Below are 131,228 nucleotides of genomic sequence, written 5' to 3' on the forward strand. Positions count from 1 at the left end.
CTTTTTACCAAGCCGTTAATCCCAAACATGGCTGAGCTTGAAAAGAGTTGATTGGACGTTCATAAGTTGCACAATTTTATTAGATGGATAAATCCTCTGTGGACCAGGGCTACCTGCTCCCCTCCGACTGTATCAGAAGTGATGTAGATTTGTTGGTATCATTCGTGTGTGTGTGTGTGTGTGTGTGTGTGTGTGTGTGTGTGTGTGTGTGTGTGTGTGTGTGTGTGTGTGTGTGTGTGTGTTCTTGTCCTGCTCCTAAAGACAAACAAATGGATGTGCACAAATGAACGCTGAACCAATAGCAAGACTCTACAATAAGATCCATGGCAACCTTTTTTTTCTCCCCAGTTGGACTGTTACTTTTAACCTTTTCCGAAGGGGAAATGATTTGTAATTAGAAGAACAAGTTTTGGAAAATGTTTAATTCTTCTCCTGGAGGCAAGATGGTATTCATGTTGTAGCCTGTCTTGCAGATCTGTCTCTCTGATTTCGAGACTAAATCTGGGAAGTTTTGGGGTCTCTGTATTTACACATAAACATGGCCCAGGTTGTGTGTGGCCTCGTGTGTGTATGAGTGTGTTTAATTTACTGATCTGTTTCTCTTTCAGTACCCTTACATTCCAGCCCACATCACCAAACCGAAGGAGCACAAGAAGCTGTTCCTGGTTCAACTTCAGGAAAAGGGTTCGTACTCCACGGCGCAGCTTTCTGAAAGCGATAATATTGAACTTTTTCATACAGCCAAATGGTCCGTTTCGTTATGATCTATAACCGACTGTGATAAAACAAAAAGGATGCAGCTCACTCTTATTTCATGAAAGCCTTGGCTTCTGCAAGCGTTTGAATTTTTAAAAGAAACGGTGTTGGTACAACACTTCCCGAGAAAAAACCCCAAGCTGCACATATGAACCGTGATAGGAAGTAGAGTTGTTCCGATACCGGTATCAGAAATGCCTCTGGTACTGCCTAAAATGCTGGCTCTAGTATCAGCAGATCCGATATCACATAATTTTTTCAGCCCTGAAACGGGACCTACTCCTTCCCAGCAGCGTCCCATACACCTGTATGCAGTTTAGCAGATTTTTTACTGCACAGGTAGCCAATATCCATAAACGGCAAGCGACTTGTGTAGCTTTAAACATGTCAGCAGCCTTACGTTTGTCCGTTAGGTTACAGGGGAAATACGCCTGGTTGAAAACGCCAAAAAAAAAATCAACTTGAAAGTAGCTTCACCCGAATAAAATGGCTGTCTTCTTGGAAATCATTTCTTCTTCTTCACCGCTCTAAAACAGTAGCCTACACGGCAAGTTGCCCTGTCCTCCCACCGGCAACTACTGGTTTAGAGCAGCGAAGAAGAGCTGGTGTCCGGTAATTCAGTGTAACGTTAGCCAGAGTTGGGAAAGTGTCAGCAATTTGGCAATATGTTACAATGGAAATCCCACCAGTAAAACGGCAACGTGAGGAATTATTAATGCCGAGATTATTTAGTTTTTAAGTTGCTGTTGCACTACTGTTTTATACGGTTACTGTACTGTTTGCACATTTAACACTAGAACGATCAAGGCCGCCATTTTGACGGTTTTTGATTTTCAAAGTTTAATAACTTTGTGGGGAAAAAAGCTACAGACCTGCCGCTCCCTGAATGCTCCTAAAATTGCATATATTTGCATAAAAGTGAGTTTTAGATCAATTGTTAAAAGAAAAGGTTATGATAAGATCCACCTAAAACGACCACGAGCGGTCAACATGACCGTCTCGTAATTGTCGCGTGATGATGCGCGTCATGTCGGTATTTATGACGTGTGTTGTCGCGTCATTTCCTTCGTGAAGTTCGTTGATCTGTCCTAGAAACACACTAGCGCCCTCCAGTACAGAGAAATAGTCTAAACTTGATTTTTGATTATGCCCAACATGTCTGGGTACAGACGCACCATGACTACCACCGAGGCGTTGCAGTTTTAACAGGCGTTGGACAGCGGCCATTTTAATTGGTTTGAAAGATAGTATTAAAGTTGTTAAAATGTTAAATTTGGGGTCGGTCGTTTCCTACCAGACATACTAACATATGCAATACATTAATATCTCAGCTGGGTATTTATCTTGACAGAATGTAGCGTTTAAAAACCGGCGGTCAAAATGACCGCCGTGGTGGTTTTAGGTAGGGGTGAAATCCCGGCTATACTTGGAGAATTTTTTTAAAAGTATTTGTTATTTATTTTATTTGTGTTCTTTTTCAGTTATGACTGACTGTCAGACTAGATAATAATAAAGCTCTGTGGCCTTCATCATGTGTATGTATGTGTTGGATGTTTTACAAAGGGTTTAATCAGAGCCAGGCCGTACAACAGTGATAGCAGTCATCACATACAGGGTTAGTAGTATACAGATGTTAAAGAACAATATACATATATTTTTAACGCACTTGTATCGGATGGGTACTCAGTATCAGCCGATATGCAAGCTCAGGTATCAGAATCATATCAGGAAGGAAAAAAATGGTACGGGAATAATATCTCTAATAGGAACCGACACGTTTTACTTCAGTCAGCAGTGGTTGGTCCAGCAGGGACGATAAGCCGGTGGACCAACCAAAGAGAAGCATCAACGATAGTCATTTTGCAAAAGATATGAATCTAACACAGTGGAAATGTTAATTTTAATAATTAATAACTTGTGTGACTAGAAGGTAAACGTTTGGTTGAAATTACTGAGTAATAAGTGAGGGGTTTTGGTGCTGAAATGCATGTCTCTGATCCAACAGCTCTGTTTGCAGTCCCCAAGAACTACAAGCTGGTGGCAGCACCACTCTTTGAATTGTATGACAACGCCCCTGGGTATGGACCCATTATCTCCAGTCTACCACAGCTCCTGAGCAGGTACTGTTTAGTTTTCCTGTGTTTGTGCACAGGGGAGAGGTTGAATGTGAACAGCATGAGATTAAACAGAAACTGGACCTCAGCACGATAATTCTGACATGTCCAATGAGAGCAAGTAAAATCTGTTTCTTTTTTGGTCTGGTAACTCCATTCAAGATGGATGGATGGATAGATCATCTATCTTTCTTTTCACCATTAGCACAGAGCCTGCTCAGTTCTCCTGCAGCTGGATTCATTTTTCTGCACAAAATATTACACTTTTTTTTTTATTGACATTTTACAGTCAAAATATTGTACATACATATATGAAGTCAGTGTTGATGTTTGCATAGAAAAAAAAACAGCAACCAAAATTCAACATAGAAAAAAAAAGGACAAACCCCCCCCCCCAACAAACAAACATATAGCCTGGCCAGCTAGCCAATTAGAGAAAACACAGCTTGTGTACGCAAGACAAATAAGCAATATTATAAAATGAAATTATAGATTATACAGAAAAAAGATGTTAACGGTAACAAAATAGTGAAGGGTTTAGCCATACCGCCACACATGTAACTAGATTGCCCCACGTTAACGACACGTTTAAAGAAAGGAGCCGCATGTTTTATGGAATCTGGTTGTTGAACCCCGTGTGACACGTCTTATTTCCTCCATCTTGATAAAACACAAAATGTCCCTCAGCCACATAGAGTGAGATGGAGGAGTGTGTTCCTCCGCTGCCCTTTAACCCTAGTTCTAGTAGGTTCTTCCCTTCATATGATGTGTTACTCACTGCTAAAGTCAGGAAACTGTCTTTTGAGTGTTACATCGGTTTAAACGATGGCGCGACCAGCTGAGGGTCAGTGTGCCGCTTCACCGAAATCCCAAATCGCCCGTCATGATTGCCGTGGTACGCGAACGTTAAAAAAAGAAATGTCCCGTGTTAGTTTGACTTGTAAATGGCCCGACAAAAAGGATGAAAAGCGTTACAGGGAAGGAGACGAGCCGCCCCCCCCCCGTCCTCAAGAGGGATCATTTTGCCGAAATAACCGTGATTTCTTTTCTTAGGTTCAACTTCATCTACAACTAAAGGACGCGGGATAGCAAACCGAACGCAGCCGTCTCTGTGAGTGCGGCTGCGTTTGGTTGGGGGTTCGGAGACGGGAGGGAAGAATTTTCTGAACGACATACGGAGGAAAAACGTCACCGCATCAGAATTATGGACAGAGCACTGGGTCGCCGTTTCGATAGAGGAAAATACTGTCTCGTGATGTTTTTTTTTTTTTTTTTATCTGAAAAGAAAGCAGCAGCTGTTCGCAGCTTCCATTTTCCTTTCTCCCAATGCGTCTCAAATCCGGTTTTATGCCTCTGAAGCAGATGGTAATGTTTGATTAAAAAAAAAAAAAAACTACAGCATTGACTTTCCTGTCATTTTTAACTGTGGTGTTTTTGTTTGTTGGTTTTTTTAATAAAGAAGTCCTTTCATGGAGATGTGCTCGTTTTTTCTGTTCTTTTTTTTTTTTTTTTTTTGGAGAAATCGATAAAGTTTCCGAGTTCATTCGCGTCTCTAGGCGGATGAGTCCATGATCCTTTCATACGGCCGCTCCTCTGGACAATGTCGAACGGGAGAAATGAGGTTTGTCCTTTAACACAAGATGTTTTTTTACACAATCCCCCACAGATAACATGTCTGTGGGTTTGTACTTTTAAATGAAAGTCTCATGCGAGGGTCAAAGGTCAGGATGTTGTGATGCTGTAAAGCCCCTTGAGGCAAATTTGTAATTTGTGATATTGGGCTATACAAATAAAACTGACTTGACTTAAAACTGCCAGCAGTTTAATTTTAAGAAATGTTGCCATTTCTGTGACAAATACACAGTCACACTGGCTACAAACAAGATACACAGTCACACTGGCTACAAACAAGACACACAGTCACACTGCCGACAAACAAGATACACAGTCACACTGGCTACAAACAAGATACACAGTCACACTGGCTACAAACAAGATACACAGTCACACTGGCTACAAACAAGACACACAGTCACACTGCCGACAAACAAGATACACAGTCACACTGGCTACAAACAAGATACACAGTCACACTGGCTACAAACAAGATACACAGTCACACTGCCTACAAACAAGATACACAGTCACACTGCCTACAAACAAGATACACAGTCACACTGCCTACAAACAAGATACACAGTCACACTGCCTACAAACAAGATACACAGTCACACTGGCTACAAACAAGATACACAGTCACACTGCCGACAAACAAGATACACAGTCACACTGGCTACAAACAAGATACACAGTCACACTGCCTACAAACAAGATACACAGTCACACTGCCTACAAACAAGATACACAGTCACACTGCCTACAAACAAGATACACAGTCACACTGCCTACAAACAAGATACACAGCCACACTGCCTACAGACAAGATACACAGTCACACTGCCTACAGACAAGATACACAGTCACACTGCCTACAAACAAGATACAAAGTCACACTGCTTACAAACAAGATACACAGTCACACTGCCTACAAACAAGATACACAGTCACACTTCCTACAAACAAGATACACAGTCACACTGGCTACAAACAAGATACACAGTCACACTGGCTACAAACAAGATACACAGACACACTACCTACAAACAAGATACACAGTCACACTGCCTACAAACAAGATACACAGTCACACTGGCTACAAACAAGATACACAGTCACACTGCCGACAAACAAGATACACAGTCACACTGCCGACAAACAAGATACACAGTCACACTGCCGACAAACAAGATACACAGTCACACTGCCGACAAACAAGATACACAGTCACACTGGCTACAAACAAGATACACAGACACACTACCTACAAACAAGATACACAGACACACTACCTACAAACAAGATACACAGACACACTACCTACAAACAAAACAGAGGAAAGCCGGTGTCATTTGTTGTCCCTGCTCTGTTCTGCACCCATGCAGGCTTGTCCTGAGATAAAGAGAAGATGGGGAAGCTTTTGACAACAGGAGGCGACTGACTCCTGTCTCCACACCAGGGAAGAACCTCCAAAACAACATCCTGCACATCTTCATACCTACCCAGCGTTGCTTGTTGTTCTTGTTTGTTGAACTTCCAGTAAGACTCAATGTTTATTTGTCCCATAAAATAAAATGAGCAGTGGATTGTTTATAACAGGTGGGAACATGCATCTTGTCATATCAGAATTACAATAAATGTGAGAAAAGGTATGATGCAGTATTTTAAGGAGACTTGGAAGACTACCGGGGAAGTTACCAACAAATAATGGACATTTCTGAAGACCTGTTGGGTGTCCCTGCTGCTTGGGGCCCACATGGTTGGGAAAGTACCGAGGAAATACTTTCACAACGAGCATCACAAGGCTTACAAAAAATGTTATACTTTCTATCTTATTAAGTAAACCAAGTACATGCACCATTATTACTACTTGTAAGTATACTGAAGACTAATTTTGTTTAGCATATCTCTGATAAGTCCTTGAAAAGTAAACTGAAAGCATACTCAGGGATGTTTAGTTTAAAATAAGTACGCTAACAGCACACTTGAATAAACTACTGCTTTGTAAGGGAAGGCTTGAGTGAACACACTGATGTATTATTATACAGTGGCTTGCAAAAGTATTCTCACCCCTTGAACTGTTCCACATTTTGTCACGTTTCGACCACAAACAGAAATATATTTTATTGGAATTTTATGTGAAAGACCAACATAAAGTAGCACACAATTGTGAAGTACTAAGAAAATTGTACATGATTTTAAAAAATTTTTTACAAATAAAAAACTGAAAAGTGCGATGTGCAACACTTTGTGGAACCACCTTTTGCTGCAACTACAGCTGCAAGTCTTTTGGGGTGTGTCTCTACCAGCTCTGCACATCTAGAGACTGACATTTTTGCCCATTCTTCTTTGCAAAACAGCTCAAGCTCAGTCAGATTAGATGGAGAGCGTTTGTGAACGGCAGTTTTCAGATCTTGCCACAGATTCTGAACTGGATTTAGGTCTGGACTTTAACTGGGCCATTCTAACACATGAATATGTTCTGGTTTAAACCAGTCCATTGTAGCCCTGGCTTTATGTTTAGGGTCGTTGTCCTGCTGGAAGGTGAACCTCCGCCCCAGTCTCAAGTCTTTTGCAGACTCCAACAGGTTTTCTTCCAAGATTGCCCTGTATTTGGCTCCATCCATCTTCCCATCAACTCTGACCATCTTCCCTGTCCCTGCTGAAGAGAAGCACCCCCAGAGCTTGATGCTGCCACCACCATGTTTGATAGTGGGGATGGTGTTGTGTTCAGAGTGATGTGCAGTGTTAGTTTTCCGCCACACATAGCGTTTTGCATTTAGGCCAAAAAGTTCAATTTTGGTCTCATCTGACCAGAGCACCTTCTTCCACATGTTTGCTGTGTCCCCCACATGGCTTCTGGCAAACTGCAAACGGGACTTCTTATGGTTTTCTTTTAACACTGGCTTTCTTCTTGCCACTCTTCCATAAAGGCCAGATTTGGGCAGTGCACGACCAATAGTTGTCCTGTGGACAGATTCCCCCACCTGAGCTGTGGATCTCTGCAGTTCGTCCAGAGTCACCATGGGCCTCTTGGCTGCATGTCTGATCAGTGCTCTCCTTGTTCAGCCTGTAAGTTTAGGTGGACGGCCGTGTCTTGGTAGGTTTGCAGTTGTGCCATACTCTCTCCATTTCCGGATGATGGATTGAACAGTGCTCCGTGAGATGTTCAGAGCTTGGGAAATCTTTTTATAGCCTAACCCTGCTTTAAACTTCCCCACAACTTTATCCCTGACCTGTCTGGTGTGTTCCTTGGACTTCATGATGCTGTTTGCTCCCCAATATTCTCTTAACAAACCTCTGAGGCCGTCACAGAACAGCTGTATGTGTACTGAGATTGGATTACACACAGCCAGGTTGACTCTATTTAGTCATTAGGTCATTCGATCATTCAGCAATCATCAGGCAACTTCTGAAGGCAACTGGCTGCACTCAGAGAAAAGGGGGCTGAATACTTTTGCACACCGCACTTTTCAGTTTTTTATTTGGAAAAAAAATTTTTAAATCACGTATAACTTTCTTTGTACGTCACAATTGTGTGCCACTTTGTGTCGGTCTTTCACATAAAATTCCAAATAAAATATATTTATGTTTGTGGTCGTAACGTGACAAAACGTGGAAAAGTTCAAGGGGTATGAATACTTTTGCGAGCCACTGTATGTGTACCTGCTGTTTACAAATACTATAACGAGGGACTCGTTCTCAGAATGGCATCAAATCATTTGAATTTTAGGCCATTTTAATACACATTCGCTTTAAGGATATGAAACACAAATGATGCGGAAATGAAGTGAAACGGGAGGCTTTTTAAAAAAAAACTCCATTTATATATTATGATAGTTTGCCAATATTACAGTAACACCAGTAAACAAATTGTTTTTAGGGAGCATGTGGGTTTTTCTAGCATTTTATTGAACATCATGTAGTAGAATATACAACATGTACATGTGGTAGAATATACAACATGAACATGTAGTAGAATATACAACATGTACATGTAGTAGAATATACAACTTGTACATGTGGTAGAATATACAACATGAACATGTGGTAGAATATAAAACGTGTACATGTGGTAGAATATACAACATGAACATGTAGTAGAATATACAACATGTACATGTAGTAGAATATACAACTTGTACATGTGGTAGAATATACAACATGAACATGTAGTAGAATATACCACATGAGCATGTAGTAGAATATACCACATGTACATGTAGTAGAATATACCACATGTACATGTAGTAGAATATACCACATGAGCATGTAGTAGAATATACCACATGTACATGTAGTAGAATATACCACATGTACATGTGGTAGAATATACTACATGTACATGTGGTAGAATATACCACATGAACATGTGGTAGAATATACAACATGAACATATGGTAGAATATACCACATGTACATGTAGTAGAATATACCACATGAACATGTAGTAGAATATACAACATGTATATGTAGTAGAATATACCACATGAACATGTAGTAGAATATACCACATGTATATGTAGTAGAATATAAAACATGTGCATGTAGTAGAATATACCACATGTACATGTAGTAGAATATACCACATGAGCATGTAGTAGAATATACCACATGAGCATGTAGTAGAATATACCACATGAGCATGTAGTAGAATATACCACATGTACATGTAGTAGAATATACAACATGTACATGTAGTAGAATATACCACATGAGCATGTAGTAGAATATACCACATGTACATGTAGTAGAATATACCACATGCACATGTAGTAGAATATACCACATGTACATGTAGTAGAATATACCACATGTACATGTAGTAGAATATACCACATGCACATGTAGTAGAATATACCACATGCACATGTAGTAGAATATACCACATGTACATGTAGTAGAATATACCACATGTACACCACACGGAAGTACTTCACAGTGCGGACCAGAACCGGCCGCCGCTTGTAGACCACCCCTCACGTCCGGGTCCCCACGCGCGCGCGCGGGGGCACACGCGCACTCTACTCAGCCCGCGAGCGCGCGAGCAGAACGGCCTCCGCGTCGACTCCGACGTCATGATGGACGCTCATCAGCGCCAGCCCGCTCAGCCGTTCGCCGGGCGCCGTGTCGCTCAGATACGCCCTCAGCCGAGGCAGGCAGCTGAAGCAGCGCTCGGCGCCGGCGCCGCACACCGGCATCGTCAGCAGGACCTTCACGACGGCGTGAATGTTCGGGTAGAAGTCCGCGGTCAACCCCAACACCTGGCAGACGTCACCAACGGCGGGCGCACGCCCGTTGCGCTGCCTCCACAGTTCCAGCTCCACGTCCGCGGCGTCCACGCCGGGCATCAGATCCCCGTACTCCTCCTTTATGTCCCGCCACAAACCGTCCGTCAGCAGCGGCAGCTTGTCGGGTAGGAGGTACTGGGCCTTCAGGCGCGGCAGTGCGAGGCAGACCCTGTCCCGCACCTCCGTGGCCACGTGGTCGACGAAGGGCAAGAACACGTTGCTCCTCCAGTACTCTTCCGGGCTGGCGGCAGGGGTGCTGGGCCCTCGGCTTTGGGCGACGCGGGGCACCGCCGGGGAGACCCCGACGCTCGCCGCCAGGCAGCACGCCGTCTCCCACATGCCCCTGTACGTAGAGTCGTCTCGTTTCCGCTCGCCGAGCACCGCCACTACATCCCGGGCCATCTGGGCGGCTACCGGCAGTTCGCAGTCCGGGTTGCGCAAGCCACCGCTCAGCGGCGTCAGGTAGCGAAGCAGCTCCCGGGCCACGACTAGACACACGATGAACTCGAACGACTCCATGGCTCCGGCGAGCGAGGACGCCGCGCAGCTGCACTCGGCGTCTCCGTCGGTCTTCAGCTCGACCAGGGTCGCCAGTACGTCAGCGTAGCTTTCGACGAGGGCAGACAGGCCCATGTCGTGCTGGGTATCGGAGAACTTTCGGAGGCGTTCCTTGTCGCTGCTGTTGCTCAACAAGCGCGCCGGGGAGGCTGCGATGAAGCTGGCCACTTCCCGAGCGGTGTTCAGGGCGTTGCGGACGACGGGGATCCTGGTCGAACGCGCCACTGCCAGGTTTAACGCGTGGTGTCTGCAGTGCACGTAAACTGCGGCGGGGTACCGAACCCGGATGCGCGCTTGAGCGCCTCGCACCTTTCCGCCGGCGTCCCCCGCCCCGTCGTACCCCTGGCCAACCAAATGGGCGGGATCCAAACCCAGTTCCGACAATCGGTTCAGCAAAAGGTGGGTCAAGGTGTCGCCCGTGGCGTCGGCTGTGGAAAGAAAGCCCAGGAAGTCCTCCCGCACCGAGTAGCTGCCGCCGGAAGAGTGCACGTACCGAACCACGAGGGCCACTTGCTCGGCGTTGCCCGTCTCGTCGGCCAGCAGGGAAAACCACTTGGCGTCCCTGCATCTGCGCAGAATTGCGCCTCGGATCTGTTTCCCGCACAGCTCGATCAGCTCGTCCTGCGTCCGACGACTGCGGTACTCCGCGTTGGCTGGCGCATTCTCCACATACCGCTTCAGCAGCTCGTCTCCCTCGGCGCGATACGTCAGAAGCGCTTGGAAATTACCGCCGCGCTCCTCCGTGCGGCCCCGCATGGGTATGCCCTGCCGTGCGCACACGGCGATTAGATCGACGACCGCTTTGAGTCCGTACGTGTCGCGCTCTGCCGCTTGTTGGTACGAGCGATCCGAGCGGGAATACGCCGACCGGCTCTTCCCCAGGGCCGCGTTAAGGAATTCCGCCGTGCGCAGCTGCGCGGTGCCGTGAGCTGGCGTTGCCAAGTGCCTCGACACGATCTTCCTGGCGTTACTCCAGTCGCTAAGCGCCTTGGTTCTCAGAACCGTGTCTCCCGAGGAGAAAACCATGCAAGCGACGCAAAAAACCCCGTCGACGCTTTGGCTGTAACGCAGAGTGGGGTAAAGGCTCTCGTCAAAAAAGTCCTCCGGGATTTTGCGTCGCTTCCCGCAGATTTCCTTGGACGGGGCTCTCCATCCTCTGGGAGGCTGGAATCTAGACTGCAGCGCTTTCAGCTTGACCGAGTCGGGCGCCCTTTTGAGTTCGTCGGCCTTAACGCCGCCGATGTCGTCGTCTTGAGAGGCCGAGGTGGCACCTACCGTGGGTATTTGCTGCTGCCACGACGCGTCCGAGTCTCCTGGGCTTGGAGGACAGTCGCCGATGGGGGCAGCCGCACCAGCGAGTTCCTCCCGGGGCTCGTCGCTCTGCACAGCGGGTGGATCGTGGGCATGTAGCCGGCTGCTAGCTTCTGTCTTGATGCTAGCACCGGCGGCGCTGAGGTGAGCAGACTCGGTGCTCTCGGCGGAGTCCTCGCTGCTCATGAGGGTTCGCTTTCTGTTTTCAAACGGCTGGAAAACGTGCGACTGTTTCCGTTTGCTCATTTCTGCGCCGGCCACGGGCTAACGCGGAAGCTAACGCTGCCGGTAAACGAAACCCAACATTGCCGACGTCACGATTAAGCGCCGGAAATGTCGCTCACGCAGTGACCCGCAGCCGGTGACGTCACCGCCAATCGTCGGCCTTCGGACGTATTCGCGTCAGATGGCGTGCGTGGCTCAGGGTAACGTCGGTGAGGGAAATGTATTGTTTGGATACACCGAATTTGATAGGAACCTCGATTCTCAGTATTATTTAATCAATTTGCTAATTATCGTAACAAAATGTTATATTCACAGATCTAAATTCTCTAGCAAGAAAACCTAATTTTCTCGAGCCGTCTGCGTATATCAAACTATATTTCATCAATAAATGATAGTGAAAATAAAAAGCTGTAAAAACATAAGCGCTTTATGATTTACAAAATATTTAGTTAAGTATGTCATTTATTTGTTTTACTTTATAAAATCCCCCCTGGCGTGTTTATGATAATATGTGTTAATGTATAAATTCAATAATGTGACTATTGTTGATTGACATTGTTATATACTATTTTTGTTCACTTTTGTTAATAAAGTTCTTTAAATAAAAAAAAAACGTCGGCGAGGGGACGCGGCCAAAAAATGCGTCTCACGCACGTTATTCAGTAAAAGAGAAGCCAGAGACGGGATCTGCTGGCGTCACGATTTTATTTTCGAGATAGAATATAAAAAAAAAATACGTTAAAAAAAGCTACCATCGGCGACCTTAAATGTCATATTTCTCCCTCCTCTTTACCGTCTGCCTCTTCGCTGTCTCATAAAAGGTATAAAAAAAAGCCAAAAAACATAAAGTTACAGAACATGTGAACATAGCGTAAAGGAAAATACATTTAAGCGGATTTGCGTCGCCGGCGCGATGACGTCAATCGTGTGCGACGAGATCCCACGTTCGCTACGTTCCCCCCGGACCCAGCGGTCCGACTAGTCCGTTCTGTGGTAAAAAAAAACGTTAAAAAAAGCTACCATCGGTGACCTTAAATGTCATATTTCTCCCTCCTCTTTACCGTCTGCCTCTTCGCTGTCTCATAAAAGGTAAAAAAAAAATGCCAAAAAAAAAAATAAAGTTACAGAACATGTGAACATAGCGTAAAGGAAAATACGTTTAAGCGGATTGGCGTCGCCGGCGCGTGACGTCAATCGTGTGCGACGAGATCCCACGTTCGCTACGTTCCCCCCGGACCCAGCGGTCCGACTAGTCCGTTCTGTGGTTAAAAAAAAAAAAAAAGACACCTTGACGATGAGTTCTAAACGACAGCAGCCCTCGTCCCCCCCGGGTGACAACACGGAGAAGAGGAAACGGAGGAAGAAACGAGAGGAAATAGCGGAGCTTTCCCCGGTTTTAGACGAGGAGGAGGTGAAGAGAGGAGTGAAGAAGGCATGGTCTCTCCGGGACCGCTACTGTCACGGTGAGGAAAAAGAAGTTCGGGGACAAGTTTCGCGACTGTAGCCTCCGTGTCGGGCAGAGCCGTACTCTCACTGCCAGGTCCGACTGTTATCGCTCGTCCGGGGGGGGATTTAAAACAGCAGTGTGGCGGAAGGTAAACACACCTAAACGCAGCTTGCTCTCGCCCTTTGCCTTGCAGACTGTGCCTCTTTTAGAGCTGACACGACTCTCCCCGAATAGCCTCAAGCAGATGTGCGTTAATCGTTGCTCATATTCGTAGTCGGCTGCTAGCAATGATCACTGACCGGACAGCGTAGTTTAGCCCCTGCCCACCTTTCTATTTACCACGAAGTCACCTGTTGAAGCCGATGTCGACAGAAAGGAAGGACGAAACTACTACTACTACTACTACTACTTTCGGCTGCTCCCGTTCGAGGTCGCCACAGCGGACCATCCGTTCCCCATTTCTCCCCTGTCCTCTGCATCTTCCTCTGTCTCACTGACGGATGAGGCAGACGAGGGCGAGGTTTTGATATGTTTCCAGGTTTGCCGAAAGTTGAGCCAGTTCATCTGGACCCAACGTTTAGTGGGAGAAACGTTTCATCGCTCATCCAAGTGACCCCTTCAGTCTCAACCGACTGCAGGTATCCCACCCTTATAAACAATGCTGGTGCATAATGACCAAAACTGCAGGTATCCCACCCTTATAAACAATGCTGTTGCGTAATGACCAAAACTGCAGGTATCCCACCCTTATAAACAATGCTGTTGCGTAATGACCAAAACTGCAGGTATCCCACCCTTATAAACAATGCTGTTGCGTAATGACCACAACTGCAGGTATCCCACCCTTATAAACAATGCTGTTGCATAATGACCAGAACTGCAGGTATCCCACCCTTATAAACAATGCTGTTGCATAATGACCACAACTGCAGGTATCCCACCCTTATAAACAATGCTGTTGCGTAATGACCAAAACTGCAGGTATCCCCCCCTTATAAACAATGCTGTTGCATAATGACCAAAACCAGCGATCGGTTTCATATTTATGCTAATTGCCATGACCATTAACTTGAGTTGCAATGGCCATGTGTACTATTCACAGAGGATTGGGGAATAGTTGCAATCTAATCTAAAAGCATAAAAGCATTGTAAAATGGTGACAGATGTACTCTTAGCCCCCCCCCCTTGGTTCAGGGGTGGTCGTTCCCTCTTCATATAGAGTCGTCTTTGACTCCCCATTTAAACCAGCGTTCCTCCCTATCAAGGATGTGCACATCCTCATCCTTGAAAGAGCGGCCACTGGCCTGTAGATGGGTGTAGACTGCAGAGTTCTGGCCTGACGCTTTAGCTCTCCTGTGTTGTTGTGCCATCCTCTAGGCCAGCATCTATTTAGTTTCCCCAATGAAACGTTTCTCCCACTGAACGCTGTGTCCAGATGAACTGATTCAACTTTGTGGGATTGCCTTACCTGGATTATTGAGCATGCATCAAGATATTCCCAGGTTTGTTGATATTTTTACAACCTGCGTTACCAGCATAGAACCGTCCTGTTGAAGAATATTTCTGTTAAACTGAAGAGTAAAGAGAGGTGGAAAATGAAAATTTTAATTTCATTTGCTACAAGTAGTTCCCAAAGGATATATATCTGTGGGAAGGGCAGCAACTAAGGATTATTTCCTATTTAATTTATCGATTTTTTTTAATTAAGTGATTAATCATTTGGTCTGTTAAAAGTCAAAAATACTGATGAATATCCATCTTAGATAGATAGATAGATAGATAGATAGATAGATAGATAGATAGATAGATAGATAGATAGATAGATAGATGCTTTATTATTGCCACGCAACAATATTTGGTGGTAATTGTTTTGGTACAGCATGGTAGCTCAGTTCCAGTGCAAAAAGAAAAAGAGAAAAACAAGCAGCACCATAAACCATTACAACAACACACACAAAAAGGAAACACATGAATGTGAGAGTATGTACAGTGAATATATATGATATGTACAGTTCAGGTCCCCATCATATCAAGTAGCCCAACAGGCAGAGAGTACAATGACTGCTGTACCAGTGCAAACAAGTCCAGTCCAGTGCATACAGTGTTTTCAGGTTAGAATACGGGGTCATGTTGAAAGGGGGGCTAGCAAGGGATGCAAAGTGTTCTGACTGCTGTAGGCAAGATGCTGTTTTTGACTCGAGTGGTTTTGGTTAATATAGACCTGTAGCGCCTTCCGGAGGGGAGAAGCTGGAAGATGTGGTGGGCTGGGTCGGAGGGGTCACTGGTTATTTTAGCTGCCAGGTTGAAGGTGGGCTTTATATACAGGGAGTTGACTATGGGAAGGTCACAACCAAGTGTGTTGGAAGTTTTAGTGACAATCCGCTCCAGTTTCCTCTTGGTGGGGCTGTCGGAGCTCCCATACCGGACAGTGAGAGATGATGTGAGGATGCTCTCTATGGTGGCTTATAGAAGTGGACCACAAGGTGTTTCTTGACATACTTCTTCTGTTGCCTGAGGAAGTACAGTCTTTGCTGAGCCTTTTTGATGACGTGGTTGGTGTCGATGTTCCATTTCAGAGTGTTACTGATGTCGGTGCCGAGGAATTTGGAGGAGTCTGTCAGGGTTATGGGCTGGTCAGAGACACGAACCAGGGGTGGAAAATGTTTCCAGAGTCCAAAGTTACATCTTAAAACTGTTTACTGAGTCTGAACAACAGCCAAAAAAACCATTTCATAATGATATAAATCAGGGGAAGGCAAGCAAATCAGAGCGTTTGTCAAAGCATTTTTATATGATGAAGGACTCAAGCGATTAATCAAACACCAAAATTGTAACTGATTTGTTTTTGGACTATCATTCATTTGTTCATTCATCATCAGCCGCTTCTCTGGGATTTGGTCGCAGTGGCAGCAAGCTAAGTAGGGCGCTCCAGACGTCCCTCTCCCCAGCAACGCCCTCCAGCTCCTCCTGTGGGATCCCAAGGCATTCCCAGGCCAGACTGGACATGGAGTCCCTCCAGCGAGTTCTGGATCTACCCCTGGGTCTCCCCCCAGTTGGCCGTGTCCGGTAAACCTCCAAAGGAAGGTGCCCAGGAGGCATCATGATCAGATGCGCGAACCACCTCAACTGGCTCCGTTCGATGCGAAGGAGCAGCGGCTCTACTCCGAGCTCCCTCCGGATGTCTGAGCTCCTCACCCTATCTCTAAGGCTGAGCCCAGACACACTACGAAGGAAACTCATTTCAGCTGCTTGTATCCACGATCTCACCCTTTTGGTCACTACCCAAAGCTCATGACCATAGGTGAGGGTTGGAACGAAGATTGACTGGTAAATTGAGAGCTTTGCCTTCCAGCTAAGCTTCCTCTTCACCACCACGGTCCAGTACAACGTCCGCATTACTGCGGATGCTGCACCAATCTGTCTGTCAATCTCCCGCTCCATCCTACCCTCACTCGTGAACAAGACCTCGAGATACTTGAACTCCTTCACTTGAGGCAACAACTCATCCCCAACACGGAGGGAGCAATCCAACATTTTTCAGTACAGAACCATGGCCTCAGACTTGGAGGCGCTGACTCTCATCCCGGCCATTTCACACTCAGCTGCAAACCACCCCGGTGTGCGCCGGGCTATCAACTAATCGATTAATGACTAATTGTTTCAACACTACCTAGGGTTTTGTGCTTTTAAATCATAATCTCACAAGATTTACACCTGTCAGTAGCTTAACTGAAAAAGCTGCAGTGTATCCACACCAAGAATACACTACTTCTGGTATCTACGAGAGATGAAAAAGGGGGAAGAACCGTGCTATTCCTGTCCTCGCTTTGCTGAAGTGGATGCTTGCATGGAGTTATTGACAAGTTCATAAATCCGTTGAGGGGAAAGGAGGCGAATGACTTGAGACATGTCCCAGATTTGCATCCTGATTGTGAAGATCACCTCCCAGTCATCAAAGATGGTCTATCTGGACATCAGATCACCTGGGAAATGGTCTTACATTCAGTGAAGCGTTCTCACGTTCACAGACTGAACCATCGACCAGTCAGGACCACAATTTAACAAGACGTCGGTGATTTCATCTGTTTTCAGCACTTCTCCGCTGCCCTGAGGTTGTAGCCCACACTACATTTTGCTGCGCTCTGAAGTGTTGATGAATAAATGTAGATGTGGGTATTTTCAACATTCTCTTGTTTTAAGTCCATCTTTCATTCGTTTGATGATTATGTTTATATATCTGTTGTGGTTTTCTGTGTTATATCTTTTTTTCTTATCTCATTTTCATGGCTGTGGTTTTTCATGGCGTTCTCTGATATAACTTCCCTTAATGAACAGGGCAAGTGGCAGGTTTTTCTTTCTTTTTTTGGATTTTTTTTTGTTGTTGCCCTTTTTCTCCCCAGTTGTGCTTGGCCAATCACCCCGCTCTCTGAGCCGTCCCGGTCTCTGCTCCGCCCCCTCTGCTGATCCGGGGAGGGCTGCAGACTACCACATGCCTCCTCCCATACAAGTGGAGTCACCAGCCGTTTCTTTTCACCTGTGAGAAGTTTCCCCAGGGGTCATAGTGGATAGGAGGATCACGCTATCCCCCCTCCCTCCCAAACAGGCACCCTGACCGACCATAGGAGGCGCTAGTGCAGTGACCACAACACATACCCACATCCAGCTTCTCACCCGCAGACACGGCCAATCCACTCTGTGGACCGTTCTGTGCATGTGGTTGATGTTTCTCCATGGTAAATCTTGCAGGCACCGCGAAAAATATGCCATTGTTAATAGCGCACGCCAACAAACAGGAAACTGGTATGACCACTGCAGTAGAAATCGGAAGTCAGTGGACTACAGTTCTGCACAGAGTGGATTGTGTCTGTAGGGACGCCCGACCAAGCTGGAGGTAACACAGGGATTCGAACCAGCGATCCCCATATTGGTGGGCAACGGAATAGACCGCTACATTACCCAGACGCCCGTGGCAGGTTTTTCTATGGTCGCCTCTCCTCCCCGCTCAGCTCACATCACATTACAGTTTATGTTGGTGTTGAGTTTCTTGTTTCTTAATAAACTGGATTAAGTTGTGTTGTGTTGATGTGGGCCTCCTGAAACAGTGCGCTGGGTAGGTCCCCTTTGTCTTTCGCACACGGAGACGTGAAATATTTGGCTTCGTTCGAGCTCGTATTTTAATTTGGGTTTTCGCTCTGCAGAAAATGTGGAGTTGGACTGCCAGCCGTTTCCCCACTGCGTCATCCAGAACTTCATCAGCAGCGAGACCTTTGTGGAGAACCTCCAAAGAGAACTTCTGGACCTTAACTTCCACGAGAAGTCAAACGACCTGTACAAGTTTAAACAGGTAGGTGAACGCAAATCATTTCACAGCCCTGTGCCGGGGACCGCACGTTGTCTGATACTTTCCCTCCCTTGTCATTTCCTTCACAGTCCGATGACTTGAAGAAGAGAACAGAACCACATATTTCAGGCCTGAGGTAAATAGAAGTGTGTGTGTGTTTGTGTACGAGTGTTTGTTGCCACGTGTGTGCTTCCGCAGTGGTTGACCTCCTGAGGAACAGAATGAATAAATGATGAAGCGCCGGATGACGGGGCTACAGTATGGATAATGGCTCGCCTAAGATGGAAGTGTATTGATTCTGATAGACTGATACAGGGGGAGAGCCATTACCTTGAATCTATCACAAGCCATGGCAGGTTTTAGAGCTCCGATGTCTCCGTTAATCTGCAGTTTGCTCTTCCCGTTGTGTCCAATCTTTTTCACCCCTTTGCCATACGTGCCAGTACACTCCAACCCAAGTCATTTGACATTTTGCCTTTTTGCACCCTGCAGAGCCAAGTGTTCACCACACAATATGTTAAGACGCTTTAATCGCAGTATCTTGTCATTTGGATCGCTGCACTTAGCTGTGCTGAGTGTCAGATTATGATGAGGTGATCTTCAAATGTCCCTTTTGTTGTTTTTATTTATTTATGTTTTGAGACGCTTTATTGATCCCTGTTGGGAAATTCTTCTCTGCATTCAGCCCAACCTAGCGGTGTAGCTAGGAGCAGTGGGCAGCCTGCCGTGCAGCACCCAGGGACCACCTGCGGTTCGTTTTGCCATGCCTCGGTCAGGGGTACTGACCCTAACATGCATGTCTTTCTGACGGTGGGAGGAAACCGGGGCACCCGGACAAAACCCGCCGCGGACACGGGGAGAACGTGCAAACTCCACACAGAAAGGACCTGGGGTGACCCCCCAAGGTTGGATGACCCCGGGGTTCGAACCCGGGACCTTCTTGCTGTGAGGCGACGGCGCTAACCACCGCGCCACTGTGCCGCCCCGTGTCTTGGATTTTGACAATTAAGGACGAGACGTTTCGTAAAAGACTGAATGCTGAGCAGCGGGTTTGTCTCTGTCGATAAAAGTCACGTTTTAGACCTTAACACTGACCAGATGTAAGTCTGGGATCCTAAATCTTAAGTTTTAAGCTTTAATACCAAACACACCGAAGTCGTCTGTGTTCCTCAAGCATGGCACCGATGCTGCCGGGGTCGTGGGTTTGATTTCCACAGGTCTTGTAAGGCGATGCTTATCATTTCCTGTGAAGCGCCCGGTGTCCTCTGCAGAAACGCAGCCGTGTCACTCCATTCGTTATCCTGTGTCTGGCACTGCGCGTGTGCACTCTGGCGGGCTAAACTACCCGCCACCGGCAGACGCTCGCAGGTCGAGCAACGGAAAGACAGAAGAAACCGAGATTACTTTTGTCGTTGAGAAAATTGAATTTTTTTGTTATCAACGCCACCGAGTGGCGCCAGAGATGCTATCACAGCGGAGCTGAATTGCAGCCCGTGCTGCAAGATGCAGGTCCATCCTCACGAGCCGGTGCTCCAGAGGGCGACGCTCGGGTAGCGTTGGGACGATGGGCGGGTAGCGCCAGACCATGGGCGGGTAGCGCCAGACGATGGGCGGGTAGCGCCAGACGATGGGCGGGTAGCGCCAGACGATGGGCGGGTAGCGCCAGACGATGGGCGGGTAGCGCCAGACGATGGGCAGGTAGCTGCCGTGCTGCGCCCCGGGTGAGAAATGAGAGTGCCCCTCACCTGCTAACACGCGTCACATATGCAGCACATTATCTTCAGATGTGCATGTTAGCGCTGCCCTGTGGCTGTTATGAGCAGTGAGCACAGTGCTCACATGTGCAGGAGCACCAACGGAGGGTGGCAGTGGTGGTATGGAGAACGTGATGTATGTATTTCTGTCCTCGTCTCCCCATTTAATGGTCCGATTTGTTAGTCTGTCTGCGAAGCCCATTCAGCGGGGGCTGAACTCGGTGAACCTGTCTGTTAGGGAGGCTCATCACCAGCCGCCGGTCAAATTAAGACGGACGGGCTGTTAGATTTTTTTTGAATTTCTTCCACGTGTCCCGTTAGCAGGCTGTTAATAAATCAGCGGTGGGGGAAAAACGAGGACACCGTCTTAATTTTTAACCTTTTTCTCGGGCCGTTTTGTCCTCAGGGCGGCGATGTTCGGGCAGCTCCGCTCCTGGCTCGGGGAGGTGCTGGGGGTTGACTTGGAGCCAACCGTGGACATGTCCTGTGCCAAATACCAATACACCGGTGAGCTGTGGGGGGAACCCCGGCCAGCGGGAGCGTTCTTGTTTGACGCTGGTCTGATAGCTTATCTCCCCCTTTGCACTGTTTACCTTCATACTGAACGTTTTTCCCTCCCCCCTGCAGACGTTCTCTTATGTCACGATGATGAATTGGAGGAGAGGCGCGTCGCTTTTATCTTATATCTTGTCCCTCCATGGCAGAGCGACGACGGGGGCACTCTGGATCTTTATAGCACAGACGGTGAGCATCTCTCCTCCTGTTTGTCTGCTGACTCGGTTGGCCAAACCGAAAAGAATCCTTTTCAGTTGTGGGCGTCCGGGTAGTGTAGCAGTCTAGTCCGTAGCCTGCCAACACGGGGATCGCCGGTTCGAATCCCCGCGTTACCTCCGGCTCGGTCGGGCGTCCCTGCAGACACAATTGGCCGTGTCTGCGGGTGGGAAGCCGGATGTGGGTATGTGTCCTGGTCGCTGCACTAGCGCCTCCTCTGGTCGGTCGGGGCTCCCGTTCGGGGGGGGAGGGGGAACTGGGGGGAATAGCGTGACCCTCCCATGCGCTACGTCCCCCTGGTGAAACTCCTCACTGTCAGGTGACAAGAAGCGGCTGGTGACTCCACATGTATGGGAGGAGGCGTGTGGTAGTCTGCAGCCCTCGCCGGATCAGCAGAGGGGGTGGAGCAGCGACCGGGGCGGCTCGGAAGAGTGGGGTAACTGGCCAAGTACAATTGGGGGGGAAAAAATAATCCTTTTCAATTGTGTCCTGCTGTCAGCAGGTCACTTCCTGCCACGGAGCATCGTGAAGTCTCTCGTGCCTTCCTGGAACACGCTGGTTATGTTCGAAGTTTCGCCAGTCTCCTTCCACCAGGTAACCCCCGTCTCGTCCACCCCCTCTCCCACAGCTGGAGGCAGCCCGTGGAAGTCAGGTCATTTATATTTATACGGCACATTTAAAAGCAACTCGTGTCGACCAAAGAGCTTCCCAGCATTGCTCATAAGAACACAAAACACATGGAAAGAGTTCACAAAGTTGACAAGATAGAAACCGATCAGTAAAAGAGGGCAACAAAATAAGACAAGACCAGACGCCGTGAAAACAAGACAACACAAAAAGACCACTCATGAGAAGAGAAAGTAAAAACTGGACCGTATAAGGGGAGCATCCGGTTGGCGTGGCGGTCTAATCCGTTGCCTACCCAACACGGGGATCACCAGTTCGAATCCTCATGTTACCTCCGGCTTGGTCGGGCGTCCCTACAGACACGATTGGCCACGTCTGTGGGTGGGAAGCCGGATGTGGGTGTGTGTCCTGGTCGCTGCACTACCGCCTCCTCTGGTCAGTCGGGGAAACTGGGGGGAATAGCGTGATCCTCCCCTGCGCTGCATCCCCCTGGTGAAACTCCTCACTGCCAGGTGAAAAGAAGCGGCTGGCGACTCCACATGTATGGGAGGAGGCATGTGGTGGTCTGCAGCCCCCCTGGATCGGCAGAGGGGGTGGAGCAGCGACCGGGACGGCTCGGGGGAGTGGGGTAATTGGCCAAATACAATTGGGGAGAGAAAAAAATTGACCATATGTGCCGGGTTACTTCTCCAGGTGTCGGAGGTTCTGTCGGAGGACAAGTGTCGCCTCTCCCTGAGTGGTTGGTTCCACGGGCCGTTGTTGGAGCGTCCTCCCCGCCACGTGGAGCCCCCCATCTCGAGGAGCCCCCATTTACCAAGAGATGTGAGCTTTGTCCAGACTGTCCTTCGTAAGAGTACATGCGTCCTCTGAGGAGCCGGTTGTCGTCATGTTCTCCCGTCTAAAGTCGCTGGTGTGCGTTTGTGCTTGCGGTGCAGGAGACACTGCTGCTGGAGTGGGTGAATCCGGTGTACCTGGACATCTCCTACCAGGAGCAGGTCCAGCAGGAATTTGAGGACAGTTCTGAAATCCAGCTCAAAAATTTCCTCAAGGTATTTTCAGGCTGTGTGTTTTTCTTCCTCCCCCCCCGTTGTCCCTCTTCCTCCCCTGTGTGTGTTGACGGCGGCTCTGTTTTCAGGAGGACAAGTTCATGGAGGTGAGCGAGGCGCTGCGTCGCACTGGAAACCAGTGGACAAGCAGGGGTCCACCCAATAAAAGGTGACGTGGGTTTCACTTGCGTTGTTGTCTTCGGCTTTACGGCGCGATTGCGTGCGCTGTGTTTTCGTGTGCGAGAGCAGAGCCGTTGTGCGTACTTGTGGTATCTGAATTCACGGGTTGGTGTCTGTGCGCGTGTGCCTAGGCGCTACGAGGCGGCTCAGGCGGACGCTTTGCCGCCGTGTGTCGGTGCATGCTGGGAGTTGCTGCGCTCCGAAGCGTTCTTCCTGCTTCTGTCTAACTTCACGGGCCTCCGGCTGCACTACCTTTGTCCCGCCGACGACGAGGAGGAGGAAGAAAACGAGATTGTGAGGAAGGCGAAGGAGGAGCAGGAGGACGGCAGACACGAGGAGGCCACCGGCTCGTCCACAGACTCCCCGGAGGAAGATAATGAAGGCAGAGTCAAAGGTGGGTAGATGTGTGTGTGTAGGTGTGTAGGTGTGTTGTGTGCACGCCGTGCTGGCCTGTGTCTATGCATTTGTTTGGATTGGATTTTCTAGAGGTTAAATAATCCCTGTGGAAAAATGGGATCGTCTCATCTGCTGATAACGAGATACGTCCAGTGGAAAATAGGACACGTGTTTGAAACGAGGGCAGAACAGACTGACAAACAGAAACATGCTGAGTTAACACACCGATGGGAGCACGAGTCCCCGGTGTCTGTCCGCCTGGCCGGCATAACCGACCGTCTTTTCCCGCAGAGCCGAGCACGCCGGTGTGCGCCGGGGAGCTGCGTCGGTGGTCTCATGGGGATTACACGCTGTTGCACGACAGCGAGGCGGCCAACGCGGAGTACGCCCTGGACCTCCTGCTGTATTTCGGTTGCCCCGGTCAGTCTCAGCGCACACAGACACACACTTCCCACATAAACCCCATGCATAGAATATGAACAAACCGCCATCGAATGTGTTCCTCCGGCTCGTCATTATTGTTGTGTAATTGTCTTTCTTTGCCCCCCCCCCACCACCACCCCCGGGTAGACTGGCAGTCAGAGTTTGGGGGGTTTACGTCTTACGTGGCGAACGGGGAGGATGAGGAGGTGAGTGCTGAAGACACCGTGAAGAAAGTTTCCTCCCGGTGTGGAGGGCAGACGTTGATGTGATTGTCATGTTGCCGTTGTTCGCCTGTCTTCACAGCTGCTGACGGTGTACCCGGAGGACAATTCCCTCGCTCTCGTTTACCGAGACAAGGAGACGCTCAGATTTGTCAAGCACATCAACAGCAGAAGCTCCTGGCGGCCGGCTGACGGCTCTCTGCGGCGAGCGTTTTACGATTTCTCTTTTGTCTACTATGAATAAATGTGTACACTGCACCACAGGTTGTGTTGATGTTGGTTTTGCATTTGTCGGGGGTGGAAATCAAGCACTTGGCGCCCGGGTAAGCATGGCGGTCTATTCCGTTGCCTACCAACACGGGGATCGGCGGATCAAATCCCCGCGTTACCTCCGGCTTGGTCGGGCGTCCCTACAGACACAATTGGCCGTGTCTGCAGGTGGGAAGCCGGATGTGGGTATGTCTCCTGGTCGCTGCACTAGCGCCTCCTCTGGTCGGTCGGGGCACCTGTTTGGGGTGGAGGGGGAACTGGGGCGAAAGTCCTCACTGTCGGGTGAAAAGAAGCGGCTGGCGACTCCACGTGTATCGGAGGAGGCATGTGGTAGTCTGTAGCCCTCCCTGGATCAGCAGAGGGGGTGGAGCAGAGACCAGGACGGCTCGGAAGAGTGGGGTAATTGGCCGGATACAACCAGGGAGAAAATTGAGGAAAAATCCACAAAAAAAAAAGAGGAAATCGAGCCCTTGTTACGTAGAAGAATAGGGAAAAAATCCTGTTTAGGTCAGATTCAGAAAACACGGGATGTGATATTAAACATTCCTTTGTCCACCTACAGGTGGTGAGGACTTACATGAGATTCACCTTGATGGTAGGAGTGGCTGATGATTGACAGGTAGGGGTTCTCAAGCGGGCACCCTCCATCCTCGACGTCTCGTTGTTTAACCCAGTACCTCTCCAGAGGGCTCAATGGTAGATTCTGGCATCCCAGAATCCCACCTGTACTGTCTTCATGGTCTCTTGATGTTATGTTAATGTTCTTGGGAGACCAGCAAGGGTCCTTCCGCTCGAGCCGTAGCCACTGGCTGCTTCTTTCGGCCGCCTCTGACATCGATCTGACGGTCGGAAAGACTGGCTAACCGGTCACGCTGTTTCGCATCAGCTGCCCGCTCTGCGTGGCATTGCTTCTTACGCTCATAGGCCTCCTCCGCAGAGTCTTCCCATGGGACTTTGCGTTCTGTGATGTACTAGACTGTGCAGCAAAGGAGACCAGAGTCTGGCCTAAGGTTGGTAGAGGCCGTCTCTGGCGGGAAGATTAGTTACTGGCGAACATCCACCAGCATCTTCCAGTCGCAGTGCATGCATAGGTGTTCTGGCTTAGTGGAAGGACTTTTAGGCCTTTTCTGTCCTTCTCGGACGAACGTTGTTTCCTTCAGCGGATTAGTTCCCGGGAGCAAGGAATTGGCTGCCACATGCTTGTTGTCAAGACCTGATGCCAGGCTTTTGATCACCCGTTTGTGTCGCCAGGTGTAGCGGCCTTGCGGTGAGGCGAGGCTGGTCTTGCAACCTGTCGTGATGCGTTTGAGAGTCGCTGGTGTTGGGGTAGAGGGGGCACAGATTGGATCCCTGCCGAACCAATGCTGGAGATTCTTTGGTGATGGAAGCACGTCATATGTGGCTGTGAGACGATAAAGCTGATCTCCCTTTCTTCCGTTTCCCGTAAATCCCTTCCAGCTAATCGCTCTCCTCTCCACCTTCCCACTACATCCGTTGCCCCCTTTTTAGCAAGAGAGACAGCCTCGGTGCTTCTCGCCACCTCCTCCTGTCGGCACACTTGGTCGACCACCAGCTTCCTCCGCTCTGATGTTGTGGCCTTGTGCCAAGTTGGTTCGCTTGCTGCCAGGGCCAAAGCCTCCTCTTCCCTGCTAGACTGTCCCCACTATGTCTTTGTGTTTCGGAATGATGTCGCGTGTTGCACAGCGTGGGATGGCGTCCATTTCCGCCCAGTTAATGGGGTCGGTGCGGCATTGCTGATGGTCTCCTCTCTGGAGTCCTTGAGTGTCAATGGGAGTCTTATTTTAGATCGGCTGAAATTGACTGATGTCCGCTGCATCCTTTTCCTTCAGTATTAGCACGCCACCAGCCATGCAATCCTCATGAGGCTCCAAAGAAAGCATAGGACATGTGGTGCATTCTTGTAGAGCTTGTAAGATACTCCATTAGGCCCAGGAGCTGATGCTGCTCTTGCATGTCGGACTGCGGTCTCTACTTCTTTCCGTGTTGAACAGCCGGTGTCCAGATGGGATTCAGGAGGCTGGATTGGCGGGACGTGTCACGGTGGACCCTTTCCAGGTGTTTTTCCAGTTCCTGCTTTGAGGTTTTCAGAGTGCCGCTTTTGAGGAATTGATGAGCCTGAAGGGGTCTTTGTAGAACCGTGTTCATGTATGTTCCTTCTTGGGAGGTTTCCTCAAGTTCTCTGGTCTTTGCAAAGTTGCCAACGGGCTCCTGACGTCTGTTTGGAGAAGGGTTAGATCTTCTCTCTCTATATCAGAGGCTTCCCTCCTTGCTTTCTCAGCTCCCTGCCTTCCTCCAATCTTCTGCTGCCTCCTGGACTTGATTGGCGCTGGTGATGCCGTGCCACTTTTCCGTTCTGCAGTTCCTGTTTGTTGCTCCCAAGATTTTAGCCTGGTCATTTTTGAATGTTTCCCATTCTTTCTTTTCAACAGCTTTGGTCTATTTCACATGAGGTCTGTGCCCCTTGATCTTTTTCTCCGTTGGAGGTCTTGGTGACTCTTGGACGGGTCCCTCTGCTGGTATTTCTTTTTTTTAATTTTTTTTTCAATTTCTCCCCAATTTGTATCTGGCCAATTACCCTGCTCTTTTTGAGCTGTCCCGTTCGCTGCTCCACCTCCTCTCTGCCGATCCGGGGGCACCCCGACCGACCAGAGGAGGCGCTAGTGCAGCGACCAGGACACATACCCACATCCGACTTCCCACCCGCAGACACGGCCAATCGGGTCTGTAGGGACGCCCGACCAAGCCGGAGGCAACACGGGGATTCGACCCGGCGATCCCGTGTTGGTAGGCAACAGAATAGGCTGCCACGCTACCCGGGCGCACCTCCGCTGGTATTTCTATCTCCTCAGTGACAGGGATGCTGATGCTCTGCAAGCTTTGGTTTGTGCCCCGTTGCTGTGTTTGACTCCGCTGAGTGGACTGGTTGCTTCGTAGGGAGTACTGGCTCCTGTCTCTGCTCTCTAGCACCATTTTCTCCCTTGAAGGACCTTCAAACCCATTTCGGATGTTACTTTCTACCAGCCACGTATGCACACTTAAAGCTTGTGTCCTGCTGCTGCTGCTGATATTGTGGATGTCTCACATGCAGTACTCTCCTTGTTTGTCGTCGGTTTCCATTCCTGGGTCTGCAGCTGTGTTGTCAGTCATTGAGCCATCTTGCGCTCCCGCTCTCACAGGCTCTGGAAGTAAATAAATATTTAAATATATTTCCCATCCATTATCCAAACCGCTTATCCTGCTCTCAGGGTGGCGGGGATGCTGGAGCCTATCCCAGCAGTCATTGGGCGGCAGGCGGGGAGACACCCGGGACAGGCCGCCAGGCCATCACACAGGGCCCACACACACACACACATGCACATTCATGCCTAGGGACAATTTAGTACGGCTGACTCACCTGACCTACATGTCTTTGAGTCACCTGACCTACATGTCTTTGGACTGTGGGAGGAAACCGGAGCACCCGGAGGAAACCCACGCAGACACGGGGAGAACACGCAAACTCCACACAGAGGACGACCCGGGACGACCCCTTTATTAATCCCCTTGGGGAAATTCATTTACTGCAAATTAACCCGTCCTAGCTGTGATCTGTGTAGCTAGGACCAACTCCAGATATTTTCCCATTGCCGTGGTCAGGGGCACAGACAGGAGTGTTAACCCTAACGTCCATGGTGGGGGAAACCAGAGCACCCGGAGAAAACCCACCGCAGACACGGGGAGAACACGCAAACTCCACGCAGAGGACGACCCCCAAGGATGGACTACCCCGGGGCTCAAACCCAGGACCTTCTTACTGCGAGGTGACCGTGCTAACCACTGTGCCACGCTTAAATATATTTTATTCTGTTTATTTTATTTGATTTGATTTTGATTTTGCAACACAGCAAAACAAGAAATAGGCATTGTGGGGTTAATACTCTGAAACCATCGCGTGGTATATGTGTGTATGTGTGTGTGTGGGTTTGTGTGTGTGTGTGTAGGGATCAGTATTGCTGGCTCACAACAGGGGTTTTTGGGTTCGATTTCAGCCAATTTGTTTGGAGCTACCATCTTCCAGCCCCTGATGTGGGTTTCCTCCTTCAGTCCAAGTACATGAATGTCAGCCTGAATTAGAATCTCTCTATATATTGTCCATAGGTGTGAATGGTGTGTGTGTGTGTGTGTGTCCTGTGATGGCCTGGTGACCTGTCCAGGGTGTCTCTCTGCCTTGCACTCAGTGCATGCTGGGATAGACTGCAGCCCCTTGTGACCTTGGATTAAACTGATCAGGTGTACATGATGGATGGATGGAAAAGCAACAGATAAGCATCCGGTGAGCGACAGTTCTGTGAGTGGAAACCCTCTTTACATGAGAGGACACTGGCCAGACTCATTCAAACTGACAGAAAGGCCACAAATACTCAAACAGCCGTTCTTCACAGCCGCATGCCGGGTTTCAGTCCCGCCAGCTAAAAACAGGAAGCTGACAAAGTGACAAATCTGGATCGTCGCTGCAACATGCAGATGGCAGAGTCAGATGAATCGATGCATCCATCCTGTCTCGTGTTAGCTGCTGATGGTGTGACGGTGCGGGGAATCGTTTCTTGGCACATGTTAGACCCCTTAATATGGACTGAGCATCATTTGAATGCCACGGGGTACCGGAGGGCTGATATGTGCTTCCCTTCATGGTCAACCTGTTTTCTCGTGTCCACTTCCGGCAGGACAATGGTCCTTGTCTCAAAGCCCACATTATCTGCAAGCCTTCAGTCTACTCCAATATAGTCTGCACATTGATGCTACTGAGTTAGCATGGACCAATATCCTTAAAGGACGGTTTCCAGCACCTTGTTAATTGAATGCATGCCGTGAAGAATTAAGATCGGCGTGGAGACAAAAGGTGGTCCTACCCGGTACTAGGTGTACCTGATAATGTGGAAGGCAGAACATTTTATTGAGCTATTCAAGACTTCAGCTAACTAGCTTTTAGCATTTGTGAGGTCAATCAGTATTCCACGAACAGGTCAGGCATGAGTTTTTAGTCGCTTTAGCTTGCTGCTATTCATTCTGTGCTCATCTCATGCATTATAAATGGCAATTTTATAATGGTCATATGGGTTCCATAACTAATACATGGCTTTTTCACTGCAGCCTTCAGGATCTTAACAGGAGAGCTAATCTAGAGAGGGAAGAGAGGGGAAGGAGGCGAGGAAGTGCTGGACTGAGAAGAAAATGTGTTTTTTTTTTAAAAAAGATTACTGTTTCTCCCCCCCCCCCCAAAGCATGCTTGTTTCTGATCACACATAACTCATCAAGCTAAATCCGTCACCATCGAGTGAAACATTCCTTGACACCCGAGGATTTTTTCCTCCCTCAACATCAAAGTCGGCCATGAAAAGCGATTAGCAGAAAATCACAATCGACGTCCTTTTGGGAGAAATGGGAGCACAAGGAGTTTGTTGAGCCTGAAAGGTCATTTTAATCCACAAAGTACAGAAAACTGATTCTCCTAAAACAAAACAACAACAACTCTGGATTTGGTCCATTAAAAGAAATCAATCAGTTTTTCCAATTTACACACGACATTCGTTCCGCAATGCAGGTTGACGTTCACCGCGCTGGCGTTGTCTTCTTCTGCTGGATTTAACCTCGTGTGTTAGGTGGAGGTGGGATGGAAGGGCTGAGGTGGTCGCCGTGAAACCTCTAAATGCAAGTAGGAAGGAACGTGCTCCTCATTTCAAGATGACATTACTCCTTCTCTTGGGGTGTCTGTCTGGGCCACTTTGGCTCTGATATCTGATGGAGAGAGCAGGGTCTCCTGAGTTTGAAACTGTGAGGGAAATTCGAGACGTTTCCTTGAATAGGCCACAAACGCCGTCCTCTCTTCTGTTTCTGTTTGTGAGGATGTGGCGACAACCCTTACACGGACACCTCATCAGAGGACTGCCACAGTTCAGATTAGGTCGTTGCAAGCACATTTTATGATTGAGTCATTAACACCCATGAAAAATCAATATCATCAATATCCATCTTGATACATTTTCTTCTTGTGTGTACAACCACTTTTTTTCAAATCTATGAAGGAATGTGAAACCTGTAGCTTCAACATTTCATCCTCAAGACGTGGATATAAACCTGCCATGTTAATCTCATAATTTCATAGTTTGTATGATCGAGGTCTAGGCCACCCATATCTGGTTTATGTATATATCGGGGGAGAGGAATGTGGTGTCCGGCAAATTAAGTTTTCCGTGTCTTATAACTTGGCCTTTGAGCCGGTCAGTTTGATGTTTTTGTTTTTGTTTTTATTGAAAAGGTTAGCATAGGCGTTTCTAGCCCATTTTTGGGGGTGCCCCCCCAGCACCCCTAAAATCGAAGAGATTTTTTATTTTTTACTGTATGTCCATGTTTAATAAGCTAAAGAAATGGCAAAACCATATCCAGTATATGGTTTAAACATAATATTTTAACAACAAAAATACAGCACCCCCCATGCTTCGAAAATGGTTTGATCCACCCACCCCCCAAATTTATCTTGCCTGGCCGGCCAGCACTCTGGGTGCTCAGCACCCCTAAAGCTCTGGTCCTAGAACCGCCCCTGGGTTACAGCATGGGCGCTCAGCACCCCTAAAGCTCTGGTCCTAGAATCGCCCCTCGGTTACAGCATGATAACACAAAACAGGCCTGCTCAAAAACAGTCATTACATTGGCAGCCTTTTTTTGAAAGAAATATCCATGAAAGAAATTGTTCTCACAGAGCAGAACCCCTTTATAAAAGTGAATGGAAGGGGTGACTCAAAATACATGAACATAAGTACGTACAGGCCACAAGTGAAGACGGTCACACATTTAAACTCAAATATTTAACGCAGAATTAACTTTGGACGGTCAGGCGCCATTTCCTTCCCATAGGCGGAACCCTGCCTCTTTCCCACCAATCACCGCGCTCCTTGAGTACCAGTCACCCAATCGGGCACCAGGAGGTTTTCACCGTGCGTGTGGGCGTGGCCCTTTGTGGGGGAAGCGTCCCGGAAGTAGCCGAGTTATAGAAGGTAAGACCCTCACAACAATAAACTTCCACGCAAAAAAAACAAACCCCCCCCAAAAGTGATCCGTCGCATTTTAGCCAGACGGCGCGAGGCGGGGCGTGCGGTTTACACGCTGCCGCGTGTCGTTTCCGTGTTAAACCGCCTCTCCGGAGACTTTAGTCGCTTTCTCCCAAGTTTGACTCAGTCCCCTCGACCCACCCCGGCGGCCGTCACGTGTCGATCATGTTACGGGGCGATGGTAAAACAGACCCCCCCCCCCAAACTGGTACGAGAAGGGGGTCTAACGGACGTCCCCGTCCCGGCCCGAGCGACGTCGAGCTATCGAAAGTAAAGCGGCGGGTCTCAATCAGGTCCTCAGGTGCCGCCGGTGCTGCTGGCTTTCTGTTTGACCGGGTGCGTTCACCTGCCGCGTCCGGTGTTGCACCAAAATCTGCTACCCCCTCAAAATTATGCCACCCCCTTCCAACTGAAGCGCCCCTCCAGCCAGGGAACGGCAGTTTGGATAAGGTTGAGTTTAGGGATAAAGTTGGAGATGGTAGAAGTTAGGTACTGGGTTGAGGACGGTTTATATTAGGTGTGGGTTTGGTGTGGTTAAGGTTAGTATTAGCATCTGGGGAGGGAGGGAGGGAGGGGGGGGCAGAAATTCGAGCGTTTTAAAGGCAGGGTCACATAATCTGAGGGGTCACAGGTTTCGGTGTTACACCGGCGCTCCTAGCTCCGTGTAACCGCTGAACGTTAGTGTCACGTTAGGACTGAAGACCAGCAGCACTGGAGGACCTGATTGAGGACCACTGGTCTGAGGAATTTCAGGGGTTGGCTTTTGGCAGTTAGAGCTGAATAATATTTTAAGCTCTTGATGACCGTGTAATCCCCACGCAGCCAGTGAACTAATCTCGCCGGAATACCTCTTGAAGACTGGTTGACAGGGCGGCATAGGATGACATGTTGGCGGAGATATGGAGCGTCCTATGTAGTCGCTTTATATACGTGTGGCGTGAGTAGATGGAGGTAATCCAGCTCAGATGGAGCGCTCTCCACGTCCAGCCCGGGCCACGCTCAACTGAGCCCAACCCAAGCCGAGGGTGAGCCAGAAGGCCATCAGTCCACAGAGTCCATCTAGAATAAAGAGAGGGGATAGGATGGTAGCTGGGAGGATGGTGGGGATGGGATGGGATGGGGGTGGGGGTGGGGGGGGGATTAAATGTATTTATGTAATGAGAGATTCGAGGGAAGCGAGAGCAGGGGGTAAGGTAGAGTAAGGATAGACGGGCCGGGAACAGAACGGCTGGGAGTGGACGGTTTCCTGCCGGACGGACGCGAGCTTGTGCGTTTGCTCTTGTCGTTTTCACCGGAACCAGAATCAGAAGTCTGTATTCGTTCCCCGGGGGGGGGGGGAGTTGGGTCTAATGATGTGCGGTTAAATGATGGTGGGGAAGAATATAAATATGGAATCCCTCGTTAGTCGTGATCGATGTGAAGAAAATGAATCTAGGATCCGTGGAATGACGCATCAGTGTGTGTGTGTGTGTGTGTGGATTTAAATGAGGTTTTTTTTTCTGATGACACCTTGAAAGCAAATCGTATCTGCCAGTGAATCCAGTCAACACACGTATTGTTCTATATCACTACAAACATGGCGGTGGTTGTAGCGTCTTTGGTTCATTCATTGTTGTTATTGTTATAAATAAGTGTTGGGGTGCAGAGGAATTGAATAGCTTCGCCAAGAGGACCGCTAAGGCCCAACCGCCCCAGCAGAACTAGCATAAGCATATATGTAAATGATGGTATTTCCAGTATAGGCCAGTCCTACAGACACACAGGAGGAGGAGCAAGTCCGCTCCGCCGTTCAGTGCACGCCGGGCCCACACCTGAGAGTCGAGCGGCGGCCTCGTCCTGGTCGCCCGGTACCCCCTGAGACAGGCTCATCACCGACCTGCAGGCCGGTTTGCTCCAAATGGCGCCGACGGCCAACCGCCGAGCTGCGCCCGTGTGTGGCGTGGGTCTGTACGAGCCAACGGCGCTCCGGGTGTGGTAGAAGTACGACGGTGCTCTTGCACGCCGGGATTTAAAAGCTCCACAATAGCGGCTGAGGCCGAGCCAGTTACTGCCGGAGAATTAATCAATAAAATGGGCGTTGGGTTATAATCCCTGAAAGCCGGCCTGCAGCATCCCGAGGCCCGCGGCGTCACGCGGGAGGCGCGAGCCTCAACGCCGTGGAAGGCCGACGAGAAAGGATGAATGAGCGAGGGACGAGCGGAAGCGAGGGACGAGCGGAAACGTACGAGACAAGGCTGCCCCGAGTCCCCTACTGAGGCCGGAGCCAGAAACCACTCCCGAACCCCGACCCTGTGCTCGATGGCGGTCAGCAGTTCGGGGCTTTTAACGATACGTCCCATCGGCCGGTTCACAAACTCAGATTCATCGCGCGTTGACGTCGCTGTTCGTGGAAATCGTCTTTTCGGTTTTCCATTGAGCCGCTTCGAGCTGGTCTACGAGGCTCGAGGGGAATTCTGTCCCGCGGGGAGGACTTGTTTAAACGTTAAACTGTTTTGTGTCCTGGTTGGTCCGCCATTTCCTTTCTTCGTCTCGCAAAGCACCTCGTCGCTTTGTGTTGAACAGTGCTACATGACTGAATAGTTATCGTTATTATTGTGATTATTATTGATTTAAAGGTCTTTTCCTCAGTAAATGGGACATGTTGTCCTCGGCAGATTCTTTTGAGAATAAACTAAATGACTATGGGGTGTGGGCCCTGTGATGGCCTGGCGGGCCTGTCCAGGGTGTCTCCCTGCCTGCCGCCAGGGGAAGGCTCCAGCACCCCGCCGCCGCCGCCGCCGCCGCCCTGTGCAGGATGAGCAGCTTGGCTGATGGGTGGATGGAAGACAGAAAGAACACAATGCAAAAACAGGCCAATAACTGTACATCCAACGTAAGAGTTAGTTTAGAGTCTTTTAGCTTTTACATCTTTTTGTGGATTTCTGTAAATATGTCCTGTATTCCTCCTTGGATACGTTGACGCACTTTTTTGCCTAATTAATTTCTAACCTGAGCAGCGGATGACGACAGAAACACTTAATGAAAGTGTCAACGGCAGTTTCCTTGCCGTTGCTACGACGAGGAGGAGTGGATATGAAAGTAGATATGAAAGTTGGACGAAGGCCATCGACATCCTTTTTAGATGAACGTGTTGCTGTGTGGGTAAAGGAGGCTGGACGGGAAGGGCAGCTCGGTTAAAATTAGCACACAAGAGGAGCGTCCGGGTAGCGTGGCGGTCTATTCCGTTGCCTACCAACACGGGGATCGCCGGTTCGAATCCCCGTGTCACCTCTGGCTTGGTCGGGCGTCCCTACAGACACAACTGGCCGTGTCTGCGGGTGGGAAGCCGGATGTGGGTACGTGTCCTGGTCGCTGCTCTAGCGCCTGTTCAGGAGGGGAGGGGGCACAGGGGGGAGTAGCGTGATCCTCCCACGCTCTACGTCCCCTGGGTGAAACTCCTCACTGTCAGGTGAAAAGAAGCAGCTGGTGACTCCACATGTATGGGAGGAGGCATGCGGTAGTCTGCAGCCCTCCCCGGATCGGCAGGGGGGGTGGAGCAGCGACCGGGACGGCTCAGAAGAGTGGGGTAATTGGCCAAGTACAGTTAGGGAGAAAAAGGGGGGGGGCAAGATGACGTGAGGGACTGGATAGTTCTGGAAATTTGGTGGACTCGGATAACTTCTAAGATGTAGATGAATTTATAAAGACAAGTTGCGGCACGGTGGCGCAGTGGTTAGCGCGGTCGCCTCACAGCGAGAAGGTCCTGGGTTCGAGCCCCGGGGTAGTCCAACCTGGGGGGTCGTCCCGGGTCGTTCTCTGTGTGAGGTTTGCATGTTCTCCCCCTCTCTGTGTGGGTTTCCTCCAGGGGGCTCCGGTTTCCTCCCACAGTCCAAAGACATGGAGGTCAGGTGACCCCGTGACCCTGAGAGCAGGATAAGCGGTTTGGATGGATGGATGGAAGGATGGATGGATGGATGGATGGATGGATGGAAGGATGGATGGATGGATGGATGTAAGGATGGATGGAAGGATGGATGGATGGATGGATGGATGGATGGATGGAAGGATGGATGGATGGATGGATGGATGGATGGATGGATGGAAGGATGGATGGATGGATGGATGGATGGATGGATGGATGGATGGATGGAAGGATGGATGGATGGATGGATGGATGGATGGATGGATGGATGGATGGATGGAAGGAAGGATGGATGGATGGATGGAAGGATGGATGGATGGATGGAAGGATGGATGGATGGAAGGATGGATGGAAGGATGGATGGATGGATGGATGGATGGATGGATGTGTGTAGGGTGAAAGTGGGATGATATCTGGACCTTTATCCCCAAAAGCAAGAAAAACACCCTGTTTTGAGGGGATGTAAAAAAAAAACGGATTTCAAAACCATGTTAGAAGCGGTTGTTCCTGTTTCAGCATGTTGTGGCCCCGAGTCTTTTTTTAGACTTAAAGCTGACTGCAGGGGTTTCCATGTCAACCAAGGCGGCTCGGTTTACATCTGTAATGTGGCCCGTACAGACGTGCACGGTGTTCTCTGACCCCACTGAAGGTCAACTTTCGTTTAGAAGTGTTCATAACATCTTGATCCTTTTAAGAAGAAATACATATTCGGAAAGCTGCAGAACCTGCATGCCAGGCTGCAGTGTTTGCATGTGAATCCGAGCGGAGGCGCCGTGGAGGAGCTGCGGGCCGAACCTTGGCTCCAGTAGTGGGCCGGTAGGCTGCAGGCATGGCCGACACACTGGAGCCGCCTGCCACTGTGTCTCTAACCACGCACTCCGCGTTTAAACGTAGCACGTTACACAACACAGGTGTGGTCGTTGACGTCCTGGCGCATGACTGTGACTGCACGACTATACAAAAAGGGGGATTTGATCAAGGGTCGCAACATGCTAGCAGCCCCGATAGCACCGTTAGCCTTGGTTAGCATTTTGTTAGCCAGTTAGCATCTCCCTCTTCACACCCCCCCCGCGCTTGTGGTGTGCGTGACTGTGCGTCCTCGTGCATGAATATCACGTCATGTCTGTGTTGCTGTTGTGACGTCATGTCTGTGTTGCTGTTTATGACGTCATGTCAGTGTTGCTGTTGTGACGTCATGTCTGTGTGACTGTTGTGACGTCATGTCTGTGTGACTGTTGTGACGTCATGTCTGTGTTGCTGTTGTGACGTCATGTCTGTGTTGCTGTTGTGACGTCATGTCTGTGTTGCTGTTGTGACGTCATGTCTGTGTTGCTGTTGTGACGTCATGTCTGTGTTGCTGTTGTGACGTCATGACGTCATGTCAGTGTTGCTGTTGTGACGTCATGTCAGTGTTGCTGTTTATGATGTCATGTCAGTGTTGCTGTTTATGATGTCATGTCAGTGTTGCTGTTTATGACGTCATGTCAGTGTTTCTGTTGCGACGTCATGTCAGTGTTGCTGTTGTGACGTCATGTCAGTGTTGCTGTTTATGACGTCATGTCAGTGTTGCTGTTGTGACGTCATGTCAGTGTTTCTGTTGTGACGTCATGTCAGCGTTGCTGTTTATGATGTCATGTCAGTGTTGCTGTTTATGACGTCATGTCAGTGTTTCTGTTGCGACGTCATGTCAGTGTTGCTGTTGTGACGTCATGTCAGTGTTGCTGTTTATGACGTCATGTCAGTGTTTCTGTTGTGACGTCATGTCAGTGTTGCTGTTGTGACGTCATGTCAGTGTTTCTGTTGCGACGTCATGTCAGTGTTGCTGTTTATGACGTCATGTCAGTGTTTCTGTTGTGACGTCATGTCAGTGTTGCTGTTGTGACGTCATGCCTGTGTTGCTGTTGTGACGTCATGTCAGTGTTTCTGTTGTGACGTCATGTCTGTGTTGCTGTTGTGACGTCATGTCTGTGTGGCTGTTGTGATGTCATGTCAGTGTTGCTGTTGTGACGTCATGTCTGTGTTGCTGTTGTGATGTCATGTCAGTGTTGCTGTTGTGACGTCATGTCTGTGTTGCTGTTGTGACGTCATGTCAGCGTTGCTGTTGTGACGTCATGTCTGTGTGGCTGTTGTGACGTCATGTCAGCGTTGCTGTTGTGACGTCATGTCTGTGTGGCTGTTGTGACGTCATGTCAGTTTTGCTGTTTATGACGTCATGTCAGTGTTGCTGTTGTGACGTCATGTCAGTGTTGCTGTTTATGACGTCATGTCAGTGTTTCTGTTGTGACGTCACGTCAGTGTTGCTGTTGTGCTAAGGGGACCCACGTTGCTCTTTAGCGCTAAAAGCTCGGCAGCTGCTATTGAAGTGATTGGCTGTATAACGCGAGACGTTCAGCGCCCCCCTCTGTTTACTCTGGCAGCCGTCTCCCAGTTTTGGCCCCGCGGAGACGGGTTTCTCATCTAAGACGAGGCAAACAGTCCTGTGCTTCTGTGAGTTTTCTGTTGGGATCGTGTAAAACATGTCTGAAATGGTGTAATTGCATCAGAGAATGGCAGAAAAGACACTGGAGCTCGGGCCGTGGACTGGATGTGTGGTTCTGTTTCTGCAGTCCTCCTGTCCTCACGTGAACCTGCTCTCCCTCTACAAAGACCAGCACAGAAAGTTCCTCCTGTTCAAAGTTGTCAAGCTGACGCTCACAGGTACGTCCAGTCTATTTCCCTGTCCCCCCACACGTACTGCCCCCCCACTGTCCCCCACACTTACTGCCCCCCACTGTCCCCCCACACTTACTGCCCCCCACTGTCCCCCCACACGTACTGCCCCCCACTGTCCCCCCACATGTACTGCCCCCCCACTGTCCCCCACACTTACTGCCCCTCACTGTCCCCCACACTTACTGCCCCCTACTGTCCCCCACACTTACTGCCCCCCACTGTCCCCCCACACTTACTGCCCCCCACTGTCCCCCCACACTTACTGCCCCCTACTGTCCCCCACACTTACTACCCCCCACTGTCCCCCCACACGTCCGTCCATCTATTTCCCTGTCCCCCCACACGTACTGCCCCCCACTGTCCCCCCACACTTACTGCCCCTCACTGTCCCCCACACTTACTGCCCCCCACTGTCCCCCCACATGTCCGTCCATCTATTTCCCTGTCCCCCCACACGTACTGCCCCCCACTGTCCCCCACACTTACTGCCCCCCACTGTCCCCCACACTTACTGCCCCCCACTGTCCCCCACACTTACTGCCCCCCACTGTCCCCCCACACGTCCGTCCATCTATTTCCCTGTCCCCCACACATACTGCCCCCTACTGTCCCCCACACGTACTGTCCCCCACACGTCCGTCCAGTCTATTTCCCTGTCCCCCACACGTACTGCCCCCTACTGTCCCCCACACATACTGTCCCCCACACGTCCGTCCATCTATTTCCCTGTCCCCCACACGTACTGTCCCTCACTGTCCCCCCACACGTCCGTCCAGTCTATTTCCCTGTCCCCCACACGTACTGCCCCCTACCGTCCCCCACACGTACTGTCCCCCACACGTCCGTCCAGTCTATTTCCCTGTCCCCCACACGTACTGCCCCCTACTGTCCCCCACACGTACTGTCCCCCACACGTCCGTCCAGTCTATTTCCCTGTCCCCCACACGTACTGTCCCCCACACGTCCGTCCATCTATTTCCCTGTCCCCCACACGTACTGCCCCCTACTGTCCCCCAAAAGTACTGTCCCCCACACGTCCGTCCAGTCTATTTCCCTGTCCCCCACACGTACTGCCCCCCACTGCCCCCCACTCCGCTGGGTGGTGCTCGGTCACGTGCCCCGCTTTGCTCGGAGCTGCTGTTGCTTTATTCCTGTTGCAACACGCTGTCACTGAAGACCTTTGCCTCTCAGTGTTAAATTGGAAGTAAAGTTCAGCTTGAAGTGCGCCCGCGCACATGATTCAGCATCAAGTCCGCTAAACATTAGGGGTGTAAGAAGACGACACTTGAGTGTCCCGATAACGATCTTTCACAATGTTGTGCCCCAAACGTTGCAGACACACTCCCACCGATTCTTTGAGATGACACGCAGAGAGCGTCTCTACTTGATTTTGTAGGTTCATCCCTGACCAGTAGGTGGCAGGTTCAGTGTTGTAACAGGGCCGAGCCACAACAGCAGCCGTGAATGCCGGCGTACTAGCTACGGCTGTGATTACTCTGATTCTATGAATGTCGAGGTGTCTTCCTCATGACATTCTTCCATAATCTGTACGAGATATTACAGTATATTGTGTTTCATAGTGTCACAAGATATCACCCCATGTTGAATCATTGCACTTGCACCGTGATGTGAATTTATAACTCATAATTCTTGCCAGCTCACAAGCCCTGCTAAACATGGTTCTCCTTGTCCAGATTCTGCCGGGGGTCTGGGCGGTTACGAGATCCTAAAGCTGCACGACGCCGACCCCATGCTGGGGGTCGAGGTGAAGTTCATGAACGCGGACGCCTGCCAGCGCTTCCTAAAGAGCTACGCCTCGGGCACGGTGTGCCAGTCCCTCTCCCAACACGCTGGCCGGCTCCTGACGGTCCCGCAGGAGTTGGCGGTGCAGAGCCAGCTGAAGGCCGGCGCACACACGCTGGACTTGTGTCTGGACAACATCGAGCTGTGCCTCCAACACATACACTGCTCCCAGGTACGCCGGCGTATGCATATTTATACTACCTCTGAGTTTTCTTAGGCGGCGCAGTGGTTAGCACGGTCGCCTCACAGCAAGAAGGTCCTGGGTTCGAGCCCCGGGGTAGTCCAACCTTGCACGGTCGCCTCGCAGCAAGAAGGTCCTGGGTTCGAGCCCCGGGGTAGTCCAACCTTGCACGGTCGCCTCGCTGCAAGAAGGTCCTGGGTTCGAGCCCCGGGGTAGTCCAACCTTGCACGGTCGCCTCGCTGCAAGAAGGTCCTGGGTTCGAGCCCCGGGGTAGTCCAACCTTGCACGGTCGCCTCGCAGCAAGAAGGTCCTGGGTTCGAGCCCCGGGGTAGTCCAACCTTGCACGGTCGCCTCGCTGCAAGAAGGTCCTGGGTTCGAGCCCCGGGGTAGTCCAACCTTGCACGGTCGCCTCGCTGCAAGAAGGTCCTGGGTTCGAGCCCCGGGGTAGTCCAACCTTGCACGGTCGCCTCACAGCAAGGTCCTGGGTTCGAGCCCCGGGGTAGTCCAACCTTGCACGGTCGCCTCGCAGCAAGAAGGTCCTGGGTTCGAGCCCCGGGGTAGTCCAACCTTGCACGGTCGCCTCACAGCAAGGTCCTGGGTTCGAGCCCCGGGGTAGTCCAACCTTGGGGGGAGTTTGCATGTTCTCCCCGTGTCTGGGTGGGTTTCCTCTCGGGGCTCCGGTTTCCTCCCACAGTCCAAAGACCTGTAGGTCAGGTGACTCGGCCGTACTACATCGCCCCTAGGTGTGACTGTGTGGGCCCTGTGATGGCCTGGCGGCCTGTCCAGGGCGTCTCCCCGCCTGGCGCCCAATGACTGCTGGGATAGGCTCCAGCATCCCCGCCACCCTGAGAGCAGGACAAGCGGTTTGGATGATGGACGGATGGTTTTTCTCAACATTTTCTGTTCTTTCATTCGGGAATTTAAAGGCCGCCGTTAGCAAGGCCGTTTGTCAAAATCCCGTCCCCGTGAAAACTCCCGCGGATCAAATTCTGATTCTGGTTTGGATTCCAAGGATGCTCTTCGAACCCTAACCCTAATCTGAGAAGTGGCCCTAAAATGTGCAATTAATCTGCTCTCTCCAGGTATTAATTAATCAGGTTAATGAGGTGTTGGATCCCAAAAGTACGGAAAAATCCGTTTCCCCGTCCTCACTGGTTCAGAGCAGGAATTTCATCGGCTGGTCCGGGCGCGGCCGACGCAGTTCATCGCCACCTAATTCCTGCTCATGATGCCGAATATCTCGTCGCCTTCCGTGAACAAGTCGCGGAGGAGAATAACGCCCCCTTATGAAGCTTCACAGTAGTTAGAGGCGATTCGTAAGACGAACATGCTGATTTTTCAGGGTGGGCTCCCAGGGGCCCCGGCGCCGCTCCACCCACCGCATGGTGTTTGAATGTGTAGTTCTCTTCCTCAGACGGCTGCTGTGGCGTTTCACTTAAGAACGGTGTGTCGTTGAGAAGCGGTTTTCTTTGAGGCCGGCCGGGCGGCCCCCCCGCCGCACCTCAGATTGAAACCCTTTCACCGTGAAGTGTGACCTGCTCGGCAGCTCTGCGTCAGCCGGCCGTAGATTTATTGACTTAGCGACTTATTGATTCTTCGGCGTGGGTGGTGCAGATGAGGAGACTCCAAGGAGGACGAGCGCTGGCGGAGGAAAGCGAACTGAAAACCACAAACCGGCCGTTAATTGGACGCGCGCTCGCGTTCACGCCAGAGCGCCGGAGTTTCCTGTGTCGCCCGGGTGAACGGCGAAACCTTGCCCCCCTCCGTTTCTGCCGAGTGATTTGGTCTGTTTTTGTTTTTGTTTTTGTGTGTCTGTCAGACGGGACGCCTGCGTGACGAGGAGATCGAGTGTCTGGAGCAGGAGCTTCAGAGCCAGGCGTTGAGTCACGCCGTGCAGCCCGCCAGCCTGGCCCACGGCGAGACGCCGCTGCCCAGCAACTGTTTCAAGTTCCAGAGGCGAGTGTTCGGTGAGTTGCCGCCGCACACCACTGGCTGAACAGTCACGATTAGCAGTTTTCCCCGTGTACTTCATGCCTCAGCGACCTCGACGCCGCTGCCCGTCCTACTCTGGCTGAGGGGGGGGGGGGGGGGAGCGCAGCGCTCGCACTGAAGATCACCGAATGGGTATTTCAGCTGCGTCAGTATTTAGACGCAGCACCGCAGCACCTCCCCCAGTCTCTGAGGTCACACGAGGAGCTTTTTCGGACGCACACGTGTGCATGGGAGCCGTGATGTAACGCAACACGTCAGTACTGGGAGGGGGGGGGGGGCGGAGCCGCCTCCTATCAGAGTATAAATGATATATTATCCCCCCCCCCCCCAATAAAAAGACATGCATGTTAGGGTTAACACTCCTGTCTGTGGGCGTCCGGGTGGCGTGGCGGCCTATTCCGTTGCCTACCAACACGGGGATCACAGGTTCGAATCCCCGTGTTACCTCCGGCTTGGTCCCTACAGACACAATTGGCTGTGTGAAGCCGGATGTGGGTACATGTCCTGGTCGCCGCACAAGCGCCTCCTCTGGTCGGTCGGGGCACCTATTTGGAGGGGGGCGGGGCTAGGGGGAATAGCGGGATCCTCCCACGCGCTACGTCCCCCTGGTGAAACTCCTCTGTCAGGTGAGAAGAAGCGGCTGGCGACTCCACACGTACCGGAGGAGGCGTGTGGTAGCCTGCAGCCCTCCCCGGATCGGCAGAGGGGGGTGGAGCAGCGAGCGGGGCGGCTGCAGAGAGCGGGGTGATTGGCCGGGTATGATTGGGGAGGAAAAGGGAGGGGGGGGGGATACTCCTGTGTGTGCCCCTGACAGAGGCGGTAGGAAGAAATAAGCCCGGGTGCTGCGGGGCGGCCGCCCGCTGCTGCTAGCTACACGGCTAGGACGGGGTCGTTTCCCCACGGGGATCCATAAAGTGTCTCAAAATGTAAAAAAAAAATAATAAATAAATCAGGAACTATGACCCGGGTCCAGCACGTCCAGCTGGTGCCGACTGCTCCTCCCTGCTGGCAGATTTCAGTTCGCTGTGATGCAGAACACGAGGAGGCCTCACGTTTGAGCGGCTTCTCTCCCTTTTGTCTGTCTCAGAGGACAGGATGCTGACGGCGGCCGACGTCCAGAACTTCTCCAACGGGGTGGGCCGCCAGTGGAAGCACGTGGGCAGAGTGCTGGGGAAGAGCTGCCGGGCCCTGAAGGGTCCGGCCATAGACAACCTGGCCTACGAGTACGAGAGGGAGGGCCTGTACGAGCAGGCCTACCAGCTGCTGAGCCGCTTCGTGCAGGCCGAGGGCCGGGCGGCCAAGCTGAGCCGGCTCATCAAGGCGCTGGAGGACTGCAAACTGACCGTGCTGGCCGAGAACCTCCTCAGCATCCAGCCGCAGGAGTGACTCCTGCAGGTTTTTACCCACGTGTGTGTGTGTGTGTGTGTGTGTGTGTGTGTGTGTGTGTGTGTGTGTGTGTGTGTGTGTGTGTGTGTGTGGTTCATCATATATGTCTGCACATTAATATGTGTGTGTGTGTTGTTTCATAAATGTCTGCATTAAAACTTATATATATATGTGTGTGTGTGTGTGTGTGTGTGTGTTCAGTATGATGATGATGCTGATGATGATTTCCTGTTTATCTCGTTTAAATGAGCGTACACCATGTAGGTTGTGTCCACGACAGTCTTCACTCCGCCTTTTTCTTTTCCCTGCCCGCCGAGCAAATTTACAGATAGAACAAAACAGCCACATTATGGGGGGTTGTGTTGTCGGTGATCAGTATGAAATGTGATTGTTATAGTTTTTTTTTTTTTTTTTACAGAATGGGTTCCTTGGTTTATCAAATTAAATGGTTGTAAAACAGAGCTCATGTTTGCGTTTGATGTTTGGTGCATTAGTGTAATTGAAAAGGAAAATATAATTTTGGGGGAAAATTCCCTCAGGTATAATTTAGCATCGCAGTAATCCCCCCTCTCTCTCTCTCTCTCTCTCTCTCTCTCTCTCTCTCTCTCTCTCTCTCTCTCTCTCTCTCTCTCTCTCTCTCTCTCGCTCTCTGTGTCTCTCACACACACACACATAAATTCCTGATTAAAGGGTGCTGACTGCTGATGTGGTAACTTGTGTCTTTATGTACATGTCACATTGCACTAGGCCCGCCCAGGGCAGGAGTGCGGGGTGAGGGGTGAGGGGTGAGGGGTGAGGTTTTATCTGATCATGTCCGTTTCTCCAGGGAAGCCAAATGCACTGATTAAGGTTGTTGGTTTTAGCTCTTGGAGTGACCGCGCACACGGGCCATTGTAAAAGCCCCGCCGTCCCTTCCTGCGCTGGGCTCCATCCAGATGTGATGCATGGATTAGAAGCTTTTAACACACACACACGCACACACACACACACACACACACACACACACACACGAGGGTTTTATGCTTCCGAACAGCATACACCAACACCATTGTGACACAACAGCTACACACAGACGCATCTCTTTACCCTCCCCCCCCCCCCCCATAGTGCCTCTGTGGGATACGGACTGAGTGTATCGTATGTGCGCCTGCAGTTATCACCACACAGCTACAGAGGCCATGGAAATAGTCCCCTGCCTTGGACTTCTGCCACGGTTTGTTCGTCTTCCTCCTCCACCTCGTGCTGCGTCTCCCTCCGCCGACGGTCTGTTCGGCTGATGCATGTAGCAGAACCTGGTTCTGATGATGCATGAAGCACATCCTGGTTCTGATAATGCATGAAGCACATCCTGGTTCTGATGATGCAGGAAGTACAGCCTGCTTCTGATGATGCACGAAGCACAGCCTGGTTCTGATAATGCATGAATCACAACCTGGTTCTGATGATGCACAAAGTACAGCCTGCTTCTGATGATGCAAGAAGTACAGCCTGGTTCTGATGATGCACGAATCACAACCTGGTTCCGATGATGCACGAAGCACAGCCTGGTTCTGATGATGCACGAAGCACAACCTGCTTCCGATGATGCACGAAGTACAGCCTGGTTCTGATGATGCACGAAGTACAGCCTGCTTCTGATGATGCACGAAGCACAACCTGGTTCTGATGATGCACGAAGCACAACCTGGTTCTGATGATGCACGAAGCACAGCCTGGTTCTGATGATGCACGAAGCACAACCTGGTTCTGATGATGCACGAAGCACAGCCTGCTTCTGATGATGCACGAAGCACAACCTGGTTCTGATGATGCACGAAGCACAGCCTGCTTCTGATGATGCACGAATCACAACCTGGTTCTGATGATCCACGAAGCACAGCCTGGTTCTGATGATCCACGAAGCACAGCCTGGTTCTGATGATGCACGAAGCACAACCTGGTTCTGATGATGCACGAAGCACAGCCTGCTTCTGATGATGCACGAATCCCGACCTGGTTCTGATGATCCACGAAGCACAGCCTGGTTCTGATGATGCACGAAGCACAGCCTGGTTCTGATGCGAAAGCGTTTTGTTGTGTGTGTATGATGTCTGCACAATTTGATTTGGACTTGTTTTTCTTTTTTGCCCACCTCAATGCAGATTTGAGCCAGTTCTGCCAAATAAGGCAGACGGCGAGCCTGTGTAGACGCGTAGGCGGACATCAGTTTTTAGCTCGAACCACAGACATTCAAATGGACTTCAGGTCTCGGCCTTTCCAGAACATCCATCTTCTCTGAGACTTCCCTGTGTAGCTTTTGCGGTGTAGTTTTGGGTGTTTCCGCTTCCGGTGTGGGAAGATGGCGGCACGAATTCACGTTTGCAGCGGTCTCACCCACTGCCGTCCATGCGGGGGTCTTTGTCCACGTCTAAGTTTGTTTTGTCTTCGTTTGAAGGCTGGGAGAGTGTGGTCTACTGGCTTGTGGGCCCAGGGACCGCGGCCCTGACCGGAGTTACGCCCGGGGAGGTAACACCAGGGGCGGTCTGACAGGGCGCAGAAGCGGGGCAGGCTAAGCTAACTGCTAGCCCATGCAGACCGGCAGTCTTGATAACACCGAGGGCGGTCTGGCTTTGGCCTCGCCTGGCGCTGACTGTGTGTTTGGTGTCGTGGTGTGGGGTGCGGGGAGGAGGTGTGTCGAAGGTGTCTGGCTGGGAGAGCCTGGTCTGCTGTGTCTGGTGGGCCCAGGGACCACGCTCCTGCCGGAGCCGCACCGAGGGCGGTCTGACAGGGCGCAGAAGTGGGGCAGGCTAAGCTAACTGCTAGCCCATGCAGACCGGCAGTTCTGACAGTCACCCTGGCTGGCGTGGGTCCTCTGGACCGTGGAATCTTTTGGACTGTGTTGCGCTGAGTGTTGTTAACTGTTTGTGTGTTTTGTTTTTGTTTATTTTTGCTTTGTTCCCTCCCAGACAGCATCCGGATGTGGGCCACTTCGGGCAGTGATGCGGCACTGATGGTCTTCTTCTGGCCCTGACAAAATGGATGTGAGCCTGAAGTGGCAAATATGGCCCAAATATACCAAATCACATGTGGGCCTTTTTTGGCTAAGCTGCAGTGCTCTGGGCAGCATGTGGTCCGGATGTGACCCTGATAGTGGCCCGTGTGGTAAACGGTGAATAGGGCCCAAATATCACAAAACAAATATGGCCACCTTTGGCAAATATGTGGCACATGCGGCATTGGTTCTGGCCCAGATCTGGCAAGCAGGAGCGGACCGCCCAAGTGCCATCATTCCACGCGGTATGTGGGCCGGATGAAAGTGTCGGGTGTGGGACGGGTCCGGGCTGCAGCAGAACTCTGGGCTCAGTTCTGTATGTTTTTCGGTGGTGTCGTTTTTTGGGGGAATTTTGGGTGTGTGTTTTCGTCTTCTGTGTTGCACCGCTGGGGGAGACGGGGGTTCTTTTCTTTTCCGTACGCAAGGACCCGAAAGGCCGGACCATAACTTGCTCCCGGTTGCTGGTTGTCAGTTTGGTTACCCGAGTCCCCGTCCATAGCGGATGTCTGGCGAGCGCAAAGTCTACTGTCATTTGTGTGAACGCAGCCATCTTGTTGGTGCTTGCAGAACCAGCAAGCAGGCCCGGTGGTTTGTCAAATTAACGTTGGGGGGGGGGGGGTAACAGAATGAGACCCCTGTGTGACGTCACGGGGAGCCGAGCACGGAGGGTTGGAGTGGCTCCCTCGGCCTCCTCTCTGACAGTTGTCCTTTTCATGTGGCTTTTCGGTTTGGTAGGAGGCTCTGATCCGGCTTGTGATGTGTTTCCTCCTCCCACCCCCCCCCCCTCTCATTTTGTTATAATGGGCTTTAGTGTTCCTCGGAAGACATGAGCTTCATCTTGAGGTTTCACGGCGGTTCTTCGTGACAGGACTGATCTGATCTTTCAGTGGTGAGACTTCATGAAGTCGGTGATGTTTATTATTCAGTCATATGACTGAGCACGGGGGGGGGCGGGGGGGTGGGTGGGGGTGGGTTGGTGTGATTGTTCCGAGGGAAATGGACACCTGCCACAAGACGAGTGGTTCATCCGAACTTTGAGGCCTTTAGGTCCAGCTTCGTTCAGGCGTCATCGCCTCTTTCTCGTTGACATTGTCCGGACGTGTTTCTATTGGAGTAGAACAGAAAAAGAAATCCCGGTTAAATAAGTCTCGCTTTGTAGTCCGCGGTGGCGTAGCGGTCTAAGCGTCGGCTTTGTGTCGACGCAGTTGCCCGCCGGGGACCGGGGGTTCGCGCCCCGGTCTCGTCAGATCCGACTATGGCCGAACTCGATGAAGCAGCGATCATTGGCAACGCTGTCCTCGGGAGGGGGGCGGAGTCGGCTTGTGTTCGTCACGTGACCGCGCCTCTGGGTGTGTGGGGGGGAAAGCAGCGGTTCGGCCTGGAGTCGCCTTGTCACGGAAGTGGGGGAGGCGTCTCCTTCCAGACTGCCGGCCGGAGAGACGCGGTTGGAGAACGCACGCAGTACGAGGGTGGGGGTTTGAACTTGAATAGGGCGCGATTGGCCACTAAAATTGGGAGAAATCAGTGTAAACTACTACATATAACGGGTCTGACCCTTTAGCCGAGCGGTTAGCGACGTCGCCCTTGGTGCAGGACACCCCGTATCGAATCCCGCACCGGGCAAGAAAAACAAGCGGTTACGTCAGAAGTGAATTTATAAAACAAAAACAGGTTTTGCTTTGCAGCAGACCAAGAAGCGCTCGGTGCGCCGTGATGCGAGTCTAGTTTCAGTTTCCGAGTCACTTCAGGGTTTCGGACTCGCGTCACTTCAGCCCCGGCACATTACAAACAACACATTTGACTCAATGTGACGCAGCGGGGGGGGGGGGGGGTTGGTTTCTTCCCGTTTCAGACGTTTTCCCGTCACGCCAGGACAGCGTTTCTATTTGTGAATAAAGCCCCCCTTCATTAGAATAATCTTTTCTTTTTTCTATTTTTTTGGGGGGGGGGGATTTTTCTCCCCGCTTGTACTTGGCCAATTACCCCGCTCTTACCCACATCCGGTTCCCCACCCGCTGTGTCGGTAGGGACGCCCGACCGAGCCGGAGGTAACGCGCGGGGGGGGGGGATTCGAACCGGCGAGCCCCCCGTGCGGGTAAGCGACGGAATCGACCGCCGGGACGCCGTCATTAGACTAAATCCTCCACGGGACGTGCGTGACGCCCGTGACGTCATCGCGCGCGTCGTGTGCGTCGCGCCGTCCCTCCTCCCGTCCGCCGCTGCTTTATTGTGAGGAGACTGAAGAGCCCTATAGAGACCCCCCCTCCCTCCCTCCTGCAACACACCTCCTCCTCCTCCTCCTCCACCCAGCAGATCGACCCCACCTCCTCTCCGAAGAGACACCGGAGCGACAGACGGAGGCACCGCGGAGGAAAACGGGGGGAGAGAGAAAAAAAGAAAGAAGAGAGACTCCTTTTTTTGTTCGGATCCCGGCTCCTTCATCTGCCCTCAATCCGGGCCTAATGCTGTAGAGACGGCGGCGGAGAGAGAGAGAGAGAGAGAGACCTAGACCTAGACAGAGAGAGAGAGAGCGAGAGAGAGAGAGAGAGAGAGACGGTGATTGAGTCGGCCGGGCGGGGATCGTTCATCGCTCCTGCAGGAGGAACATGGGGTGTACGCTCAGCGCCGAGGAGCGAGCGGCTCTGGACCGGAGCAAGGCCATCGAGAAGAACCTAAAGGAGGACGGGATCACCGCCGCCAAGGACGTCAAACTGCTGCTGCTCGGTAAGACGCTGCGCGGCCCTGCCGGCGTGTGCGGGCCTGTGCGTGTGTTTGCGTGTGTGTGTCTGTGCGTGTGTTTGCGTGTGTGTGTCTGTGCGTGTGTGTGCGTGTGTGCACGGCTGCTTGTGCTGGTTGGGGGGGGTGGGGGGGAAGCGGGGCGGAGGCGCTGCGCTCTCCGTGGTGCTGAACCTCCACCGCCGCCCCCCTCTCTCATTCTGCCCCCTTCGTGTCTTCGCAGGGGGAGGGGAGTCGGGCAAAAGCACCATCGTCAAACAGATGAAGTAAGTGGCCGTCCGTCCGTCCTTCCTCCTCCCTTCTCCTTCTTCTTCTCCTTCTCCTTTACGTGTCTTCAGTCGCCGTCTCCTTTGCCCCGCTTTGATTGAATCGCACCTCCGTCACAGGCCCCGAGATTGCGCCTCCTCCGTCCGAGCGGAGCCGCCATGTTTCCGCCGGGTGCCTGCCTGCCTGCTCGTCCCGCGGGCGGGCGGGCGGGCGCGCGGGCAGGACGGAGGCCGCGGCTCGCTGCGGACATTTTACCCCCGACGGCTTCACTTCTTACCCTTTATTGCACTGCTGATGACTCTACTCTCTCTTTACTCTCTTTACTCTTTATTTCTTAATGTGTGTGTGTGTGTGAGAGACAATACGTGGGTGTTGTTGTTGGTCCGTGAACGCGCGCGCGCGCGCGCGTGCGTGCGCGCGCGCGCGTTACGGTGAGGTCACTGGCGCTCCATTAGTGAATACCTCTGCTTTAATCTTAATGGCTTTAAGTGCCCGATATCGCCGGGAGTACTTTGCCTATAAAAGAGGATTTGCCCAGAAATATGGCATCTAAAACCCACGTCTGGACCTCCTCCCCCCCACCTCCCCTTCATAATCTGCATCGCTCCCTTCATATCCTAAATCACTGTTATGCTTCCTAACCCTCTTAGTTAACTTAGGAGGCGTTGGCGACCCAGAAGAGACGCGGGGCTACCGTGGCTCGTGTTTTATTCATGTCCACGGCGCCTCTGGACCTCCTGGCCTCCTCTGTGCCGTCAGCGCATCCTCCTCCCCCCTCCCCCCCTCTCTCTCCTCCGCACAGACCCGAACCTCCATTCGCCGACATCCCACCGTGGTCTCCGTCCTCTCCCGCCTCCTCACCAACAGCCCCGGGTGCTTCGGGACGGTTCGGCCCGAGCGGTCCTCCTCCCCCTCCTCCTCCCTCTCTGACTGTCCAACCCCCCCCCCCCCCCGGCCCAAAACTGGCGGCGTCCACCTCTCCGCTGACTTATTCATGCTGCAAAGCTGCGGGTTGAGACGAAGAAGAAACATGACAAAGAGTTTGTTTTGTTTTTTTTCTCCCCCTTCTCACGGCGGTTTGTGAGGAGGCGAGGTGGGACTCCCAGCGTGGGAGGCTTTTTTGGGTCGAGTTGAAAAGAATCACTTGGCATCACTGCACAACACTGCTATCAGCACCACAATGCATGCACGCACACATGCAGACACACACACCGTGTTGGCCTATACTTGTGGGCTAGCTACATGCTTAACCTTAACCTTACCCTGACCCTTACCCTGACCTGAACCCTTACCCTGACCTGAACCCTTACCCTGACCTGAACCCTTACCCTGACCCTTACCCTGACCTGAACCCTTACCCTGACCTGAACCCTGACCTGAACCCTTACCCTGACCTGAACCCTTACCCTGACCTGAACCCTTACCTGAACCCTTACCCTGACCCTTACCCTGACCTGAACCCTTACCCTGAACCTAAACCCTTACCTGAACCCTTACTCTGACCTGAACCCTTACCCTGACCTGAACCCTTACCCTGACCTGAACCCTTACCTGAACCCTTACCCTGACCTGAACCCTTACCCTGACCTGAACCCTTACCCTGACCTGAACCCTTACCCTGACCCTTACCCTGACCTGAACCCTTACCCTGACCTGAACCCTTACCCTGACCCTTACCCTGACCTGAACCCTTACCCTGATCTAAACCCTTACCCTGACCTGAACCCTTACCCTGACCTGAACCCTTACCCTGACCCTTACCCTGACCTGAACCCTTACCCTGACCTGAACCCTTACCCTGACCCTTACCCTGACCTGAACCCTTACCCTGACCTGAACCCTTACCCTGATCTAAACCCTTACCCTGAACCTAAGTCCTCACCCTTAAATAGGCCATTTTCCTCACAGGGATCCGTGAAATGTTCCCACAAGGTAGGTGGTTTCGGGTTTTCTATCCTAATGGGGATCACATTTCCCCATCAGGATAGAAAAACCTGGTGCACGCACACACACACACACACACACACACACACACACACACACACACACACACACACACACACACGAGATTCAAGGATGCAGCAGAATGCAGGACCCTCTCTCTACTAGCCGTGTGTGTGTGTGTGAGTGTGTGTGTGAGTGTGTGTGTGTGCGTGTGAGTGTGTGTGTGTGTGTCTTTACAGGGACTTGGTACAGTCCGGCCCTTTGGTCGGTAGTAACGTGGGTCTGTGTGTGCAGGATCATCCACGAAGACGGCTTCTCTGGGGACGACGTGAAGCAGTACAAGCCGGTGGTCTACAGCAACACCATCCAGAGTCTGGCGGCCATCCTGCGGGCCATGGACTCGCTGGGCATCGAGTTCGGCGACAAGGATAGAAAAGTCAGTTGGCCTTTAGGGCGCTCGTGTCTCCGCCGCGGAGGACCGCCGCTTTAAGCGACCCGCCCTCGCGCGCTGACGGTTGTTGACCCTTGTGTTGTTGTGTCCAGGCGGATGCGAAGCTGGTGTGCGACGTGGTGAGTCGCATGGAGGACACCGAGCCGTACTCCGCGGAGCTCCTGACCGCCATGAAGCGCGTGTGGGCCGACGCCGGCACGCAGGAGTGCTTCAACCGCGCCCGGGAGTACCAGCTCAACGACTCGGCCCAGTAGTGAGTAGCGGTGTCCAGAACCAGACATGAATGAAATGTGTGCACGTGTTTGTGTCCGGTTTTCCCGACAACTGCGCCAAGTGCGACGCTGAAACGGGCCGACATTCTCACGCGCCGTCTCCCTCCGTGTGTGCCGTCAGCTACCTGGACAGTCTAGACCGGATCGGGGCGGCGGACTACCAGCCCACGGAGCAGGACATCCTCAGGACCCGAGTGAAGACCACCGGCATCGTCGAGACCCACTTCACCTTCAAGAACCTACACTTCAGGTAGCGGCGGAGCAGTCGCCCGGCTGCTGTGTAACGCACCACATCCGTGTTGTACTGGGTGTGTGTGTGTCTGTGTGTGTGTCTGTGTGTGTGTCTGTGTGCGTGTCTGAACCGGGCTGTTGACTCGGAGCGAGCCGACGCTGCAGAGGTCCGATGTCCGGGTCTCTGCACCTCGGGGACGGATGTGCGCAGGTTTCACACTCCTCGAACACGCGGCGCCGCACACGTAAACACGTCTGGTTGTGCGTTTGCCTTTGGGTTACTGCGCTTCCCCCCCCCCCCATTTCCCCACGGATGGGAGGGGGTGGAGCCTGTCAAAATCACAGTATCCAATCACGGCGTTTGAAATACTACATACGTGATGAATCACAGCGGGTACGGAACCGGCGCCTGCCGATTGGCGGCCCGGCTTTCTGACCGAACGCCTTACGGCCGAGGGTCGGTGAGATCTGTGTTCTCTTGCTCTTCGTCAGGCTGTTTGACGTGGGGGGTCAAAGGTCAGAGAGGAAGAAGTGGATCCATTGCTTCGAGGACGTGACGGCCATCATCTTCTGCGTGGCTCTGAGCGGATACGACCAGGTGCTCCACGAGGACGAAACCACCGTGAGTATGACGGGCACGTCCGCCGTCTGACCCGGCAACCCCACCCGATAGGACCCGGCAACCCCACCCGATAGGAACCGGTAACCCCACCAGATAGGACCTGGCAACCCCACTAGATAGGACCGGGCAACCCCACTAGATAGGACCGGGCAACCCCACTAGATAGGACCCGGCAACCCCACTATATAGGACCTGGCAACCCCACTAGATAGGACCTGGCAACCCCACCAGATAGGACCTGGCAACCCCACTAGATAGGACCCGGTAACCCCACCAGATAGGACCCGGCAACCCCACCAGATAGGACCCGGCAACCCCACCAGATAGGACCCTGCAACCCCACTAGATAGGACCCGGCAACCCCACTAGATAGGACCAGGCAACCCCACCAGATAGGACCCGGCAACCCCACCAGATAGGACCTGGCAACCCCACTAGATAGGACCGGGCAAGCCCACCAGATAGGACCTGGCAACCCCACTAGATAGGACCTGGCAACCCCACTAGATAGGACCTGGCAACCCCACTAGATAGGACCGGGCAAGCCCACCAGATAGGACCTGGCAACCCCACTAGATAGGACCAGGCAACCCCACCAGATAGGACCTGGCAACCCCACCAGATAGGACCGGGCAAGCCCACCAGATAGGACCCGGCAACCCCACTAGATAGGACCGGGCAAGCCCACCAGATAGGACCTGGCAACCCCACTAGATAGGACCTGGCAACCCCACTAGATAGGACCCGGCAACCCCACCAGATAGAAACCGGTAACCCCACCAGATAGGACCCGGCAACCCCACCAGATAGGAACCGGTAACCCCACCAGATAGGACCCGGTAACCCCACCAGATAGGACCTGGCAACCCCACCAGATAGGACCCGGCAACCCCACCAGATAGGACCCGGTAACCCCACCAGATAGGACCCGGCAACCCCACTAGATAGGACCCGGCAACCCCACCAGATAGGACCCGGCAACCCCACCAGATAGGACCCGGCAACCCCACCAGATAGGACCCGGCAACCCCACCAGATAGGACCCGGTAACCCCACCAGATAGGACCCGGCAACCCCACCAGATAGGACCCGGCAACCCCACCAGATAGGACCCGGCAACCCCACCAGATAGGACCCGGCAACCCCACTAGATAGGACCCGGCAACCCCACCAGATAGGACCCGGCAACCCCACCAGATAGGACCCGGAAACCCCACTAGATAGGACTGGGCAACCCCACCAGATAGGACCCGGCAACCCCACTAGATAGGACCTGGCAACCCCACCAAATAGGACCCGGCAACCCCACTAGATAGGACCCGGCAACCCTACCAGATATGACCCGGCAACCCCACTAGATAGGACCGGGCAACCCCACCAGATAGGACCCGGCAACCCCACCAGATAGGACCTGGCAACCCCACCAGATAAGACCCGGCAACCCCACCAGATAGGACCCGGCAACCCCACTAGATAGGGCCCGGCAACCCCACTAGATAGGACCCGGCATCCCCACCAGATAGGACCCGGCAACCCCACTAGATAGGACCCGGCAACCCCACTAGATAGGACCCGGCAACCCCACCAGATAGGACCTGGCAACCCCACCAGATAGGACCCGGCAACCCCACCAGACAGGACCCGGCAACCCCACTAGATAGGACCCGGCAACCCCACCAGATAGGACCCGGCAACCCCATCAGATAGGACCTTGCAACCCCACCAGATATGACCTGGCAACCCCACTAGATAGGACCTGGCAACCCTACCAGATAGGACCCGGCAACCCCACTAGATAGGACCCGGCAACCCCACTAGATAGGACCGGGCAACCCCACTAGATAGGACCGGGCAACCCCACTAGATATGACCCGGCAACCCCACCAGATAGGACCCGGCAACCCCACTAGATAGGACCCGGCAACCCCACTAGATAGGGCCGGGCAACCCCGCCAGATAGGACCCGGCAACCCCACTAGATAGGACCCAGCAACCCCACTAGATAGGACCCGGCAACCCCACTAGATAGGACCGGGCAACCCCACCAGATATGACCTGGCAACCCCACCAGATAGGACCCGGCCACCCCACCAGATAGGACCGGGCGGTACTGATAAAATAACCGAACATCACGATACTTCTGGACCGGATGCATCCATATAATGTGGTGATATTTAGCGGATGACGACTGGTGCTTTCAGAAGATATACTCGGCACAAAAAGTAAGGAAACGTGTGTTGGGTAGAGGATGTCTTTGTTGTAACAAAGCTTCTGGGCAGTAAATCTTATACCGTTTATTTGCCTTTTAAATGGCGCCACATGTGTAAGGAACATGCCTTTGTGGGATGAGCAGCAGAGCTGAGTATGTGGGTTGCGCCCATGAAACATCTGCCAGATCTTCTCTGCCAGCGCCCAACAGCTTATCTTGCTGCTGCTATTGACTCCTGTGTTGAGCTTCTGGTACCCCGGATGCTGCCCATCAGCTGCCTGATAGAAGATTTACTGCCAAGAAGCTTCGTTACAACCAAGACATCATCTACCAAACACACATGTCCTTACTTTTTGTGCTGAGTTTATTTACACACTGATAGATGATCAGTAGATGATCAATAGATGATCAATAGCAACGTGGACACCATGACAGGCAGGTAGAGACGTTCGTTGTTCATTTCACTGAAACAGGAACAAGTTCAGAACATGGTCTCGCGGGGCGTCCGGGCAGCGTAGCGGTCAATTCCGTTGCCTATCAACACGGGGCTCGCTGGTTCGAATCCCCGTGTTGCCTCCGGCTAGGTCGGCCGTCCCTACATCCTACAGACACAATTGACCTTTCGCAAAGTCCCGCCCCCCTTAGTTACTGTTGCTATGCCCGTCAAGCATTTCAGAACTATCCAGGAAGTAGCCGGAAAACACCAAGATGTGCAGGAAGAAATCAGCACATTGTGTGGGTAAAAGTACCAGTAACAATATGGTAGCTGTATTAGCTAGCAATCATAGCTAGTAGCTAGCTTAGCTTGGAGCAGACAGGTGTTTGTGTTGATTCTGGATGGATTAAGCGGGCCATGGGGTCTGCTATACTGCCAAATCTACTGCCCACATTGGGCTTCTTGCGTTCTGGGTTTGGGGAAGGGAAAGAAAATGACACCCGCTCCAAACTTTTCACATATCTAGTATCCGGTCTGCAGATCCCATAGGCACACCGCTTCACCATTTTGTTGTGTGTTTGAAAGCTTGACAGACCGTTGCTAAGGTAGGATTGGACCAGAACCGCTCTGGGGCGGGAATGTGCGAAAGGTCAATTGGCCATGGATGCGGGTATGTGTCCTGGTCGCTGCACTAGCGCCACCTCTGGTCGGTCGGGGCGCCTGTTGGGGGGACTGGGGGGAATAGCGTGGTCGTCCCCCTGGTGAAACTCCTCACTGTCAGGTGAAAAGAAGCGGCTGGTGACTCCACGTGTATGGGAGGAGGCCTGTGGTAGTCTGCAGCCCTCACCGGATCAGCAGAGGGGGTGGAGCAGAGACCGGGACGGCTCGGAAGAGTGGGGTAATTGGCCGGATACAATTGGGGCGAAAAAAAGGGGGGGAAATCCCCCCCCCCAAAAAAAGAAAATGGTCTCGCGTTACTGTAACGCGGCCTTTAAGATGACATTGAAGTTGTGTCACCACAGAACCAGAACCAGAACCCCACACCACAGTCGTGTAAACACATCCACTTCACACCCGTCGGTTGGACCGCTGACATGTCGGTTCCTCGTTGTTTCTGCAGAACCGCATGCACGAGTCCCTCATGCTCTTCGACTCCATCTGCAACAACAAGTTCTTCATCGACACCTCCATCATCCTCTTCCTCAACAAGAAGGATCTATTCGCCGAGAAGATCAAGAAGTCCCCCCTCAGCATCTGTTTCCCGGAGTACACAGGTAACACTTCCGCCTCTTTTGTCCTCCCCCCAAGGAGAAATGGCGCCTTCCCTTCATCCAGTCGTTCATGAGTTCTCCCCCTCTCTCTCTCTCCCCCCTCCCCCTCTCCCCCCGCCTCCACGACCCAGGTGCTAACACTTACGACGACGCCACCGCTTACATCCAGGTCCAGTTCGAGAGCAAGAACCGCTCCCCCAATAAGGAAATCTACTGTCACCTGACCTGCGCCACGGACACCGGGAACATCCAGGTAGTGTTCGACGCGGTCACCGACATCATCATCGCGAACAACCTGAGGGGGTGTGGCTTATACTGAGGCCCGGCCAATCACAAGAGGTCGCCGTAGAGCGCACGAGGTGTTAATAATGATAATTTTGATGATACTAAAAACACAATGAATATGTAAATGTACATGTCCAAATGGACCCAAAGAGCTGCCCGTCAGACACCACACTGGATTATTGCCATCTTTTGTTCTCCTCCTCCCAGTCCGATTTCATTTTATTCCACTTTTTAAGAGAGAGAGAAAAAAAAAGAGAAAAGAAAACGCGTCTCCCACCGACTTGTGTCCCGTGTCTCGTTTCCGGCCGAACTAGCAGCGGGGGGGGGGAGGAGGGGGGATCAGAACCGAGCGGCACCGGGGTTTTATTCAGCCGCCGCCTTCTCGTTTTGCAAAACTCAACCTAGAGGTGACATGCGAGGAAGCGGTCCGCCCGTCCCCGAACCGAACCGGACCGGACGGTTGGACCGCTCTTTGCATGGCATTTCTACCTGCAAGACCTTTCTCTCTTTTTTTTTGTGGTTGGGTTTTTTTTTATTTTTTTTTTAGAAATGTCCAAATGTGCTGAATGTCTCCGCTGGTGCCGGGTTTCTTTTGGTGATGCTGATGTTGGGGGAGAGAGACGCTGCGCTGGTGGCTCAGGGTCGCGGCACGGCGGCGGCGGCGCGGCCAGGCCTCCCCCCTCCTCCTCCTCCCCCCTCCACACATATACGTACGCCACTGTTCTTTAGGATTTAGCACACGCGGGGGGGGGGGCGACCTCCCCCGTTTCCACTCACCCCGCGAGCGGAGAGGGGGGGGACGCTGACGTTGTGGAGCGTGGCCGGCCTCCCCCCCCCTCCCCCCGCGTCGGGCCGCCGAGATCTGGCGCGTTGTCACGTCGGTGCCAGCCCTCCCGAATCACGAGTCATCCGTCCGGTTCCGAGTCGAGTGAAAGATCACCGACGCCACCCGCGTGCGCGCGCGCGTCCGCGTCACAGCCACTTTATTATCGTCGGATGATTTATTCAAGCCTCGTGCCCGACACGCTTCCTCCTACCTCCTCGACTCCCGTGCCACAGATTTACTTCCTGTCCTGTTTAAAAGTGTGGTGGAGGGGGGGAGGTGGAGGTGGGGTGGGGGGCCGATACCCATCTTACATTTCGGCGTTAGAGGGGGGGGGGACACTTCCCGTCACGTGACGCGGCGTGCTCCTTGTGACTGTTCAGAGCTGGAACGCAGCACAAGGAGGGAGACGTCATTTAGGACACGCCTTTCTCTACAGGGGGCGGGGTTTAACACCGCCCCGCCCCCCCACACACCATCACCACCATCATGTCACGTTTCTCTTATCACAGAGGAAAGAAAACAAAAGTACAGCTCTCCATTTATTCACCCGCGCACCTCGACACCTCACCGTCCTCCGTTTCTCCTCTATACTCTTCATCACTCCTCACACCACCACCCCATCTCCACCTTAAAAACACCGTACTGTATATATATATATTATGATTATACCAGATTTTTTTTTTACTGTGAATGTTTTTGTGACCCACGCCCCCCCCACACTCTCCCCCTCCTCCCCCCCCCCCACTCGTCTTACTCTGTAGTTTATTGGTTGCTCTCATGTGGAATGTTTGTGCTGAGCCAATCGAATGTTGTGTTTACATTAAAGCCACACTTTTCCTAACGACTCCTGCCGTCCTGCCGTCTCTTTGATTCCCTACTTATTTTGCAAGATACGTGTGTGTGATGCCGCTCGATACAGTTCAAACCCCCCACCCCACCTCCAAAACCGGCTCTTGTGGATTATGTAAATCCCGTACATCTACATGCTTTTTTGCTCTCTCGCACCAGACTGGCAGCTGACCGGCCTCGCTCCACCACTCAGGTGCACGCAGGATTCAGATTAGGCCGGCGTATCGGGCCGAGAATGATGAAAATGGCCCTCTTCTGACGCTTAACTACCTGGCGAATAAAGCTTAGCGGCACGAATGCGTGCGGTATTTTAAAGATTGGAACAGGTCTTGCATGGCAGCAGGACGGCACTTCGGGAAATTCGGCAGATGGCAGAGGCAGAGATCAGCGGCGTTGTGCCGCGCCTCTCAATTTATTAGGTTAAAAGTGTACCGTCGCCGCAGAGAAGAAGCTATTCAGATATTGAATGAGGAAGGCTGGATCAGCTGTCTGACCTGCTTCTGTCAGTCTAATGGAAATGATGTTCATTACTGCTCTGCGCCGCCGCCGCCGGCCGCAGAGCCCCGCTCCTCATTCCCAGGGCGTTTCGCCGAGCTGGTTACGGGTTCGCTGGCTGGCGCTCCCAGTATGACACAGCTGCTGCAAAATTACACATTCGAGAGACTTAATTAATATCCTACATTTCACATATTCACCTGTAACCGCACACCATTATTCCCATGCAACCGCTCCCAAATCCCAAAGCAGTTTTCCAACACCCTGCGAATCTCCGCGGACGTGTGAAATACGGAGCGACATCGGCAGAGAACGGAAAGCAGAAGCGGGCGGGGGGGGGGGCGCCGGCAGCGGAAATCTTCTTGGCGAGCCATCAGACGCTTTCCTGCGAGAAATCGCTGTCCATTTGTCCACGTCCCGCTCACATCTATTTACAGAAAGACGGATTTTGTGTGGTTCCTCGTGAGTTCAACACACCGGGAGGTGGGAGCCCCTCGGTTGAAGCTCGCCACGCTACAGGCGCAGCCGCTTGATGTCCTCGCTGCGGAAGTCGATCCGTAAAGCCAGAACCTGACGCACCTCAGCCGGGGTCAGACGCCAGGTCAGGGGGCCAGAGTTTGGACCCCAGTAATCCAGGATCTCTGTTACCTGCACACACACAAACAGAGAGCCAGTGACGACAACCGTAGAAGTGTTGCTGCGATGATAACGGACAAACAAAACACATCACCAACTCGGTATTTGTCCGAGTGTGTGTATTATCCTTTCTATGTCTGATTACCCGTTCCAAGTTGAGGATGGTGGCCATTTGTGTGAGGCGAGCAAACTTATCCCGTATCGTCCAAGTGGTCACCGTTGTGAGGTAGGCCACAAGAGACCGCAGCTCTTTATCAAACTGCAGCCCTCCGAGCTGGAAGAATGAACAGGGGAAACAAACAACATTTACAGTAAAGAACAAAATATACACCCACACACAAACACACACACACCGTGTGCGTTCTTTGATTGTGAAGACCGGCGCTGAATCTCAGCAAATGTACTGCTTAAAATAGAAAGATGCCAGTGTGCCAAAAAGAGAAACCCTTTTATCGACGCCCTTTCCAAACTTATGAATAAATGATGGCGCGGGGCGGTTCTGTTTGTCTCATGTGTGTCAGTGATGTAAGGGATGCGGAACATGCTCGCCGCCACCTGGTGGCCAAAACCGGGCTCCTCACCCTGCTGAAAGTGCACTTGAAGACCGTCTTCTCCATTTCGATGGATATCAGGCTGGTCATCAGGCTGGTCAGCATGTCGTAGATGACGGGAGAGAGGGCCATCTGGCCGGGTGCGATGAAGGGGAGAAATGTTGGGAAGGAAGGAGTAAATTAAACTGGTATGAAATTCTGGTTTCAGAGATGTCAGGCTTATTCTGAAGTGCATTTTCTCTGCTTTGGTGCGGTCAAGATACCTTGAACTCTGTCATGAGTTGCTCCAGGTTAACAATGAGCTGCTGCACCCAGGGATCGTTGGCCTCGTACTCGTGAAATTCTTCCTGTGCAGAGGAAGACGGTCAGTTCCACTCTTTGTAACCTCTACTGAGATTTAAAGTCATGCTGGGGACCATTACCTCTTCAATATTGTGTGAGATGGACAGGAAACTGCTGATCCAGGGTTTCACCTGCGGTTTGACGGCTGTGGTGTTCAACTCAGTCAGGCCCTCCTGTCAGACAGAATCACATGATGTGTAACATGATGTGTAACATGATGTGCAACATGATGTGTAACACGTGTAACATATTGTGTAACACGCGTAACATGATGTGCAACATGATGTGTAACACGTGTAACATATTGTCTAACATGCGTAACATGATGTGCAACATGATGTGTAACACGTGTAACATATTGTGTAACACGCGTAACATGATGTGCAACATATATAACACATGTAACATATTGTGTAACACGCGTAACATGATGTGCAACATGATGTGTAACACATGTAACATGATGTGTAACATGATGTGTAACACGTGTAACATATTGTGTAACACGCGTAACATGATATGTAACATGATGTGCAACATGATGTGTAACATGTGCAACACGTGTAACATATTGTGTAACACGATGTGCAACACGTGTAACATGATGTGTAACATGATGTGCAACATGATGTGCAACACGTGTAATATATTGTGTAACACGCGTAACATGAGGTGCAACATGTGTAACACGTGTAACATGCGTAACATGATGTGCAACATGATGTGTAACACATGTAACATGATGTGTAACATGTGTAACATGATGTGTAACATGATGTACAACATGATGTGCCTCCTGATGCAGCTGTCTGACCATCAGTCAACAGTATGGTCACGGTCCCCGTCCTGGCCTCCGTGAGATCCCATCATGACAGTATTCACCCCTGAAAGCTGCCTGATAGTTTCACAGACTTCTACTGTTGGCGTCGGAGTCAGGGGTGAAGGATGAAGACAGACACTACTGAGCTTAACAACTATCTTATAACTTATCCAAAACCCTTCAGATCTAACCAAAATATCAGGAGCATCTAATTAGTACTGATGACTTTATCCACACTATGCATTAATCTGATTTCAGGTCAGGTTTTGAGAGCGAGCGAGAGAGAGGGGGAGGGGAGAGAGACAGAGGGAGGAGAGAGGGAGTGAGAGGGGGGAGGAGAGAGTGAGTGAGAGAGAGAATAGAGGGGGGAAAGAGGGAGGAAAAAGCGAGAGAGATATTAATGCATAAGTTGGATGAAGTCATCAAGGAAGGTTTGTAAATAGGTTATAAGACAGTTTTAAGCTCACAAGTGTATTTACCTTATACACATATATAATCCTTTATTTTTATTTTTGGAATTTTCTCCCTTTTCTCCCCAATTGCACTTGGCCAATTACCCCACTCTTCCGAGCCGTCCCGGTCGCTGCTCCGCCCCCTCTGCTGATCCGGGGAGGGCTGCAGACTACCACATGCCTCCTCCCATACATGTGGAGTCACCAGCCGCTTCTTTTCACCTGACAGTGAGGAGTTTCACCAGGGGGACGTAGCGCGTGGGAGGATCACGCTATTCCCCCCAGTTCCCCCGAACAGGCGCCCTGACCGACCAGAGGAGGTGCTAGTGTAGCGACCAGGACACATACCCACATCTGGCTTCCCACCAGCAGATACGGACAATTGTGTCTGTAGAGACGCCTGACCAAGCTGGAGGTAACACGGGGATTCGAACCGGCGATCCCCGTGTTGGTAGGTAACGGAGTAGATCGCCACGCTACCTGGACGCCCCGGTGGAGAGAGATATTAATGCATAAGGTGGATGAAGTCATCAGTATTAATTAGAAAGGAAGGTTTGCAAATAAGTTGTAGGATAGTATTAAGCTCACAAGTGTACTTATTTACCTTATATACATATATAATATATACTTCTATACATATATAATACTCCTTTATAACCTTGATGAAAATTCAGTCTCCCTAATAACACGTGATGAATATGTTCCACTCTTGTGGAACTTTCTAGTGCCATCTCTGCCAGCGCGACTAGTTTAAAGGAAAACTGTATGACGGGCGGAAATCTCTTTATCCGAGCCGCTCTCGGCAACACCGATCCACCCGCCTGCGTTCTGCTCCCACCTGTAACAGATCCTTGAACTTGCTGGACGTGTTGACGAGGTCCGACAAGCAGCTGTCAATCTTCGCCTGTTCGCCACAACCGGTGCCCGCCACAAACAGCTTGGAGCAGTCGTTCTGGCCGAAAGAAAAAGCGACAGCGTTTCCGGGCTGTGAGGTAGAACCACAAGTCCCGGGACGGACGGAGGAAGGAGAAGCACAGGTCAACTCACCTCCAGGTTCCTCTTCAACGTTGTGATGTTTTCGCCACACACTTCGACGTTATTCAGCGTCACCTGAGAGAAGAGCGGCGTGAGTTAGACGCCGATCTGATCAACGATGCACCGTGTTTGTCAATTGTTTTCAAATCTGGACAGTCAAAATAAGATTCGCCACCACAATGGAGCGGATGGATGAGGGAGAGAGAGAAAACAAAACGTTACATCTGAAAAAGGAAGCTGCTCAGAGAGGAGCCCTCCCCCTGGCTAGATAAGGAGCAGTACACAGCTTTTAGTAAGGCCAAATTAAAAAGCTGGTTGAAATTCATGCATAAGTAATGACACATGGTCCATCAGGCTGTACAGCTGGAGTATAAATTATAATAGACTGAATTTTTATTGATATTACTTTTTAGTCAAACTACCCATTCCCCCTAAAACTTAAGACTTCAGTCATAATTATATCAACCATGTTTCCATCCATCCATCCATTATCCAAACCGCTCATCCTGCTCTCAGGGTTGCTGGAGCCTATCCCAGCAGTCATTGGGCGGCAGACAGGGGAGACACCCTGGACAGGCCGCCAGGCCACCACAGGGTACACACACACACACACACACACACACACACACACACACACACACACACACACACACCTAGGGACAACTTAGTACGGCCGATCCACCTGACCTACATGTTTTTGGACTGTGGGAGGAAACCGGAGCACCCGGAGGAAACCCACGCAGACACGGGGAGAACATGCAAACTCCACACAGAGGATGACCCGAGATGACCCCCAAGGTTGGACTACCCCGGGGCTCGAACCCAGGACCTTCTTGCTGTGAGGCGACCGCACTAACCACTGTGCCACCGTGCCGCCACCATGTTTTCAATGTTCACTAAATGCTCTGGTGGTAAATTTGCCATGTTTGGAATTCAAATATCGATATTTGTCTAACATTTCTCCTTAAACACAGTGTAAACAGGTTCTGAAATAGACTCATTTAGCAGACAGAGACCACTCCCTACTGCCCACATAGCAAACACACACACACTGTGTGTGTGTGTGTGTGTGTGTAGAGGGTGCGAGCACGGGTCCATTCATTTGATCCCTACCAGGAACGCAGCCTTGGCGTGCTCGGCGCTCTCGATGCCGAGTGCGTTGAACTTGCCCTGCTGCAAGCTGCTCTGCATCAGACTCACGGCGCTGCTGACCCCCCGCTGGATGTCCTGCAGCGTGGTGGCGGGGAAGCCCTGCCTCAGCTTATTGTACAACACCTCTCTGCCAGACAAAGACACGGAAACGGGTGTGAGACAAACGTGCCCGGCTGATGTCAGCCGGGGAACGGAAGAATTTCGGGCGGTGTTTCAGGAACCTGAAGTCGGACTCCAGCACCGAGGTCGAGTGGTTGATCATGGCGCACAGGCAGTCAATGTTGGAGCTGGACAAAGCTCTGCTGATGCACTTCTTTACGATGTAGAAACAGTCGTCCACCATGCTGGAGGTCAGCTGGCCTTTCTCATACGTATCCATCGCAACAGCCTGCGAGGGAAGGTTAGTTTCACTCCATAGCCACAAAACACTCGACCCCTCTACAAAACATTCATGTTCTGGGCTTTATGAAATGGTTGACATGCTGCATTAGTTAAAGCTACAGTCCTGAAGATCATCATTTCATTTTTTTTCTTTTGTGTGTGGATTTTTCCCCCCTTTACTCCCCAATTGTACTCGGCCAATTACCCCACTCTTCCGAGCCGTCCCGGTCGCTGCTCCACCCCCTCTGCTGATCCGGGGAGGGCTGCAGACTACCACACGCCTCTTCCCATACATGCGGAGTCGCCAGCCGCTTCTTTTCACCTGACAGTGAGGAGTTTCGCCAGGGGGACACAGCATGTGGGAGGATCACGCTACCCCCCCCCCCGAACAGGCGCCCCGACCGACCAGAGGCGGACACATACCCACATCCAGCTTCCCACACGCAGACACGGCCAATTGTGTCTGTAGGAACGCCCGACCGAACCGGAGGTAACACGGGGATTCGAACTGGCGATCCCCATGTTGGTAGGCGGCGGAATAGACCGCCACGCTACCCGGGCGCCAACAACGTCACTTCTTCTTCAAACTCAACTCTACCTGCCTTCTTCCTCCTCATTTGACAGCTATGATGAGGATGGAAAACACTACGCACCCTGTCATTTCCCCTGGCAACGTCCTACCAGACACCAACCACTCACATCCAACACCACCCCAGTGTGAGTGATGTGGTCATCAGTGGATTACTACTGTCCCAAGTACACCAGGGACGGTATGAGAAACGACATCTGTTTTGCATGCGTATCTTCAGGATTGTAGCTCTAAGGTACATATCCTTCATTATGTTTCTTTTCTTGTGCACCGTTGTCATAATTTCTGCAAACGGGTGGAATATCAACCTTGTTGACAGTCTCCCTCATGTAGTACTCCTCCATAGGAATGTAGTAGCCAATTAGTTCCTGCATGGTCCTGCTTAGCAAGCAATGTTTCAGCAGCTTCTCCACATTCTGTTGATGTTCTGTGTGGTTTAAAAAAAAAGAAAAAAAGAAATCAACAATACAGGAATGGTTTTATTTCTGCAGCTCAAAATAAAAGTCTTTGTCAATACCATTATCCTTTAAAGATGCCTTACCCTGTGTGATGCTCTGGGCGTCCCCCACCTCAAAGTCGGCCATCATACGGCGACGCAGAAAGCGCACGTAGAGCTCGGCCCTTGCGTTCATCAGGGTCACTTCCACCAGCACCGGGTCCAGCTCCCTATCCCAGAGAGAAGACTCAGATGAAGAACAAACACAAGCAGGGAAGACTACCGGGAAACATGAAGTGCTGCTGAGAGGGATGAGGAGTACCTGGGCTCGATCTTCTCCGACGGCACACTCTTCATCATGCTGTTCTGGACAATCTGAAACTACAGGAGCGGGCGGAGCGTTATTACACGTGCTACGTGTGAGCGAAGGAAGCGTGCGGTGCAGTTTGGGAGCACGGCCACCTTGTTGAGGAAGTCCCTCTGCTGCATGAACTTGTCGACTATTTTCTGGGCCTGCCGGTCACACTCCTGCTGCAGGTGAGTGATGAGCGTGTACAGGTGGCCGGGGCCGTAGTACGTTTCCACAATAGGTTGGTGAGTTTCCACAACGCGAGCTATGCCTTGGGAGAGAGCGACACAGACACACACATATACATCAGAATGACTAGATAACACAACAACCTCTTCTAAGAACGGGAAACAGGCTCTGTGGTCGTACCTTCTAGTAACAGCGTCAGAGTGTCAGCAAAAACGAGAGGCCCTCTCTTCTCGCCCAGATCTCCACTTGTAGCTAGCAGCAGGTTCTCCTCAGCTTTGGAGGCGAGCTGTGTGTGTGTTGGGGAGAGAGCGACAGTGTTTGTGATAGACAGAGTTAGCATTAGGGATCAAACATACACTAAAGTCATCTTAAAATGTCTCTAATAGACCTTGTTCACAGCCATGGCTGATGTACTGACGCTTCATTGGTTCTTCCCATTGCCTGCAACGTTAAAAAGCCAACTTTCTGTCTGTAAGACGACTGGATGGCCAAAAAAAAAAATTTAATCAAGGGTCACAAAATGATTTCGTTCTTATATTGACGAAAATTAATCTATTGATGATTCAATAGATTAATTTTCGTCAATATAAGAACGAAATCTCGTGATATCATGTTGGGCTAGCGTAGTGGTCTATTCCGTTGCCTACAGACATGGGGAATCGGTGGTTCGAATCCCTTCGTTACTTCCGGCTTGGTCGGGCATCCCTACAGACACAATTGGCCGTGTCTGCGGGTGGGAAACCGGATGTCGGTGTGTGTCCTGGTTGCTGCACTAGCGCCTCCTCTGGTTCAGTTGGGGCACCTGTTCAGGGGGGAAACAGCATGATCCTCCCACACGCTACGTGGGAGGATCGTATCAAAGGAGGCATGTGGTAAGTCTGCAGCCCTCCCCGGATTGGCAGAGGGGGTGGAGTAGAGGCCGTGACGGCTCGGAAGAGTGGGGTAAGTGGCCAAGTACATATGGGGGGGGGGTCCCCCCCTTCCCCAAAAAAAGATATGTGAGTGGCAACACATGTATTGTTTTATACGCTGTGTTGAAACACGAGGTAAGTCATCAGACATGATGGGAGGTGAAAGAACGTTGGCTTTTTAACTGCAGGTAATGGGGAGAACTGACCTTTACCCTTCTGTGACGAAGTGAAAAGACGTCGGCCATGTTTGGGTCCAAAAGTGCACACTAGCATACTAGTTAGTACCCCAAAAATTGTATGTGAGTGTTTTTAGTATGTCCATAACCACAGTATACATCAAAACACATGCAAAAAAAAAAAATACCAGGTACTTTTCGAAAGTATCTGGTATGCCAAAAATGCCAGTACTCAATCCGAGAAATTTCTGAGTATGCAAACACTGGACACTACGCTGGCATGAATATCCCACAATGCATTATGATACTTCACGACAACAGCCAACAATGATGAAGGACGTTACACAACCCAACCGGCAGCACGATTTAAGTAGTACTTTTCCCTGTGCTAAGAAGAAAGCAGTGAAAATCATCTTTTACTTTTATATTTAAAAAAGTTTATACGCAGCGTGTCACCATGAACCCCCAGAGAGCTGAAAGGAAGCGGCGCGGCTCTATCATAAAGTAGTGTGTCAGAACAGCCATCGTACTTTTTACTCACACACATACTAAGAAAATACTGGAAAATACTGGAAAATAGTACATATATGTAGTATGTAGTAAGTAGTATGTGATATTCTGTGGGAAAGTGGTTGTGTGGACAGCTGGTAAGCACACCAGCAGTGGGAGGTGATACGTAATACAGATTAGGCGTTTTCTCTCTAACATTTTAGTAACAGACAGATATTCTTTCAACAGCTGTTTCACTAAATCACTGACATACACAGATCAGCCAAAACATTAAGACCACCTGAGGCCACTGCCCTCAGGGAATATTGTTACCATGAAGGGGTGGAGCTGGTCTGCAACGACGTTTAGGTAGGTGGTACATGTCAAAGTAACATCCACATGAATGCCAGGACCCAAGGTTTCCCAGCAGAACATTGCCCAGAACATCACACTGCCTCTGCTGGCTTGTCTTCTTCCCATAGTGCATCCTGGTGCCATCACTTCCCCAGGTAAATGGGGTCATGCCCTTGGCTGTCCCCATGATGTAAAAGAAAATGTGATTCATCCGACCAGACCACCTTCTTCCACTGCTCCATGGTCCAGTTCTAATAATCACATACCCATTGTAGGTGCTTTTGGTGATGGACAAGGGTCATCATGGACACTGTGACCGGTATGCGGCTACGCAGCCCCATACACAGCAAGCTGTGATGCACTGTGTGTTCTGACACCTGTCCATCATAGCCAGCATTAACTTTTTCAGCAACTTGAGCCACAGTAGCTCTTCTGTGGCATCGGACCAGACAGGCGAGCCTTCACTCCCCATGCCCATCAGTGAGCCTTGGGTGCCCATGACCCTGTTGCCGGTTCACCAGTTGTCCCTCCTTAGGCCACGTTAGTAGGTACTGACCACTGCATACCGGGAACACCCCCACAAGACCTGCTGTTCTGAAGATGCTCTGACCCAGTCATGCAGCCGTCACAATTTGGCCCTTGTCAAAGTCGCTCAGATCCGTACACTTGCCCGTTTTTCCTGCTTCCAACACATCAACTTCATGGACTCACTGTTCACTCGCTACCTAATATATCCCACCCCTTGACATGTGGTATTGTAAAGAGATTATCAATGTTATTCACTTACCTGTCAATGGTTTTAATGTTCTGGCTGATCCATGTCTGTGTTTGCAGCAACAGGACCGGCTCCTGGCCAAGCAACTTTGAACCTCTCCAGTCTCCAATTTCACTCCCAAAGAAAACTTATTCAAACAGTCCACGAATCCCCATTTACCCCACAAGCTAGTTTTCCCAACCCAAAGTCTGATTCTGCCCTTCAACCCACTTCAGATTGTCATATGCACATCACTACTCACCTGGCTGCAGAGGTACTGGCCGAAACGGGCCAGGCCCTGCTGGTGGAGCCCCAACAGGGGGAAGATTTTGAAAAACCTCTCCACCTGCACCAGGTCGACCGCTGACACAGCCTCGTCCAGCCGCTCGGCCACAATGACTTTCAGTTTCTGTTCGGCTTCCTGAAGCAGGGTCAGACTGGCGTCCACCGCACTGCCTGCAGCGAAAGAGGTATAATCAGCATCACAGCCTCTATGTAGCGCATTATTTCACAATGGTCATTTGTTGCGAATTCACAGAACATTAAAAAGTAGGGATGCACCGATACCCATACCGCTATTACATACTGGGCCAATACTAGGCTGAGATCAGAGATCAGTATCAGTATCAGAGATTTTACACAAGACTAACACCCAACACCAAAATCCAGGAGTAACATGTCGTAATTAAAAACAAAATGCTTTTGATTTACTGCATTTTTGTCATATGGAATCCAGTATTTCTTTAACGGTGGAAAAAACTCTGATTCTATCTCAATCATTTTGCCCATTGATGCCACACTAGTGGTCTAAATCTGCCCTGTTCAGCAAAGAGAACGGAGGGAACTGGTACTCAGTATCGGCTGAAACTTAAAGAGTTGTACTTGGAATTGGTCGTGTGCAGTGAAAAAGTGATATCGGTGCATCCCTATTGAAAAGTACTCATTCCCTCTTTTATTTTGCATTGTTGCACAAATTTGGCTGGAGTCCTTCAATGATGTACAACCCCCAAAAAAACCTAACCTGACCTCATGTTTAAAATGTCAAAGATGCAGAAAATCTAATTGTGTGTCGACCACTTTGTCACAGCACTTATAATAATGCAAACAATGTGACATCACATGTGACCATCCACTTACTTTCTTCACCCTGCCGGCTCAGCTCAATGACCGACTGGTCCAGAGACAGGTAGCGATGGATGTGGGCAGCAGCCTGTTCATAGTCTTCATTACGCAGTGCCGTCTGGACTCCGTCTGTGCAGAACTTCAGATCAAGGATATCGTCGGCCCGCTGGATGACCTTGTAGAGACGAGTCTGTGCAGCAGGGAGATGTGGACACATCGTCACACAGAGGACGTGGTGTATTTTACAGAATTAACCCCGATGTAACGAGTGTGTGTGTGTGGTGGTTTGTACCTTAGCCAGGTCTAACTGCCGGACCTTGCGGCTAACATTCTCAGCGAGGCTGCAGGTAAATGTAATCATGCCGGACAGCTGACTGGCATCTTCACCAATCAGCTGGAGACTGGGGCTGTGAGGAGACAAAACAGTGTTGTGTGTGTGTGTGTGTGTGTGTGTGTTAAAATTCCTGGTCCATAGACCACCATATACTACAGTTTTTGAAGCTGACGAAAAAATCTTGTAACTATTTATACAGTTTCCCATAAAGGAGAATCTATTTTTTGTCTTCTGTTTTCAGTCATTTAAATTCATTTTATCTGATCATCTGGACCTTTTAATTCATAGTTTAAGTTTCATAAACTTTAATTATATATCGTAAGTCAGGGCAGCAGATTTGGAAAACAGCATATATGCATAGTAAAACCCTTCCTTGTTAAATACAGGTCCTAACAAAAGGTATATACAAACAACTCAGTGCAAAATCAATATTACCACAATATTACCACATAATATTCACCATGTGAACAAACCTGAAAGCGGAGCCTCAGTGTTTCTATTCTGGGTGACTTACATTATTTATGCCTTTAAATGGATGATATACTCATGTTCTTTATCTGCTGGTGTTGTTTATTCTAAGTTTTACTTCTGTTGTGACTCACAGGGGGTTACATAGTCAAACATCATCTAAGAGTCAAACATCATCTCAGATCAGACCTTGTTTTGTTTTGTTGTGAATCATCTAAAATGACATGCCCATGTAACACGCCATGAAGTAGAATCAGACAGATGTGTTCATGTGTTATCTATAAAATACTGTATATTATATGATGAGTGAGCCAGGCGGGTTGAAAGAGCTGTTCAGAACAACACGGGTTCATCATTCCACTCACCCCATCCTCTGCAGCGCTAGCATCTTGTTGTGAATGCTCCCCTGTTGGCCCACCAGTTTTCCAAGCTCAGCTTCCACCTCTCGCTGTTTTACATAATAGAATATGGGGTTTGCATTGAGAATAAAGATGGAAAATGACAAATCAACGGCTAATTGGTTGGTCAGTATGTAAATACATCCATGGAGGGGAGCGCAACTAAGCCATCAAGCATTTGCAGATGTACTTGAGTAGAAGTACACCTAGAGCTGGGCAATATATCAATAAAATATTGATATTGTGATATGAAACTAGATATTGTCTTTGGATTTTGGTTATCATAACACTGTATCATAATATAAATTAAATATTGTCATTCCCTTGTCTTAAAGGCTGCATTGCAGTAAAGTGAGACAATTTTATGAACTTATTCAACTGTTTTAGTTAAATGAACAATGAATATGGCTACCTGCTTGGTCATCATATCCACATTACCAGTGATTATTTATCAACTCTTTCCTGTGGTTACCATCTTATGAAAGCACCTATGGTCACCTCAAAAATATCATCACCTTATTGATATCGTTGTGTTGTAGTGTTGTTATTCTATGTTAAGTACACAGAGAGCCACAAAACCAGAGTCAAATTCCATGTAGTGCAAACCTACATGGACAATAAACATGATTCTGACATCTAGGGATTCACTCATTAATATTGTGATATTTGATTTTGGCAATAGCGCCAAGCCCAAATTATACCCAGCACCACAAGGATGTGGGTGTCCATGACAGGTTCTGCAAAAATGTCAGATTTTAGTTTACTGCAAGAATATCTGAGTTCAGTTTTCTGCAAATACAACAAAATACCTATGTGTGAATGAGAGGGAGGACAATGGAACGGTGAGGACGCAAGGAGTAGAGGTGACGAAGGCGTACGAGTTTAAATACTTGGGGTCAACTGTCCAAAGTAACGGGGAGTGCAGAAGAGAGGTGAAGAAGAGGGTGCAGGCAGGGTGGAGTGGGTGGTGATGAGTGTCAGGAGTGATGTGTGACAGAAGGGTACCAGCAAGAGTTAAAGGGAAGGTTTACAAGATGGTTGTGAGACCAGCTATGTTATATGGTTTGGAGACAGTGGCACTGATGAAAAGACAGGAGGAGGAGCTGGAGGTGGCACAGTTGAAGATGATAAGATTTTCACTGGGAGTGATGAAGAAGGACAGGTTTAGGAACGAGTATATTAGAGGGACAGCTCAGGCTGGACGGTTTGGACACAAAGCAAGAGAGACAAGATGGAGATGGTTTGGACATGTGTGGAGGAGAGATGCTGGGTATATTGGGAGAAGGATGCTGAATATGGAGCTGCCAGGGAAGAGGGGAAGAGGAAGGCCAAAGTGGAGGTTTATGACTGTGGTGAGGGAGGACATGCAGGTGGCTGGTGTGAAAGAGGAAGACGCAGAGGACAGGAAGAGATGGAAACGAATGATCCGCTGTGGCGCCCCCTAACGACAGCAGCCGAAAGTAGTATCCTGCAAATACAAGGGACTTTATTTAGGTGCAGTAGTCTGGCCAGTCATCCGTCTGCTGTAAGGCGGAGCAAGGTTTTGGTGAGAGAAACCCACTAGCAGTCCCTCCACATCAGCAGCCCTGTGAAACGTCACAGAAACCTTAACAGACTAAACGAATCACATGCATATAAAGACGCTGTAATAGGTCACAAACATCGAGTGCTGAGGGACTGTGCTGACAGCTCGCAGCACCTGCGCCATTAAAATAAAACAACGGCGATGCTGTGTCGACTCTATGACAACGTAAAAACCAAGCGTCACACACGCAGAGGGGGGGGGGTCTTGAACGCAGCACCGGGAATTAAAGGAACAGCTTCGTGTTCCCGGGAACGCGGGTTTGAGAGCGAGTAAGTTCGTTACCGTCGGCGACGTGGGGGGGGTGGGGAGTCCGTCCATTACACGTATAAGCTAGCTAACCGTCCTCACCTCCTCGTCACAAAACTGCTGGTAGACCCGCTCCAGATCCTCCAGCTCCGTCAGGGAGGAGATGGTCTCCATGTTTACCGCAGATAAACCCGCAGAGTCGCATCGTCTGGCCGCTACGGCCCCACACTCGGCCATGTCCGCTGCGACGTCTCAGCTGGCGAGTTTTGGACTTGCGACGCGCCGTCGAGATCTTCTTCTTCTTCTGCTTCTTCTTCTTCTTCTTCTTCTGCTGCTGCTTTTCTAATTATTCTACGGTAAACAGCTTTTTGGCGCATTACCGCCATCGGGCGACAAGAGTTGGAACTGGGAAACTCTTGTTGACAAGACTACGTGGGATTGAACTGGTTAGGGAAATACGTGGCCTGAGCAATATGTCTATATCTAAATAGATATAAGACACGTTAGCCCCTAGCTAACGGCTGTGACCCTTTAGCCGAGCGGTTAGTGATGTCGCCTTGTGGTGCAGTACACCCCGTATCGAATCCCGCACCGGGCAAGAAAATAACCGGTTACATTGGTGGCAGCGGTGGGATCCGGAAGTGTGCAGATCCTCAGAAGTCTCTTCGGAGCGCGGGAAGAACAAAGCGAGAGGGCGCGCTTCCGGGGAGGGTGACGACTGTAAACTACTAATAAGACACGTTAGCCCCTAGCTAACGGTTCTGACCCTTTAGCCGAGCGGTTAGCGACGTCGCCTTGTGGTGCAGTACACTCTGTATCGAATCCCGCACCGGGCAAGAACATAACCGGTTACAGTAGGTTAAATTAAAAAGACATCAGAGTTGAATTAGAGTGAAATTAATAGATAATTAAAGAGACATTAAAGGTCTTCGTTTCACCTGACCGGTACTAAATTGTCCCTATGTGTGAATGCGTCGTCCCTGCGATGGACTGGCGGCCTGTCCAGGGTGTCTCCCCGCCTGCCGCCCAATGGCTGCTGGGATAGGCTCCAGCATCCCGCGACCCTGAGAGCAGGATAAGCGGTGCGGATAATGGAATGGAATGAAATTAAAAAGAAAAAGTCAACATTAGAACGCCATCCGTTATCTGAACCGCTTATCCTGCTCCCAGGGATGCTGGAGCCTGTTCCAGTAGTCATTGGGCGCCAGGCAGGGAGACGCCCTGGACAGGCCGCCAGACACTCTCTCTCTCTCACACAGGGGGGAGACGCCCTGGACAGGCCGCCAGACACTCTCTCTCTCTCTCTCTCTCTCTCTCTCTCTCTCTCTCTCTCTCTCTCTCTCTCTCTCTCTCTCTCTCCCTCTCTCTCTCTCTCTCTCTCTCTCTCTCTCTCTCTCTCTCTCTCACAGGGGGGAGACGCCCTGGACAGGCCGCCAGACACTCACACTCTCTCTCTCTCTCTCTCTCTCTCTCTCTCTCTCTCTCTCTCTCTCTCTCTCTCTCTCTCTCTCTCTCTCTCTCACAGGGGGGAGACGCCCTGGACAGGCCGCCAGACACTCTCTCTCTCTCTCTCTCTCTCTCTCTCTCTCTCTCTCTCTCTCTCTCTCTCTCTCTCTCTCTCTCTCTCTCACACACACACACACACACACCCATTCATACCCAGGGACGATTCAGTACGGCCCATTCACCTGACCTACATGTCTTTGGACTGTGGGAGGAAACCGGAGCCCCCGGAGGAAACCCACACAGACACGGGGAGAACATGCAAACTCCACACAGAGGAAGACCCGGGACGACCCCCCCCCCCCCCAAGGTTGGACTACCCCGGGACTCGAACCCAGGACCTTCTTGCTGTGAGGCGACCGCGCTAACCACTGCGCCGCAACATTAGAACGCATACAACAGAAATCAATCAGAATCAGAACCAGAATCGTCTTTACCGGCCAAATATGTTTGCACATCCAAGGAATTTGATCCCGGTTTAGTGGCCTGCAAAGTATTTACACAGAATAACAACACAACAGTCTTCAATACTATATACAGGGAATGGCTATATATATAGGGGAAACCTTTTCTGAAATCTGTAAACAGGGTACAAATAGTGAAAAGAAGTGAAGAGTGCAAGGAGTGCTGAGACAGATATTGTAATGTATTCGGGGGACAACGCAACCACAGGAACTGCCGCGGCCGGGAAGCGAACCCGTATCGCCCGCACCGCAGGAGACATCGAGCCACAACAACAAGTGCCTCCAGGGGGTGGCCCAAGCCCTTCTGGAGAATAACCTGACATTGAATGAGGGAAAGTGCTGCTTTGCAGCCCCGGCCATAGACTTTGTGGGGTTCTGCTTCTCAGCCAGGGGGATTGCTCTTCTGCAGTCGAACATCGAAGCCATCCAAAGGATCCCGGAGCCAACCTCAGCCGCATAGGTGGCCTTTGTTTTAGGCATGGCGGCCTACTACCTCCGTCCCCTGCCCCACTACTCACAGAGCACTGCACCACTCCGCCAGCTGCTTAAGAAAGAGGAGTCATGGAACTGGACCACAGCATGTTCAGAGGCCATGCACACACTGAAAGCCCGGCTCACAACGCCCCCAGTTTTGGCCCACTTCAATCCAGCCCGACTATCATGACCGTGGTGTCTCAGCTCATGCGATTGGAGCAGTCCTGTCACAGGTACAGGACGGGGTGGAGAGGCCTGTAGCCTTTGCTTCCAGGGCCTTAACACCAGCAGAAGAATGCTACTCTGTAGGTGAGCATGAGGCAGTCGCCTGTGTTTGGGCCTTTGAGAGGTGGCACCTCTACCTCTACGGATGGCATTTTGTCCTCCAAATGGACCATCAGGCCCTGAACGTATTGGTGACAGCATCGGGCTCTGGCCATAAATATGATTGATTATGAGCTGAAATTTACCCCTGGGAGGGACAATGTGGTCGCCGACCTACTCTCACATACTATCGATGCCTCCACACTGATCGTTCTCCCCAGGTGACGACACAGAACCTGAACTCATCCAGATGCTTCACACACCCCTACAGCCAGCAGTGTCATTGGAGGAGCTACAACAGTAATAAGAGCATGGACCAAAACTGACCACATTACGCACATATATACGCTCTGGATGGCCAGCGAAGGTTCCTGAGGAGCTCATTCCATTTGCTAGGGTGAGTGATGGACTCTCATGCTGGGGCAATGTCTGTGTCTCCAGGGGCCTTTGCACTGTGGTGCCTGGGGGCCTGCGTGCATGCGTGCAATGAATGGCACATGAGGGGCGCCTGGGCATCATTAAGCTAAACCAGCAGTGCAGAGACCTCGTCTGGTGGCCAGGCATTAACCGCGACACCGAAGCACTTGTCAGAGACTGGGCGCCATGCCTCCTCAGCAGGAAAACCGGAGCTCTGGCGTCAACCCCTCTGCAACCAGTCCCATGGCCGTCAAACCCATAGGAACATCTCCAGCTCGACATCTGTGGGGAGATCCACGGCCGTGGAATTCCCTATCATCAGCGCTTTCTGGTGGTGCTATATGACCTCCATTTGAAATGGCCTGAAGTGGTTCCGGCTGGGACCGTCACAATGCAGTCTATCACAGACATCCTGGATGCCCTGTTTGCACATTGGGGAAGGCCTCGTGCCATCACCACAGGTAACGGGCCCCAGTTTGTCTGTTCCTCAAGGATAGACGAATACAACACATCTGCACGGCGTACTACAATCCACAAGCAAATGGAGGCGTCGAGCGGTTCAATCAGAGCTTGAAGAACGGCAAGGGTGCCCCGGTGGCTCATGTGGTACAGCGGGTACCACATATACGGCCGAGTCCTTACTGCGGCAGCCTGGGTTCAAATCCGGCCCGGGCCCTTAGCTGAATGTTACCCCTCTCTCTCCCCTGCCTTTCCTGTCTCTATCACTATCCAATAAAGGCCGAAAATGCCCCCCAAAAAAAATCAACAAAAAAAAAAAGAAGCAGCATCTGACCACATCTGGCTCAGGGGTGTGCGTTTCAGACAGTACTCAATCAAACGCTGATGCACTACAGGGCCAGCCAGCATGTCACAACTGCAACCTCTCCAGCACATCTCATGCTGGGTCGGGAAATGGAACTGCCACTGGAGAGACTCAAGACATGGCAGCACCTGCAGCGGGCAGCCCCCAGGCACGGGCTGAAGCCTCCGTAAACAGATGCCAGCATCAGATGTAGGAGTATTTCGACCGGAAACACAGGGTCAAGGGCACTGCTATCCGGTTGGGTGACTGGTTCGAGCCTGTAGGCCTCATCGGGCCAACAATATGGTATCACACTGGACCCAGCACCTCCAGGTTTTCTGTCAGCTGGGACCAGCCACATTCATGCTTAGTGATGGATCTCACTGGCATGCCAAAAGACTGAGGAAAATGGAGAAAAAAAAAACATGGGAGGGAGCGGTGGTCCCACCACCACCAGTCTCTCCTCCACTGGTGCCAGCACTTAAAGAGCCACAGGGGGCCCCTCATCCATAGTTTTCAGTCATGTGACAGTGGCGGGCAAAACAAAGTTCCAGCATGGCGGCCAACAGTGGAAACTCCGTAGAGCAGCAGCACAGACCTGTCAATTTTCCAGCTGTTCCAAGCAACGACTATTTGGGTCACCTTACGAAAAACAAAGATATATTAATAAACTACAAGTTTTGGGCACTTGTGATCCATATATAGCACCCGCTGCTGTATTTCAGTCTCTAAAAACAGCGAAGTCCCTGCCAGAGGTCCAATTTGGCGATGTTTACATGTATCTTGTGGAGAATCCCTCTGCTTACACTGCTGCTAGGATGAAAGCTTACAAAAGTACAGGCAGTTATATGTATTTTCGTTCTGGATGGGTCAATAATGCTGCCGTTTGGGAAGTGTTTTGCCTGCCAGGTGGGCGTTCGAATATGAATGTGACGTCACGTGAAAACTATGGCTACTCCTCAGGCCCTACAGCCACCAGAACCTCAGCAACCACAACCGGCACCTGACCTGCAGCCTCCTCAATTTCCTCCTGGCCTCCAGTCAGACTCAGTGCTGGGCCATGCTCCGGGCAAAATTCTGGGTGTTTCCGCCACAACCAGGGGTTGAGGAGGGCTAACCAGTACGAGCAAGGGCCTGCCCTGCTTGCTTAAAGGACTGTGTCACAGAGTTCAATGCTTAGGCCTCAAGGGCATTCTACTTATAGTTGTCCAGCAGTCCCGGTGGAGATTCGGTTGTGCACAAGTTCTGTGCTGTTTTGGGGGGCGGGGATGTTGTGTACACACTAGTGTAGGTTGTTATGGTGACAACTGCTAGGGTTTTTGGGGGTGTGCACATGCGTGGTGAGAATGTTTGGCAGAGGTCAGTAAAGAGAACAGAAAAACTTCATGTTTAAACATAATAGAGGGGTCTGCAGTGATTTTCCTTGTCCATTTCCTGACTTTGCAGGTGTACAGGTCCTGGATGGTGGGCAGGTCAGAACCGATCATCTTTTCTGCAGACCTGACTGTCCATTGTAGTCTGTTCCTGTCCTGTTTGGTGGCTGATGACTGCAGTGTAAAAAAAATAAAAAAATAAAAAATAAGGAAATTAAATAAGATAAAATGAAATATCAAAAACCAAATCCTGTGTATGAAACCTGTTGAATTTAAGAAACGAAATAAGAAATTACTGCACACATTCTCTGATGAGTTTTCCCGTCTTTTATAAAGTTCATTGTACACCTTTACCGCTTAATGACTCCCTAAAGCTGTCTCTTTGCCTTCTCTACATTATGAACGCACCATCAATCCCATCATTCCACCATTTCAGCCTGCTGCCAATAACCATATCAGACCACTGGGGTGTTTCTTAACAATTAGAAATGTATTATTTAATCCATAATGACCCATTCTCATCCTTGTTATTTGCATCTTCCCCACAAATTGTGAGCTATGCTGTCTGCTTGTGCCTACATGAAAAAAGGCTCCACGAGGAGGTTTATTTAAAAGTAATATTACACAAAGTTTCAACATAAGGGTGATTCTTCAATTTGGGGCACTTTTGGCTTTTGAAATTTTGAAAAAAATAAATTTCTTAAAATCTTTTTTTTTTTTTTTCAAAAGCTCTATGAAGTGGTCTGGAACAAATATCTTAGCCTAGCTTTGATCGTCCTACAAAATAAGTCTGATGTTATGATGCTTTTTTTTCAAAGTTGTAACAGCAAAATGTGATGTATGACACGTGATGGTCATGACAATGCCCACATTTTGCAGGAAAAGTTTGCTAAGTCTTAGACTTGCTAAGCTAACGTGTTAGCTAGCATACAATGTACAATGAATACGCGTGAATAAAGTGAAATTTATTATTTCTGAGCTAAAATACTCAGCTAGTAACGTGTTTGGTCATGACTTGTAAGAACCATCCTGTCAGATCAGGACATATAAACCTTCACATTACATTTGTGGACATGGAAAAAGTCACGCTTCTGCCATGACTGCTCATGCGCCTCTGGCACTTCTCGTCTCCATGGCAACCATATTGTTATTGTTTGAAAAAACGTTATCGCTCTAAAACAGTGTTTCCCAACCCAGTCCTCGAGGAACCCCTATCCTGCAGATTTTCATTGTAACCCTGCATAGGTAGCCCTGCTTGTACTTACTCAACCAGTCATCTCCTAGCACTTAATTATGCAAGGTGTGCAAACTCAGACATTCATTGCTGATTGGTTGAATAGCTACAAACAGGTACCTATTCAGGGTTGCAAAGAAAATCTGCAGGATAGGGGTCCTTGAGGACTGGGTTGAGAAACACTGCTCTAAAATGTTCGGTGTGACGTAATGACAGATGTATGAGGGCCAGCGATATTTAACTATACAAATGTGCAAATTGCACAAATATAAACCGTATGAATTTGAAATATGTCTTTTGAAATTGTTATCAGAAAATGCAGATTAACCTTTAATGAATTTAACAGTTTTCGTTACTTTATTATACAGGGGAAGTTAAAAAGTCTGGGTTGGGGACAAGCCCAAAACAGCGAAATTCTGGCACATCTGAATTTTCAACATACTGAAAAAGTATTAAAATGTCACCAATGAGACACAAATATTTTTTCATAGCTTGTGTCACCGGTTATTTTCTTGCCCGGTGCGGGATTCGATACGAGGTGTACTGCACCACAAGGCGACATCACTAACCGCTCGGCTAAAGGGTCGGACCCGTTAGCTAGGGGCTAAAGGGTCGGACCCGTTAGCTAGGGGCTAACGTGTCTTATTAGTAGTTTACACTAGCCCAACCTAACTCTAACAAACACAATGGGTTTTTTTAATTTTATTTTTCTTTCTTGAAAATCTACCCTGTGGACAGAAAAACTCCCTTAATTGAAGAACCGCCCATAAAACAGACTGAAACCACAATACAAGGGGTACAAAAAATACATAACCAAATACATTTTAATACTTAAACTCACAACAGTCTAATGTTATCTTTGCTTTGCTGTTTTTAATCTAATATATTCATTCTAGACGTCTGACTGCTTTTCCGGTTGATAGACCACCGGAACACTTCCGGGTACCTTGACAACAGGACGCCAGGAGAGGGGGATAGACCACCGGAACACTTCCGGGTACCTTGACAACAGGACGCCAGGAGAGGAAGATAGACCACCGGAACACTTCCGGGTACCTTGACAACAGGACGCCAGGAGAGGGGGCTAGCAAACCCAAGCCGCCAAGCCGCACTGTATTAGATACGCAGCCTAGCCGTAGCTACTGTAAGCTAGTAATAAGACACGTTAGCCCCTAGCTAACGGGTCTGACCCTTTAGCCTCTAGCTAACTGGTCTGACCCTTTAGCTGAGCGGTTAGTGATGTCGCCTGGTGGTGCAGTACATCCCGTTTCGAATCCCGCACCGGGCAAGAAAATTACCGGTTACACTACGATGCCCAAAAGTTGCTGTGTGGTGGACTGTACTGTTCACAAGAAAAACAACCCAAATACTCGTCTTTTTGTATTGCCTAAAGGGCAGAAGGAGGGAGAAAAGCGATTGAAATGGCTCCAGGCAACCAGAAGGAAAGACAAGGATGGACAACTTTGGGATCCTGACCAGTTTGGTCTGGCGCAGGTCCAGCCGGTGGCTATGTGGAATTCCACGGTGAGCTAAACCTGTCTGAATGGGATCACATTCTCCAAACCCACATGTATTTTTATCCATTAAAAATCATAAAATGGTCCCTCCCCCCCTGAATATTTGGTCGCGTGCTCAATTTTGTTTATCTTTCCTAGAAACAAGGGGTAACTACCCCGGTCTCCCCTACCCAGTTAAAATGCAAACATTGTTATCACGTTATCATTGTCATCCATATTGAGCAGTGTAAACTACTAATAAGGCTAACGGGTCTGACCCTTTAGCCGAGCGGTTAGTGATGTCGCCTTGTGGTGCAATACACCTCGTATCGAATCCCGCACCTGGCAAGAAAATAACCGGTTGCAGTAGTGTATCATGCATCATTGTGTGCAGTCATGTGGAATCCAGTAATAATTAAATAAAATGCAAACATTTGTTGAAAATGTAGCCTAGTTCCTGTGTCTTTTCCCCCATGGCTGCTCTAGGTCATGATGTGTGATTTAATGTTTGCCTTTTATCATTTCAGGGTGTCATGCAAAGGACCCCATGCACCCGGACTACTGTCCCTTGAAAGGACGCCGGCCACCACCGATACTGCGCATTTTTCGCAAATGTCGGTTCTTGTCCGCAGCAGCCACCGTAGCGCCATAGTTGGCCATTTAAACCGTGTTCAAACTTGCCGGCTTCTATCCCCCTCTAGCGCCCCCCTCGCTCTAACGTTCGAACGCGGAAGTGCAGCGGTCTATTGGCTTCCTCCAACGAAGAGAACTACAAACACCAGACTGCCACGGGCGGGCACGTGACTCGCCAGAACGCAGCCTTTCGCACGGGAGAAAATGGCGCCCCGGAGACGAAGTGTCGTTTGGAAATTTTTCAAAGTCGTCAACGAGAAGGAACTACAGTGTCTCCTCTGCAAGGTGTCCGTCTACCACTACGGACACACCACAAACCTGCTGAGGCATCTGCGCGCCAAGCACCCCGCCGAGTTCAACAGCATGGAGGACGGCCAGAACCAGCAGCCCGGCCAGAACCCAAACGATGAACGACAACAACACATTGTGACCAACGGGGACCAGTACTGCTCCGGTACGGACCAGCCCCCCCTCCCCCCGCCGCCGCCTCCCGGCACCTTTAGTCATTACTCGCGTACTTGGTGGCTTGGTTTGCTGAAGGTTCGCAGACGCGGAGGCTGCGGTGCTCAGCTCTTAGGGGGGGGGGGGGACGCGTTTCTGTCATTTCCCAGCGGCGTGGCGTGGGGATTATTTTGAGGAAGTCGAGAGAGTGAGGCGAGCAGAGGTGGGAAAACCCGGTCCAGAAAGTAAAAAAAAAACCCTAACCGTGTCTTTGCTCCACCCATGTACTAAACCATCAGATTGCACTGACTAGTTTCCCCCAAATCAGCTGGTTTAACACATGGATAGAGTAAAGACACGGTTAGGGTTTTTACTTTCCGGACCGGGGTTTTCCCACCTCTGGTCAGGCGAGACCTCTTATCTATGTATTTATTCGGGGGAGGGCGGCGTCTCAACTGACAAGTACGTGGCCGCTTTAACAGCCAACGTCACGTAACCCGAGGAGGTAGTGTAGAGCGCCCGGTATCACTTGACACAGGCAGGACTTGCACACACTACTTGTTATCCACTTTCTTGCTGTACAACATATACAGTGTTTCTCAACCCAGTCCTTGAGGAACCCCGATCCTGCAGATTTTCTTTGCAACCCTGAATAGGTACCTGTTCGTATTCAACCAATCAGCAATGAATTTTGCCAGACGTTGCACACCTTGCATAATTAAGTGCTGCGAGATGATTGGTCGAGTAAGTACAAGCAGGGCTACTAACTATGCAGGGCTACAATGAAAACCTGCAGGATAGGGGGGGTCCTCGGGGACCGGGTTGAGAAGCACTGGGCTGTACAATATTGTCCAGTTACTCTGACGCGCGGTACAGCTTCCATAATGAATATAGGAAGCATTCATTCCCAAACCCAATGAGATGGCGTTTCAGGTTTTACGTTGACGTCACAAACACCCGGATTTAAAACGCGTTTGTGGGCGATCGGGTCCCAAGTGGACAGAGAGACGCGTCGCCGTTTACACCCGAGTCGATCTTGGGTCTCCAAATGCGTCCTGCTGGCTGACCCCTTGTGATCCGATTTCGTTACTCAAAAGAAGAAGAAGATTTCGTTACTGTTACGTCACTTCCGCTACATGGTCAACGGGCCTCGGTCAAGCGCCAGACTTGCCGACTGTCTGAAAACAACAGCTAACGTTTGAAGATGCACTAATATACATGTCCGGACTATTCCAGCTGCTGAGACTGACAGGTCCGGTTCTTCTGCCCAAATGGAGGTCAGGCGTCTCCTTTCACTTGTACTCCGACCACCTACACCCTCTCCTCTCTCCTCTCTCTCCATTTTTTCCGAAAGTTGGCGCGCTGTTACCAACACAACCACCACATCCTGCACCGATGACGTGTTTCCTGTTACGTCATTGTTGGGGTCTCATCAGCGTTTACGCTACAGAAGACGCGTGGTCACATGCGTCCCCAGACCACCTCGGCACGTGGTTTGAATAACCGGTTCCCAAAACGGTTTGGTGGTGGTTTACACTTGTATCCACTTGTGATCCGATCGCAAAAAAAAACGCATTTTAAAACCAAGTGTAAACGGGGTGAGAGAGAGAAAGGGGGGGGCTTTCACTCACCCTGTTTGGGGAGGGAGGCTCTACCAGCTAGCCACTTAGTGCGGACATAATTGTCTTCATTGGAAGTCCGAATCCCCCCCCTTCCCCCCCTCTCTGTACTCAGCTCTAGTTTTATTGGTGGATCTACCGTCAGTCTTACTTACCCCCCCCCCCCATTTTTTTCCTCCCCAGTTGTATTCGACCAAGCCGGAGGCTGTCCTGGTCGCTGCACTAGCGCCCCCTCTGGTCAGTCGGGGCACCTGTTCGGGGGGGGGGTAGCGTGGTCCTCTCCCACGCGCTACGCCCCTCTGGTAGATCCCCCACCAACAGGGGGATCGCTGGATCGAATCCCCTTGGTACCGCCGGGCGACTCCACATGTATCGGAGGAGACGTGGTAGTCTGCAGCCCTCCCCGGAGCAGGGCAGCAGAATTACTGAAACTGCTGAAGTGTTTTTATTAAAATGACAACTACAGTCTGAAAAAACACAACAGGGGGGGGGGGGCGGGCTTCCCTCGGCCTCCGGGAGGAAACACCACTGGTTAGTGCAGGTGTATCAACCTACCAAATGCAGAAACAAATGGCGAACCGTTTGATGGCGAGCTAGATGGAGGGTCTTCTTCGTACGCTCAGTGATGGGCGGGATTTTCTGCATGAACAGCGGATAAACGCAGCACATGGGTTCAGCTCAAATCTAACGTGGCTTTGTGATTCAAGTTAGATACATCGGGGAATGGATGGGACATGGGTCCTATTATGGGGGTCTTGCAATTTGGCAGATTTTTCCAGGCCGACTTAGTCTCGGGGTCAGGACTTCATGAATACATATATGACGTAGAGCTGTGCGATATCGTGTGACGAAAGAAAAACGTCTATCCTTTCATATTATGCGCTGTCATTTATGTCGTTGCGTCACAAATCACTCTTGACGGGGCGGAAATTACTGTTACTCACGAAGCTTTTGTTGCACTTAAGTAAGGTAACAAGTGTAGTTGTCGTCTCCTCTCATCCGCTGTCCCCTCTCCTGAGCCCCGCCACATAGCTGACAACAAAACGCAGGAGAGGCTATGTTTATTCACGTTATTCACCTAATTTATTCATGTTTATTCACGTTACTCACCATGTCTATTCATGTTTATTCGTGTGATGACGTAACAAAGCCCAATCACCTTAAAAGCTCTAATCTCTTTTTCTCGTTGAATTAGTGGAGGTAGCCATGGAGGATGATTCCGGGGCCATCGCGGCGGTGAACGAGGCTGAAATCACCTACGCCATTAACGGCCTCTTGAGCCCCGTGGAGGAAGACGAGGTGAAGCAAAGTCCGCAGGAGGCCCGAGATGACGTCGCTCCGTCGACGCGTGCGCGGAGCTCCATCTGGATGCACTACGAGCGTCTGGACGACCAGAAGTGTGCCTTGTGCTTGATTTGCATGAAGAAGATCCACCACCACAGCAGCACCAGCAACCTGCACCGCCACCTGTCCAAGAAACACCCGCAGGCTTTCGCTCAGCTCGGGGGCATCATCAAAAAACTGCCATCCAACACGATACAGCATTCCCCCGAAAAAGACGACTTGTCTAAATCACCAAAGACCTCAATGGCTAAAAAGGAATCCTCAGGTAGAGCAAGGCATTGTGGGCACATGTTCTACGTGTGCTCGTTCGCTTCGGTTGGTCAGAAAATGCTGATCGTTCTGGCAGTTTACATTTGTGAATGAGTTGTGGTCAGAGAAACTATTGGGTTTCTCTGTTTGTCATCAGCTGGCAGATTTCCTAAAAAGCGCCTACCAGATAAAATGCAATACATATTTCACAATGGAGCCTGACAGGCAAGTCCTGGGTGGAGCAGTCTTTTAAGCTCTTCCGATAGTGTCACGGTGTTTCTCTGACAGGATAAGTATCCTTTTTACCTTCCTTGTTCGACTGCATGCGAGCACTAACGGGAGCTTTAAAGTAACTGGAACTCTGAACCACGTCAGGTGAGCAGGTTATCGGGCGTACGAGAAATGACGTTAACTTCAGATCGTCACGACTGCTACAGAGCTTAAAGGCTGACACGACTCGGCTAAATATGCCACAAAGTCCAACTGCAAAACGTCTCAACTGTGGAACATAAATATCAGGCGATGTCCCACTTTTGAGGTTAGCGCGGTCGCCTCACAGCAAGGAGGTGCTGGGTTCGAGCCCCGGGGTAGTCAGTCCAGCCTTGGGGGGTCGTCCTCTGTGTGGAGTTTGCATGTTCTCCCCGTGTCTGCGTGGGTTTCCTCCCACAGTCCAAAGACATGTAGGTCAGGTGACTCGGCCGTACTACATTGTCCCTAGGTATGAATGTATGTGATGGCCTGGCGGCCTGTCCAGGGTGTCTCCCCGCCTGCCGCCCAGTGACTGCTGGGATAGGCTCCAGCATCCCCGCGACCCTGAGAGCAGGATCAGCGGTTTGGATAATGGATGGATGGATGGATGGATGGATAATTACCTGGCTACAGTCACTGCTGCCATGATCACTGGAGAGTCTGGGCGTGACACCCCTTATAAATGCACTTCAGGTTACCACCAGCTCTTCGAAGACGCTAATGATTTTCACTAATTGCATGTGGCTATTAGCGCTGATGTTAGTGACTTGGACTTCTTTTGCAGTGAGGTGTCTCAGTAGTGTCCACGAGCAGCAGTGTTAGGTTTGTTTGCGTGCGAACTGCTGCGCTGATTCACGGCCAGTAGGGAAACTTCCACCCCCCCCTTGTTTACCAGTGACGTCGTCGGCCGGCTGACCAGCCATCTAACTTCAGCGACGTCATTGGCCGCCGCTAGTTGGAACCGTTGTTGGTCACCTGATCCAACGGCCCAATCGTGTTAAAACTGATCACTCAGTCAGTCAGGGACATTTGCGTCTGCAGGGCTGACCCCGCTGGCCGATCCAGCCAGAAAGATGTGGGTCGTATCTGTGATGCAATAACAATATCTGTCTCTTAACGAAATGTAAGGTAAACTGGTTCCACTATGTTTTAAGAGTTTTAAGCACATTTTGATGATTATCGGGATGATATTGCCTTGTTCTTTTGACTGCTTCATTAGGGGGCGCCACAGCGGATCTTCCGTTTCCATCTCTTCCCGTCCTCTGTCACACCAGCCACCTGCATGTCCTCCCTCTCCACATCCATAAACCTCCTCTTTGGCCTTCCTCTTCTCCTCTTCCCTGGCAGCTCCATATTCAGCATCCTTCTCCCAGTATACCCAGCATCTCTCCTCCACACATGTCCACGCCATCTCAGTCTTGCCTCTCTTGCTTTGTCTCCAGTCAGGACGATATCGTGAATCGCCAATATTTTGGCCAGGATAATCGTGACATGAAAAGTTCATATTATCCCATCCCTAGTCAGGATCGAAAATGGAAAATGGAAAGCAAATCAGTTCCTTTTACCTGAAAAAGATTAGCGGAGTATTTCACCGAGACTGGGTCTGATGAGGAAATTTACCCAATTTTGGTCCACGGATCATATTGGAAAATGTCCCAGTAACGTCCTGTTACTTAAAAATGCGAAACCTTAAGCACAGTATCTGAAGGATCAGTCAGAGAAAGGTGAATCAGTTCATCAGGACACGACGTTTATTGACCGAAACGTCTCATCACTCATCTATAAGTGACCTCTTCAGTCTCAACTGACTGCAGGTGTGCCCACCCTTGCACACAATACAGTGGCATAACGACCAAAAACGGTTGGTTTCATATGCAAATTACCGTGATCATGAACTAGAGTTTCAATGGCCATGTGTACGATTCACAGAGAGTTTGGGAATGTTTGCAATCACAGCATTGTAAGATGGCGACAGATGTACCCTTAGCCCCCCACCCCACCCCACCCGGTTCAGGGATGGTCGTTCCCTCTTAACATTGATGGCCTCTTTGACGCCCCGTTCAAACCAGCATTCCTCCCTATCAAGGATGTGTAAATCTGTCGCCATCTTACAATGCTGTAGTTAACAGTCATGCCCATATTTGCATATGAAACTGGTCGTTGGTTTCGGTCTTACTGCCACTGTATTGTTTATAAGGGTGGGGACACCTGCAGTCAGTTGAGACTGAAGAGGTCACTTAGATGATGATGAAACGTTTCTGTCAATAAACGTTGAGTCCAGGTGAACTGGTTCAACCTTGTGTGATTGTCTTACCAAGATGTTGTATGTCCATCCCCATTACAAACAAGAAAGGGGACAGGTTGACAGACCAGATCAGGCAGTAGTTTCCATGGACTATGATGTTTGCGGATGACATTGTGATCTGTAGGGAGAGTAGGGTGCAGGTTGAGGAGAGCCTGGAGAGGTGGAGGTATGCACTGGAGGGAAGAGGAATGAAAGTCAGTAGGAGCAAGACGGAATACCTATGTGTGAATGAGATGGAGGACCGTGGCATGGTCAGGATGCAAGGAGTAGAGGGGACGAAGGCGTATGAGTTTAAATACTTGGGTTCAACTGTCCAAAGTAACGGGGAGTGAAGAAGAGAGGCGGAGAAGAGAGTGCAGGCAGGGTGGAGTGGGTGGAGAAGAGTGTCAGGAGTGATTTGTGACAGAAGGGTACCAGCAAGAGTTAAAGGGAAGGTTTACAAGATGGTAGTGAGACCAGCTCTGTTGTATGGTTTGGAGACAGTGGCACTGATGAAGAGACAGGAGGAGGAGCTGGAGGTGGCAGAGGTGAAGATGATAAGATTTTCATTGGGAGTGACGGAGAAGGACAGGATTAGGAAGGAGTATATTAGAGGGACAGCTCAGGTTGGACGGCTTGGAGACAAAGCAAGAGAGACAAGATTGAGGTGGTTTGGACATGTGTGGAGGAGAGATGCTGGGTATACTGGGAGAAGGATGCTGAATATGGAGCTGCCAGGGAAGAGGAGAAGAGGAAGGCCAAAGAGGAGGTTTATGGATGTGGTGAGGGAGGACATGCAGGTGGCTGGTGTGACAGAGGAAGATGCAGAGGACAGGAAGAGATGGAAATGGATGATCTGCTGTGGCGCCCCCTAACGACAGCAGCCGAAAGTAGCAGTAGTAGTAGTAGTAGTAGATTATTGAGTATGCATCAAGATGTGTTTCTGAATGAGTTTTCTTACATTAGGATGCCCTAAAATTACGATAATATATGAGGAAAAGTTGAGATTGGGAATCTTGACTGATTTGCCTTGGTAAAGGTAAAGTAAGGTTTTTCCACATCATTGACCTTTGACACTTTCATAACGGGTTATTGAAATGTTATTCCTTAACATGCTCTCTACTACTACTACTTTCAGCTGCTCCCGTTAGGGGCCGCCACAGCGGATCATCCGTTTCCATTTCTTCCTTAACATGCTCCAACACTGAAAAAACCGAGTTTCCTGTAGTCCTGTCCTGGTATAAAAGCTAGAAAACTGAATATTTCAGTTGAAATGGGGACAGTACTGCGTACTTCAGGTGGTCACTCTGACCACTCAGCTTTCCCATATTTGTGTGATTCTGCGACTTTCATGAGACTTTTCTTTAATTTCTGCACAGGCTGATTCATCCTTCCTGTTTTCAAGAAGTCCGAACAGGCCTTCATCTCAAAAACACACCCACTGTACAGCATTCATCCACTCTTCTGTTAAAGTACCTGAATGTGTTCACTTTTACTTGATTCTTCTTGGGATGCACCGATACAGAGTCAGGTCCTGGTGTCGGATATCGGGTCGATACCGGGCTAAGATGGAGTATTGGCATTGGAGATTTTACCCAAGACTAAAATCCAAAAGCCATGAGTAACACCTTATGAATAAAAGGAGAATGGCTTGATTCACGGCACACTTTCTGCACATACATTTTGCATTATTTCTCTAGTGGAAAGAAAACTGATTCTGCCTCAGTTGTTCTTTCCGTCGACCCCAAACTAAGCTGTCGAAATCCGCGCTATGCGGTAAAGTTAATGGATCGGCTCGGTACTCAGTATCGGCCGATACTTAAAAAAAATTCCTATTCAGAACCGGAAAAAAAGTGAGATCGGTGCATCCCAACTTGCTCCCATGTTGCATTTCCATGCCGGGACTAACACGGATCGATACTTGTGGTCGTCAACAGACACGTCTGAGCTCACGTGGGTTGCGGATGCGGAGCTGCGCGTGCTGGAGAGGGAGCGGGAGCTGATCGAGGCTCTGAGGAGCGCTCAGAGGCAGGAGGCCCTGGCCCTGGAGCAGCAGAGGGAGCTGGTGGAGATGCTGCGCAAGGCAAACGCCCGGGAGGCGGCCTCCGAGCGGGAGCGGATCGAGTGTCTGAGGAGGTCCCAGCAGGACGAGTCCCAGGCGCTGGGCCGACAGCGGAGGGAGCTGGAGAAGGAGAGGGCCGAGCTGCAGGCCAAATGGGCTCAGCTGCACAGGGAGCAGGAGGAACTTGAGTGTTTGCGCAGCGCGCAGGAGGCAGATGGACTCTGAACGCACCCGGGACACGAGACGTGAGCCGGCTGCTGCGTCCCGCCCCAACAGGACTCTGGACGGTATATGAACTCTGTCATTATGGGTGTTACGGTTTTTGGTTTTGTTTTGTTTTTTCAAATGCATGGGAATCTCCTTGACAGTTATGAAGTGAAACTGTTATCGAAAATGTTTTGTTAAAAAAACAACCACAACAAAAGGATCCTCTCCAGAGGAGTAGGTTATAATGCCTCGTAGCGAAAGCGTGTACATGTGTCCTGGCTGTATCGTGTGTTGGTAGATAAGGGGATATTAAATGACGCCCTCTTGTACAAAGAAAACAGAACACGGCTGTCTCTAGTTTTTACCGTACAGGGTGCAGGACAGCTCAGCGTTTCACTTTTCTGAACCTGAGAAACCGACTCAAAAAGCCAGAAACCATAGCGGTCTACTCCGATGCCTACCAACACGGGGGATCGCTGGTTCGAATCCCCGCGTTGCCGCTGGCTTGGTCGGGTTTCCCTACAGACACAATTGGCCGTGTCTGCGGGTGGGAAGCCGGATGTGGGTTATGTGTCCTGGTTGCCGGGCTAGCGCCTCCTCTGGTCGGTCGGGGTGCCTGTTCGGGGGGGGGGGGAGCTGGAGGGAATAGCGTGATCCTCCCACGGTCCCCTTGTGAAACTCCTCACTGTCAGGTGAAGAGCAGTGGTTGGTGACTCCACGTGTATGGGAGGAGGCGTGTGGTAGTCTGCAGCCCTCCCCGGATCGGCAGAGGGGGTGGAGCAGCGACGGGGACGGCTCGGAAGAGTGGGGTAACTGGCCAAGTACAATGGGGGAGAAATTAAACAAAAAAAAGCCAGAAATCAGAAAAATTATAGTGGCATTCTCAGAATAGACTTTCAGTGATTTCAGAGGGGTGGTATTTTACTATGTTCTCCCCGTGTCTGCGTGGGTTTCCTCCCACAGTCCAACGACATGCAGGTCAGGTGAATCGGCCGTACTACATTGTCCCTAGGTGTGAATGTGTGTGTGTCGGTCCTGTGATGGCCTGGCGGCCTGTCCAGGGTGTCCCCTCACCTGCTGCCCAGTGACTGCTGGGATAGGCTCCAGCATCCCTGCGACCCCGAGAGCAGGATGAGCGGCTTGGATAATGGATGGATGGATGGTAAAGACTCCTAAGAGCAGTGAAGAAGAACCTCAGCTGTTGTTCCAGATGTAAAACCTCCCTGACCGGGGGCTGAACAACTGGAACAACGGGAGGCTATAATGACCCACGTGGTAGGACAGAAAACCAGCAGCGCTGCTGGTACCCGAGCAGCCGGTTGAGTCCGCTGTTCTAACACACCTCCTTAAGGAGGCCATTCACAGTCAAGAGTCCCTGGAAGAACCGATTCATAAATAAATGACATGGACGAGATTTGAATGCCTCTTAATTATTTTCCCTTCAGGTTTTTAAGAAATAATAAGAATTGGTGTATTGTTTTGGGATTGAAAGAAGAGAAAGTTATTAATACACCGTTACATTTTCAACACAAGTTGGAACACCGTCACATGCACACCTACACATTCATAATACCGTGCTGTGAAAAGTCTCTGCCCCCCTCCCTGATGTTTTCTATTGTTGCATATTTGTTTTACTAAATCGTTTCAGATCATCGTGCAAAATGTGATACGACGAAGAGAACCTGAGTAAACGACAAAAAAAATCTGTTTTTAAATGATCGTTTTATTCATTTAAGGAAAAAAATGATCTTGCACCAACTGACCCTGAGTGAAAAAGTAATTGCCCTCTTAGTTACTCAATTAACCCAATTTAATTGATCATTGGATTCAGTTAGAGCAGACACACCAAGGCTTTATCACTGCCAGCCCTTTTGAATCTAAGCATGACTCATTAGAACCTCACCACCAGTCTGAAGTAGGCCACGAGGTCTCAGCAAGCAGCACAACTGTGCCGTCAACCGAAGAAATTCCAGAAGAGACGAGGAAAAAAGCTGTTGAGATGAATCAGTCTGGAAAGGGTTTCAAGGCCGTTTCCGAGGGTCTGGGACTCCAGCGGACCACAGTGAAAGCCATTGTCTCCAACTGGAGAACACTTGGAACGGTGGTGAACCTTCCCAGAAGTGGCCGGCCTACCAAAGTTCCTCCAGGGGCACAGTGACGACTCATCCAGGAAGTCTAAAGAACTGCAGGCCTCTCAAGCCTCAGCTGAGGTCATCGTTCATGATTCCACAATGAGAAAGAGACGGGGCAAAAAGGGAATTCATGGGGGAGTTGCAAGCCGCACACCACTGCTAACTAACAGGAACGCTAGTGCTCATCTCACATTTACGAACGGCACATTGATGACCCACAATCCTTTAAGGACGATCACAGGAAGGTGGATCAGTTCATCTGGACACAACGTTTAATGACAGGAACTTTTCATCACTCATCTAATTCCCCTTTTCCACTACATGGTACCGGCTTGACTCGACTTGCTTCTGTGTCGTTCCTGTTACCATGACCAATCAGAGGTCTGCACTGATTTTGGTACCCGCTCCAGAACCTCAACAAAGGTGGTACCAGGAAAGGGATAACAGTCTGACTGAAGTTCAGTTCAGACTGAAGAGGCCACTAATGCCCCTTTTCCACTACATGGTACCGGCTCGACTCGACTTGCCCTTTTTTCATTTTCCATTACTGGAAAGTACCGGCATTTTGGTAACTTTTCTGGTACCACCTTTGTCGAGGTTCCAAAAAAACTGGAGCGGGTACACTAAGGGGGTACTGTTACGGTAATGGAAAACAACACAGAAGCGAGTCGAGTCGAGCCGGTACCATGCAGTGGAAAAGGGGCATTAGATGAGTGATGAAATATATATCTATATATATAGATATATATTTAAATAGCATATAGGTATAGTGTATGGGCAATATAGATTTTATTTATTTTAGCATTTTCTGCCTTTATTTGATAGTGATAGCCGAGAGAGAGACAGGAAAGGGAGAGGGGATGACATGCACCAAAGGACCCGGACTGGATTCGAACCCAGGCCGCTGCGGTAAGGACTCAGCTTTACGTGGTACCACTCCACCAAGTGAGCCACCAGGGCGCCCCCGTGTATGGGCAATATAGTGTATAAACACATGGTATATGGACATAGGTTGTTGATTATTCAGCCATAACAGAACTCTGTATAGTAGCGACACACGGTACATACCTGCTGGGCTACACACTTGCCTCCAGTGTCCTGCTGTTGTTCCATTTCTTGTTTTATTCTTTTGGTTTTTGTTTATTTTCTATTTGTGTGTGAGTGATGTATGCAAGTACTAGAAGCTGCAGTGAACCAGAGTCATTATTCCTCATGTGCATTGGCCCACTTGGCCCGTAAAGTTGATTGATTCAATTGGTGTCTAAATTCAGGGGTTACCTAAGTTCAGCATGGCTCTCTGACATATTCCATGGGTGTGCAAGAACAAATTTGTACGTACGGACTGATGAAGGCCCAGATAGCGTCCGGATGTGGGCCGCTTCAGGCAATGATGCAGCACTGACGGCCTTCTTCTGGCCCTGACACAATGGATGTGAGCCTGAAGTGGCCTGCAAATGTGAAGCAAATGGGGGCCTTTTTTGGCAAAGATGCTGTACTCTCGGCAACACTTAATCTGGATGTGACCCTGAAGTGGCCCGTGTGGTAAATGGTGAATATGGCCCAAATATCACAAAACAAATATGGGCCACCTTTGGCAAATATGTGGCACATGCAGCATTGCTATGGCTTGGTTCTGGCCCAGATCTGGCAAACAGGAGCGGACCGCCCAAGTGCCATCAGTCCACGCGGTATGTGGGCTCGGAGAGTGTTGGGTGAGTGTGGGATGGGTCCGGGCCACAGCAGTTCTGCTATCTGGGCGAGGCCCATTGTCCGGTCATCAGTCTGTGATGTGAAGCTGAAGTGTAACTGGGTCATGCAGCAGAACAGATGATCAAAAACACAAGAGCAAGTCCACCTCAGGATGTCTCAGAAGAAAGAAAATGAAGAAAAAAATGGATTTAATTTCTGCAGATAGAAGATCATGCTTATTTTTTTTAATTTTCCCCCCCTTTTTCTCCCCAATTGTATCCGGCCAATTACCCCACTCTTCTGAGCCGTCCCGGTCGCTGCTCCACCTCCTCTGCCGATCCGGGGAGGGTTGCAGACTACCACGTGCCTCCTCCCATGCATGTGGAGTCAGCAGCTGCTGCTTTTCACCTGTCAGTGAGGAGTTTCACCAGGGGGACGTAGATCCTTAAGCCTCCATCTGAAATCTCCCAAGATTTTCAATCATTGTGACATTTTCAACCTCCGGGGAGACTGAAAATGTCACAACCACCATCAAACAACCATCAGAATTACTGGTCAGTTGAATCAACACACCTCAAAAGGTGTCGTGGAAGACTTGTCGGTCAACAGTCTCACACGTTTTCGTTAAATACATACGAATTTAATCAAATACATTTCGTGACTATATACGGTTGGGTTGTGTCGGTGGCACAGCGTCACGTCACGGCCCAAACCCCAAGTGGAAGCTGATGGAGGCAGCATGCGGTCACCTGTGGGTTGAACCAGAACCTTGTTTGTTCACGACCTGCTGCGTTATGTTGTAGTGTTTCATGTGTACAGGTCTGTTCTGTGACTGGACACAGATAATAATAATAATAATAAGAAGAGATAAGAAGAAGAAGAGATAATAATAATAAGAAGAGATAAGAAGAAGAGATAATAAGAAGAAGAGATAAGAAGAGATAAGAAGAAGAGATAAGAGATAAGAAGAGATAATAAGAAGAAGAGATAAGAAGAAGAGATAAGAAGAAGAGATAAGAAGAAGAGATAAGAGATAAGAAGAAGAAGAGATAAGAAGAGATAAGAGATAAGAAGAAGAAGAGATAAGATGAAGAAGAGATAAGAAGAAGAAGAGATAAGAAGAAGAGATAATAATAATAATAATAATAATAAGAAGAAGAAGTCCCGCTTCATCGTGGACACGCAGTGAGTACGACAGTATTTATTTATTTGTTTGTTTGTTTGTTTGTCTGTCAGGAAGTGAACAGCACGGTCTCCAGAGCCCACGGTCCGAGCGCAACACAAGGCGGTGCACGCTAGCGTGACACCGCTTAAAACACAAGTCACGTAAAACACGATAAATATTACAGCTTCATTAGAAATTCACAGGTTGAAAACAGACAATCTTCCGAACGGGACGAGCGGCGACGTCTCGTCCCCGCCAATACGTTAAAAATAAATAGGTTTTCCCGAGACAGCAACGAGTTATACTCACTCAGCAGTGACACCGCGCCTTAAATATGGAGCCCCGACATCAGTGCAACAAGATGACGTCAACAGGAAGAAAACAAAAAAAACCCTTTTCAGTCTGAAGACCGTGAAGACGCTTAGGGTGCGGTTTAGTAGTAGTAGGAATGGTCGACGGACGCTGTGCACGCAGGCGTGACGCGTCAGAAGCACGACGTGCCGTAAACCTGCTTTCACCGCTGTGTGGGCAAAGCGCAGCGGGGAGCGTGAGGTAAGCGTTCTGGCGTTAAATGCAGGCGTTCTCGTCTGCCTCCGAAAGGGCGGCAAAACCACGACGGCTGAACACACCAGCGCCCTGCAAGGCATCCGCATGGGTCTGTATATACAGTAGTCTAACGCCCACAGACGACTGGACTCGCTAGCCCGTTGGCTAACGGGTCGGACCCTTTAGTCCAGTGTTTCCCAACCCAGTCCTCAAGGACCCCCTATCCTGCAGATTTTCATTGTAACCCTGCATATGTAGCCCGGCTTGTACTTACTCGACCAATCATCTCGCAGCACTTAATTATGCAAGGTGTGCAACGTCTGACAAATGTCCTTGCTGATTGGTTGAATAACTACAAACAGGTACCTATTCAGGGTTGCAAAGAAAATGTGCAGGATAGCGGGTCCTTGAGGACCTGGTTGAGAAACACTGCTTTAGTCGACTGGTTAACGTAGGCGCCCGTGGTGCAGGAGACCCGGGTTCGCGTCCCGGCTGCGCCCCCTCCCTCCTGAATTCGCTACATTGGTGTCAGACGTGGCATGTACCAAATTAGCCGGGAACCGCCGCAACCGGGATACGAACCCGGGTCTCCCACACCGGTCGTTACACTACCCCCACCCTCCTTCGAGAAGCGCGTCCCCGCGCTTCAGCGTATCACCTCCCTCACTCCTCTGGGACTGGACGCACGCGCGTCCGCTGGCCTCACGGTCTCCATCCCAGTTCTGATACCAATGTAGCGAATTCAGTCGGCGGCCGGGAACCACCGCAGCCGGGACGCGAACCCGCGTCTCCCGCACCACGGGCGCCTACGTTAACCAGTCGACTAAAGGGTCCGACCCGTTAGCCATGGGCTAGCGAGTTTAGTCATCCGTAGTCGTTGTATATATTATATATTTGTTGTGTGTGTGTGTGTGTGTATGTGTATATATCAGTACATTCCCATACTGGTGTGTCACAAACACTCGGCTCCATGTGTACATCCACCGTCCTGGATTGAGGACATTCTGCCGAGCTCAGACAACAGTGAGAGACTACAGGGAAAGCGTTACGCACACATCTGAACTCTTACGTCAAATCCAGTGGTTCTACTCAAATCATAGCAAAGGAAGTACGGTCCAGACCAGAGACGGGGATTCTTCGCCGATGGCGGGAGATGTCAGAGAGCCCCCGGTCTACACCAGTAACGGGTACGAACAGAATCCAGAGGCTTTCGATGGACAAACTGCATCGAGGTTTGTTCCAATTCTTTCACTAACTTTTCCTTTTTAACTAAAAACGTGTTGCAATGACGCATCAACTAACATAAAAATTAAGTAAACAAAATGTAAACAATCCTTAGACGCTCACACACATTAAAAAGCAGACTGTCCCATCCTGTTAATCCTTGTATCAAAAGTCGTCAAGCAGGTCTGTCGTGTTAAGTATGCGCGTTAAGTAGCTTCTTCTTCTTCGTCTTTTTAAACGTGTCGGTCAGAAAGCGTCGTTACCTCCTTTTCTCTAAAGCGCGAACGCCAGGGATGTCCGGCGGAGTCGGCGGAAGGTTTCGTAGGGAAGCGAAACGACTACATTCACACAGGGTCCACGTCGGAGGGACACAGGAAGTGTAACGGCGCTCCTCGGTTCGGCTGACGTCTCAGTGAAGGTCGACGGGACTTGACAGGCCTGGCTCGCGAGGCTCGCCGGGCCTACCCCCCCCCCCCCCGTTCCAAGTTCATTCCGGGTTTATTAAGTGAAAGCCGTTTAAAATAAGGGGTCGATCTACCACAGCTCCATTGTTCTTATTCCGAATTTGGCGAGGCGGGAAAACCGAAGGGAGAAGCCGAAAACCGAAGGGAGAAGTCGAAAACCGAGGGGAGAAGCCGAAAACCGAAGGGAGAAGTCGAAAACCGAAGGGAGAAGCCAAAAACCGAAGGGAGAAGTCGAAAACCGAGGGGAGAAGCCGAAAACCGAGGGGAGAAGCCGAAAACCGAGGGGAGAAGTCGAAAACCGAAGGGAGAAGTCGAAAACCGAAGGGAGAAGCCGAAAACCGCGGGAGAAGTCGAAAACCGAAGGGAGAAGCCGAAAACCGAAGGGAGAAGTCGAAAACCGAAGGGAGAAGTCCAAAACCGAGGGGAGAAGTCGAAAACCGAAGGGAGAAGTCGAGAACCGAAGGGAGAAGCCGAAAACCGAAGGGAGAAGCCGAAAACCGAGGGGAGAAGCCGAAAACCGAAGGGAGAAGCCGAAAACCGAGGGGAGAAGCCGAAAACCGAGGGGAAAAGTCCAAAACCGAGGGGAGAAGCCGAAAACCGAGGGAGAAGCAGAAAACCGAAGGGAGAAGCCGAAAACCGAAGGGAGAAGCCGAAAACCGAAGGGAGAAGCCGAAAACCGAGGGGAGAAGCCTAAAACCGAGGGGAGAAGTCGAAAACCGAAGGGACGAGCCGAAAACCGAAGGGAGAAGCCGAAAACCGAAGGGAGAAGCCGAAAACCGAAGGGAGAAGTCGAAAACCGAAGGGAGAAGTCGAAAACCGAAGGGAGAAGCCGAAAACCGAAGGGAGAAGCCGAAAACCGAGGGGAGAAGCCGAAAACCGAAGGGAGAAGCCGAAAACCGAGGGGAGAAGCCGAAAACCGCGGGAGAAGTCGAAAACCGAAGGGAGAAGCCGAAAACCGAAGGGAGAAGTCGAAAACCGAGGGGAGAAGCCGAAAACCGAGGGGAGAAGTCGAAAACCGAGGGGAGAAGTCGAAAACCGAGGGCGAAGTCGAAAACCGAGGGGAGAAGTCGAAAACCGAGGGGAGAAGCCGAAAACCGAGGGGAGAAGTCGAAAACCGAGGGGAGAAGCCGAAAACCGAGGGGAGAAGTCGAAAACCGAGGGGAGAAGTCGAAAACCGAGGGGAGAAGCCGATTTGAGCGGCAAATATTTTTCCGGACGCGGAGCCAAAAGGGTCCGACGCCGACGACTGATAATTATGTGGCTTCATTTGAAGTCATCCACTGCTGTCTACTGGAGACAATTTCCTTGCAAATTAAATCATTTTCATACCTTAATTTGTTATTATTATTAATTATTATTATTTATGGTCATCACTCCATTCCACACTGAGGAACAGTCGCTGAGGGAATTTAAGTCAACTTCTGCCGGTGCACCTTTTGGGGATCGCTAGCTTTTTTTTGTTAATCTCACGGCTAACTCGGTTCTTTCTGACTAACTGCAAGACGATCAATCTGCAATGTGCAATTTATGCATTTAGGTTAAAAAAAAAATCATTACCTAGCAGGTATTTTAACTGAGAGGTGCTTTGGTAAGCGTCCATTCAAGGCTTTGGCGTTTTGGGGCTCCTGGTCATCCTGCAGGCTAGCATTTTTTTCTTTTTTGGATTTTTTTCTCCCCAATTTTATCCGGCCAATTACCCCCACCCCCGAGCCGTCCCAGTCACTGCTCCACCCCCTCTGCCGATCCAGGGAGGGCTGCAAACTACCACATGCCCCCTCCGATACATGTGGAGTCACCAGCCGCGGCTTTTCACCCGACAGTGAGGAGTTTCACCAGGGGGACGTAGCACGTGGGAGGATTACGCTATACCCCCTCCCCCAACAGGCACCCCAACCGACCAGAGGAGGCGCTAGTGTAGCGACCAGGACACATACCCACATCCGGCTTCCTACCTGCAGACATGGCCAATTGTGTCTGTAGGGACGCCCGACCAAACCGGACGTAACACAGGGATTCGATCCGGCGATCCCCATGTCGGTAGGCAACAGAAAAGACTGCTACACTACCCAGACGCCCCCAGGCTAGCATTTTTAACAGGGACTGTAAGTCACAGAGAAGGAGGAAGACGGTGACTGTTCCCTTAACCGTACAGGTACCAGTTCCGTTCATGTCAACCAGCAAAGTAATTGAGAATAAAATGGCCTGCAGGTTGGAGATTGACACCCATGAGAAGACGGCAGGTTGACAGAGAATCGTGTCATAGTTAGATCTGGTTAAGCACTGGCGGAAATTTTAAATGCTATATTATTGGGACCGAATGCTGTGATTATCTTCTACTGAGAATCAGAAGAATGGAGCTGTTGTATAAGGCTACCAAGGACACCTTCCAGAGCTTAAAATGTCCTTACGCACGCTCAATAATCCAGGTAAGGAAATCACAGAAAGGTGAATCTTTCTGAGACGTCCAGAACTTACTTAGACCATCTGAACACATAAGGTTCTGCCAATTACCCACCTAAGTGAATTAATGAAAACAGTCACATCTGTCTCTTGTCCATCAGCTGTCAGATATAAGTAGTAGTTTTAGTACGTGTGTCTGAGCAGAGTGCAGGGTTTATCTGTTCAGCTCTTGTTTCGCTGCAAAGCCTCACACAGGTTGTGGTTGGGATCTGGTTCCTGAGTCATGATCTCCACGCACTCCCATTCTCCGCTGCGACTGGACCGCTTCACCGCCTCCACCACCGTCTGCACGTATAAGCCATCCTCAAATGTCGGTGCAATGGCAACCGGCCCGCGCGCCCAAGACCTGCGCTCCTCGTGGGCCTGAAAAGACTGTCTTAGTGCGGTCACCATGGTGCTGAGCCCGCGTAGGTGCGGCAACGGCATCTCACAGGGCTCTGGTCCGACCCACTCGCCATCCCCCTGCAGCAGCTCTTCGCCGCTTCGCCCGTTGTGTTGCCCGTACAGTTCAGTCCCCCTGGCGACCAGCCTCCCCGCAGACCCAACCACCATCACCTCATGCACGAATGAGCCCGGCATGTTGAAGTTCAGAGTCACAGTGCAGCACACACCACCTGAAACGGTGTCAGAGCCGCACCTTGTTCCGCCCATCAGCATTTGGAAGAAGCAGAAATCATCGCTGGTGACACGCCGGATCCCCTGGATGGACCCGTTTTGCTGCACGAAGGTCCGCAGTAAACCATGCACCCGATGGGCCCGGGCCCCGATCAGGTGGCTCAAAAGGTCGATGATGGCCGAGCCCACTGTGTGAAGTCCCCCTCCACCCATCAGCTCCTCACAGGTCCAGCCGTAGGACCTGTCCAGCAGGCTTGGGCCGTAGACCCTGACGTCACACACCTGCACGTCGCCCACGTAACCCTCCACCAGCAGCCGACGCATCATGACGAAGGCCGGCAGGAAACGCAGGGTGTTCCCCACCACGCTCAGCAGCTGGGGGTAGTACCGGGCGGCAGACACCATCTTAAACGAATCCACAGCAGTTGCAGCTTTTTCACAGACAACGTTCTTTCCTATGCCTGGACAGAGAGGAGAAAGGTGGTGGGTGAGTCTTCACTGAGTGAGTATGCTCTAGTTGTGAAACTATTAAATTAAAACAATAACACTCCTGAACATTTTTAAATTGAATTTCCTTTAGGTGACTATTTTATAATAAATTGTATAACAAGTCAAAAACTGTTCAATATTTCTTCCTGTACCAGACGCCGATCTTTAGACTGTCGATACGGCTGTTGGGCAATATATTCCTGTAACAAGGTCTCTGTTGAGCGTTCTCGTGTGTGTGTGTCACATATTTTACATAAATACACACACACTTTACATATATTCACACAGGACTTGAAGGTGACGTGTGCACTTTGTCTAAGAGTATTCCCCTGCACATTTTGGAGTTGGCAATTCGCTAATGGAGGGCATCTGAATCCAGTTCCCGGGACTTCTTAGAAAGAAAGAAATCATTAACACTGTATATTTTGTAATGCAGACGGGGCGTGTTGTTCAGTACGGATACGGGCCTCGGTGCCACGTGCAAGCTGCTGGCTGGAGAGGACAAACGGTTTGGTGGGGACACACTCAGGAAATTCAAACTAAAACAGGAAGCCGAGATAGGCTCTCGGGAATTCCGTGTGATGATTTAACCTCGCAGGCTTAAGGCCCTCTGATACCGTGGTGCGGCGGGCAGAAGCGAGGGATGTCACGCTGTGGATGGTCTACATGCTGTTAAGAGAAGGAATATAAACTTCAAACATGGTTGAGAGCAATAACACAATTAAAGAACACGTCTCAACCTCTTAACAGCTAACTAAGGGTTGGAAAAAGGAATTGAATTTCCTCTGCTGACAAGTCACTGAACTCTCATAGGGCTGTACCAAACGAGAAGTCTCGTGGTCCATTCCAAATCCATCGTGTTCACCGTATGCCAGGGAACGACTTTGACTTTTATCACAAAGGAAGAATGGAGAGAGGCGCATTAATAAAATGGTGGTGTTGGGTTGGAATGAGAACCCGCACACACAATGGCTTTACATGGGATATAATTTGAGTATCACCGGTCTAGCATCATGTTATTGTCTTCTACGATTGTGTTCTCGTCCCCCTCCTCCCGCCCTTTCCGGTTGTTATTTTCCTGGAATCTAGTCTGGAAAAGAGCTGAAAGACTAGAGCAATCCTGACACCGATAGCATTATGGCGTTATAGAGAAAAAAATCCTTCTTAATCTTGCTACATAAAGTGTGCTTAAAAAGCCCACAGTTAGAGTAGATACAGTATTTACACAGGGCAATGGAGAAATACTCCAGCCTTTATCCGACTGTGACTGCATGTGTGTGTCGAGTCTTTTACCCAGCGCCTTGACAGCAATCTGTCGTGTCATCGGAGGTGGAATGTAGATGCAGACGAGGTCGACGTCCTGGTGCAGCAGGACGTCATCCGATCGACTGGTGTGAAAGGGAATTCCCAGTTCCTTGGCCAGACAGCAGGCTTCCTCCTCACTCGGCCCCCAGAGAGCGTGGACCTCGAAACCCTCGGCCTGTAGCAGCGGAACCAGCACTCGGGCGGTGCTTCCTGTCCCAAACACTCCGACTCCCGGCAACATGGCTACGCCCGTTTGCTGAAAAGGTCACATGTAAACCATAGCTGGCCTCCCCGACAACCCAGCAGACACGCTTTCATCTGGGTCTCCTCAGGGCCGCCATAGTTTGCTCGGAAACCAAGGAGATTTTACCTGTAAAAAAAAAAAAATCAATCTCAGTTAAAATTCTGACCAAAGCAAGAATGTGTCCTAAAACCTAGCATGGCTCAGAACCAGTTCCTCTAATCAGCCTCCTCTGACAGGCTACTTAGTCCCGCCACATAGCTGACATGCCATTCCACAAAGGTTCCACGCCCACACAGCTCAGTACCATTTCTACTTCCTCCGCAGGTGACGTGACGTGTGTGTCAGTGTGTGTCAGTGTGTGTCAGTGTGCGTGAGAGATAGCGAGAGCGATTTTGAGCATAACTTAAACAAGTGTACTACATGAACGCGTGTACACCAGACAGCAGAATACCTCAACATGGGATAATACTGGCTAAATATAACAAGTAGTGTGAAAACTTCCAAGATACATCCTGGAATGTAGGAATGAGCTCAAAATAACCACGACAACAAGGTTAAAAATATGTGGGTTTTATGTTGTTTACATCTTCATAGGATGTGCAAATAAGATCCAAGAAAAGATGTATAGGTAACGTATAGCCTAACCCACCTCACCCAACTTCATTTTTGTAAAACAATTCCCCTGACCGGTGAGTCAGTCAGCAGCAGGAGTTCAGCAGATGTAAATCTCCAGGCGGTAATCACATGACACACCCCCCTCATTCTTCTGCACATAATGAATTACTTTCAGCTGACAGAAAATGATAAATAAAAATGTAAATCAAGGTGCTGATGTTTACAAGCTCTTGCCCAGCTCTCCTCTCCACGCACCGGCTGAATAATTCGTCAGCTGGAGCCAGTATCCATTATAATTTGGGAATTTCCATCATTGTCTTGGCATGTTTTGGAACGGAAAGGAATTTTGTGTTTTACTCCGTGACGCAGCGCGGATGAAAAAAACCATTGTCCCCTGCAAGACAAGATTTGTTTTAACATTTATGAAAGATAACACAACACTTGGATGTGTGAATAATAAGCACCGGTGGTGGTGTGCGGTTTGCCTGGGAATTAATGTGCTGTCACAGCGCTGAAAGAAAGAGTGCAGCAACATTTTCTGTGAGGCTGGGGTTCTCAGTCAGGTCCTCAGGTACCACCAGTGTTACTGGAAGTAAACTGGCTGGTTACGTTGACTCTTGCCAACCATCAGAAACTGCGGTTGTACATGCATTACTTGCCAGATGAGGAGTTTAAAGCTTTACACAGCAGTGATTCTCAATCAGGTCCTCAGGTACTACCGGTACTGGTGGTTTTCTATTCTGCCAGGTACTTCATTGTATCCCCCTGTTGTTCCAGGTGTAAAACCTCCCTTATTGGAGGCCGGAGTAACTGTAACAACAAGTGCTCATAAAGAGCTACCTGGTCGAACAGACAACCAATAACGCTGGTGGCACCTGAGGACCTGATTGAGAACCGCTGCTGTGTAAAGCTTTAAACTCCTCATATGGTAAGTAACGCATGCACTACAGCAGTTTGTGGTGGTTGGCAAGAGTCAACATAAGCAGCCAGTTTACTTCCAATAACACTGGTGGTACCTGAGGACCTGATTGAGAACCACTGCTGTGTAAAGCTTTAAACTCCTCATATGGTAAGTAATGCAATGCACAACAGCAGTTTCTGATGGTTGGCATGAGTCAACGTAACCAGCCAGTTTACTTCCAATAACACTGGTGGTACCTGAGGACCTGATTGAGAACCGCTGCTGCTGTAAAGCTTTAAACTCCTCATATGGTAAGTAATGCATGCACAACAGCAGTTTCTGGTGGTTGGCAAGAGTCAACATAAGCAGCCAGTTTACTTCCAATAACACTGGTGGTACCTGAGGACCTGATTGAGAACCGCTGCTGTGTAAAGCTTTAAACTCCTCATATGGTAAGTAATGCATGCACTACAGCAGTTTCTGGTGGTTGGCAAGAGTCAACATAAGCAGCCAGTTTACTTCCAATAACACTGGTGGTACCTGAGGACCTGATTGAGAACCACTGCTGTAAAGCTTTAAACTCCTCATATGGTAAGTAATGCATGCACAACAGCAGTTTCTGGTGGTTGGCATGAGTCAACATAAGCAGCCAGTTTACTTCCAGCAACACTGGTGATACCTGAGGACCTGGTTGAGAACCGCTGCTGTAAAGCTTTAAACTCCTCGTATGGTAAGTAATGCATGCACTACAGCAGTTTCTGATGGTTGTCATGAGTCAACATAAGCAGTCAGTTTACTTCCAGTAACACTGGTGGTACCTGAGGACCTGATTGAGAACCGCTGCTGTAAAGCTTTAAACTCCTCGTGTGGCAAGTAATGCATGCACAACAGCAGTTTCTGGTGGTTGGCAAGAGTCAACATAACCAGCCAGTTTACTTCCAATAACGCTGGTGGTACCTGAGGACCTGATTGAGAACCGCTTCTGTAAAGCTTTAAACTCCTCGTATGGTAAGTAATGCAATGCACTACAGCAGTTTCTGGTGGTTGGCATGAGTCAACATAAGCAGCCAGTTTACTTCCAATAACACTGGTGGTACCTGAGGACCTGATTGAGAACCGCTGCTGTGTAGAGGTTTAAACTCCTCGTGTGGTAAGTAATGCATGCACGACACCAGTTTCTGATGGTTGTCATGAGTCAACATAAGCAGCCAGTTTACTTCAGTATGCCCCCTGCGTGCGTCCTGTGAACCGACACACTGTTCAAGAGGCTCTGCCCCACTTCGAGTTTCACATCCGGACTCTGCAGCCCCCTGAGCTGAAAGGCAAAACATGCAAAACAGCCATTTCCGAACAGCACCGACAGACCCGGGGTGGGGGGGGTGTCGGGGGTCCCCACTTAGATGCTAAAACGCATCCACATACCAGGGCTGCTCATGTTCACGTCAGCTCTAGCGAAGCTACACGCCAGCCTGCAAAACGCATCCCAGCAACAGCAGGTTTACACTCCCTCCCGACTAGGAGCCCGGTCCGGCTAGCCGTAGTTAGCGGCGGCCGGTTAGCAGCACGGACACCGGCTCGGCGTTATCCAATCTACCGTTAAGATCGCTCCGAACCCCCCCCCCGCCGCCGCCGGGCTCCCGTATCGAGGGAAACCGTGCGGCGGATCTGGGTTTGATAAAACCCCTCAGGGCGGGACTGCTCTCCAGTCCGGTGCTGCCGAACTCCGTACTACCTATTTAGTTTAACCGGTTCGGACACGGGACTAAAAAGACCCCGGCGACCACAACGCCTGTGACCCGTTTCAAGGAAAGCAAAAACCGCGAAGTAACGCCATGTTTTACCCGCTTCCCAAGCCGACATCCACGACGACCCAGAGGCGCTCCGCTCCGCTCCGCTCCGCCCGGCACAACCCGACCGCGCTCACTTCCGCCTGCTGGCGGCGGACAAGACGAACGAGTCGCGATCCATTTCCGGTTCCACACGAGTCGAGTCGAATCCACACGAAGAAGCTCGAACGGCGGATACGGCCGCGTTTCCGCTTTACCGTCTTTACCTTTTGATTTGTCACATCCGGTTACACCGGATGTGACAAATCCGCATATCGATCCCAGCCGACAGTATGAGGGGGGGGAGAATATTTGCTAAATTTCATATTCATTGTACCAAATTTGCACACCAGCGTCCAAACATTAGTGTATCCAAAGCACTTCTTTCATCCTATTTAGGATCTTTAAAAGAATGTATGAATCCTAAAGCCAGCAAAACCAGAAGACTATGTGAAGAATATAATTTAACTTAAATCCTGTATCTCAAGCTTTTTTATTTTGTCTTTTCTTTTTTTTATGGATATGTAAATTTTAATTTTGAAATAATTCATATTTTTGTAACTACTTTTTTTCCTATTGTGATGTAATATTTTCTTGTTTATATGTTTTGTTCAATAATTTTTTTTTTTTAAAGTATGGGGGGGGGGGCATTGAGAACCAAAGACAAAATCCGCTTGGGGACAAAAACCTTTTTACAAACCGTTCGGCGCTGCCAACATTTCTGATTTAGTGTACAAAAGGTGGAAGCGCCAAGTGACGTGTTTTAAACTGAAGTACGTTTCGGCGTAATTGCGTTATGTCACGTTGGTTGATCGGGCGTGTGCGCCCTCTATTGGAGCATTAATGCACTGCACATAACAGCTATTGCTGTTTTTTTATATATTTTTTTATTGAACATTGTTCATATTCATGTACAGATTCTTGAAGAAAGTTCATTATAAAACAAACATGGCAAATATACATTCCATCCAAAAATACATAGAGATATCCAAAGTGCCAAAGGGAACAGGATGTAAACATTGCTATACAGTATATAAGGAAGTACATAGAGGTTGAATGTCACATGACAAGTATACGGTAATGTATTACGAAAATAAGGGTACAAACGATAATAAATTAAATACATGACATACACTAATTGAAAATAATAAAACATAGTCCATCCTACAAGGGGGGAATTAATAAGGATGTCAGTCTTCTGATTCAGTGGGGAAATGTCTTAACGCCTCATAAACCTTGAGAGCTTTTGTATCGGTCGTTAGTTTTAAAGATTTCAAGTATGATCTAAATTCATTTAAAAAAAAAAACAACAAATTTGGGGGACGACTTAAAGTATCTATTTTTATGAATAAAGAATTTGGCTAATCAGAGGATTACATTGCAACAGAGTTCATCGTTTTTGTTTCGCAAAATCCTACCAAATGTTACATTGTGTCTAGAAATCCAAGTTGGAAAGGACAAAATCCTTTGCTTTGTCCATTTGTGAACGTCAAGCCAGCTATTGCTTATGTGTACAGTGCGCCAACTGCCTTTTAATATTCTTTCCAGATCTGAATCGCTATTCTACATTTCTTGTAATAACCACGTACATGAAATAAGAAATTCATAAAAGTAAGAGTAACTACGAAGAAATTACCGAACTTTTGTTTTGTGGCTACTACTACTACTACTACCGGCTGCTCCCGCTAGGGGGCGCCACAGCGGATCATCCGTTTCCATCTCTTCCTGTCCTTTGCATCTTCCTCTGTCACACCAGCCACCTGCATGTCCTCCCTCACCACATCCATAAACCTCCTCTTTGGCCTTCCTCTTCTCCTCTTCCCTGGCAGCTCCATATTCAGCATCCTTCTCCCAGTATACCCAGCATCTCTCCTCCACACATGTCCAAGCCATCTCCATCTTGCCTCTCTCGCTTTGTCTCCAAACCGTCCAACCTGAGCTGTCCCTCTAACATACTCGCTCCTAATCCTGTCCTTCATCACTCCCAGTGAAAATCTCATCATCTTCACCTCTGCCACCTCCAGCTCCACCTCCTCCTGTCTATTCCTCAGTGCCACTGTCTCCAGACCATTTTGCAGCTATTATTCTCCAGTGAAAGCCATCTAAAATGAATCCACTGTTTTGATTCGCGTGCCATAAGCAATCATCCATAAGCAATCATCAGCTGTCAGTTGATTGACAGCTGATGATTGCTTATGGCATGCAACAAGCTTGTACTGAAATGCATTCAAGTGTTTTTCCCTACATCTATCTTAATATTCCAGTTCCTCGTTTGCTGAGCACTTTTATCTACACCATTGATGGTTTCCGGGGGGAAAACCACTATAAAACCACTATATCTATACATATATAGATATGCCTCCCCCTCTCACCCTTTTGTCGGGTGGTGTGTGTCTTCCTCAAGCCCGGGTCCTCTACCAGAGGCCTGGGAGTTTGAGGAGTTCTGGGCAGTATCTCAGCTGTCCCCCTAGGACCACACTCCTCTGGACAGAGACCTCAGATGTTGCTCCTGGAATATGTTGTCAGTTATTTCACAGTTGATGCAAGCCGGTCAGTAAAGCCCGGTCAGTAAAAAACCCGTGATGATGAGTGGACGTTGCGAGTCACACTGATTTGCATTGTTTAAAAAAAGAAAGTCTACTGATGGAGGACTCGAGATTGAATCCAGTTCAAACATTCAAGAACAAGTTCATGAGGCATTGCATGCTCACAGGGCAGTGCAAAGTTTGGTCATGCTGGTTGCTAATGCCACTTCTAGCATGAGCGGCGTAGTTAAACTATTAGTCAGATTTTACGCGGACCATCACACGCCTGTGTATATATAAAATAAAATGTGACATGTGCCAAAGGTGTAAAGGACAAAACTGCATCAGGATCCATTAAAAAGACCTGCACAAAATACAAACAGGATCCACGTGTTGCTGCCATGAAACTGTTCCACTGTGTTTTACTGCTGCTATCAGCCACATCACCCCACTCCAGGTTCACTCCAGGCTCACTCCAGACTCACTCCAGGCTCACTCCGGGCTCACTACAGGCTCACTCCGGGCTCACTCCGGGCTCACTACAGGCTCACTCCAGGCTCACTCCAGGCTCACTCCAGGCTCACTCCGGGTTCACTCCAGGTTCACTCCAGACTCACTCCAGGCTCACTCCAGACTCACTCCAGGCTCACTCCAGGCTCACTCCAGGCTCACTCCAGACTCACTCCAGGCTCACTCCAGACTCACTCCAGACTCACTCCGGGTTCACTCCAGGCTCACTCCGGACTCACTCCGGACTCACTCCGGGCTCACTCCGGGCTCATTCCGGGCTCACTCCGGGCTCATTCCAGGCTCACTCCAGACTCACTCCAGGCTCACTCCAGACTCACTCCAGGCTCACTCCAGGCTCACCCCAGACTCACTCCAGGCTCACTCCAGGCTCACTCTGCAGCAGCACTTGTTCTGTGTGTACTGTGAATAAGCGCGGTGATACGAGGCAACCTTCACGTTAGTTTTACCGTGCCTAAAGAGGCAAATGTACAAGGCAGTACGAGCAGATGTAGATAGTACCATCTACTGTCATAATGGTAGCAGCAAATGTTGACCTGACTTGGGACCATTAACTAGAGTCACAGTGGCCATGTGTACTGTTCACGGACGACTGGGGAATGTTTGCAATCACAGCATTGTAAGATGGCGACGGCAACACATAGGAGAGCTAACTCGTCAGGCCAGGACTCCACAGTCTACACCCATCGACAGGCCACTGGCCACTCTTTCAAGGACGAGGATGTGCACATAATTGATAGGGAGGAACGCGGGCTAAAAGTACATCTGTCGCCATCTTACAATGCTGTGATTGCAACCATTCCCGGACCCTCTGTGAACAGTACACATGGCCATTGTAACTCTAGTTAATGGGCATGGCAATTTGCATATGAAACCGGTCGTTGGTTTGGGTCGTTATGCCACTGTATTGTGTATAAGGGTGGGGTACCTGCAGTCACTGTATTGTTTATAAGGGTGGGGACACCTGCAGTCACTGTATTGTGTATAAGGGTGGGGGTACCTGCAGTCAGCTGAGACTGAAGAGGTCACTGAGATGAGTGATGAAACGTTTCTCCCCCAGCGAACGTTGTGTCCAGATGAACTGACTCAGCTTTGTGGTTCTCTTGCCTGGATTATGGAGCATGCATGGTGCAGCACACCTCCCTCCCCTCTCAAGATGCATCCGGGCTGGCCGCCAGCTGGACACTGGTGTGCTGCAAGCTCGCTGCTTTTCAAATGGGAATCGTTTTTCTCAAGCGGTTTTGTGTATTTTATGTTTCAGTCACTTTGTTCAGCGTTTTGTCAACTACAGCAGCGCCGCCGCCTCGCCGCACCGGGCGAGCAGGTCCGCGCCGCCTCACAAGCGGCCTGGCAAATTTGCATGGCACTGGACATGTACTGGCGGGAAAAGGTGGTGTATGCGTGATGTTTGGCGACGCGTGCTACTGGTTCATCCCCAACAACGCAACTACCGGTTCATTCGCCGAGGCGATGACGACATTATGGTCACCCCGGGTGGAAGTGAAAAGAGAATGAGGGTCACGGCATGTGGGGTTGGTTTGACAGCATGTTTGAAAAGTGGGGAGCCGTATTTTGTTAAATTGGGCATGGGACTGTTTATTGGGTCGGTACTATTTGCCCTGATAGGCTGTCGCCTGATTCCCCTTCTACGCACCCGCTCCGTCTTTCAGTTTGTTCAACTTCCTGTCAACGCTGATGGTCAGTGTGCTGATTTTCCTGACCTTTCCCCGGCTCCAGACTGGATTGCGCCCTGTCATAATGAGGATGAGTGTTTATGAAGAAACAACCGCAGTTTGATCATCTCCACCTTACTTGTTGTGACACATTATCCACGGTTTGGTTAGGATTCTTACTCAAATCATGTTGTTGTGTTGTTCTTTTTGCTTCTCTTTGCTTACATCGAGAGCACTTGTACCCTATCCTAACCCCCTCAGCAACACCGACCATCTGAGATCACGTACCTCAGTGGCCTTGCACGAAGACTGCGTGGCCTGACCAGTGGTCGAGAGCGTGTTTGTGACGTGGTCTTCTGCGCTCACTCTCTCCCAGCCAGAAGGACCTTCTGGTCTGAGGTTCGGGCCTGGGGTCTGAGTGTGACTGAAATATTTTTTTTGCCTGCTTCATTTTATGCTGTATATATTTTGTGAGCATGATATGCTCACAGGGGGGAAATGTAGTAGAAACGTACAGAACGTGTTCCCACATAGTCATCATGTACTGCTCACATATCTTGTCTACTACTCGTGTTTTGTGTACAACTCACCCCTCTGCAGATGTCAACTCACCCCTCTGCAGATGTCAACTCACCCCTCTGCAGATGTCAGGGTCGCTGCTGGCTGGAATCGGTTAGGGCAGTTTAGACAAGGCTCATCCTTGTATCTCCATAAAAACTTTGTAGTCCTCCTGTTCGGGGCTCTCCCCTTTCCTCCCACCCTGTGGGGTGAGCCCGTTTGCAAACGCTGAATTAAACTCCCTAGGAAAGACAAGACCACCAGTCACTAGGGGTTCTATGTGCTAGGGGTTTACATGTTGTGGATATTGTGGTGACCCACATCTATATAACTAGAGACATTCACCTAAGAGGACAGTGTGCCTTTAAGGGAAGAGGTGAGGGGTCAGATAGTGCACTTCCGCTTCCGGTACACAGTTCAGTGTCGTTGTCGAACGTATGACATGCAAAGTTGGAGCTAGTAAACTACCTCGACTACGTCTACTCTCACGTCTCGTTGTTTTCTAACTCCACAATATTGTATTTAAATTGTTTCTGCCTTGGCCTGATCATGCAGGCATGGGTGACTGCAACGGTGAATACATTGTAGCGAATTCGGGGGGGGACAACGCAACCACTGGAACTGCCGCGGCCGGGACGCGAACCCGTGTCGCCCGCACCGCAGGAGGCATCGCTAACCGCTCGACTAAAGGGTCAGACCCGCCTGCCAGTGGCCAGCGTGTCTTCTTGTCCACGCACGTTACAATATGTATGTACACAGTGAGGTTGAACATGGCTAAACGTGACCTCTTTCACATGTGAATGTATGTGTTATTATTAGTATGTTTGTGTCCTTATCTTATTTTCTTCTTCTGCCTCTCTAGGCGGGTGCATTCCCCGTTTAGGTGGGTGGTTGGGGGTGTTTGTTTAAAAGAAAAATGGAAAAAGCCCAAGTACATGCCTGCTGTATTTTGGTGTTTGTTAACGTTTCCAGATTAAAAGATAATAATAAAAGAACGACGACAGGAGCGACTCAGGGGCTTAATCTCATGTTTTATTACCAAGCTGGCCTGGCCACCACACGGCGGAACCGCGTCCTCCACGTCCCACAAAGCGTCACGGCGCCACGCTCGCAACGCGTGGTTTGTATCAGTGTGTACCGCACGGTCTCCTTTTAGTCTCCTCCTCCCATTGGCCGAGCGCGCTCCAGTTTAAATGAAAGGAATCCGCTGATTTGTTGGACACGCGTGACGCACGCTCCTCGGCGCTTCTGTATTTGCCGTGCTTCTCCTTTCACCAACTTTTCTTCTTCCTCTACTTGGTGTTCATTGGCGGTCGGCGAACAACGAATTGGCGCATCACCGCCACCAGCTGGTAGGGAGTGCGTATCACAACGTCTATTATTTACGCGATTCCCTCAACAACAAAAAAAACCCTCAAATCTCCATGAAATGAGTTACTCTACGAAACTGAAACAAGATTTTATTAAAAAAAAAAATCAGCAGAACTCTTCTGCGGAATATCCACTAAATCAACCGGTATTTTTTTTTCATTTTCCTGACATTTTGAGTCAGACGCCTTCTTTCCCGACTCGTATTTCGGACAATATACCATAACACGCCCTGAGGTTTCTTCTCGCCCGCAGCTTCTTCAGTGTTGTCTCGCTCAGAGTCGCAGTTTTATTGTGAAGGTGAAGCTGCTAAAGCGGAAGCCTTTTCCCCCCCGCAGCGTCGGTAAACGTTACACAAGTGCCCGTTACTAGTCGCGCCTCCAAACACCCGTTTCTCGGCTCGTCCTTTCAACGGCCTAAATACTAGACTGCTCAAGTAGCCGAACACATGCTGGTTTCCAGCGTTGTCTGCGATTCCGTACAGACCCGAAAGCGCCAGAGCGCGGCCGGAAGAGGGGGCGGGCGCTAGTGTAGTGCAAAAAGAAGCGCTACCGGAAGTGCGGTTCTAACTCGAAGGCGCCGAGCAAGATTGTGGGAGGTGTAGTTCTGATTGAGACGGCCGCCCGACTCAATAGCGGCCGAGAAAACCGCCACAAAAAAAAAATTGGCGCCCAGCAGCCAAAATAAAACGGAACCAACCGTTAACTCGGCAACAGAACCCCCCCGTCGGTGCGTGTTTCGCGCGGAGTAAAGGCGGAGGCATCCTCCCGCGTAGCGTTTTTACTCTCAGCGGCCCAGCTTAGCCGTGCGAAAGATAACAGGAAGTTGTTAGCATTGTGGGACGTGTAGTTCCGCTCGCAGGCCGCGGAGCTTGATAACAACGCGGAGGAGAACGAAACATTAATAAAATAGCCCAAAGTTGGCGGAAATAAGGGAGTCGGTGCGCCGTCGGTGGAAGTAAACATGCCCGGGTTCACCTGCTGTGTCCCCGGCTGCTACAACAACTCGCACCGGGACCGAGAGCTGCGGTTCTACACCTTTCCGAAGGACCCCGCGCAGAGGGAGATCTGGCTAAAGAACATCTCCCGGGCCGGGGTGTCCGGCTGCTTCAGCACCTTCCAGCCCACCACCGGACACCGAGTCTGCAGCGTGCATTTCACCGGAGGGCGGAAAACGTACAACGTTAGAGTTCCGACCCTCTTCCCCCTGCGGGGAGTCAACGAGCGAAAGAACCGGAGGGGCCGGGGCCGGGGGAGGAAGGTCTCGGCGGTTCCGCCGCCTCCCGCCGGTGCCGCAACCGCCGCCGCCGCGGTGCCCACTGGCATCGTCTTCGCCAACGTGGTCTCCGCCGCGGGGGAGGCCGTGGAGGGAGGCGCGTCCGCCGCAGCCAACCTCACCGTGGTCCAGATCGACCAGAACGGGGAGTACATCGTACCCGCCAACCCGGCGGATCGGACCTACTACGGCGCCGCGACCGGGTCCGCCGACCAGCCGGGGCACCCGACGTCCGAGCCCCAGACGGTGCAGTACCTCAGCGTCATCAGCAGCCCGCTGGACCACTCGTACTCTCTGACCACCGGCACCACGTCCGCCGAGCTGCTGAGGAAGCTCAACGAGCAGCGGGACATCATCGCCTTGATGGAGGTGAAGATGAAGGAGATGAAGGCGACCATCCGCCAGCTGCGGGTGACGGAGGCCAAGCTGCAGGAGGAGGTGCGCGAGCGGGACCGCCTGCTCGCCGGACCCGCGGCGGCTTTTACCGCACGGAAGAAAGTGTGACGCGGAGCTGACAGACCAACTGGGACTCGGACCGGTGGAACGGCGTCCAGCAGAGCTACGACTATTTTCTATTAGATCGACGAGCGATGACAATTTATTTTTAAATGGTTTACATGGCTGCTCCCCCCTTTGGCGTCATGTAATGGATTGGTTGGTTAGGAATGTAGTTGATGATAACTGTCCCATAGAGCAGTGGCTCTCAGTCCAGTCCTGGAGGACCGTAAACACTGATGCTGCTGCTGGTCTCTCTGTTCTGCCGGCTGATGGGGCGCATTCAGACGTTTGTGTCCGCAGCATCTTTGTGCCAGATGGGGAAGCAGGATGACGCGGGCGCGGCAGAGCAGCGCGGCAGCAGTACTGGGGTTCCCCTGCGGGAATGGATTCAGAACCAGATGATCACTGAGAACCAGTTAGCGGGTTTAGCCTGTCCTGGTCCCGATGTGTGCTGCCTGTCTGCAACTCCACCGGGGTCATCACAAAACTTTCGCAGATGACCGGGATGGACAGGACGAGAACCTGGGCGGACTTCCGCTTTTTCATGTTGGACACGTAGGAACCAGGAGGAGTCACAGGGGGCCGTAGGAGAAGGAGGGCGGAGGGTTGCCCAGGGTTACTGTTATTCACTTGTTTTGTTTGTCGGTGTGAATAATGGGCCTGTGTGTACAGTCGCAGTGGGTCCCCCCCCCCCGCCACCCGGAAGCACGTGTCGGACTGCTTCTTTCTCCTTGTCCCGCAGTGGCGCCGCCTGGCGCCACGGAGATGCATCGTTGTGTCAAAACCTCAAATATCATCCTGAAGTAAACTTCATTTTTGAATATAGACGATCCCGCCTTCTCTGCTTTTTTATTTACTCGTGAGGTTTCTTCTTGGTGCAAGGGCGGCGTGTCAGTTACGGCGGTGTGTCAGTTAGGACGGCGTGTCAGTGTGTCAGTTAGGACGGCGTGTCTGTGTGTCAGTTAGGGCGGCGTGTCTGTGTGTCAGTTAGGACCGCGTGTCTGTGTGTCAGTTAGGACGGCGTGTCAGTGTGTCAGTTAGGACGGTGTGTCAGTTAGGACCGCGTGTCTGTGTGTCAGTTAGGACCGCGTGTCTGTGTGTCAGTTAGGGCGGCGTGTCTGTGTGTCAGTTAGGGCGGCGTGTCTGTGTGTCAGTTAGGACCGCGTGTCTGTGTGTCAGTTAGGACGGTGTGTCAGTGTGTCAGTTAGGACCGCGTGTCAGTGTGTCAGTTAGGACGGTGTGTCTGTGTGTCAGTTAGGGCGGCGTGTCAGTGTGTCAGTTAGGACCGCGTGTCAGTGTGTCAGTTAGGGCGGCGTGTCTGTGTGTCAGTTAGGGCGGCGTGTCTGTGTGTCAGTTAGGGCGGCGTGTCTGTGTGTCAGTTAGGACGGTGTGTCTGTGTGTCAGTTAGGGCGGCGTGTCTGTGTGTCAGTTAGGACGGCGTGTCAGTGTGTCAGTTAGGACCGCGTGTCAGTGTGTCAGTTAGGGCGGCGTGTCTGTGTGTCAGTTAGGGCGGCGTGTCTGTGTGTCAGTTAGGGCGGCGTGTCTGTGTGTCAGTTAGGACCGCGTGTCAGTGTGTCAGTTAGGGCGGTGTGTCAGTGTGTCAGTTAGGACGGTGTGTCAGTGTGTCAGTTAGGACGGCGTGTCTGTGTGTCAGTTAGGACGGTGTGTCAGTGTGTCAGTTAGGACGGTGTGTCAGTGTGTCAGTTAGGACGGTGTGTCTGTGTGTCAGTTAGGACGGTGTGTCAGTGTGTCAGTTAGGACGGTGTGTCTGTGTGTCAGTTAGGACGGCGTGTCTGTGTGTCAGTTAGGACCGCGTGTCTGTGTGTCAGTTAGGACGGCGTGTCAGTGTGTCAGTTAGGACGGCGTGTCAGTGTGTCAGTTAGGACCGCGTGTCTGTGTGTCAGTTAGGACGGCGTGTCTGTGTGTCAGTTAGGACGGCGTGTCTGTGTGTCAGTTAGGACCGCGTGTCTGTGTGTCAGTTAGGACGGCGTGTCAGTGTGTCAGTTAGGACCGCGTGTCTGTGTGTCAGTTAGGACGGCGTGTCTGTGTGTCAGTTAGGACCGCGTGTCTGTGTGTCAGTTAGGACGGCGTGTCAGTGTGTCAGTTAGGACGGCGTGTCAGTGTGTCAGTTAGGACGGCGTGTCAGTGTGTCAGTTAGGACGGCGTGTCAGTGTGTCAGTTAGGACCGCGTGTCTGTGTGTCAGTTAGGACGGCGTGTCTGTGTGTCAGTTAGGACCGCGTGTCTGTGTGTCAGTTAGGACGGCGTGTCAGTGTGTCAGTTAGGACGGTGTGTCAGTGTGTCAGTTAGGACGGCGTGTCAGTGTGTCAGTTAGGACGGCGTGTCAGTGTGTCAGTTAGGACGGCGTGTCAGTGTGTCAGTTAGGACGGCGTGTCTGTGTGTCAGTTAGGACGGTGTGTCTGTGTGTCAGTTAGGACGGCGTGTCAGTGTGTCAGTTAGGACGGTGTGTCAGTGTGTCAGTTAGGACGGTGTGTCTGTGTGTCAGTTAGGACGGTGTGTCTGTGTGTCAGTTAGGACGGCGTGTCAGTGTGTCAGTTAGGACGGCGTGTCTGTGTGTCAGTTAGGACGGTGTGTCTGTGTGTCAGTTAGGACGGCGTGTCAGTGTGTCAGTTAGGGCGGCGTGTCAGTTAGGGCGGCGTGTCTGTGTGTCAGTTAGGACGGCGTGTCAGTGTGTCAGTTAGGACGGCGTGTCTGTGTGTCAGTTAGGACGGCGTGTCAGTGTGTCAGTTAGGGCGGCGTGTCAGTGTGTCAGTTAGGACCGCGTGTCTGTGTGTCAGTTAGGACCGCGTGTCAGTGTGTCAGTTAGGACGGCGTGTCAGTGTGTCAGTTAGGACGGCGTGTCAGTGTGTCAGTTAGGACGGCGTGTCAGTGTGTCAGTTAGGACGGCGTGTCAGTGTGTCAGTTAGGACGGCGTGTCAGTGTGTCAGTTAGGACGGCGTGTCAGTGTGTCAGTTAGGGCGGCGTGTCAGTTAGGGCGGCGTGTCTGTGTGTCAGTTAGGACGGCGTGTCAGTGTGTCAGTTAGGACGGCGTGTCTGTGTGTCAGTTAGGACGGCGTGTCTGTGTGTCAGTTAGGACGGTGTGTCTGTGTGTCAGTTAGGACCGCGTGTCTGTGTGTCAGTTAGGACGGCGTGTCAGTGTGTCAGTTAGGACGGTGTGTCTGTGTGTCAGTTAGGACCGCGTGTCTGTGTGTCAGTGTGTCAGTTAGGACGGCGTGTCTGTGTGTCAGTTAGGGCGGCGTGTCTGTGTGTCAGTTAGGGCGGCGTGTCTGTGTGTCAGTTAGGACCGCGTGTCAGTGTGTCAGTTAGGGCGGTGTGTCAGTGTGTCAGTTAGGACGGTGTGTCAGTGTGTCAGTTAGGACGGCGTGTCTGTGTGTCAGTTAGGACGGTGTGTCAGTGTGTCAGTTAGGACGGTGTGTCAGTGTGTCAGTTAGGACGGTGTGTCAGTGTGTCAGTTAGGACGGTGTGTCTGTGTGTCAGTTAGGACGGTGTGTCAGTGTGTCAGTTAGGACGGTGTGTCTGTGTGTCAGTTAGGACGGCGTGTCTGTGTGTCAGTTAGGACCGCGTGTCTGTGTGTCAGTTAGGACGGCGTGTCAGTGTGTCAGTTAGGACGGCGTGTCAGTGTGTCAGTTAGGACCGCGTGTCTGTGTGTCAGTTAGGACGGCGTGTCTGTGTGTCAGTTAGGACGGCGTGTCTGTGTGTCAGTTAGGACCGCGTGTCTGTGTGTCAGTTAGGACGGCGTGTCAGTGTGTCAGTTAGGACCGCGTGTCTGTGTGTCAGTTAGGACGGCGTGTCTGTGTGTCAGTTAGGACCGCGTGTCTGTGTGTCAGTTAGGACGGCGTGTCAGTGTGTCAGTTAGGACGGCGTGTCAGTGTGTCAGTTAGGACGGCGTGTCAGTGTGTCAGTTAGGACGGCGTGTCAGTGTGTCAGTTAGGACCGCGTGTCTGTGTGTCAGTTAGGACGGCGTGTCTGTGTGTCAGTTAGGACCGCGTGTCTGTGTGTCAGTTAGGACGGTGTGTCAGTGTGTCAGTTAGGACGGCGTGTCAGTGTGTCAGTTAGGACGGCGTGTCAGTGTGTCAGTTAGGACGGTGTGTCAGTGTGTCAGTTAGGACGGTGTGTCTGTGTGTCAGTTAGGACGGTGTGTCTGTGTGTCAGTTAGGACGGCGTGTCAGTGTGTCAGTTAGGACGGCGTGTCAGTGTGTCAGTTAGGACGGCGTGTCTGTGTGTCAGTTAGGACGGCGTGTCAGTGTGTCAGTTAGGGCGGCGTGTCAGTTAGGGCGGCGTGTCTGTGTGTCAGTTAGGACGGCGTGTCAGTGTGTCAGTTAGGACGGCGTGTCTGTGTGTCAGTTAGGACGGCGTGTCAGTGTGTCAGTTAGGGCGGCGTGTCAGTGTGTCAGTTAGGACCGCGTGTCTGTGTGTCAGTTAGGACCGCGTGTCAGTGTGTCAGTTAGGACGGCGTGTCTGTGTGTCAGTTAGGACGGCGTGTCAGTGTGTCAGTTAGGACGGCGTGTCAGTGTGTCAGTTAGGACGGCGTGTCAGTGTGTCAGTTAGGACGGCGTGTCAGTGTGTCAGTTAGGACGGCGTGTCAGTGTGTCAGTTAGGACGGCGTGTCAGTGTGTCAGTTAGGGCGGCGTGTCAGTGTGTCAGTTAGGACGGTGTGTCTGTGTGTCAGTTAGGACGGTGTGTCAGTGTGTCAGTTAGGGCGGCGTGTCAGTGTGTCAGTTAGGACGGCGTGTCAGTGTGTCAGTTAGGGCGGCGTGTCAGTGTGTCAGTTAGGACGGTGTGTCTGTGTGTCAGTTAGGACCGCGTGTCTGTGTGTCAGTGTGTCAGTTAGGACGGCGTGTCTGTGTGTCAGTTAGGACAGCGTGTCTGTGTGTCAGTTAGGACGGCGTGTCAGTGTGTCAGTTAGGACAGCGTGTCAGTGTGTCAGTTAGGACGGCGTGTCTGTGTGTCAGTTAGGACGGCGTGTTAGTGTGTCAGTTAGGACGGTGTGTCTGTGTGTCAGTTAGGACGGCGTGTCAGTGTGTCAGTTAGGACGGCGTGTCTGTGTGTCAGTTAGGACGGCGTGTCTGTGTGTCAGTTAGGACGGTGTGTCAGTGTGTCAGTTAGGACGGCGTGTCTGTGTGTCAGTTAGGACGGCGTGTCTGTGTGTCAGTTAGGACGGTGTGTCAGTGTGTCAGTTAGGACGGCGTGTCAGTTAGGACGGTGTGTCAGTGTGTCAGTTAGGACGGTGTGTCAGTGTGTCAGTTAGGGCGGCGTGTCAGTTAGGACGGTGTGTCAGTGTGTCAGTTAGGACGGTGTGTCAGTGTGTCAGTTAGGACCGCGTGTCAGTGTGTCAGTTACGGCGGCGTGTCAGTTAGGACGGTGTGTCAGTGTGTCAGTTAGGACGGCGTGTCAGTGTGTCAGTTAGGACGGTGTGTCAGTTAGGACCGCGTGTCAGTTAGGACGGTGTGTCAGTTAGGACCGCGTGTCAGTTAGGGCGGCGTGTCAGTTAGGATGGCGTGTCAGTGTGTCAGTTAGGACGGCGTGTCTGTGTGTCAGTTAGGACGGTGTGTCAGTGTGTCAGTTAGGACCGCGTGTCAGTTAGGACGGCGTGTCAGTGTGTCAGTTAGGACGGCGTGTCTGTGTGTCAGTTAGGACGGCGTGTCAGTGTGTCAGTTAGGACGGTGTGTCTGTGTGTCAGTTAGGACCGCGTGTCAGTTAGGACGGCGTGTCAGTGTGTCAGTTAGGACAGCGTGTCTGTGTGTCAGTTAGGACAGCGTGTCAGTGTGTCAGTTAGGACGGCGTGTCAGTGTGTCAGTTAGGACGGCGTGTCTGTGTGTCAGTTAGGACGGTGTGTCAGTGTGTCAGTTAGGACGGCGTGTCTGTGTGTCAGTTAGGACGGTGTGTCTGTGTGTCAGTTAGGACGGCGTGTCTGTGTGTCAGTTAGGACGGTGTGTCAGTTAGGACGGTGTGTCAGTGTGTCAGTTAGGACGGCGTGTCAGTGTGTCAGTTAGGACAGCGTGTCTGTGTGTCAGTTAGGACAGCGTGTCAGTTAGGACGGCGTGTCAGTGTGTCAGTTAGGACGGCGTGTCTGTGTGTCAGTTAGGACGGCGTGTCTGTGTGTCAGTTAGGACGGCGTGTCTGTGTGTCAGTTAGGACGGCGTGTCTGTGTGTCAGTTAGGACAGCGTGTCAGTTAGGACGGTGTGTCAGTGTGTCAGTTAGGACAGCGTGTCAGTTAGGACGGCGTGTCAGTGTGTCAGTTAGGACGGCGTGTCTGTGTGTCAGTTAGGACAGCGTGTCAGTGTGTCAGTTAGGACGGCGTGTCTGTGTGTCAGTTAGGACGGTGTGTCTGTGTGTCAGTTAGGACGGTGTGTCAGTGTGTCAGTTAGGACGGTGTGTCTGTGTGTCAGTTAGGACGGTGTGTCTGTGTGTCAGTTAGGACGGTGTGTCAGTGTGTCAGTTAGGACGGCGTGTCAGTGTGTCAGTTAGGACCGCGTGTCAGTGTGTCAGTTAGGACCGCGTGTCAGTGTGTCAGTTAGGACGGCGTGTCTGTGTGTCAGTTAGGACGGTGTGTCTGTGTGTCAGTTAGGACGGTGTGTCTGTGTGTCAGTTAGGACGGTGTGTCTGTGTGTCAGTTAGGACCGCGTGTCAGTGTGTCAGTTAGGACGGCGTGTCTGTGTGTCAGTTAGGACGGTGTGTCAGTGTGTCAGTTAGGACGGCGTGTCTGTGTGTCAGTTAGGACAGCGTGTCAGTTAGGACGGCGTGTCTGTGTGTCAGTTAGGACGGCGTGTCTGTGTGTCAGTTAGGACGGTGTGTCAGTTAGGACGGTGTGTCAGTTAGGACGGCGTGTCAGTGTGTCAGTTAGGACGGCGTGTCTGTGTGTCAGTTAGGACGGCGTGTCAGTGTGTCAGTTAGGACGGCGTGTCAGTGTGTCAGTTAGGACGGTGTGTCTGTGTGTCAGTTAGGACGGTGTGTCAGTGTGTCAGTTAGGACCGCGTGTCTGTGTGTCAGTTAGGACGGCGTGTCAGCGTGTCAGTTAGGACCGCGTGTCTGTGTGTCAGTTAGGACCGCGTGTCTGTGTGTCAGTTAGGACGGCGTGTCAGTGTGTCAGTTAGGACCGCGTGTCTGTGTGTCAGTTAGGACGGTGTGTCTGTGTGTCAGTTAGGACCGCGTGTCAGTGTGTCGGTTAGGACGGTGTGTCAGTGTGTCAGTTAGGACGGCGTGTCAGTGTGTCAGTTAGGACCGCGTGTCTGTGTGTCAGTTAGGACGGTGTGTCTGTGTGTCAGTTAGGACCGCGTGTCAGTGTGTCAGTTAGGACGGTGTGTCAGTGTGTCAGTTAGGACGGCGTGTCAGTGTGTCAGTTAGGACGGTGTGTCAGTGTGTCAGTTAGGACGGCGTGTCAGTTAGGACGGTGTGTCAGTTAGGACGGTGTGTCAGTGTGTCAGTTAGGACGGCGTGTCAGTTAGGACGGCGTGTCAGTTAGGACGGTGTGTCTGTGTGTCAGTTAGGACGGTGTGTCAGTGTGTCAGTTAGGACGGTGTGTCAGTGTGTCAGTTAGCACGGCGTGTCTGTGTGTCAGTTAGGACGGCGTGTCTGTGTGTCAGTTAGGACGGCGTGTCAGTGTGTCAGTTAGGACGGCGTGTCAGTTAGGACGGTGTGTCAGTGTGTCAGTTAGGACGGTGTGTCAGTGTGTCAGTTAGGACGGCGTGTCAGTTAGGACGGTGTGTCAGTGTGTCAGTTAGGACGGTGTGTCAGTGTGTCAGTTAGGACGGTGTGTCAGTGTGTCAGTTAGGACGGCGTGTCAGTTAGGACGGCGTGTCAGTTAGGACGGTGTGTCTGTGTGTCAGTTAGGACGGTGTGTCAGTGTGTCAGTTAGGACGGTGTGTCAGTGTGTCAGTTAGCACGGTGTGTCAGTGTGTCAGTTAGGACGGTGTGTCAGTTAGGACGGCGTGTCAGTGTGTCAGTTAGGACGGTGTGTCAGTTAGGATGGCGTGTCAGTGTGTCAGTGTGTCAGTTAGGACGGTGTGTCAGTTAGGACGGTGTGTCTGTGTGTCAGTTAGGACGGCGTGTCAGTGTGTCAGTTAGGACGGCGTGTCTGTGTGTCAGTTAGCACGGTGTGTCAGTGTGTCAGTTAGGACGGTGTGTCTGTGTGTCAGTTAGCACGGTGTGTCAGTGTGTCAGTTAGGACGGTGTGTCAGTTAGGACGGCGTGTCAGTGTGTCAGTGTGTCAGTTAGGACGGCGTGTCTGTGTGTCAGTTAGCACGGTGTGTCAGTGTGTCAGTTAGGACGGTGTGTCTGTGTGTCAGTGTGTCAGTTAGGACGGCGTGTCTGTGTGTCAGTTAGGACGGTGTGTCTGTGTGTCAGTTAGGACGGCGTGTCTGTGTGTCAGTTAGGACGGTGTGTCAGTGTGTCAGTTAGGACGGCGTGTCTGTGTGTCAGTTAGGACGGTGTGTCAGTGTGTCAGTTAGGACGGTGTGTCAGTGTGTCAGTTAGGACGGTGTGTCTGTGTGTCAGTTAGCACGGTGTGTCAGTGTGTCAGTTAGGACGGTGTGTCAGTTAGGACGGCGTGTCAGTGTGTCAGTTAGGATGGCGTGTCAGTGTGTCAGTTAGGACGGCGTGTCTGTGTGTCAGTTAGGACGGCGTGTCTGTGTGTCAGTTAGGACCGCGTGTCTGTGTGTCAGTTAGGACGGCGTGTCAGTGTGTCAGTTAGGACGGCGTGTCAGTGTGTCAGTTAGGACGGCGTGTCTGTGTGTCAGTTAGGACGGCGTGTCAGTGTGTCAGTTAGGACGGCGTGTCTGTGTGTCAGTTAGGACCGCGTGTCTGTGTGTCAGTTAGGACCGCGTGTCTGTGTGTCAGTTAGGACCGCGTGTCTGTGTGTCAGTTAGGACGGTGTGTCAGTGTGTCAGTTAGGATGGTGTGTCTGTGTGTCAGTTAGGACGGCGTGTCAGTGTGTCAGTTAGGACGGTGTGTCTGTGTGTCAGTTAGGACGGTGTGTCTGTGTGTCAGTTAGGACCGCGTGTCAGTGTGTCAGTTAGGACGGTGTGTCTGTGTGTCAGTTAGGACCGCGTGTCTGTGTGTCAGTTAGGACGGCGTGTCAGTGTGTCAGTTAGGACCGCGTGTCTGTGTGTCAGTTAGGACCGCGTGTCTGTGTGTCAGTTAGGACCGCGTGTCTGTGTGTCAGTTAGGACGGCGTGTCAGTGTGTCAGTTAGGACCGCGTGTCTGTGTGTCAGTTAGGACGGTGTGTCAGTGTGTCAGTTAGGACGGCGTGTCAGTGTGTCAGTTAGGACGGTGTGTCAGTGTGTCAGTTAGGACGGCGTGTCTGTGTGTCAGTTAGGACGGTGTGTCTGTGTGTCAGTGTGTCAGTTAGGACGGCGTGTCAGTGTGTCAGTTAGGACGGTGTGTCAGTGTGTCAGTTAGGACGGTGTGTCAGTGTGTCAGTTAGGACGGTGTGTCAGTGTGTCAGTTAGGACGGCGTGTCAGTGTGTCAGTTAGGACGGTGTGTCAGTGTGTCAGTTAGGACGGCGTGTCTGTGTGTCAGTTAGGACGGTGTGTCTGTGTGTCAGTGTGTCAGTTAGGACGGCGTGTCAGTGTGTCAGTTAGGACGGTGTGTCAGTGTGTCAGTTAGGACGGTGTGTCAGTGTGTCAGTTAGGACGGTGTGTCAGTGTGTCAGTTAGGACGGTGTGTCAGTGTGTCAGTTAGGACGGTGTGTCAGTGTGTCAGTTAGGACGGTGTGTCAGTGTGTCAGTTAGGACGGTGTGTCAGTGTGTCAGTTAGGACCGCGTGTCAGTGTGTCAGTTAGGACGGTGTGTCAGTGTGTCAGTTAGGACGGTGTGTCTGTGTGTCAGTTAGGACGGTGTGTCAGTTAGGACGGTGTGTCAGTGTGTCAGTTAGGACGGTGTGTCAGTGTGTCAGTTAGGACCGCGTGTCAGTGTGTCAGTTAGGACGGCGTGTCAGTGTGTCAGTTAGGACGGCGTGTCAGTTAGGACGGCGTGTCTGTGTGTCAGTTAGGACCGCGTGTCTGTGTGTCAGTTAGGACGGCGTGTCAGTGTGTCAGTTAGGACCGCGTGTCAGTGTGTCAGTTAGGATGGCGTGTCAGTGTGTCAGTTAGGACGGCGTGTCAGTTAGGACGGCGTGTCTGTGTGTCAGTTAGGACGGTGTGTCAGTTAGGACGGTGTGTCAGTGTGTCAGTTAGGACGGCGTGTCAGTTAGGACGGTGTGTCTGTGTGTCAGTTAGGACGGCGTGTCTGTGTGTCAGTTAGGACGGCGTGTCAGTGTGTCAGTTAGGACGGCGTGTCTGTGTGTCAGTTAGGACGGCGTGTCTGTGTGTCAGTTAGGACGGCGTGTCAGTGTGTCAGTTAGGACGGTGTGTCTGTGTGTCAGTTAGGACGGCGTGTCTGTGTGTCAGTTAGCACGGCGTGTCAGTGTGTCAGTTAGGACGGCGTGTCAGTGTGTCAGTTAGGACGGTGTGTCAGTTAGGACGGCGTGTCTGTGTGTCAGTTAGGACGGCGTGTCAGTGTGTCAGTTAGGACGGTGTGTCAGTTAGGACGGCGTGTCAGTGTGTCAGTTAGGACGGCGTGTCAGTTAGGACGGCGTGTCAGTGTGTCAGTTAGGACGGTGTGTCAGTTAGGACGGTGTGTCAGTGTGTCAGTTAGGACGGTGTGTCAGTGTGTCAGTTAGGACGGTGTGTCAGTGTGTCAGTTAGGACGGTGTGTCAGTGTGTCAGTTAGGACGGTGTGTCAGTGTGTCAGTTAGGACGGTGTGTCAGTTAGGACGGCGTGTCAGTGTGTCAGTTAGGACGGCGTGTCTGTGTGTCAGTTAGGACGGCGTGTTAGTTAGGACGGCGTGTCAGTTAGGACGGTGTGTCAGTGTGTCAGTTAGGACGGTGTGTCAGTGTGTCAGTTAGGACGGCGTGTCAGTGTGTCAGTTAGGACGGTGTGTCAGTGTGTCAGTTAGGACGGTGTGTCAGTGTGTCAGTTAGCACGGCGTGTCTGTGTGTCAGTTAGCACGGCGTGTCAGTGTGTCAGTTAGGACGGCGTGTCAGTGTGTCAGTTAGGACGGCGTGTCAGTTAGGACGGTGTGTCAGTGTGTCAGTTAGGACGGCGTGTCTGTGTGTCAGTTAGGACGGTGTGTCAGTGTGTCAGTTAGGACGGTGTGTCAGTTAGGACGGTGTGTCAGTGTGTCAGTTAGGACGGTGTGTCAGTGTGTCAGTTAGGACGGCGTGTCAGTGTGTCAGTTAGGACGGCGTGTCAGTGTGTCAGTTAGGACGGTGTGTCAGTTAGGACGGTGTGTCAGTGTGTCAGTTAGGACGGTGTGTCAGTTAGGACGGTGTGTCAGTGTGTCAGTTAGGACGGCGTGTCAGTTAGGACGGCGTGTCTGTGTGTCAGTTAGCACGGCGTGTCAGTGTGTCAGTTAGGACGGCGTGTCAGTGTGTCAGTTAGGACGGTGTGTCAGTTAGGACGGCGTGTCTGTGTGTCAGTTAGGACGGCGTGTCTGTGTGTCAGTTAGGACGGTGTGTCAGTTAGGACGGCGTGTCAGTGTGTCAGTTAGGACGGCGTGTCAGTTAGGACGGCGTGTCTGTGTGTCAGTTAGGACGGCGTGTTAGTTAGGACGGCGTGTCAGTGTGTCAGTTAGGACGGTGTGTCAGTTAGGACGGTGTGTCAGTGTGTCAGTTAGGACGGCGTGTCAGTTAGGACGGCGTGTCAGTGTGTCAGTTAGGACGGTGTGTCAGTGTGTCAGTTAGGACGGTGTGTCAGTGTGTCAGTTAGGACGGTGTGTCAGTGTGTCAGTTAGGACGGCGTGTCAGTGTGTCAGTTAGGACGGTGTGTCTGTGTGTCAGTTAGGACGGTGTGTCAGTGTGTCAGTTAGGACGGTGTGTCAGTGTGTCAGTTAGGACGGTGTGTCAGTGTGTCAGTTAGGACGGTGTGTCAGTTAGGACGGCGTGTCAGTGTGTCAGTTAGGACGGCGTGTCTGTGTGTCAGTTAGGACGGCGTGTTAGTGTGTCAGTTAGGACGGCGTGTCAGTTAGGACGGCGTGTCAGTGTGTCAGTTAGGACGGTGTGTCAGTGTGTCAGTTAGGACGGCGTGTCAGTGTGTCAGTTAGGACGGTGTGTCAGTGTGTCAGTTAGGACGGCGTGTTAGTGTGTCAGTTAGGACGGCGTGTTAGTGTGTCAGTTAGGACGGCGTGTTAGTGTGTCAGTTAGGACGGCGTGTTAGTGTGTCAGTTAGGACGGCGTGTTAGTGTGTCAGTTAGGACGGCGTGTCAGTGTGTCAGTTAGGACCGCGTGTTAGTGTGTCAGTTAGGACGGCGTGTCTGTGTGTCAGTTAGGACGGCGTGTTAGTGTGTCAGTTAGGACGGCGTGTTAGTGTGTCAGTTAGGACGGCGTGTTAGTGTGTCAGTTAGGACGGCGTGTCTGTGTGTCAGTTAGGACGGCGTGTCAGTGTGTCAGTTAGGACCGCGTGTCTGTGTGTCAGTTAGGACCGCGTGTTAGTGTGTCAGTTAGGACGGCGTGTCTGTGTGTCAGTTAGGACCGCGTGTCTGTGTGTCAGTTAGGACGGCGTGTCAGTTAGGACGGCGTGTTAGTGTGTCAGTTAGGACGGTGTGTCAGCGTGTCAGTTAGGACGGCGTGTCAGTTAGGACGGCGTGTTAGTGTGTCAGTTAGGACCGCGTGTCTGTGTGTCAGTTAGGACGGTGTGTCAGTTAGGACGGCGTGTCAGTGTGTCAGTTAGGACGGCGTGTCAGTGTGTCAGTTAGGACGGCGTGTCAGTTAGGACGGCGTGTCAGTGTGTCAGTTAGGACGGCGTGTCAGTGTGTCAGTTAGGACGGCGTGTCAGTTAGGACGGCGTGTTAGTGTGTCAGTTAGGACGGCGTGTCAGTTAGGACGGCGTGTCAGTTAGGACGGCGTGTCAGTGTGTCAGTTAGGACGGTGTGTCAGTGTGTCAGTTAGGACGGTGTGTCAGTTAGGACGGCGTGTCAGTGTGTCAGTTAGGACGGCGTGTCAGTGTGTCAGTTAGGACGGCGTGTCAGTTAGGACGGCGTGTCAGTGTGTCAGTTAGGACGGCGTGTCAGTGTGTCAGTTAGGACGGCGTGTTAGTGTGTCAGTTAGGACGGCGTGTCAGTGTGTCAGTTAGGACGGCGTGTTAGTTAGGACGGCGTGTCAGTGTGTCAGTTAGGACGGCGTGTCAGTGTGTCAGTTAGGACGGCGTGTTAGTTAGGACGGCGTGTCAGTGTGTCAGTTAGGACGGCGTGTCAGTTAGGACGGCGTGTCAGTGTGTCAGTTAGGACGGCGTGTTAGTTAGGACGGCGTGTCTGTGTGTCAGTTAGGACGGCGTGTCAGTTAGGACGGTGTGTCAGTTAGGACGGCGTGTCAGTGTGTCAGTTAGGACGGTGTGTCAGTGTGTCAGTTAGCACGGCGTGTCAGTTAGGACGGTGTGTCAGTTAGGACGGCGTGTCAGTGTGTCAGTTAGGACGGTGTGTCAGTTAGGACGGTGTGTCAGTGTGTCAGTTAGCACGGCGTGTCAGTGTGTCAGTTAGCACGGCGTGTCAGTGTGTCAGTTAGGACGGCGTGTCAGTGTGTCAGTTAGGACGGTGTGTCAGTTAGGACGGTGTGTCAGTTAGGACGGCGTGTCAGTTAGGACCGCGTGTCAGTGTGTCAGTTAGGACGGCGTGTCTGTGTGTCAGTTAGGACGGTGTGTCAGTTAGGACGGCGTGTCAGTGTGTCAGTTAGGACGGCGTGTCAGTTAGGACGGCGTGTCAGTGTGTCAGTTAGGACGGCGTGTCAGTTAGGACGGCGTGTCAGTTAGGACGGCGTGTTAGTTAGGACGGCGTGTCAGTGTGTCAGTTAGGACGGTGTGTTAGTTAGGACGGCGTGTCAGTGTGTCAGTTAGGACGGCGTGTCAGTGTGTCAGTTAGGACGGCGTGTCAGTGTGTCAGTTAGGACGGCGTGTCAGTGTGTCAGTTAGGACGGCGTGTCAGCGTGTCAGTTAGGACCGCGTGTCTGTGTGTCAGTTAGGACCGCGTGTCTGTGTGTCAGTTAGCACGGCGTGTCAGTTAGGACCACGTGTCATGTGTCAGTTAGGACCGCGTGTCAGTTAGGACCGCGTGTCTGTGTGTCAGTTAGGACCGCGTGTCAGTTAGGACCGCGTGTCTGTGTGTCAGTTAGCACGGCGTGTCAGTTAGGACCACGTGTCATGTGTCAGTTAGGACCGCGTGTCAGTTAGGACCGCGTGTCTGTGTGTCAGTTAGGACAGCGTGTCAGTTAGGACCACGTGTCATGTGTCAGTTAGGACCGCGTGTCAGTTAGGACCACGTGTCATGTGTCAGTTAGGACCGCGTGTCAGTTAGGACCGTGTGTCAGTTAGGACCGCGTGTCAGTGTGTCAGTTAGGACCGCGTGTCAGTGTGTCAGTTAGGACCGCGTGTCAGTTAGGACCGCGTGTCTGTGTGTCAGTTAGGACCGCGTGTCAGTGTGTCAGTTAGGACCGCGTGTCAGTTAGGACCGCGTGTCAGTGTGTCAGTTAGGACCGCGTGTCAGTTAGGACCGCGTGTCTGTGTGTCAGTTAGGACCGCGTGTCAGTGTGTCAGTTAGGACGGCGTGTCAGTGTGTCAGTTAGGACCGCGTGTCAGTTAGGACCGCGTGTCTGTGTGTCAGTTAGGACCGCGTGTCAGTGTGTCAGTTAGGACCGCGTGTCAGTGTGTCAGTTAGGACGGTGTGTCTGTGTGTCAGTTAGGACCGCGTGTCAGTGTGTCAGTTAGGACGGCGTGTCAGTGTGTCAGTTAGGACCGCGTGTCTGTGTGTCAGTTAGGACGGCGTGTCTGTGTGTCAGTTAGGACGGCGTGTCTGTGTGTCAGTTAGGACCGCGTGTCAGTGTGTCAGTTAGGACGGCGTGTCAGTGTGTCAGTTAGGACCGCGTGTCTGTGTGTCAGTTAGGGACCGCGTGTCTGTGTGTCAGTTAGGACCGCGTGTCTGTGTGTCAGTTAGGACGGCGTGTCTGTGTGTCAGTTAGGACCGCGTGTCTGTGTGTCAGTTAGGACCGCGTGTCTGTGTGTCAGTTAGGACGGCGTGTCTGTGTGTCAGTTAGGACCGCGTGTCAGTTAGGACCGCGTGTCAGTGTGTCAGTTAGGACCGCGTGTCTGTGTGTCAGTTAGGACCGCGTGTCTGTGTGTCAGTTAGGACCGCGTGTCAGTGTGTCAGTTAGGACCGCGTGTCAGTTAGGACCGCGTGTCTGTGTGTCAGTTAGGACCGCGTGTCAGTGTGTCAGTTAGGACCGCGTGTCTGTGTGTCAGTTAGGACCGCGTGTCTGTGTGTCAGTTAGGACCGCGTGTCAGTGTGTCAGTTAGGACCGCGTGTCTGTGTGTCAGTTAGGACCGCGTGTCAGTGTGTCAGTTAGGACCGCGTGTCTGTGTGTCAGTTAGGACCGCGTGTCAGTGTGTCAGTTAGGACGGCGTCGGACCCTTTTGGGCGGCACGGTGGTGCAGTGGTCAGCGCGGTCGCCTCAGCAGGAAGGTCCTGGGTTCGAGCCCCGGGGTAGTCCAACCTTGGGGTCGTCCTCTGTGTGGAGTTTGCATGTTCTCCCCGTGTCTGTGTGGGCTTCCTCCGGGGGTCCGGTTTCCCCCCACAGTCCAAAGACGTGTAGGTCAGGTGACTCGGCCGTACTACACTGTCCTGAGGTGTGTGTGTGTGTGTGTGTGTGTGGGGGGGGGGGCTTGTGATGGCCTGGCGGCCTTTCCAGGGTGTCCCCCCCCCCCCCCTCCAGTGACTGCTGGGATAGGCTCCAGCATCCCGCGACACCAGTTGGGATAAGCGGCTTGGATGGAGGGATGGATGGATGGATGGAGGGAGGGAGGGAGGGATGGATGGATGGATGGATGGAGGGATGATGGAGGGATGGAGGGATGGATGGATGGATGGATGGATGGATGGATGTATGGATTTATGGATGGATGGATGGATGGATGGATGGATGGATGGATGGATGGAAGGATGGAGGGATGGATGGAGGGAGGGAGGGATGGATGGAAGGATGGAGGGATGATGGAGGGAGGGAGGGATGGATGGATGGATGGATGGATGGATGGATGGATGGATGGAAGGGTGGATGGAAGGATGGAGGGAGGGATGGAGGGATGGATGGATGGATGGCTGTGTGTACAGATCTATATCATGATATCTGCTTATGCGAAAATACCACGTTTACGAGTCGAGCTGAGGTGCATCACGGGACGCTGCTTGGGAAGGTCCAGTCCCGGCAGAACCAGTTCCCAGATAAACCTCCTGTCAGTATGTCAGACCTGATTGGCTGAGTCCTTCTGGGTCCATTTGAATAATTTCAGGTAATCGATTCTTCTTGTTGTGTTGAAGCAGTGGCTCCATCCATCATGCAGGCGGCGTCTCCGCCCGTCGTACGGAGTGGGCTATACGTGCAGCTTTGATTGACAGGTGGAGAAGGTTTGATTCACAGGAGGTAGGAAGGTGGGGAAGGTTTGATTGACAGGAGGAAGGAAGGTGGGGAAGGTTTGATTGACAGGAGGAAGGAAGCTGGAGAGATGGTGGCGTAGTTCAATTCCATCAGATGGCAGCAGGATGAAGCTTAGAGAGGAAAGCACTTAAACCTTCATCCTGCATGAGCCCCTGGTCCATATGCATATGTGTGTGTGTCTGTGTGTGTGTGTGTGTGTGTGGTGGTGGTGGGGGGGGTGGTGGGGGGGGGTGTGGTTGTGCTGATATGTGTTAAACCACCACGTGGGGTTGTATGACTCAAAAGTAGGACATCTTCACAGCAAGTGAAACGCTTTACTGTAGGAATGATGCTTTCTGAAACACATGGAGAGAGA

General features: G+C 50.9%; 9 protein-coding genes across 13 annotated transcripts in view; 6 read left to right on the top strand and 3 right to left on the bottom strand.

Moving 5' to 3' along the window:
* Positions 1-6,465, top strand: part of nudt21 (nudix hydrolase 21) — a 14,575-nt gene extending 8,110 nt beyond the window's left edge. The window contains exons 5-7 of one of the 2 annotated variants that reach the window (XM_056278560.1): positions 609-684; positions 2,762-2,876; positions 5,873-6,465. In XM_056278560.1, coding sequence (XP_056134535.1) covers positions 609-684; positions 2,762-2,876; positions 5,873-5,888 — 207 coding nt within the window. In that variant the 3' untranslated portion in view covers positions 5,889-6,465. Of the gene's footprint in view, positions 1-608; positions 685-2,761; positions 2,877-3,923; positions 4,681-5,872 lie in introns of those variants that run through there. The other variant, XM_056278559.1, reaches the window with a different exon arrangement.
* A 2,858-nt stretch (positions 6,466-9,323) lies between these two features.
* On the bottom strand, positions 9,324-11,945 carry LOC130111825 (52 kDa repressor of the inhibitor of the protein kinase-like). Its single transcript, XM_056279115.1, has one exon. It carries the CDS (start codon positions 11,891-11,893, stop codon positions 9,512-9,514), a length of 2,382 nt encoding a protein of 793 aa, XP_056135090.1. The 5' UTR covers positions 11,894-11,945; the 3' UTR covers positions 9,324-9,511.
* A 1,117-nt stretch (positions 11,946-13,062) lies between these two features.
* Positions 13,063-24,335, top strand: ogfod1 (2-oxoglutarate and iron-dependent oxygenase domain containing 1). Of its 2 annotated transcripts, none has more exons than XM_056278615.1 (13): positions 13,063-13,335; positions 18,518-18,663; positions 18,750-18,796; positions 20,821-20,921; positions 21,042-21,158; positions 21,688-21,779; positions 22,506-22,634; positions 22,748-22,861; positions 22,948-23,027; positions 23,170-23,432; positions 23,726-23,854; positions 24,005-24,063; positions 24,161-24,335. In XM_056278615.1, the coding sequence occupies exons 1-13, from the start codon at positions 13,167-13,169 to the stop codon at positions 24,320-24,322; spliced, it is 1,608 nt and encodes a 535-aa protein (XP_056134590.1). In that variant the 5' UTR covers positions 13,063-13,166; the 3' UTR covers positions 24,323-24,335. The 2 variants fall into 2 exon arrangements, with proteins under 2 accessions (XP_056134590.1, XP_056134589.1); XM_056278614.1 differs by having other exon boundaries at positions 13,064-13,335; positions 21,685-21,779.
* Positions 24,336-31,364: 7,029 nt separating this feature from the next.
* Positions 31,365-43,874, top strand: tradd (tnfrsf1a-associated via death domain). Of its 2 annotated transcripts, XM_056279031.1 has the most exons (6): positions 31,365-31,400; positions 37,899-38,052; positions 39,762-40,042; positions 41,871-42,018; positions 43,131-43,438; positions 43,848-43,874. In XM_056279031.1, exons 2-5 carry the CDS (start codon positions 37,902-37,904, stop codon positions 43,427-43,429), a joined length of 879 nt encoding a protein of 292 aa, XP_056135006.1. In that variant the 5' UTR covers positions 31,365-31,400; positions 37,899-37,901; the 3' UTR covers positions 43,430-43,438; positions 43,848-43,874. The 2 variants fall into 2 exon arrangements, with proteins under 2 accessions (XP_056135006.1, XP_056135005.1); XM_056279030.1 differs by lacking the exon at positions 43,848-43,874 and having other exon boundaries at positions 43,131-43,837.
* A 4,956-nt stretch (positions 43,875-48,830) lies between these two features.
* On the top strand, positions 48,831-58,243 carry gnao1b (guanine nucleotide binding protein (G protein), alpha activating activity polypeptide O, b). Its single transcript, XM_056278998.1, has 8 exons — positions 48,831-49,184; positions 49,420-49,462; positions 51,702-51,843; positions 51,951-52,111; positions 52,252-52,380; positions 52,854-52,983; positions 56,749-56,902; positions 57,031-58,243. The coding sequence occupies exons 1-8, from the start codon at positions 49,067-49,069 to the stop codon at positions 57,216-57,218; spliced, it is 1,065 nt and encodes a 354-aa protein (XP_056134973.1). The 5' UTR covers positions 48,831-49,066; the 3' UTR covers positions 57,219-58,243.
* A 517-nt stretch (positions 58,244-58,760) lies between these two features.
* Positions 58,761-73,403, bottom strand: cog4 (component of oligomeric golgi complex 4). Of its 2 annotated transcripts, XM_056278641.1 has the most exons (20): positions 73,226-73,403; positions 71,260-71,342; positions 70,385-70,499; positions 70,108-70,282; positions 69,233-69,426; positions 66,467-66,572; positions 66,211-66,368; positions 66,071-66,129; positions 65,854-65,978; positions 65,621-65,739; positions 64,564-64,730; positions 64,304-64,469; positions 63,203-63,265; positions 62,994-63,107; positions 60,964-61,056; positions 60,805-60,888; positions 60,572-60,673; positions 60,136-60,264; positions 59,832-60,002; positions 58,761-59,498 (listed from the first exon to the last, which is right to left on the bottom strand). In XM_056278641.1, exons 1-19 carry the CDS (start codon positions 73,358-73,360, stop codon positions 59,868-59,870), a joined length of 2,322 nt encoding a protein of 773 aa, XP_056134616.1. In that variant the 5' UTR covers positions 73,361-73,403; the 3' UTR covers positions 58,761-59,498; positions 59,832-59,867. The 2 variants fall into 2 exon arrangements, with proteins under 2 accessions (XP_056134616.1, XP_056134615.1); XM_056278640.1 differs by having other exon boundaries at positions 58,761-60,002.
* An 8,628-nt stretch (positions 73,404-82,031) lies between these two features.
* Positions 82,032-91,250, top strand: LOC130111651 (uncharacterized). The gene is made up of 3 exons (XM_056278896.1): positions 82,032-82,297; positions 85,099-85,512; positions 89,967-91,250. The coding sequence occupies exons 1-3, from the start codon at positions 82,048-82,050 to the stop codon at positions 90,314-90,316; spliced, it is 1,014 nt and encodes a 337-aa protein (XP_056134871.1). The 5' UTR covers positions 82,032-82,047; the 3' UTR covers positions 90,317-91,250.
* Positions 91,251-98,444: 7,194 nt separating this feature from the next.
* Positions 98,445-106,062, bottom strand: gfod2 (glucose-fructose oxidoreductase domain containing 2). Its single transcript, XM_056278590.1, has 3 exons — positions 105,989-106,062; positions 102,376-102,757; positions 98,445-101,054 (listed from the first exon to the last, which is right to left on the bottom strand). The coding sequence occupies exons 2-3, from the start codon at positions 102,626-102,628 to the stop codon at positions 100,141-100,143; spliced, it is 1,167 nt and encodes a 388-aa protein (XP_056134565.1). The 5' UTR covers positions 102,629-102,757; positions 105,989-106,062; the 3' UTR covers positions 98,445-100,140.
* A 7,178-nt stretch (positions 106,063-113,240) lies between these two features.
* thap11 (THAP domain containing 11) lies at positions 113,241-115,211 on the top strand. Its single transcript, XM_056279110.1, has one exon. It carries the CDS (start codon positions 113,589-113,591, stop codon positions 114,402-114,404), a length of 816 nt encoding a protein of 271 aa, XP_056135085.1. The 5' UTR covers positions 113,241-113,588; the 3' UTR covers positions 114,405-115,211.
* The last annotated feature ends 16,017 nt before the right edge of the window (positions 115,212-131,228 follow it).

This window comes from Lampris incognitus, chromosome 4 (genome assembly GCF_029633865.1).
Source record: "Lampris incognitus isolate fLamInc1 chromosome 4, fLamInc1.hap2, whole genome shotgun sequence".
NCBI lineage: Eukaryota > Metazoa > Chordata > Actinopteri > Lampriformes > Lampridae > Lampris > Lampris incognitus.

What these genes read in the sequence shown, in the direction of transcription:
- gnao1b (XM_056278998.1), top strand. Translation starts at nt 49,067, where the DNA reads ATGGGGTGTACGCTCAGCGCCGAGGAGCGAGCGGCTCTGGACCGGAGC. An exon ending in ACCATCGTCAAACAGATGAA is followed by an intron (nt 49,463 to 51,701) that starts GTAAGTGGCCGT and finishes CTGTGTGTGCAG; the next exon opens with GATCATCCACGAAGACGGCT. An exon ending in CTGTTTCCCGGAGTACACAG is followed by an intron (nt 56,903 to 57,030) that starts GTAACACTTCCG and finishes TCCACGACCCAG; the next exon opens with GTGCTAACACTTACGACGAC.
- gfod2 (XM_056278590.1), bottom strand. Translation starts at nt 102,628, where the DNA reads ATGTTGCCGGGAGTCGGAGTGTTTGGGACAGGAAGCACCGCCCGAGTG. An exon ending in GATTGCTGTCAAGGCGCTGG is followed by an intron (nt 101,055 to 102,375) that starts GTAAAAGACTCG and finishes CTCTCTGTCCAG; the next exon opens with GCATAGGAAAGAACGTTGTC.
- LOC130111651 (XM_056278896.1), top strand. Translation starts at nt 82,048, where the DNA reads ATGGCGCCCCGGAGACGAAGTGTCGTTTGGAAATTTTTCAAAGTCGTC. An exon ending in CGGGGACCAGTACTGCTCCG is followed by an intron (nt 82,298 to 85,098) that starts GTACGGACCAGC and finishes TCGTTGAATTAG; the next exon opens with TGGAGGTAGCCATGGAGGAT. An exon ending in GGCTAAAAAGGAATCCTCAG is followed by an intron (nt 85,513 to 89,966) that starts GTAGAGCAAGGC and finishes GGTCGTCAACAG; the next exon opens with ACACGTCTGAGCTCACGTGG.
- LOC130111825 (XM_056279115.1), bottom strand. Translation starts at nt 11,893, where the DNA reads ATGAGCAAACGGAAACAGTCGCACGTTTTCCAGCCGTTTGAAAACAGA.
- tradd (XM_056279031.1), top strand. Translation starts at nt 37,902, where the DNA reads ATGGCAGAAAAGACACTGGAGCTCGGGCCGTGGACTGGATGTGTGGTT. An exon ending in TGTCAAGCTGACGCTCACAG is followed by an intron (nt 38,053 to 39,761) that starts GTACGTCCAGTC and finishes CTCCTTGTCCAG; the next exon opens with ATTCTGCCGGGGGTCTGGGC. An exon ending in GTTCCAGAGGCGAGTGTTCG is followed by an intron (nt 42,019 to 43,130) that starts GTGAGTTGCCGC and finishes TGTCTGTCTCAG; the next exon opens with AGGACAGGATGCTGACGGCG.
- cog4 (XM_056278641.1), bottom strand. Translation starts at nt 73,360, where the DNA reads ATGGCCGAGTGTGGGGCCGTAGCGGCCAGACGATGCGACTCTGCGGGT. An exon ending in CTAGCGCTGCAGAGGATGGG is followed by an intron (nt 70,500 to 71,259) that starts GTGAGTGGAATG and finishes GTCTCCTCACAG; the next exon opens with CCCCAGTCTCCAGCTGATTG. An exon ending in TCGGAGAAGATCGAGCCCAG is followed by an intron (nt 65,979 to 66,070) that starts GTACTCCTCATC and finishes TCTCTGGGATAG; the next exon opens with GGAGCTGGACCCGGTGCTGG.
- ogfod1 (XM_056278614.1), top strand. Translation starts at nt 13,167, where the DNA reads ATGAGTTCTAAACGACAGCAGCCCTCGTCCCCCCCGGGTGACAACACG. An exon ending in CCACATATTTCAGGCCTGAG is followed by an intron (nt 18,797 to 20,820) that starts GTAAATAGAAGT and finishes TTTTGTCCTCAG; the next exon opens with GGCGGCGATGTTCGGGCAGC. An exon ending in CGAACGGGGAGGATGAGGAG is followed by an intron (nt 24,064 to 24,160) that starts GTGAGTGCTGAA and finishes CTGTCTTCACAG; the next exon opens with CTGCTGACGGTGTACCCGGA.
- thap11 (XM_056279110.1), top strand. Translation starts at nt 113,589, where the DNA reads ATGCCCGGGTTCACCTGCTGTGTCCCCGGCTGCTACAACAACTCGCAC.